The sequence below is a fragment of the Cuculus canorus genome, chromosome 1 (genome assembly GCF_017976375.1).
Source record: "Cuculus canorus isolate bCucCan1 chromosome 1, bCucCan1.pri, whole genome shotgun sequence".
Taxonomy (NCBI): domain Eukaryota; kingdom Metazoa; phylum Chordata; class Aves; order Cuculiformes; family Cuculidae; genus Cuculus; species Cuculus canorus.
Genome location: NC_071401.1, coordinates 78,200,656 through 78,322,551, shown reverse-complemented (window position 1 = coordinate 78,322,551; position 121,896 = coordinate 78,200,656). Strand labels below are relative to the sequence as shown.

At 39.5% G+C, this 121,896-nt stretch overlaps 2 protein-coding genes across 5 annotated transcripts; both read right to left on the bottom strand.

Annotated features, from left to right (window-relative positions):
- Positions 1-1,222: 1,222 nt before the first annotated feature.
- On the bottom strand, positions 1,223-16,721 carry TCEANC (transcription elongation factor A N-terminal and central domain containing). Of its 4 annotated transcripts, XM_054056768.1 has the most exons (3): positions 16,641-16,715; positions 4,128-4,178; positions 1,223-2,473 (listed from the first exon to the last, which is right to left on the bottom strand). In XM_054056768.1, exon 3 carries the CDS (start codon positions 2,352-2,354, stop codon positions 1,383-1,385), a length of 972 nt encoding a protein of 323 aa, XP_053912743.1. In that variant the 5' UTR covers positions 2,355-2,473; positions 4,128-4,178; positions 16,641-16,715; the 3' UTR covers positions 1,223-1,382. The 4 variants fall into 4 exon arrangements, with proteins under 4 accessions (XP_053912743.1, XP_053912742.1, XP_053912744.1 ...); XM_054056767.1 differs by lacking the exon at positions 4,128-4,178 and having other exon boundaries at positions 16,641-16,721; XM_054056769.1 differs by lacking the exons at positions 4,128-4,178; positions 16,641-16,715 and adding an exon at positions 10,643-10,770.
- A 7,228-nt stretch (positions 16,722-23,949) lies between these two features.
- EGFL6 (EGF like domain multiple 6) lies at positions 23,950-64,719 on the bottom strand. Its single transcript, XM_054056978.1, has 12 exons — positions 64,630-64,719; positions 58,059-58,171; positions 55,918-56,010; positions 52,957-53,076; positions 49,002-49,121; positions 45,314-45,448; positions 43,809-43,931; positions 36,421-36,750; positions 28,291-28,371; positions 26,966-27,052; positions 25,432-25,697; positions 23,950-24,551 (listed from the first exon to the last, which is right to left on the bottom strand). The coding sequence occupies exons 1-12, from the start codon at positions 64,695-64,697 to the stop codon at positions 24,456-24,458; spliced, it is 1,632 nt and encodes a 543-aa protein (XP_053912953.1). The 5' UTR covers positions 64,698-64,719; the 3' UTR covers positions 23,950-24,455.
- Between the last annotated feature and the right edge of the window lie 57,177 nt (positions 64,720-121,896).

Below are 121,896 nucleotides of genomic sequence, written 5' to 3'. Positions count from 1 at the left end.
GAAATTCATTGTGAAGGTTATGTTTTCAACCACTACTACTACTTTGGTGCAAGAACCTAACCTCCCACACAAGGCAGACTTACTCTTCACCGTATTTCCTTTGGTCTGTGAGTTGACACATTTAAGTGACCAGAAAATTAGGACTCAATGCAAGACCCATTTCCTCTCATTTAAGCATTTACTCTAAACCAGTGAAGAAGCCAAAATAGGCATGCACAGTATGAACATAAGTCTTTTACAGGCCAACAGACCTGGACTCTATGAAAGATACCTGGACTCAGGTGGTTCTCCTAGTTCAGAAAAGAAACATCTCCCTGACTTTCAATATCTACTCCATTCAAAGTATTCTGATAGCTGAATTTGAAGTAATCTTAAGTTTTCCAGGAAATATAACTGGGGCTATTACTTGAGTGAGAAGAATGCTGTCATATTTTGATAAATAAATGCTTCTGGTAATCCTCTTGACTCTAGAACAAACACATGTATATATAAAAAAAACCTATTAGATTTCCTTCTTTTCTTTTTTTTTTTTTTTTTTTCTGGGTAACATAAATTTCCTCAGTTCAGGACAGATGTCCCAGTTCAACAGAGGATATCTATTCAGAAAGCAATTAACTTCCATTAACTTAATGTCTTCTTTATTTACTAAATAGTTACTAATATATTTGCATAATTTTCTGAAATAAACCCTTGTCTGATCCTGTGTTAATGCCTTTACAGTTGCAAGACACATGATCTTATACTGCCAATCTGAACTGCAAACTGATAGTCACAAATCATATTTTCTTCCCAACAGCTATAAAAAGCTAAAGCAGAATTTCATTTTTGCTTTAGTTTGCTAGCTGCCCTCTCCCCGTTTTACACTACTTTTCATTCCTTTTTTTCCTTTTAGTCATCACCTCTCAAACTAACTTAATAGCCTAACTTGCAAAAAGTGACTTAATTAAGGGGTGAATCCATGCTGAACATTCTGCAATGCACGCAAGTATGTGAACTGTTTTGGAAACGGTTTGTTTACTGTAAATGAAACTTATGTTCTCTGAAAGGACTCCTGCTCAAGATAATGAAAATTCCAGGTACTCGGTACCTTGGGGAAAAAGCTTGCAGCACTTGGAATATATTTAATGGATTTACTAGTGAATATTCCTCTCTCAGATATAGTGTTACCATTCCCCCCCTTTTTCTTTTGTATCTTTATAAATTAACATTGATTAAAGCCACACAGATTTATTCAAGTAATCTTCAAAAACAACTTGGCAATTTTTAAAAACTGATTCTGAACTTTTTATTGGAAGCATCTACATAACATCAATGCAAAATTTCAAATTACAAATTTTCAACAGAGATACTGTTTATAAACCACTTTTTAAAGAGCGATAGTGTTACAAACAAATCCATCTGCTGTGGTACCACTGCTCACCACATTCATTACAAATAACATAAGTCAACATTTGTTCATCTGGATTTGTGCTTCGCACCCAACCTGGAAGAAAGAGAGTTCCTCTAGCAATCATCGTGACAGTACAATCAAATTTTTCACAGCGCCTACACTTTATTTTGTTTGTCTTTGTGCCATTAAAAACTTGTGGAAGCTGATGTTCTTGAACAGATGATTCTGTATACAGAGCCCTGAGCTGTTTCAATTCATCGCTGGCCATTTCCATCACTGTCATCTCAGCAAATGCCTTTGGACTCAAAGTCCCTGAGAAAAGGTTATGTTTTAAGTGGCAACTTTTAGGGTTCTTCAGGTTAGCGATTTTGCTTCTGATGCAATTTTTGTACTTTTTGTCATTTTTAGCATGAAGAGCAAAAATGTGTTCTTCAATTTGTTTGGATAGCTCTAGCCATTTATCAGTTCCTTCTTTGTTTTTGGCAGAACCCATCAAAGCTTTATAAAGAAGATCCGTACATTTATACCTCAGAGCTCTCATCGGATCCCGTTGCAGACTTGCTTCATTAACAAGAGGCTTAAAATCTTCATTGTCAATGTGTAGTTCCCCAGAATAAGAAAGCTGATTCATGCTGCCTTCTGCGTCGTTATGTACCACATTTTTAACAGTTTGTGATGGCACCAAAATTTTAGAACTAGTAGCGTGAATTGCCTCCTGCTGACATGGTCCTTCAGACAGCAACTGCTCTCTAGGAATCACACTGAGATGTTCAGTTTCCTCTTTCACAGACAAAGAAACTGACTTTTGAACTTGAGTTGACTGAACACAGTTATCCTTGTAAAGTGCTTTCCACCTTGATAACAACTGCTTTGCTTTCTTTTTCAACTCTGCAGAAGGGCAGCTCTTGAGTACCCTGTACACAGCCTTGGCAACTTCTGTCCCCTGGAGATAATCTATAGTCATATCAATACCTTCAAGCTCTTTAAGATGATCCTTGACATCTTGGAAATTGTTCTCAGACAGTAGTTTTTCAATACAATGGGCTCTGTGTACAATATTTTTATGGTCAGATATTTTTAAACCTGAAACCGAAAAAAGTGTTTGTCATATTTATTGCAGTTATGATTTTCTGTACATTCTCACAACTTTTTTTTATTTTATGATATTTTACACTATTTTATTTGTATATATCACTGGGTTTGCCAGCTTTTTCTTGAAATGGTGTACAGTAGAGTTAGTGGAGCAAATGCAAAATGCAGGGGAACCTGGATCCTAGAAAAATGCAAGTGGGCTTGCTAGTTTAACTCAGGCAAGGAAAATACTGGTAGAAAGGAGAATCCACAGGGTACTCTGCTGGGATAGAGTTAACAATTTAAAAAGTAAAGTATGACACTAATTTTTAAGGAAAAGTACAGTGTCTTGCCAAAAGTCACACTAACAAAGACACTGCTAGAATAATGAAAATGTTTGTAATACTTCTTTTCTACGCATGCACATCACAACAGAAGTCCTCAGGGAGATTCACGGCTACTACAAGAAGGCAGGCAACTACACAGCCAGTCTGTTGTGTGAGACTACAGGAAGACTTTGCAGTGTTTGCACATTAGTAGACTCTACTACTCCTGGCCTACCAAGAAGAAATGAGTTCTGAAATTCAGCATTTTTCACCAAAAGCACCATATGATCATCCGTTGATGTTTAAAATCTAGACACTGATATCAAATTATCCAAAAAATAAAAAGCAGAATTTATGGGCAACGCATCTCCCCCTCCTCACACATACAGAGAAACAATAAAAATATTAGTAGTGTTCTTACAGTATCGGTGTCACCAAATTCAATTTAGTAAGAATGCTGGTTTGGAAAAATCAGTTTGAAGTCTCTGTATTTGAATAACATAATGATGTCACACAGTTGAATACATTCTGTAATAGCATCCTGATAATCCCCAAAGGCAGATTTGTAAGTAAACGCTGCACTAATTTAATCTGAAAGTTGCAATGACATGGAATTTTGCTGCAAGACTCCAAATCCAGGGAAACCATTGCTGTCATCTTTCCAGAATGCACACAGAAAATAACCCTCCTCAGAAAATCTGACTTACGTCTCAACTTTTGTGTATCTCTATTTAAACCTCTTTTTCTGTTTGTCACAGTTTTCAAGCATCTGACTACAAATGATCTCAGTACAAGCTGCAATAATACAGAATAATAGAAAAATCAAAGTGGGTCCAAAAAACTCTACATTGTAAAGTGATCTCTTGGTTGCTGGTTTTGGGGGGTTGTTTGTTTGACTGTTTTTTTGTTTTTTAAAAAAATCAGCCATTCTTGTAGCCATGCCCTAACTCACCAAGATTTTTTTCACAAATCCTTACAATAAATGCTGAGAGGTTTTGCTGTCTGTAGTTTAATTTTTAATAAAATCTGCCAGCTTCCACTTGGTTTCTCCTAATAAATATTTCAGCTAAAATAAAATACATAGGTTTTGGCATTAGAAGACTAATTTGGAGCAAGGAGCAATGTGTAGCACAGCTATGTTTTTTCACAAATTTGTTTAGTTTTGCCATTGTCATGGATATGTTGTAGCCTGCAAAATGGAGAATCATTGGTACGTGCAGAAATTAGACACATGCACTAAGAATGACACATAAAACATACAAAGTTAGAAAGCTGAAGAAAACTTGGAAACTCCTATTTTTTCAGTTAGCATTAACTTCTACAGCAGACAGATGAGATACCTGTGAATCGTTTTTTTTTCCATTTCAGACTTTTTCATCAAGTCTTTGTTTCTTCAAAAGAATAAAATTAACCAGCTAATGTGGGCACTGTATCTGACCAAAACCCACTACCTAGATGACTTTTTCAAGCACCTGGTGGAGATTTCAGTTTTCAGGCCTTTTGAGGAACTTTTATCTATGTCACATGACTTGATATTGGGGATTTCTCTAATTACTAAACGGTAAGTAGCTGAACACATTTTATTGGGAACTGCAAACCGAGGGTTTGGGGCTACCTTGCAGCAAGTTTAAGTAAGTAAGGCTGACATAGCTCAGTGGATTTTAAACCCAAAACACCATTCTGGTTCCTACATGACCCTCAACCTTTCACTTACTATGCATGAGATCATGTGTTATGTATCTTCCAAAAGTTTCTTTTTATATAAGAACTGCTAACAGAGAAGTAAGTCAGACAAGTCCCCACCACTTCTCTTTCCTCTGCTAGCTCTGGCATCACATTACAGTTTGATTAGCAAGGCAGGGCAGCTCAAAAATAGACACCTGCAAAACAGTTTCAAAATAGTGACATCTACAAACCCCTAATTGCTATTGCTGGCAATTCTTAAAGGTTAATGAGACATTCCTCTACATACTAAAAAGTATCTATTTTCTTACAGCCGTAGCATTATTAAAGCACGCTCCCATTTATTCTGATGCGTTAAATAACGAGAAAAAGGAGATGCTGGAATGCAGTCTCATGCCTTGAATGAGATTTCCTTTTGACTCCTTTCTATCAAACTCTTTGACCAAAAAATGCTCAGAGTTAGTACTACTAACGTTATTCTCCTATTTGCTGAAAAGAATTAAACGTAGAAAGCAGAATCGAAGTGTGGTGTGAGTGTTAAGTGTTCCTCTTTTCTTAGCAGTTAGCCTTCTAAATTTGTGCACAACCCCAGTGTTTTGTCTGAAGTTGCATATTTCCTGTTTCTGCTGTAGAAAAAAGTCATCTGCCTGATAGAGACTGATACAAGGCTTGCTACACATGTCCATGTTTAAACGAACTCATAAGCAGGTTTCTTGCACTATCAGTGTTTCCATGACGAAAGCTCCTGAGAGGAGAGGAGGGACAAGTGATACTGGGTAATTTGCATGCTCTGTTGCTTTCTGTGATCACCACCCCAGATAACTTGTTTTCCGCATGACAGAAATAAGTACAAACTTTAGGTAGGATCTCAGAGCTCCACAAAAGACAAGGACAGAGAAAGAAAACATAAACCTTTACCTGTTTCTATAATCCTGAACCACAGACCAACATGACCTCCACAGTGAACGATCTCTGCATTCACTTCACCTATACTCAAGCAGCTCACTCTTGGCTGACATTATGAAGTCTTGCAAAACCTCAATAAGGGCTATTATAGAGATGAACTTACTGCTCAAGAAGTTTCAGAATCAGAGAAACAGGAGGCATTTTTCAAATACTTAAGTTGAACTCTATGCACAGTCATACTGAATAGCACATACAATTGCACCCTCGCTCATCTGTTCTGCTGCAGGAACACGCAGGGGCTGTGAGAGTGCAAAGAAGCATTTTCTTATGTAGGGCAGCCATCGCTACAGCAGGACACTTCCCTGTCTTCCAGACGCTGAGTAGCTGGCACTAGAAAATGATGATCTGACATTTACTTATTTCATGCAATCTAGGGAAAAGTTTGTGACACAGTTATATACTCAACTAGTATAAAGCCCCGTGCCTTAGAATCGGTTCTGCTCCTTTCAACACATCTATGTCAAGCCTAATCTTCTTCAGTTCTTGTACCTATCTACATATGTATTGTACTATGCTACATATACCATAAAATATACTTATCCAAATACAAGATGATTTTATGAATTCTGATTAATTAGTACATAGGGCTATAGACATGCAAAAAAATTACCACACACAAAGTGCTCTGCAGGTAATTTGTCCACGCATATACTCTTACCCTGGGACAAAGTTATTTTGATCTTTCATTGAGGACTATGCTTCATAGAAAGTTTCCTCTCTAACACTGTCAGGTTAGGATCCATACATAAGAAATAGTGCATAAAGTCCATTTATATAATCTGCTTTGTGGTAGCAATCCTTGCTTATGGTTATCCACCTGGGTGGCAGGGTGAAGACATACTTGTTTCTGTGGCAAATGTCACACAAGAGAATTATATGGCTGAAAAAGACTCCCATGACTTCACAGCTATGAATAGGCATTGGCAGCTGGGGTGACTAATAAAAAGCCTCTGAGGGAAGGAGAAAGAACAGCGATACTCTGTGATACTTGAGACAGCTGCCAGATCTCTGACTGCCCACTGATAAGAGATATTTTGAGTTTTCTGCTGTGTCTGATAAGCAAAATCATTGATTGAAATAAGAGTGACTTCGAAATAATTACATAAAAAAGAGTTCAAAACAACTCCAGGTAGTTTACAAATCTTTAACATCCTCTTTAGTTCTGAGATGAGAAAAGTGAGGCTTACAGGGTGAAATAACCTGCCCAAGCTGGTTCAAGAGGTCAGCTGCAGAACAAAGACACACAGCTCTACTTCTCTGATAAGCCCATAGCCCTATGCAGCTGCTGGAAACGTTCAACATTTCAGGAAAAAAAAAGAAACGAGAAAAAAGACTGAACAAAGAGGAAGTTGGGAGAGGCTTCGAAACTTTCTGAAGGGAAAGCGTTTCTCAGAAAGCAAGTTGCAATTCCAAATGGGAAATAATTTTACCACTTGATGGAGCTGTAGCACAGCAAACCCATGGGGTCTTGCGAAATGTGCATAATGAGAAATTCCAGCCTGTTAAGAAAAAAGATAAAACATTTTCCCTGTGACCTATTTCCCTGTGACCTATTTCCCTATGTGAAGCAGACTTCACATTTTATGGTACCTATTTGCCAAAATTTGGCAAAGAAAACCTTTTAAGTCCAAAGGTGCTGAGATACAGACAGGACGGAAAGGTTCTATCCCTTACCCAGTCATTGTCCTGTACATTCCTCTTTCACCCCACTTTTTCTGAAGTTGGAATTTGACCACTTTTCTACCTGAGCTAATGATACTTGGCAAATGCTGCTGAACAAATATTTGTAAATTAACTGAATCGTACTAAGTCAGCACTGTTCTTCCTACTTCCAAGAGGGAAGAAATCCAAGAAAAAGGATTTTTTTTCCAAGGATATGAAAGGAATAATGCATTTTTTTATATTATAGAGGTGCAAGAACAAAAGTACAAATGACAGTACCACAGTTTTGTGCAGTAGAAAATAAACACCCTCATCCCTCCTACAACTACACAATGCATTTCCATCCCTCTTAACTTTAGCAATGCATGAGAACACCCATTTGAATTCCAGGTGTCTATTGAAGGTTACAAGATAGCAATTGACTTGTATTTACAATGAGACTCTGTAATGCCGTGGTGATAAGGTACTTTCCTGCCAAGTATTAGGAGCTCTCACACTGACTGCATGGTATAATGAGTCACTTGGGTATACAAGAATAACTGATGATGATGAATTAAAGTCTTGCAAGTCAGTTTGTTCCTAAGGCAAAAAAGAGTAGGCTACCTCAGGTTTAAAGTATGGTTATCCTGTAATAATACCAATTCGAATAAGAATTTTTTAAACAGTAAAATGGCTAAGCAGGAGAAAACAAACAAAAAACAGAGCCTGAGATACTTAGTACTAACTGCAAAGCCAGCACCCTGGGAAAAAAATTGCCTCCTCCAAAATCATTTGGGGTAAATGCAGTGTTTCTGCTACACGTCTTATCTGGTTCAAAGCCACAGCCTATTTAGCCTCGGCACAGCTAACTCTCACTGATAAACCAATACAAACTCAGAATGCGTCAATTTAAGTATAGATGAATGTCTTGGAAGGGTAGAGAAGGCTGAACACCAGTCCTCTTCTCTCTCATTCTACCTTAAATGTAGATGATTTTTTTCCTCTAATGAAGAAAATTCAGACCACAGCCAAGATAAAGATCAGAAGAAGCCAAGTACTCCTAACGATGTGATAAATTTTCTGCCAAAAATGTGGTTAATGCTATAGCAGAGATGATGCACAGCACAGTCTTGGAAATACCAGATTTCTTGCTTTGGGCAACCTAAATTCCGTACAAACAACAAGAATTACCAAATGCTATCTAAAACTCAGAGCCTAAGAGCAAATCAGAGAACTCTCACAGCCAGCCTCCAGGTCTAAAAACTTCATCCTATCTAGAGTGGGAGAGCAGTTATCAAAGATGTAACCAAGAAATTATTTTCCAGGGCTCTTAGTTCATCTTGGCAAAATCCAGGGCAATTGCTGCCTCTCAGCATGACTGCCTCCCGCCTCTAAAACTTTATAAACTATACAGAAATTAATCTTCAAAGAACAGCCACATCAATAAATCTAAGCTAATACAATAATAATTGAGACAATATGACAGTACTATTGCTGGATGTCCATGATCACTGGTACCTCAGTGATCAAGAGAGTCACCTCTCAAAGATCCAGAGCCAGTGGAGTATGCAAGCTCAGGATTATTGCAAAACCGTTCCCAATAACCTTTACTTCACTTGCATAATTCTATTATTGTAGAGTCTGAGGCAAAACGCATCTTTTATTCTTCCACACACACAACAGAAAAGAGACACAGTGAGCAAGAAAAGGAAAATTAAGTGAGAATATTATGCAAAATATCGATTCAAGAAATTTTCCAGGACATCATCTGGTAAAAGAGTATGTGCATAACAGAAAGCAGTCCAATTTAGCAATAGCTTTGTTCTGCATCTTTCTCATCAGTGACTGCTCGAACTACAGTGTTCTCTTCAACTCATCTGGAGCTATACCATCTCTACGCTATGTTTCTCCCACTGGAACCATTCTCCCTCATCTTTCTTCCTGAGAGAGAGCTTGCAGGAGAGAGAGGACAGAGTACATCACATTCATGTGAGGATGCACACAGTAGTCACTTTTACAAGGCAAATTTTTCAATTCTCATTTGAAATTGCTTCTCCTAGAATTACCACTGTCAAATTAAAAAAGAATTCTTATGTCCTTTAAAAAAAAATTAAAAAATCAATAGACTGCATAATGAAGTCATCAAGCTTCAGGGATCAACCCTGAAGCAGAGCTCTCAGCACATTTTTCTAATAAGATTTAACAAGATAGGAAAAGCTGTTGCCCTTACCAGACTGCTCAGCCACTGGCTTTCTTTGACCTCAATTTATAAGCTGGAGTACAGCTACAACAGATGAGTAACACCTCTGGCTTGTCTCACAGCAAAAAGTAGATGAGAAAATTCTTTAGGAATTGAACAGCTACAGTTGTTTTGAGTTCTAGGGGCTCCAGTTGATGTGACAGTGTACACAGGCATTCCAGCAGAGATGTTACTTTGCTCATGGTTTCTTTTAATAATTTAGTCTAGAATTAAACTGTTTCTCAGTGGAAGATATTTTAGCTCTTCCTATCTTGTCTGCCTCATCCATGTGAATTTTTTTATTGAACTGACTAGTTATCTGAGTTAGACAAACACCTTGAACCCTGCAAATGTTACAAGTAATGCATTATTTCACTGATTTGAAATCTTTATTTCTATTTATATAGTTGATGTTTTTAATAAAATACTTCTAAGGAGTTAAAAAAATGTTAAAATTTAGTTTTAACAAGTTACAGATTGCAAGCATCAAGTGGAGATATTAGCTCTTCCACAGCAGGATACCTATAGAAGTTCACAATAGAATCTAACACATTACGATTCAATGGGGCAATAATAAAATTAAACAGTTCAGAGAGATGTTTGTCACTAATGTTTTCATTTAAAACGATGTATAAATCACATGTGCTTCTATTTGCTTTAAAATTTGCACCATTTCACATAAAGACACAGTTACATTGTTTGTCTAATCTACAACCAGAAAATTTTTCAGCATTAACTAACTTTATTCAAAACGATGCTTTCAAGTTTGGGCACAAGGTTACATGACTTTCCCATATGGCACACTGTTTTTTCAAATTTTTATGACAAAGCCTTATCAAAGCTGGCAGGGGAAATACCTTTTCTTTCAGCCACTTCCCAGTACTCACCAGCATGAGATACTAGCAGGGCAAAAGGTAGGCTTTTGACATACAGAGTACATTTTCAAATCATGACCTACTCTTTTGGCCACACATGACAAATACAAATAGGAAAGCGGTGTTGAATAAAATTTAAGCAGATGACTCTGACATGAATTAATGCTACGTAGCTATGGTACAGACACAGATAGTGATACATGTATTTGGCACTAATCAAGCTGACTGCTAGAGTGAAGTTTCCCTAGGGGTTCAGGATTTTTGGGGGCTTCACAAGTCATACAATAATTTTTGTGATTCTAAATTAACAGAGTCTCTTGCAAACTAAAGAATACAGCTCATCATTAGCATCAACAAATCAGGCTTGCTAGATGTACATTTGGCATCTTCCCAACATGCTTAAACTGGGACAAGCAGAAAATGCTAATACCATTCCTATAATACCACCTACCTCAGTATCCAATCCAAAAGTCACTCTTTAAAATTATATTACTTGTTACTTTGTGAAAAGATTGCTTCATTTCCTAACATTCATGTTTTTCCAGCAGTAACAGATTTTAAACCAAAGACAATTTATTATTAGTATTCTTGTTAAATCTGAAAGACAATATGCAGAATATTTCACTATTTTCCCACAGCAAGAGCATGCGATAAACATTCTTCCTCACTCAAGAAACATGCTAGGAGATACCAATATGATTTAAGCAGCTTCATGTCATCATTTATTAATTAACTAATTTCGTTCAATACAGTTTAGGACACTTAGGACAGCAAACCAGACTGCAACATCTTCCAAGGGGAAGTTGGTCTCTTTGACATACATTAACTGTACTACCTTATATAGGTAATGCCAACAATAGCCTCAGACACATGGTGCAAGTTTCAGGGTTGTCCTATGCAGAGACAGGAGTTGGACTTGATGATCCTTGTTGGGTCCCTTCCAACTGAGTACATTCTATGATTCTATAATTCTAAGTGCACTCTCTCTCTTGATACCGTAGGGGTTGTAACAGACATTAAGACTGTTCCCCTTTACTCAATGTCTGTGCTCAAGAAGCATTCATAATGGTGTCCTCCAAATACTGGGAAATAATAATTCAAAATCCCCAATACACTGAGATTGGCTTATACACTATAATGCTTTTAGAAGTACAAAACTGGGAGCTGTTCTACATTAAAGGCTGTATTCCTCTCGTGTTCCCATCATTCTATCACAGACAAAATGATCAGGACTTGACTTTGCTGAAAAAGGTTACACCATCAAGTGCAACATGGCTCCAAGGACCAGTCTTTGAAGAAATCAGAGTTTTGAGCATTCCACTGTAACTGTCAAAGACTACCAATACATTCCCTTTTCTCCTATAATGTTAGCACTCATGTTCCTGCTTGGCACTAGAGCTTTCCTCCACTATTTTAGAATCATAGTGTCATAGAATCACGAGGTTGGAAAAGACCTCTGAGATCATGGAGTCCAACCATACCTATCAAACTTCTTTTTTAATTTCTTGTTCATTTACACAGGTAGAATTAATTGGGTGTTTATTTTTCAAACACACTGAAGTGGAGAACTTGGTGTGAATGGCAGGTTTAAAATTGGCTTTTAAGTGACAGATCTCATCTGACATTCTTGTATATCCACTGATTTTTAAGTCTCCATAAATACCATTATTATCCTCTTGCAGATGTACTGATTTGAAATCCAAACAAAGCTTTCGTAAGGTAGAGCTCATATCGTCCTTTCACTAAGTTTCAGCACTGGCACAGAAGTCCAACAAAACAGACTGGCTTGCAGATAGGAGCCTAAATCACCAAATAAAAATGTGCTTAAGATGCATCTATCCAAAGAACATTTGTTCACTTAATACTTTAGAAACAAAATATGAATCATTTTGGAGAGGAACAGGCAATTCTTTCTCTTTAATAGATTTCCTTGACAAATTAGCTTTAATGATCATTCTTATCCATACTAAGCTAGCAAAGACTTCAATTCTAGCACACTACAAGCAAAAGTAAATGTTCAGTCTGCAATATCTTTTTATGACAAATTGTGCTAACCAATTAAAAGAAAAATGGAACTTGCAAGTAATAAAAACGTTTTATGAATGTTTGTGAGTTTTTGATAATTTGTCAGATGAACACAGATGAACAGACTTTTTATTGCTTTAACATCCAGTTTCTAGTTAAGTCTCAGCTCAATACTATTTCCATTTGTCATTCCACTGTCAAGACCATACTTTCATTAGATATAGCTCTATCATTCTTCTACAGATTTTCCACTGAAAAATGATGTAACTTTTTCCCTTTAAAAATAAACCCTTTGCATACAGAAGAGCAAATATGGTCCTGACTTCTCTACAGAGAAAGTGTATGATATAATCAAAGGGTATTTGTAAGACACTATTAATGTCTGCTAAAGTTCCTTCTGCTATGAATACTTAAACATGAAAGTCACTAAACATTTGAGAGTCTTGATCAAGACACCTGAAGTACTGGTTGAAATAAGATAAGAAATACAATACTACGTTGGAAAGTGTGAACTGTCTAATTCCTTTCTATATTTATGCCAGCACTTGACTTATCTCAAGACATCAATGCTGCACGAGGACCAATATAAAAAATACCTAAATTTTTGCCATAATACTACCATGACAGTTTATGGCTTTCCAATATTTAAAGGGGGCCTGCAAGAATGACAGGGACAAACTTTTTAGCAGGTCCTGCTGTGATAGGACAAAGAGCAATGGTCTTAAACTAAAAGAGGGTAGGTTTAGACTAGATATAATGACAACATTTTTTATGGCTAGTGTGGTGAAACAATAGAACAGGTTACCTAGAGAGGTGGTAGAAGCCCCATCCCTGGACACGTCCAAGGTCAGGTTGGATGGGACTCTGAGCAACCTGATCTAGTTGAAGATATCCCTGCTCACTGCAGGAGGTTTGGACCAGATGACCTTAAAGGTCATTTCCAACCCAAACCATTCAATGATTTTATGATATGCATCCTACAATTTTCAAGGTCATCCACTTCTGTGAGAGGGAATTACACCTGCTTAAGATAAAAATCAATAGGGTAATTAAAACAGCTGGGAGAATCTCCCCATATGTATTTGTCTGAAGGCAGCTGATGTTTGTCTGATGTGGAAGGCAGCTGCAGATACAGCTTCTGAGAAAGAGGCTTGGAGTTGGCCTCATAATGCCAGCAGCTGACCAACACCACTGTAACCTGCACTTGGACACTGGCCCAATAAACTAGGTGGAGATGGGCCTGCAATTGCTCCCATAAAATGAGTGGGTCAGTTCACTCAGTAACTGTGCTCCAAAATGCTATTCAGTAATGCCACGGGTATGCTAACTCCGTATTTTTACTTCAAATCCTCCATGCAAATCTCCTCAGGTCTGTTCCTCCTACAAACTCTCAGAATCACCTAGCTTAAGTGTGATCCATCGCTGCACCCCTTCGGGGTGAAATGCCACCTCTTCCCAGGCTCCTGGCATACCCGTGGCAGAAGGAGAAGCAAGCAGGGAACAACCTGTTACCAAAGGGATAAGAAGAATGTTTTTTGCACCTCGTTTATTTACTACAAACATCCTGATCCCAGAGATGCAGATACTTGGCATCTTCAAACACCCCAATATCTCCTATAAACATCCTGGCCTCTGCTCAGAGATGCAGACACTTAGTCTTAAGAAAATTATGAATTCAGTAATTAATTGATTCAAGGCTGAAAACATGTGATGAAACAAGGAAAGGGATATCAGAGAGAATTTGTGGTTGTTTAAGGATTACTTAAAAGACATCCTTATCCTAACTAAGGCTGTTGAAAGGAAATAAGCAATTTTGTGTTAAAGTAGAATTGTGTAACCTAATGAATATATGTATTAGATAGGTGTAACAACTGTATTAGCTAGGTGGGATTTTGAGCATCAGTTTTGTATAAATAGGCCTTTGGGGGTCTTCAGCAGGTGTGCTAGTTTTGTGGAAGACCTTCCACCTAGTGCCCTGTGCAGAATAAATGCAATGTCTTCACTCTAAACAAATTACTTTGTTTGGGGAGTTTTTTTTTCCCCAGGCTTGGGCAACAGGAGGGAGTGATCTCCCATCAATCATGTGCAATGAGACAAGAGCTGGAGACAGAATGTATTTCCCATTTACATGCATGTGTAAAAATTTTCTCAGAAATCTTATGCATATTCTATTACTTTCCAAGGATTAATTTTAATGTTATTATCAACTTCACAACAGCCAAAACTCTTGCAAATTTGGAGCTTTGGAGCCAACTCTCTGTCTAACCTTGCATTTGAGATAGGGAAAGTCTGCAAACAGAGGTGATTACAGAAGTAGATACATCTGCTCAGCACAGGTCAGAGGGACATACTGTCTAACTTTCAGAAAATACCATTACTTAGATGAAACTTAACTCTACTTTGGCTTAAATCAAAAATAGTCCACTTTTTCTAACAGCAACTACTTCTTGTATCATGGGGAGCTGCATTCCTCCCTCCTGCTGATGAAACACACAGCACTGCTGCTGTACACCCAAGCAAACCAATACAAGCTGCTATGTAGGATGCAGTGTCTGTACCAACATGTAATCTAATCAGGGGAGTTAATGAGCAGTAAAGCCCTCTTTTGTGATATTCAAAGAATAAGAACAATGGGAAAGCATGAAGACTGCAGAAGACCAGCATATGGCCAGTATTTCAGGGGCCAAAAAAAGATGAGAGGTCAAGATAACCCTTATTTTGAACCTTATATGAAGACTTCAAAAGAGGACAGATGCCAACAAAATAAGTCCCGGGGCTGCCTTGCAGACCTCAGACTCAATAAAGGACTGTGGGAAGCATGCATGAGGGGGAGGACACCCATTATAATTAGTATTGGGAAAAGCAATTAATAGGGATAACTTTTACAAGAAATATAGTATTTATGTACAAATCCGGTGTCTAAAAACCCTGCTACTCATAATAGTATATATGGCAGGAGGATCAATCCCCCTGAATAACCAGTACTGAATTAAAAGAATGCTTGCTCCTTAAAACCCCCAATTAGAATCACATAATCATAGAACGTTTTGGGTTGGAACTGTCTGGTTGGTCCAGCTCTGCTCTGCACTGGTGCAGCCCCACCTCGAGTCCAGTGTGCAGTTTTGGGCGCCACAGTATAAAAATGATATAACGTTACTAGAGAGTGTCCAGAAAAGGTCATAAGGTTGGTGAGGTGTTTAGAGACGAAGCTGTATGAGGAGCGGCTGAAGTCACTTGGTGTGTTCAGCCTGGAGGAGACTGAAACCCCATTGCAGTCTGCAGCTTCCTCCCAAGGGAAGGAGGAGGAGCAGGTGCTGGTCTCTTCTCTCTGGTGACCAAGGACACGACCCCAGCGAATGGCAGGAAGATGAGCCAGGAAAGGTTTACATTGGGTATTAGGAAAAGGTTCACCCAGAGGGAGATGGAGTACTGTAACAGCTCCTCAGGGAAGCAGTCACGGTGCCAAGTCTGACAATCATAGAATCATTGTGATACTGAAAATATCAGCAAATAAAACTGGCTCTTTTTGGAGTTCTAGAAAAGTGAGCATCCTTTATCAGGCCTGGGCAACATGAGGGAGTGATCTCCATCAATCATGTGCAACGAGACAAAGGCTGTTACAGAATATATTTCTCACGTACATGCATATGTATAATTTTTTCCCAGAACTCTTACACATATTCTATTACTTTCCAAGGTCTAATTTTAACATAATGAAACTCTGCAACAGTCAAAAGTTTCTAATTTGGAGCTGGCTCCAGCTCTCTGCTTGACCTTGCCTTTCAGATTAGTTAGGATTCCAAACAGAGGTGATTACAGAAGAAGAGACATCTGTTTAGCACAAAGAGTTCAATACGTTATCATTTTCAAAGAAAGGGCAGAGCCTGAAAAAAACCATGGTTTTAAGGAAAACATGCTATCAGAGAAAGAAAACATGCTGTCAGAGGGACATTCTGCCCAACTTTCAAAAACCACAACTGCCCAGACAAAATTCAACTGTACTTCAGCATAAATCTAAATCCACTTTGAAATATTCCACATATCGTACCAATAGAATCATACGGTCATCAAACGGTTTGGGTCGGAAGGTACCTTAAAGATCACCCAGTTCCACCCCCCCTGCCACGGGCAGGAACACCTTCCACCAGACCAGGCTGCTCAAGGCCCCATCCGACCTGGCCTTGAACACCTCCACCAGGGATGGGGCAACCACAGCTTCCCTGGGCAACCTGTGCCAGTGCCTCACCGCTCCCATGGTGAAAAACGTCTTCCTAACGTCTGATCAAAATCTCGCCCCTGCCAATTTAAAGCCACGCCCCCTCGTCCTATCGCTAACGTGCCCTTGCCAAAAGCCCCTCCCCAGCCTTCTCAGCGTTCAGAAGTGTCTTTTCCCGATGCGGGTGACGTTGTTCCCTCTCCGGTACCTGCGCCGCGGGTCCCAGCGCGGCATGTCCCCCCCACCTCCGGCTCCGGCACTGCCGCCATGGCTGCGGGCGGGGCGGGGGCTGCGCTGGGACCGCCCCGAGGGGAGCGGCCGAAGGCAGCTTCTGACAGAGGCTTACCGCTCTCGGCGTGGTGGAATTCCTTTTCGTGTCTGCCCCTCTGCCCCCCTTTCGTGTAAGTCTGCCCCTCTCCAGTTCATAACCGTTCCCCCTCGTCCTATCACTACAAGCCTTTGTAAACAGTCCCTCTCCAGCTTTCCTGTGGCTCCTTTACGTACTGGAAGGTCACTATAAGATCTCCTCCGAGCCTTCTCCAGGCTGAACAGGCCCAACTCTCTCAGCCTGTCCTCGTAGGGAAGGTGCTCCAGCCGTCTGATCATTGTGGCCCTCTGGGCCTGTTCCAACAGCTCCCTGTCCTTCTCATCTTGAGGATTCCAGAACTGGACACAGTATTCCAGATGAGGTCTCACAAGAGAGGAATAGAGGGGCAGAATCCCCTCTGCCGCCCTGCTTACCATGCTTCTCTTGGTGCCGCCCAGGACACGGTTGGCCTTCTGGGCTGTGAGCGCACATTGCGGGCTCATGTCGTGTTTCTGATCCACCAGCACCCCCAAGTCTTCTGCAGGGCAGCTCTCAATCACAGCATCCCCCATCCTGCATTGAAACCCCAGATTGCCCTGACCCAGGTGTAGGACCTCGCACTTGGCCTCATTGAACCTCATGAGGTTATCACAGGCTTGCTGCTCCAGCCTGTCCAGTTCCCTCTGGATGACATCCTGTCCTTCTGGTGTGAGTCCATCTTCTGTTCCTTCACAGGACAGCCCAGAGTCACTGCACCGTGGGGAAAGCAGCTTGCTTTGCCAAGCAGCCTGAGGTGTGAAGGCATGGTAAGGCTGCCACCATGTTTTGGGCACGGCTCCATTCTGGCATCTCTCAGCATCATGGAATCATAGAATGTCCTGTGTTGGAAGGGACTCGCATGAATCATTAAGTCCAGCTGCTGTCTCTGCATAGGACAGCTTGGGGTCACTGCAGGGTTGAAAGCACCCTAGGGAAAGCAGCTTGTTTTCCCAAGCAGTCTCAGGTGTGAAGGCACAGCTTCCAGTGAGGCTGCTGCCATGTTTTGGGCATGGCTCCATTCTGGCATCTCATAGAATCACAAAATCATAGGATGTTCTGTGTTGGAAAGGACCTACAAGGATCATGGAGTCCGACCCGTGTGGGCAACCCCAACGTTGACACCGTATGCCTGAAGGCATTGTCCAAATGCTTCTTGAACATTGTCAGGCTTGGCACTGTGACTGCTTCCCTGGGGAGCCTGTTCCAATGCTCCACCACCCTCTGGGTGAAGAACCTTTTCCTAATATCCAACCCAACCCTCCCCTGGCTCATCTTCCTGCCATTCCCGTGGGTCCTATCATTGGTGACCAGAGAGAAGAGATCAGTGTTTGCTCTTACTCTTCCCCTTGTAAGGAAGCAGTAAACTGCTATGAGATGTACGCCCCAGTGCTGGGCACAGCCTTCGGCAGTGTCTGGCAGCATGGAGGCAGGAGTCCCACTGTGCTGATGGAGCGGAGGCTGGACACAGGCTCCGCAAGTGGGGCTTTGGGGATGCTCTGCTTGGGAATGCTGGAAAAGCTCTTCACATCCCCTTAACCCTGAGATAAGTGAAAAAGTAGATGATATTAATGTGTGTTTAAAATTTCTCAGCAGTCATGACGCGGTCCTTGTGGAGCGAATACAGTTAGGAGAAGGCAGTAAATGAGTATCATAACTAAGGCTAACAGAGGACAGCAAAAATGTTGTAAAACTTCTCCTTTTCAACATTGTACTGCATTACTTTTTGTATCATCAACTAGTTTTTTTGATGACAAATGGAGCTATTGGTATACACAGGGGTAAAGAAAATAAATATTATCACAGAAGCATAGAATCATTAAGACTGGAAAAGATCTCTAAGATCATCTAGTCCAACCATTGGCCCACCACCATCGTGCCTAGTAAACCATGTTCCGAAGTGCTACATCTACACACTTCTTGAACGTGCTGAGGGATGGAGACTCCACCACTTCCCTGGGCAAGCTGTTCCAATGCTTTGCCACTCTATTGGTAAAGAAATCTTTCCTAATATCCAGTCTAAAACCCATATAGTGCAGCTTGAAGACATTTCCTCTCATGCTTCACATACTTCATGGAGTAACATCTTTTTATATATTGAAGTGCGCTGTACATATCAGATTATGCTGTAAACACCTAAAAATTGATGTATTTCAGTCAAAGCAAAGGTATTTATAATTGCCTTTATTGCTGTGTTTTCCTCTTTCATGTATGTTTTACGTAGGGCATTCAAAATTATTTTGTAAAAGATTAATACTTCTAGACTTTCCACTCTACAGCAAATGATCAGGTGTAAGCTGGGGTTTATTTTCAAGTACAGTAAAGTCAATGTGATTTTTTTAATATATCTTTTTATTCAGTGATGAGGCCTATGTTGCCCTCTGCTGACACTAAACTGAACCGACCTACCTGAACTAGCCAAATAAGTCTCAGTATGAATATCATGTACAGGAGACACACCTCGCCTATTTTCACATAATAAACATCACCAGTACTAGTAACAAATTTTTAAACAAGCTTTCATTGTTGTATAGGATGTAAAAAAAAATCACATATGCAAGTTATTAAATTATTGTTATGATCCAGTGATCACTGTTCTTTGTTAAGTGGTATCAAACCTTTCCTTTGTAGTGCTTCAGTGGCTGCATGATGCAGTGATAACTGAAGAACCCTAAATGACTGCTAATTCTGTTTAATACACATGATGTATTTTTACTAAACTCATGAATTCATCAGTGACCAAACGTGGAGTGCAATATTTAGCCCTGGCTGCCTGGAGACCACAGTTTAGATCAGACTTACTTTTTGTCTTGTCTTTATGGCTCACACAGCAACAACTTGTGGGATGAAAGCTATCCCAAAGAGTCTGTAGTTTTATGAAACAAGAGTCAAGGAATTTGAAGCAGATGATGTGACTGTCCAGAATGGGCATAATAGCAGAGCAGGAACACAGTCCAAGGCTTTCAGGTCCAGATGTGGCGTGACATCCAATGGCCTATCTTACATATCTTGAAGTATTTTTGCAGAATATGTGCCATGAGCTCAGCAGCAGCTATCATTGCAACTATAACAAGAAAACTATAGTACTGCAGTGAGTCAAAACACAGAGATTTAATGTTAAACTGCTATTGACCTGAAATTAAGGGGCAAATTCTGATTGCCTCCTGTACCCAGCTAAGTTAGATTTACTGGCTGCACCCCAGAGGTGTTCAGTTCAGCAAACAGATTTTGGTCATCAAAGTTAAGCACTGATATTTTCTGTACAGCCAGCAGAAAGCAATGGAGTAGGCCAGTCAGCTCTGGAAGAAAATGTAAAGTGCCTTAATGAGCTGCCAGCTTTGCTATTGTATGCATATAGAACAAAAGGCAGCAAATTGAGCGTGCCACCTCTTCCTCTATGCCACAAAAAATGGGGTTACTGGATGCAAACTGCCTCCTGGGAGGGGTTCCTCGAGCCTTTTGATTCCCAAGCTCTTGGGAATGGTTTGGGGGGGTACTTGGATGTGGGCCCTGACAAAGCATGTCTGTAAAGCTATTCCATGCTCTTGCACATCATCCAGCTTGTTGGAGAAGCACCATTTTTGCGTGGAGGTAGAAAGAGTATATGAAGAAGAAAGAATGAAATGCTGTTACTAGGGAAATGCTATTGCCTTTAACTCAGACCCTATTTCTATGGCATCAGATACACTAATTGTTTATCATAAATTGTATTATTCTAGATTATATTTAGCTTTGAAATGTTTTTCTTTCACTTTAAAGTGAATTAATGAAATACTTTAAAATACTTTAAATGTAGGATTAAAGTTACTTTTAATCAGAGGACCTAAAAGGATCACTATTAAAATGATTTACCAAGTCTGTCTAAGGTGAAGGTTCTTCTTAAGGCTGTATTTGACGTAGAAAGTGCTAAAGGAAAGGAAAGAACCTTCTGAAACTTTCAGTCATTCTTTACTGAATCACTGAAGAGCAAATATTCCCTGAACAAAAAATTAACAATCAGTGTTCTCTCAACAGTTCTATTATATGCACTTCCTGAAAAGCTGGGATTTGGAAGGTGGAAGTGGGTCAGAGAGATTGAATGTCTAGCTTTGTTGAAATCAAACTTTAAGTCATGTATTTGAGAGGTTAATAACTATGAAATTAGAAAATCTTTTCCATAAAAAAACTCTTGCTGTGATGAGCTTTTATGTAACAGTACACAGAAGACAAAATAAATTATTATCTACTTTCTTGTTATTTACCTTTTCATTAATATATTGTCATGAATTTCAGTACCTTCAGTACATGCAGGTGTATGACTCTGTCCTAAAAAACACAGCAGTTGTGAAGTAAATATGACTGTCAATCAGTCATTGAAAGCACCCCTCCATTATCTTTCTCTTTATGATCCTTCAAAATTGCAGTGGGGAATCCATATTTAATGCATAAAAATAACATCTAATAGCGGGAAAGTGTTTTAAGTTCCTTTCAATTGCAGGTTACATGATAATCATCTTGTGGCAACATGCCTCAGCATTTCCATGTATTCAGGGCTGACAAAATGAAATGCCTCCTTTAATTCTTTTGGCAGTTGAAGAAAAGTGATGGAAACCTTTTGTTATACAACCTTCAAGATTAAGTGATCACATCTGCTGAGTAGTTTTTGAAGGATGTAGTATAGATTTTGGTAATTAGCTAGAAGCTTTTTTCCCCCATTAACTTGCAGGCAGAGTACTGTCTCCAAAGTTTATTATCAGACTTAAGAGTTGCAAGTGCCGTTATCAAAGTTCAAGCCACATATAGCATACTTTCAACATTTTTAAATACTCTCGGTGCAGTTTCCTTGCTGTCTAAAATAATCAAGCAGATAATGGATTTCACATGTCGTAGTAATGGAAAACTGTCAGCAACATTTTGAGACATTAATGACTGTAGGCATAATATGCCTTTTAACTGTTTTCATCTGAAGGAGAAAGGTGTAGATTTTGCCCTGAGCGGCTGCATCTTTTGGATAAATTTTGCAAATGATATCAGTTAATTTGCTGATGCACTGATGTGATTTATATGAATGTCTATACAAAATGGATTTATTTTGTTGTTTATGGAGAAGCCATATTTGAATGTATTCACAACAAAAAAAAGTTTCGGTTTCACTCTTCAGATCTTGTTATGCTAGAATTCTTTTTATGATCTGCTGCAATGCAAGCTATCTTGTATCTGGCAATCTATTGCAAACAAATGGCAAACAACTTCTACCTCTACTATAGCAAGCCTTATGGCAGCTATTGCAGTCTATAATGATTTGTGCAAATAATTTTGTTACTGACTCCATGGTATGCAAAATCTTTCTATCTTGCCTTTTGGGTGAAATGCTACTACTAAAGTAATTGTCACAGTCATAATTCATAATTGTCACAGTCATAATTCATGGCAGGCTACAATTCAACAAATAACAAATAAATATCTGCATATGTGGCCCCATATCAGACTATGTTCATTGTGTTTACTCTCGATTGTTTGTGTATTGAGCAAATTGTCTTTAAATATTAGGCCTTCCACAGTATTTATATTTCCATGCCAAAAAAACTGCATATGCAAGAAATGCCTAGCTGCACTTTTTTAGGTAGACTCAGTTTGCTCCTCTTACATATTACAAATACATAATTTGCACTGTAATGCTTAAGAATGTAACAATTCTTAGGTACCTTAGGCTTCAGGAGCACTGTATATGTGTAAATTATTGCTGTCTTAAGCTAGACACATAATCCAATTTCAATTAAATTGATTTTTCCTATTCTTGTTCTTCAGTAAGGGTATTTCAGTGTCAGAGTCAGATGAGGAGGAGTGAGTCCAGAAAAATACTCATTTCACTTTTCTGCCTCATTCTGTTCATGTTTTTCTGACATCCTGAGAACACAGCCAAAATCTAATCTACTACTTAGCAATCTTCCCCTGCACTTTGAAACTCCCAGAGTCTTTGCCCTGAGAATAAAGAGAGTTTGGTTTTCTCAAGTCCTTATTCTGTAATTTCCTCAGCACCTCCAAAGACACCGGGAAAGAAATTTGTCAAAGCTGAAGTCTATGTCCAATTCTCAGAGCACATGTTTTGTAACACAAACCAATTTTAACAAAGAGCAAGCGTTTCCTGATTGTATAGCTATAGTAAACTTTCCAGATGTGTCCAGTCTTGCTTATCCTTTCCTCAATTATGTGCAATGTGCAAAAATATTGTGTTTCAAAAGAAATGTTGCAAGCATCCCTGACTTGCTTTATATGTGAAATTGAAGGTGTTTGGACTTCTGTAGTTGATTTTTGTTAGAAACCTGAGGTTTGTATAAGCTGAATTCTTCAAGGTTCTTCAATATTGCTCTATAAAATTCTATTCAATTGGTTTTAATGTCCCCTTTGTACAAGAAATAAAAGTGTCACTAATAAGCAGTAGGCATTCAACCTCAAAGGGGATATGCAGAGCTAACTAAGAAGAAAATATATGTATGCACATTTAACTGTGCATTGCCTGAACCTGGGTTTCTCCTTGGGCATCTCTGTCCTCTTGGAATTCAGACCTCTAGATGCTTTCAGAAGAGAAGATGAAAGAAGATGGTCTTATCCTCCACAGCATTGTCATTCAACTTCTTTTCAGAAAAGGTGGAACCTTGATTCTAGACCCTCCACAATGTGCACATATTTACATATGTGGATGTCCGTACATGCTACCTGTGTGTGTGCCTGGGTGAGTGTGGCAAGGGATGGCAGCACAACAGCTCCTAATTTGTGAGAGAAGGTTCTGGTCACCTCTCTGCTCCTGGGGATGGCAGATAGTCCCCATTCCTTTTGCTGAGGTTTGAAGGGTCATTAAGGGACTTGCAATGATTTTTTCTCTTCCAGTTGTGTAAGAAGGAGCCTTATTGCGTGACCACTGTGTACTGGAAATTGAAAACCACTCTTTCACACCTCCGAGGGTTAAAGAAGGTTTGCAATCCAGCAGGTACCAGTTTGTTCCTGAAAGTCAGTACGTAATGATAAGTTTCTTAAGTGTTAATAATGGCATTTTTTTCAGTATCGGTTAATGATGAACAATAAGTGTTTATAAAACTATATAGGGATAATTTCTAAACAGTGATTTTTGTGACTCAGACACTGATGACAAACAATATATTTTACATACTTTATTGGTAATGAAAATATTCCTAAAGGACATGACTCCACTTACAACTTGCTTAGCTCCATCAAGAAGGAAATAAAGCTCATCTCTTTCCTTTTACTTGTTGCATACACTGAGTATCTACACACTAAGTTGAAAGTTAAAGTTATGTCATCAGAAGTAGTAACATCATGTTAAATACTGCCTTATGTTCTTGTGGAGTAGAAGAAATTAAATGGAGGACTTAAGAATAGCCTTGAAAAGGACTTTAAGGAATAAAAACATGTGAAATTTGTAAAAAAAGCTTAACAAATAACGCTTTAGAAACCCTGACCTTGAATTATAAAATATAGTAGTGTACTCAAAGCATGTATTAGAGTAACTCATAAAAAAGTGTACTCTGCGTCTTACACGTATCAGTTTTTCTGTTTGCATTGCTGCATTAAGTTCAAGGCAGTTTTTATTTTATTTTTTTAAAGACAATGAGACAAAAATACAGTACTTGGAAGGCAAATATTACAAATAGAGTTAAATCCAGTATACTTAAATATTGATTATCAAGTATCTTCTGGGCATACGCCAGAAATTAGTATAACATTGTCCACTCCAATTTCTCCAGTTTTGCCCTTCCCACGTTCTGATTCAAAAATGACCTGCCATAAGAAAAGAGATTTATTAACAGGGAAAATGTAGTTTATCTAACCATTTAGCAACACTTTTGAATGTTTTATCACAAAACAAGACTTAATGACTTTAATCCTTGCAGCTTTTAGAGTTTCCATGTATTATTTGAACTAGACTGATAATCCTCTGCAGATTTGCTATACCAAATGGATTCCTTTAATAAGATTACTTTTTTCATTATACAAAGAAAATGCAAATTGAGTGAAATCCTATGATAATAATGTATTTTTATCACAGTATGTGATATGCTAATGCACTCCTCTTCGTGAAGGCATTACAACTGCCCATTTTTGATCTATTAGATCCTTAGTTTTTGGGTGTATATACTAGATATATGCATATATTTATTCTCTCTCCAAATACAGTATGTATATATATGCTATAGTATGAATTTTATATAGATATTGCAGGTTCATTTTTATGAATAGAACACCTGGGTTTTTATTTTATAGTGTGATTCTCATTTGTGTGAGGGTTTTTCTACATCATTCCAGCAGTGCAAAGAACCTTGAAACGGGCTTGCATTTCACTGATACTCATAGTATTCAGTTACACAGGAGAACCCTTAAACAACACTGAAAACATCAGTCACATAAATGAAAAACAGGCCCTAGAATTTCAAAGGGATAATTGAAAATTTAACCAACTGGGTTAAATCAGTTCTGAACTTAGAATCAGATGGTAATTTTTCTGCCTCCTAAAATGTGTGCTTCTGTTTCCCATTTCAGATAAGCCTTTTAAATGCCAGTATGTGATGCCTATAAAACAGCTGGTGGAACACTTGAGTATTAGGAAATTAAGCGGTTGTGTGGATTATGGCAGTTTGCTTATAAATTGTGTTATACTTACACTGTTGTTTGTTTCAGCCCCCTGAAATAGCTCTATTTTTCCAGTTCTCCACCTTTCATCTTTTCCTTTGTTCTCCTCCCAGACAGAAGCAGTTTTTTTGTTTGCCAGGAACACTCGAAGTTTCCCCACTCTTTCGCCAGCAAGCCGATAATTGAAAATCAAGCAATAGGTGCTTTTTGGTTTGAGATCAGTGAGGAGAAGTTCTAGACGTCCCATATCGTTCTTGTGCCCCACAAAAGCTGGAACTGCCATGTAGTACCCACCACCTTGTAACAAAAAATAAAAAGAAAACTGAATAGATATTTTCTAAGAAAATATATGGAAGCTGTGTTACTTTAATAATTTAAAATCAGACTGGAGAAAAGCAGCAGGAAGCATACTTTGCAAGGAATAAGCTTGCACTGTTGGAGGTCAGATCAGTTTAAAGGGGGCATAAGTTCATATTTCACTGGCAATTACATTAATTCTTCCTTGTGCAGGAAGGCAAAATGATCTCGGGTTTTCAAACTCAACAGCTTGAAACATGCTGCTGTGCCTCTGTGGTCTGCCCTCTGCAGTGTTGACAAACTCATAAAAGAACTGATAGCTTATTCCGCATGTCCTGGAGGACCAAAGAAATGACAGAAACACAAAAAGTGATAAAAGGATAAAACATCTGGGCCCATAAATAAAGTCATAAACATCAGATGTAAATTTGGGGAGATGGGGTATGGTCAGGGTAAGGTCTTCCAGGAAGTGACAGGACAAAGAACAGACTTGGAGAAGAGGAAGTATATGAAGCAGAAGAGGATAGATTAGTGAAGAATGGGATGGAAAGACTATGGGGGAAGAGAGAGAATGTGTGTGTAGGAACTGGAGCCAGTGGCCTGCAGGATCTGCAGGATCCAATGGTCCCTACTGAAGCAGCTTCTGCAACATTTCCTCTGTCACAGGGAAAGAGCCATCCTTCTAAATGGGTTTCTTCAGCTACACCTTTTTAAATACACCTGCACAGCAGTCACACATTGCACTCATGAAGCAATTTCTCAGGTTTTATGAGGCCTGTAGTTGGTACCAAGACAAGCTGTTTAACAGCCCTCTGCCCTTGGCTTATTGTAGGAATGTCATCACTAGTTTGTCTAGCAGAGTTTGACATTTCTGAGCAGTTATTACAGTGCTGTCTAAGTCATACGAATGACTACATTGCCACATCCATGTAAATGGCAGATGTGTGGTTACATGCCCTATCAGTCTTGGAGAGACACAGCACATAACTAATAAAGTTTCCATTGTCTTGAACCTTGCAATCCTGAACAGGCATATTCTAAACCTTTTTCTTATCTTTTGATTAATTTGTGTTGAAATATATTGCTGATTACCAATTACCATTGGATATTTCAAAGAAACAATCTCCTCCTCCAGAATTCTGTCTCCCTTTTTTGTTTGCAAAGATAACCCACTGATTCTTGATTCTGTTTTCCCCTCTGTCACCCTTTTTTTTGGAGAGGTTGAGCCATCAAATCAAAGTATAGCTAGAGGATTTGTATTTGAATACCTCTATCTCGATCAGCAGGATTCCAGTCAAAGTCATCATCAGTATCTTGTTTCCAGTCACAGACCCCTCGACTGAAGCTGCAATCAACTGAAAAAAAATTGGCAATGGACACTCAGAGATCAGAGGAGCACTATACCATTAGTACTGATAAAAATAATGTGCTCTTTATTCACTCAGTTATGAATGTATAGCAATTCGAAAATTATCTACAGTCTGCGTTCCGATAGTGTTGACCTAGACTGAACAGCAAAAAAGCAAAACCTTGTTTTGTTTTCCTTTTTCAAGATATGGAAGCATTTGTGGTTTGGTTTTGGGTGGAACCCACCTCACCCACCTCAATAATCTCAGGTACAGCCAATCACAACATTTCAGCCCCTGCCAGTGGGCTGGTGACTCCTCAGGAGGATGCTGCTACCTGTCACTGCATCAGCTCAATACAATCTCTTGGTTCTTCCTTTTGGATTCTGCTTTTTTTTTAATGTGGTTCTCATAAGCAGGTCCTTACAGTCAGCTTCATGATTCGGTCCATCACAGAGGAACTGCTTCTCACAGGGAGAGAGGTGGAGAGTGCCCTTTGATCTGCCTTTATGCTCTGCTTTGATCAGAGCTGTGCTGCAATCTGTTGCAGTTCCAGAAGGCAGTGAAGTTTTCTGTTTGAAAATGCATGAATTATTTTCCTAAAGCATGGCAGCAACTTGTCTGCCAATAAATTGGCAGGTCTTGGGTCTTTTATGCTACCCTGACTGACTTTTACAGTGTTTTTTTTATCTGAGAAAGAAAAGCTAGCGTCGTCTTACTCTGATATCCACATGACTTCCCGGTGAATTGGGAATGATAAAAAATCATAGGCAAGCTATTTAAGATTTAACGTAACTATCCAGTCTTGTTCAGGGGAAACTCCGGTTGACTTCTGACAGAGGAGCGGGAAAAAAAAGCAAGAGAATATGGCTGGAGGATTTTGGGATATGGTTGTGTGCTTTGCAACACTCTAACATGGTTTCATTTTATAGACAACCAAAATGACTTATTTTTTCCATGACTCTGAAATGAATAAAGTGAAATTCAATTCCAAGTAAAGTTTCACTCTGAAGGGACATTTTATACTTGGCTTAAAAGTAGTTAAAGTATGTCTTGTAAAGGACACAAAACTAGATTCTCTCATTGGAACTGGCAGAATGGTTTGGCCAGATACTGTCTCTAAAGTGCTCACCAAACCTTTGTTTTACGTTGAAGGCTTTTAAACTGGTTTTGGTTTAATTAATAAGGGCTGTACTGAAAACACCCAATACACAGGAAAATAAACACTGTAGATAAAAATAATATACCTTCTTTCTCTGGTCTTGACACTGGAATTTTCCTCTGTGACAGGAGAGGGCCGAAAGCAGCTGCTTCTTTCACACTGGGAACTAAGGAAAACAACTTGTGAAGTGACAAATCATCACAGGAACAGAAAATGGAATTTTATTCCTTTATACCAGTTGCCATCTTTTATTTAAATAAAGTTCTATTTTAAGTGATGGATAGAGAATGCACTCACTTAAAAAAAATGGTAGTCTCAACTTCTTTGTGCAGAGGCGGTGAAATGACTAATCACACATGAGGTAAGAGGAAGAAATGCTTGCACTGGGAGAGGATTCTATCCTTTGCAAACATATATGCAGATGATACCTATGATACATACACACCTACAATACATGGGTAGCAGGGCCAAGAAATGCTTAGACTTTCTCAACAGTACCAGATGATAGGAGCTATGGAAACAGAAATTACTTGTCCTTATAGAAATAGAAATTACAGCCTTATATCATACATTCTATTAGAAAGTCACAAATGCCAAATATTTTAAAATACTTTCACACGCATGCACATTTGTTCAGAGGGGATTTTGTTCCCATGAGTTCCACTGAGCTAGGGCTTTCTGTTAAAATACTCTAACATATTCATAGTCGTAAGCACATACTCAAGTTTAAGAATATACTTACAACCCACTGCAATCCAGAGCCTCCTAGCACTGTAAAGACTATGCCATCTACTTAACCTGTCGTCTTCTTCAAAACTGTCAAAAATTGCTTTGTGTGTACACCAGAGAAAATACACACTAATGAAGATGCCCTGGAGGCACTTCCAGAGGCGCTGAATTGAGCCAAGAAAGGAGACTCATGCACTCTTACGAGCTTTCTGATGCATTGCCAGGAGCGTGTCCTCTCTTGTTGCCCTTGAAGCCTTCCCGTCTCCCAGACCATTGCTTCAATCATCTGGATAATAGTCTTTCTTAAGGCAAAGATTAATATATCTTTCTCCAAATTAATATATGTCTACGTATACACATTTAGGAACAGGCATATAGGTATTAGGTGTTAAGTTTACTGTCATGCAATAAACTTGGCCCGTACTTAGTGAAAGAGGCTTAGGCTGTGAAAACCTTGCCAAAATGAAGACAGCTATTAAAATATGATCAGTTCTGTAGAGTGATTTAACAGAAGACAACGGCTGCCAGAATGATGTATTAAGTTATTGAATTACACTTGAATTCACTTGAGGGATATACATGCAGGTGTAGCTGCGTGTTCCAGATGCTTCAAGTGAAGAGCTGTCATACACATAAAAAGAGTCTAATTTTGTATCGAAATCTATTTTTGTTTTCACTGTCAGGCATTACACTCATGTTCTCCAATTACTGAAAGCTATCACCTGCATATTATGTGAAACGGTAAGCTTCAAGAGAGCTTTCCAAGAAACCTTACTTCTTGGAATGTGCCTACATTTTATATCAGAATGTCATTGAACGTAGCCAGGATCCAAAGGTCACCCCCTCCTAAGTACTACGCAGGAGTCAAGATAGCTCTTTTCAGCTCTTCTTCGGTCAAGTGGTGCTTGCAGAAAGGCAGGCCTTGTCTTGTGTTCCCTAGGAACATACTCTTCCCAACAAAAGGTAACATACGTCCCACTTTAGGCACAGCACAGTCTATCCTTTCTGTACTGGCAATGCCTATCCATCTACTTATCTGCAGCATTAGCTACTATATAATTGCTACATATAAAACACTTTATGTCATGGTGCCACACATTTTTAACCATTGATATCATTATGATACTCTTATGAACTAAGATGGATTGACCTTATGAGCAAGAATTAGTGGCAGACAAAACTAATGCCCCGTCTTCAGAGTAACTAACTACCACCAATTTCCATAGGAGTGGGATCTATGAATGTCTGCGATGAGCCCAGCTTATGTAAATTGGTGATATTCTGGTCCTGAGAATAGACACCTTGTTGCTGACACACATTCTTGCATCTGCAAGAAATTAAGTGTTGCTATCTGCAACATATATCTGAGTATTGCCCCTATTCTGAGGAGTGGAAATCTCTCTGAGCCACATTAGATGCAGTTTATCAATTATATTATATATCAGGAACTGCAGCCAAGAAAGTCTTTCTGCAAAATAGAACACCCCTAGCCAGCTCCTACTATCTGAATGTGCTTCCTTAAAAATAATAGGACTCACATAAAACACCTCGGAAACTACTGAGGATGCCTGCAATCACGTAAATGCTTCTTAGCAATAACATCAGAAAATGAAAAAGCAGTGTTGACAAGAGGCATTGAGACGTTGTTCTAGTATAAATGTGCCTAAAATAGTGCCACGAAGGGGATTTAGATACAAATTTATACATGAAACTATAATTCCACTTTAAAAACACCAGGCTTACAGGGAGTGCTGCGCATAATGAAAAAGATGAGGTTTGAGAGCCACCTCCTAGCCATCCTCCTGTCTGGGGAGGGGACCTTTAGATAGCTAAATAAAGACAGATAACAGACTGTCACAAAAAGATATAACAAAAGAGCTGGTTAGGTTCAACTGTATACTTTCATAGAGTGCACAGCAGTGTCCTCATAGAAGTCCAGGCAGATACCAGTTCCCTTGGTCTGTCAAATAGGTTTGTTAGCACTGCTTTGTCAGTTGCACCCATTTTGACTATATGACTTCATTTTTGGAGCTGGCTTGCAGCCACCTTGCTTGGAGCACAACTGGAGTGAGCTCAGGTCTGCCTGGAAAGTACCATATCAACAGACCCTCAAGTCACTCTATAAATCAAACAAGGGCCAATTAGATCATGAAAGCAATAAGAAGCTTGAGGAGCACATCTGGAAAAGCACTGCTTGGACTAAACTGCAGCATTAAAAAGTTGAAAAAAAAAAACCTGAAAAAAACCCCAAAACAGAAAGAAGCCAAAACCCCAAAGCCATCAAGCAGAAGCTCAGTAGAACAGGTCTGTGGGGCACTGTTTTATGGGTACTATTCAGAAACAGTACAAAAGCACTGCTAAGTGACTGTTGACTCTGCAGCATCCCCTCCTTGGAAGTGTTCATGGCCAGGTTGGATGGAGCCTCGAGCAGCTTCATCTAGTGGGATGTGTCCCTGCTCTTTGCCTGGAGGTTGGAACTGGGTGACCTTTAAGGTCCCTTCATACCCAAACCATTCTATGATTCTATCACAGAGGAGCTTAGTGAAAACACTGATATATTTTTCTTTATGTGCACTTGGTTTCATCTCTCTGCATTGCCAATTGCAGTATATAAAATTACTTATAATGCATTTGGAAATGACATTTTTGTTGGACAAACTATGGCTTGGCTTATAGTTTCGAAGTAATTTTCTGTTTGTCTGCAGTACTGCATGTGCTATCCTCAAAGTTTTAATATTGGGGTTTTTTTTCCCTGTTAGTGGGACTATATTTTTTATAAACTATCTGTGACATCACATTGAGCTCTTGCTGAGACAGAGATACTGGAAGAACAGATCTACAGCAGAATATAAGCACTGATGTATGTGTAGGGAAGTGTGCTAGTTGTGGGCAATGTGATATATTTTTATTTCTTGTTGTGGCTGTTTGATTTTTCTGTCGCCTGGAAAATGCCTATGCCTGGTTTTGCCTACGTGGTCTAGTTGGTCTAAACATAAAAAGAACACACAAAATTTTGGAAAAGCAACTCACTCTTGGTAATTCTAACATGTAGAGTACTAAAGTGCCTGAAACTGCAACATGGGGGAACTCTCACAAAAATGGGACCCGCTGTCTTTCTAACACAGCGCTCTGATGTTCAAATCTCATAAGAAGAAACAGAAAACAAGAGTGAGCGATGTAAAATAATCAAGGAGAATATGAGACAGTAAAATGAAGACTTGCTTCCTACATATACAGTATATTACTATGTCAGATAGAAAGGAATACGCCACATGTCTGCTACCCATCCTGCTCTGAAAGAATTATATTTGCCAGATGTGTGACATCTTTTTAGCTTCTTATCTATAGCTGTGGTCTGAGCAGTATTTGCTCACACAGTAGTCTAATTATCAGGAAAGAATAAGATTAAGAACAAACCTTATCCTGATTAACTGTGAGAGCGCTCCTGTTCAGTATTAAGAGCCTAGAACCCATAAGGGAAACAATTCCGTTTTATTGTTGCCAAATAGAAAATCAAAAGCTCTTCATAATTCTTGGTGCTGTCAAAGGAAGGGGCTCTGTAATTAACATGGCTGGCTACATTATACCATGGGAGTTTTTTATGCACAATATGAGTTGCATAAACTGATAAACAATAGAACATAGAATTTAGTTGTAGTTGGCAACATCCTTCTGGATTATATATGAAAAGCCTATGTTAGATCAACTTTGATGACACCAAGCATGAAAATGTTAGAAAATGACAGAAATAAGGTTGTGTATGATCAATTCACCTCTAGCTTGAGTGTAACATTGGTACAGCCCTTGCTTCTATAAAGAAGCACTTTGGCCAATCTCTCCATGTCTTATGTATGCAGAAAAGACAATTCTCACACAGTAAGGAGCTTTCTAATGCTTTGTTTTAATCGTATTATTTTGTATATAGATGCTATTGTCCTTTACTGTGCACAACTAAAAACCTGCACCAAGGGCAAACATTTGCACAGTTCTCTTCAATCTATACAACCTGAATGTTTGTGTTGTACAGATATTAACATATTAATTCTCAGATCCCTCTTATGAGATCCAGGCAGTTATTTTGTTCACTAGTTGTGAACCAGAGTACAATATCTAGGATTGGACATTTCAATGTCTGTTGTATTTTATATCACTTTGTGTTTAAAGTACATTTCCTATTGAGTTAAGAGCAGTAGTCATTGGTGTTTATCAGTTCTGGAAATCAAACTTTAGGATCTCAAGTCACAAAGGAAATGAGGAACACACGGAACGGAAAACACTAAAAGACAGCATTTTTTCCTCCTCCGTGCAGCTCATGCCTTATTTTCAAATTTATTAAGCTGCCCCTTTCACAGCAAGACATGTCCTTCCTCTGCACTGAACAAAGTAAGGGAAATAACTATTTAGAAATTAAAGATTATATCTTAGGGTTTAAAAATATAAGAAGAAAAATTTAATTTTTCACAGATTTTGACATTTCTTAAATGTTGGAAGCATTAATTTGCTATCTTTAACTACTGCATTTTTTAAAAAATGTGATTACTAGTCTTCGTGAAGGTCCTGTATTTTGACAGCTGGTCTATTTTAATAATTTCAGTTTCCATATATCAGTTCCTTTTCTCCCTAAAGTATTTTCTTCTGTGGCTCCCTATATAATTATGATGTAGTAAAACTACTACGATAAAATAATACATAAATTTAATGATAATAATTATGATGTCTGAAAAGTGTGACCTATCCATTTTTCCTACTTAAATTCCATTCCTGGAAGACAAACAATACCAATATTAATAATACAAAAAGGCAAATGTAATGTGAACACTTTTGGGGATTATATGGAGGAACTTAATGTGGTAGTAAAGGAATCACTGCTGCACAGACAACAGCAGAGAAGGAAAAAAACTGATTTATAAATTTACCAGCTGTAAATTTGAGCTAATCCTGTACTCCAAAGAAGAGTTTGCTATCATTAAAAACGCAAATGTTTTTAAAGACAAAAGCTTAAGCAATTAAGTGTCTGAATAATGACTGAAGTTTTATAACAAGGATCGAATATAGCTTATAGAAATTTAAAAGGAAAGGGAACACAGTTAATATACGTAACCTATCCTGAAAGAAAAATGCAAATGGCACAGTGTCTTAAGTCCTGTTTGATAGTTGGCATCAAACAAGAAAGCCATAAGTAATACAAGTTCACATACTTAATGAAACTATATCTTGGGCGTACTAGTATCCCTGTATAATGAAGCGCACCAATACTCTGCCAGTATCCCCCAGCAAAATAAAATCTCCCTTGCATGTTCAGCCAAATGTGACTAGAACAAAGACAGTATAGGCAAAAATACAAATAAACCACAGTGCTTTAATATTTTTCAAGCAATATTAGTCACAGTCATTGCTGTCAGTTGTAGCAGCAATTTTGTAGAGACAAGCACTCTGCCCAGCCCAGGCATACGGTATTCAAATGTCCTGGTTTGGTTGAGAAAGTCCTTGAACAAGAACCTCACTAAACATGATCAGGAGGTTACTCAAGGCCCAGGTCAGGCATATCATTAATATCTCCAAGGACAGATATTTTCCAACTTCTCTACACACCTGCACTGACTTTTCTCCACCTTCATGCTAAAATATTATTTTCCTTATATTTAATCAGAATTTCTTCTGTTTAAACTCGTAATCACTGCCCCATGCCCTACTGCTGTTTATTTCCCAGCTGAGACTGGCTGTGCCTTCCCTAAAACGTTTCATTAGCTAGTCGAAGACAGCTATAAGATCTTCCCTTAGCCTTCTTCTCTTAAGACTGAAAAAGAGTTATTCTCAGTCTCTCCTCATATACCATGTTCTCCCGGCCACTGACCTTGGTGCAGCACTGCTAGACTCATGTCAATATGTTCATTGTCTCTCTTGTGATGGGAAGCACAAAACTGGACACGGCATCTCAGATGCGGTCTCACAAATGGCAACTAGACGGGAAGGAACACTTCCTTTTTTTTGTAAAGCTTCTTTCTAAGCAGTTGTTCCATGTCTGTAATGTTGTATGACACTTCTCTCTTGAATTTGCTTTTGTTGAATCTCATAATGTTCCTGTCAACTCATTTCCACATCCTTGCCAGGTCTCTCTTAATAGCAGCACTTTCATTTAGTTTATGGGTCACTGTCCCCAGACTGGTATTGCCAGTAAACCTGAAATATGCCATAAGCACTCTTAATATTTGCAGGAAGGGAGGACCGTGGTGATCATAGACCTGGCTTCACTCTGTTTAGCAGCTCACTGGTATAATTTGAGGAAGCAGTATTAGTTTCTATCCTTAGCCTGAAACAGGCCAATGACCAGTGAAAATGCATAAAAATCAGTTTTAGGAGAAGTGTGCCTTTGGCGAAGAAGCTTGTATTTTCTAATGTATTTAGGTGAATAATCACATATTTTCTATCTCTACTATACAGTAGAGATATTACAGACCATTTTTTTCTAGAGGACTTTAAAATTATATTTCTTTTAAAAAAGTTATACTTCCGTGTCTTTTCAAATCAAATAGCAATAATTTGAATGATAACTTAATTTCTGTCCATTTTTATCATTATGAAATATGATGCATAATTTTAATTATTGTGGGATAGTATTTTTTTTTTTTTCTACACTTTGGAAAAGAGAAAGTATAATGAATAAACTATTAGCAGGGTTTATTTTTCAAATTACATGTTTTTGTCACTCCCTTGGAGAATGTTTGACTAAGCCAGATATACTAAAAAACAATTAAAATACGTTTGGAAACTTTAAAGAACACAAGAAATTGCATAGCTTATAAGATAACAGCTGGAAGGAAGCACCTGAAAGCAGACTGAGGAAACCTATGTCAATGTTCCTAATAAATGACTAATGTCAGAAGTTAGGCAAGACTTCTGCTTAGATACCATCAAATGCTTTAAATTTGAGTGTGTCCATTCAGATAAACTCTCGCATTTAAACAGAAGGATACCTCCCTCCCGCCCTGTGATTTACGTCATTATTTTTCTGTTGTGAATGACATGGACAACAGTGGTGCCTGTTATGTGGTCTATATTATTTGAAACCCAAGGACGCCAAAGTCTATGTTTTTCCTCTGAACTACTTAGGATGATGAGTATGCCTATCACAAATCAAAACTAGTATTGTCTTACTCATAATGAAGCAGCACACTACCTTGCTTTGCTGGGACTTCCCTGAAGAAAATGGGGAGAAGCTATGTGCTATGTCTAAGCTGCTCTGAAAGTACAGTCTGCAGAGAGGCTGTCAGGATGATGCACTCCCTCTCTGCTCCCACTGACTGCAGATTCCCCTAAAAGGGAGGTTTGGTTACCTTTAGTTTCACCAGTAGGTGTGGTAGGTTGCTCTTCATTCTCTACGCTAAATTCTGTAAGGTAACGGTTGTAATGCTTCGTCATGATTCTGTTAGTGTTTATATATATTATTACATTGAAACCAGATTTTTTAAAAAATGAAGAAACTTACAAAAGACATCTCCTCTAAGGCTTTGCTCATAGTCAATTTGATTCTCAAAATCTTCTGTCCCCTCTTTGTCTGACTCTTCTGGCTCCTCTTCTGCAGTAGCTTCATTTTCTTTCTCTTCCTCAGCGTAGCTCCCACCGAGATCAATACCGTCTTCATAGTCCAATAACTGCAAGTGGGTCTTTGAAGCTGGTGTCATGCGTGCTTCTGGGATCATATTCTTGATTGCTTCATGCTTTTTCACACTGTTTTTATGTGCAACAAGTTGCTTAATTGTGTCCTTAGCTGTTCCAGGGATTCTTGCAATTTCCTTCACTGACTTTTCAGGGATAACTAGAAAGAAGAGGAAAACATTAAATATTCATCTAAGGAATCATTCATTCAGCAATGACATTTATAAATGGCACCATGGTGTCCTTTACGATGTCCAGAGACCCATGCAGCCAATTCTCTACAATGAGATTTAAGTTCAGCTCTGCACAGAACTGAATACGCATGCATGTGTTTAGCTCTGTTGTACAGACAATCATCTGTGGAAAGACCGAAGAGACCTGTCATAGCATCATTTGGACTCCTGAATATATTTTGAGAGGAGATACATCAAGCTGATCCATCACATTTCATTGTGAGGAAAGGGATTTTTAGTTCTAAGGAGTAAAGGCCGAAACTTCAGAGAGGCATCCAAGAATGCCAAATTATTGTGTTCTTGCAATTCCAAGGTGGACTTGAACATTAGTTCTAAATTTCCTGAGATTTTTACTATTTTATGATTCCTCTTGACTACAAAATACTAAGAGGACAACCAGATTTGTATCATCTTGCAACTTTGGATTCTGCTCAGAAATTCAAAGGCTGCCAGAAGTGAAATACTTAGGAGTGGGATAAAAGTCAATTGATTTTATTCAAATCTGTAAAAGAAAAGGAAAAAAAAGCCTGAATTACGGAGTTTCCCTATTATGGAGTATAATGAAGTCAAATATCCTTTATATCCAGGCAAAAACTTCAAAACATTCATTGAGAAGAAGACATTTTTTATATTTATATGGCAGCCCTGATTTTCAAATCATTCTTTCCTTGTAAGTGTATTCAGTTTCAAGACACAAGCCTCTTTTTTCTTTTAAAATTAAAATTTTCTCTTTCTACAATCACCAAACTGTGTTTGGATGCTTGAATAAGGGACATTTTTCACAGGAACCATTCAAAGATACCTTTCTAGGGATGTGGGGAAGCAGGATTGATTTTCCATCAGTGATGGGACCCAGCAGCAGCACAAAGGCTGGGGGGACAGGACAAGAGGGAATGGCCTCAAGCTCCACCAGGGGAGGTTCAGGCTGGACATCAGGAAAAAAATTTTCACAGAAGAGGTCATCAGGCACTGGCAGAGGCTGCCCAGGGAGATGGTTGAGTCACCTTCCCTGGAGGGATTTAAAGGATGGGTAGATGAGGTGCTGAGGGGCATGGTTTAGGGAGTGTTAGGAATGGTTGGACTCGATGACCCAGTGGGTCCTTTCCAACCCAGTGATTCTATGATTCTATGAAAGGGTTCCTTTGAGACAGTAAGTGGGCCAGCTGTTCTCTGTGTTCTCCTAATATAGGAAAATTACCAGTTTACATGAAATGAGGAGAGATTTTAGTTACGTACTACGAAAAAATTGCTTACTATCCATGCTATAGGATAGTAAAACACAGGAGCAAGCCACTTAAATGACTTGAACTTTATCACTAGCAGTTTTAAAAAATTGTTAGGCTACAATCTGTCTTTAATATGTTGGACATGATCTGCCACAGAGCAAAAGAACAGACTAACTGATCTTGTTTAGTCCTTTCCAGATGTATTCCTCTGTCACCTGACAAAGAGTGATGGCTCTTCGTGCTGATGGCCACATCGTAACTGAGGCTTAAAGCCAGGACTGCTTCGGATCAATTTATTCAAGGGCAGTGTACAGTACAAAGCAAATTCAAGGGAGAAACTATGGCAGTAGTGCAGTTGTTGCTTTTTATCAGCAACATCAGTTGCTGCTCAGCATTAGTCAAGGAACACCACTGTGCCGAAACTAGGTCTGGAAGGATCTGTGTGACAAATATGCAACTTTTAGAGGAGACATAACTCTGAGGAGTTCTAGTTTATGAGGTGATCTCATGCCACCACGAGGATTTCACTAGAGTTAACCAAGTCCCTCCCTGTCATAGTACCAGAGCTACTGAGGAAGAGTATCCTTGGGGTTTAAAGTCCATGGAAAAGGACTTTGAGCATGAGATAATGAGGCTTTTGAATCAGCTCAGGATTTCAGGACTGCTACGATGTGATCAGTTGGCATGTGATTAAATACTCAGCCCTTTAGTGTTGGTCACATCCTGAATCAGTGCAGGTTAGGAAGGACTGGTAAGTAGGATAGCACAACCATGTTACAAGCTACTGACAGCCTTCTGCAGTTTTGAGTCCTTCAGATGAAGTAACAAGGAAATAGTGAAAGCTGAGCAGTTCCAGTGTGGTGTACAAAGGCTCTTGCATAGATGGAGACCATTTCCACCAATGAGTCAGAATAGCCTTACGAACTGCTTCCTTTCTTTTGTTCTCCATCAGTCTTGATGCTCTAGTGCCTACAGCCTTTTGGGACTGCAGACGGTGGGAGAAGTCAGCTAATTTTATTTCCCTCTGCTTTTGCTGCCTAGTGATTGCATCATAGGGGCAAAAATATGTTTCTATTTTGCTCTTCACTTTGTAACAATAAAAACTTTATAGTAGCATTTTGGGACAGATGGACTAGACTTGTAACCTTGGATAGTACTTTTTTCCCTTTGCTTCTTTTCATAGAAACATAGCAGAAGGAAAAATACCAGTTAATAAAACAGAACTGTAGTAGGAGAAGGAGAAATGTCTCTGAATTTATATTGACTTCTGGAAAATACGATTCTATCACTGTGGATACATTACATTTTATTTACAGCAAATGCAACTGCAACATGCTATTTAGTATCCCAGGAAAAAAAGATCAGACTCTTTTGATGTGTTCACTGAAGTATTCAGATTATTTGACACTGCAGTTGGAGGTATAAAGTAAATGGATGCCAACAAAAAAATGAAAACTGAGGATTTTTTTTTCTTGTCCTTTGGATAAAACTTGTAGTCTTGCTTGTCAATTAGTTGCAAGTAAACTCTCTACTAATACTCCACCGAGTGAGTCTTTCCTTTGGAGGATGATGTCATGAAGGATGTAAGATTCTGTGGGTCTAAACTCAGAATGCAGCTATAAAAATTAACAGGAAAGCTTCGATCCAAACAAATTTCCTTTTGACAATCAGTAAGAAGAAACTTCAGGCTGTTAATAAAGAGGCTATGGAGATTTTCAAGCCATGACTGACTGCTCCGCAAACCTGAACATCTGCTTTTAGTTTCTGCTTTTAAGTCTTCCCAGTGAAATGAAAATTTCTTACAGCTCAACATAATAACATTTGTGGTGTCAGAAAATCAATCTCCTTGTATGTGCAAAACTAAGCAGTGCAGAAAATCAACTGACAAAAATAGGAAGATGAAAGATGATAAATCCCCATGTGCTTGCAGACTCCATTTTGCTGCTGCAGTATGAAAATATATCAGTAATATCCTGCTAATCCACATTCAGCTTTAGAGCAGCCTGAGGTGTGGATTTAGGACTTTCTATGGCTACCTATAAGTTGCAGGAGGAATAATCCTGTGTAAAGATAGACTCAGTCTGTTCTGTTGAATCCACTGCCTGTTGACTTGCTTAAATAAACAGCTCTCCTTCTGTGACAGTCTGAGGTGCTTCTGCTGAGGCAGCGATTTTTCAGGACCCTTCGCTCCAAGACATTTACATAAATGCACAGGTACTTCTCACAAACATTTATGTATTTATCCATCCATGTGACTGAAAGAGAATTTTAGAAAGTGAAAAGAAATGCACTGCATTTCATGCCAGCTTTTCTTTGTGTACCATCCATTGGGAAGCATGTAGATTAACGCCTCCTGCTCTTACAGTTTTGAGTTAGTGCCCTAGTAGGAAAACATCTCAGCTCTCAAAGGTATTTTGTTTCTTTGAATTAGAGAGAGGTGGAAAAATAAAGGCAAGTGGTGGTTAAGGGCTAAAAGCAAGGGCTAAAAGCAAATCTTTTCATCAGTTGATGTACAAGATTATAAGACCACAGAAATGGTTTAGTGTACAATGTCTAATGATCCAGCTGTGAGAGTTGAGTTGGAAAAAATACAGAGAGAATATGCCAGCGCCTGTCTCTGTGCTGAATTGCGTAGAGGGAAGTGCTCTGGGTATGATATAGGAGAAGCACAGAGAGTGATCCATTTTCCTCCCAGATGCCGTGTGACTGCAGCTCATATGCTGGCTGAAGCACTGAACATAAGGGGGCTGCAATAGGAGACAGCTTGCTCTACGCTCTAGCACAGCATCATGCTGCTTCCACCTTCACACCTAGCAAGATGTTTTAAAATCCGGTAAGAGGCTAGCCTTGGGGACTGGCTTACAAGTCCTTTGTAGCTTATGTACATAAAACTTAGAAAGGGGATAAGTGATATAGACAACCACTTACCATGTTTAGGGAGAGTCTGTAGATGTGGGTAAAGATTAGATCAGTGGGATGCAGTTTCAGAAATCTTCTAAAACATTTTCAACCTCATAATGAAGGATGCCTCTTTTATAAAACCATAAGAGAGTCTGGAAGCTTTCATAGTTAGGGTAAAACACAGATTCTAGACAATTAATCTCTTCTATGCATGATGGAATATCATGTAGTAATATATATTTCTAGCCTGTTTCATTACTTAAATTCTTAACATCCTGTTTGGGAAAGGATGCTTCAAGAAATCAGGACAATTTCATTATGCTGGACTGTTCTCAATACATGACTAAAGCAGCCAGCAATGCTTCCAGTAGGGAATGCGGAATGACATAAGCTTAAGTGTTATTTATTAAAGGATGACCGCAGTATTTAGCTCCATACTGAATTGAATGGTAAGCATCTCACCAGTGATATAACCAGAATAACCTTTTAAGCTTGAAATTTTATGATTTCAAACTCAACTCTTCTCAAGACTGGCAAATTAATAAGAAAGCAAAACCATATATGGGTTTTAGGGGTTAACCCATGAGAAAAAAAGGAACCCGAGTAATACGAGAGGGACAAATGGAGTTGCCATGATTGTGTATTGCCATTTAGATATGCAGCAAAATACAATGAAGAATAGTATCCTCTGTCTTCAGCCAGGCAATAATGACAGTGCTATTCTTGAGCTCCTTAGAGTGATGCCTGAAGGTTGTAGGCCCCAAGTTAGTACTGCTTTTTCCTGTTATTTTGTAGTTTACTACCAAAGAAGTGAGTAAAAAAATAGGTTCATTTCCACCCCAGGAACTCTAATTGCTTATGGAACCTTCTGAGACCCTATTCTTAAATAAAAGCTGGAATAGACATAGAAGCATGGGGTGAGAGAAATGTGGGTTTTCAATGCACAATAGGAAATCAGGAAACAGATGAAGCTGAGAACAGCAACAGATTGCAGCAAGATAGAGGCCAGATGTGGAAATGGCTAGGACCCATTTAGGGTGCATTTGAAAGGTTATGACTCTATGGATTCTCAAATGAAATGTGTGTTAGACAGCCTCCAATGTTTCATGTGTACAGAAGCATTAAATGGCAAAAGGATGCCTGAACAATCACAGGCTCTATCCATACAAGCAGCACTGTTTGCAGCCTGATGTTTCAGCAAGTTTCTCCTAAGTTAGTAAATTGACATAAAAATTAAATGAATTTCTCCCACGTTCTGTGCAAGAGTTTTATATTACCTTACTTACTAGGTTATTTGATAGCATGAGGAACTGTAGCCTTATAAGATTCATTATAAACAATGTGCTTAGTTACTCATTCCATACTCTGAAAATTAATCCATATATTAAAATATTTTTCATATTTTATGAAAAGTTAATACTGCCGCCACAGTAGTCACTTTTAGAGATAATTGCTATAAGGAATTAATGGTTCCCGGTGGAAATGAGATTTTCATGCTGTGGGAATAATTATGTGGAGTACTGACAGCATGTTTAAGAAGCCTTTCTTTTAGCTGCAGCTCAACCCCAGGCCCATCTGTTGGGATCTGGAGTGGGCTGCAGGAGCTGCAGTCGCTGCCACCAAAAGAAACATGTTAGACCTTGTACATAAATATATATGTATACATACAGTTTTAACATAGCACGGTCAAATACTTAACCTACAAAAACAATCTGATTGAAATCAGATGTTTTGAGTTGACCCTGGCAAAGATCTTCATGATTTTTAGATAATAAATAAATTATTCTAGTATAAAAATGTAAAACATTGTAAAATATCTCATGCCTGACATCCAAAGGGTACAAATGGCTTTGGAGTTGAAACTATTGATTTCAAACCAGTACCCATACTGACTGAATATATTAAATATTAAATGCAGAGATGATAATGGTTGATAAACTGTCATACAGATAAAGCACTATTCCAAATGCAGTGTGTCAAAATCAATGTGATATTGGAGGTTTCCATTGCTATTATAATGGGAGTAGGCACATGAATAATAGAGAGACTCAGAGAACATCTGTGAACATGAAATATAATCATAATATACACCCGATCAAGGGTTACTTGAGAAAGATCCAGTAAAAAGGTTTTCTATATTTTGTAGACTTCGTTTGCTATAGACAAGAGCTTTTAAAATGTTTTCATAACATCTTTTGTTCAAAATATTTGAGCAGGACTTATATGTCCTCCAAAGGAGAGACTATATATCCTCCTACTGAAATCCTGGGAGAAATCTCTGCCAGGTTCATTACAGGAATTAAATAAAAAGGTTCATTTTAAATATAGAGAAAAGATCTTTTTCGTTCTTTCTTCTTTGAGGGTCACATTCAGTCAGAACCAGGCAATGACATCTTAATATGAAGTCTTTAATATTGAGTAGATAAACATAGGCAAAATTATAATAAAAATAGTCTAGCACAGAAGTTGTGACATTTGTCCCTTCTCTCACTTTCTGCTAAGTTCTCTTGAAACCTCTAGAAGGAACTGCACAGCCGTCTAGGAGGCTAGCCATGAGAGTTTGAGGAAAATGCACAGTAGACTTTTTAAAGTAATGTTCTTTGTTTCTTCAGGCCAAATTCTAGTGATTACTAGTGATGCTATGAGACTTGGGAACTCAGGCAAAATGAATTTGAGCTAAGAATACTTGTATCAACTGTGCCGTGACTCACACAATAAGTATATTATTTCACGGGGAGGTTTGCCTTTGTTGGTATTGCAGCACAGTTCAGCATAATCATTCCTAGAAAATGCCCTACAGCCATCAATTATTGGAAAATAACAGTACAGTAATATTCCTGACATCCAGTGGTACTCACCAGCGCAATTGAATCCACTGCCTCGGTAGCCCTGTTTACATTTGCATTTGAAGGATCCTTCAATGTTGAGGCACTCTGCGTGGAGGTTACACCTGTGTGTATTTGTCACACATTCATTTACGTCTAGGGAAAGATATAAATGCTTTAGTGAAAGCTGCACAAAACCCCAAGCTTCATGATAGCTTGCTTGTGCTGGCTGTCTGCTTCCATGTATTGTAATCACTACTGTTAGACCAAGACAGTCCAGAGGCCATCGCAGGCAGAAGATTTCACACTAGGAGAGAATGCTCAATGTCAACTCCAACTGCACAACTAATGCCATATGCATCCATGGGAAATGTAGAGCATCCCAGTAAAGACAAGGTGAATATAGTGATTCTCTGACTCAGAATAGGATTCTAACTGTGGATTGTATACACTCTTCCATCAACAGAAAGCAAATGGCACCAAGAGAACGTATGACACCAGTTAAAAAAAAATCCCCAAATCTTGCCCACTTTTTCACTCAGTCTAGACAAAATGTAATTGAAAGTAACACTGAGCATGCCAAGATGCTGAGATCTTCAATCTACCTCTAGCATTCCAGCATACACATGATGCTGTATAAAAACAGTATCATCAGGAACACTACAGTAGAAAACACTATGTTCAATATACAGCAAAATGTAAAAGCATTGATGCTCTCCACTTCCATTATTTTGCTACATCACAAATATGCTTCTGATTTCTCCCACATGAGGGAGCCAACTTGTTGCACAAAGTTTTGCATGCCTTGCGTTTCACCCAGACTGTTTCGTCGTTAGCTGCTGGCAGGTCCACTCAGAAAGTGGGTCAGCTAGGAAGCAAGTAGCAGGAAGACTGACTCAAAAATATACAGTGTCTGAAAGTGAGATTCAGGTTTGCAGATAAAATCCTGACTACAGAGACCTCTCCAGTTTCCCCCCTGTGAACATATATTGTATGAAAAATTAAGTATTTTTCCACTTTAAGACCCTCAGGGTTTGCATCCAACAGGAAACGCAGACTTGAGTCTCCAAAACGTGCCTTATGGTCTCCCTCCCACCCCTAACTCCCAAGCTCAAGCAAATATAAACAAACCCCAAGAATCCTCTTTTGTATGCACTTCTTTTAGTATTTCCAACTCTTCCAGACCCACGTGTCATTCAACTGCTTGAACAATACTGCTGCAGTGCCTGCTGCAGTAACTTATACTTTGCTGTTCTTAAGCCATTCAACTAATGGATTGAAACAGCAGTAAAGTTGTTTTTACATTTGTTTTAACACCTGGACACATCAAGATAACTTTTTGCCTGTATTTATTTTTGCTTGGGAGATACTTAGGCATGCAAGAGAGACCTGAAAAGTAATTGAAATCTGCTATTTGCATTCTTTTTTTTCTCTGTCCATCCAAACAACTGTTTTGACAGTAATGAGGCCATTTGATTCACATCACTCATTAACTATGCAAATAAAAAAATGAGTCAAATCCATGGGCTAAATCTTACCTACACAGTCATAACGGCCACTGACATATTTCAGTTCATAACCAATCTGGCACTTGCAGTAGTAGCTTCCAAATGTGTTGATACATCTGCGGTTGTAAGAGCAGACAGCTTTGCCAGTGGAGCATTCATCGATGTCTAGAGCAGCAGAAGGAAGGCTGGTCAGATCCATGAGAACAAACAACGGGAAAGCAAGAACTAATTGGGGTTTGCATAGGAATGGTTTAGTCTAGGCTATCATAAGTTGCTTAATAAATAAGTCCTATCATTTCACATTTGGTGGTGGCTTTTGCATGTGGTCATATGAATGAAGCAGCAAAATGTTAACTAACTTTATGGAAAATTTTGAGATCTGGCACAGTAAAAGGGAAAGTGACAGGCTGTGGGATTCTCCGCACTGGGGACAATGATTTCCCCTGGGGTCATGAAGCCCAGTCAGGAAGAACTCCACAAATTCCATTATTTCCCTGAGAAAGGAAATGTCAGAGGATAGTTTAAGAATAAGCCCCAGAAACAGGAAACTTAGAGCAGCAGTAGCGCTTCCTACCGAATCCCCTGGCTGGGCTAAGTTAAGATGCAGCAGAGTCTCCAGACTATAAGTGGCCTGCCCAGCAAGACAGGTGAGAGGGATATATGGTATGGAAGGAACCTAAGAATATTATTCAACAACCATTGTAGTTAAATGTTACTAATTCAAGTTGTTTTGTTGTAACATCAAATTTAAAATAGTGTCAATCATGATATTTTGTATTTGTCCTTCCTAGCCACACTTTAGTACACAGCAGTAACTTTGCACGCTGCTGCCCTTTACAGCTTAGAACTGCTGTAAAGTGCAGATAGACACCATGGGGGTATTTTTATCATTTCAAACGTTGTTTTGTAGTGCTTAGGTGATCAGAGGGAAGCAGACAACCACAGAAAAATATTTAAACAAACCTGCAGTCCAAATTCCTACACATTTCTAAGAATGTCTGTTCTCTGGCCCTCGAGGCATTTCCAGACCTCTCCAGGTTCTCATTTCCCCATGCCTCTGCCAGGACCATGGTCTGTCACAAGCCAAAGGACAACCCTGCTGCACTCGATCCTAGCGAGAAGCTAATGTCTGCAGTGAATGCTAAAGACTCACTGTCCGCTTAGAAACAACAAGGTTAGGTGTAATTAAAAATTTTCATCTATAATTGCTATTTTTTCCTTTGCCTATGCACAGTAATAGCTCTCTAAAACTATCTGACACGGGTGCTGGTCTCTTCTCCTACGTAACAACTGACAGTATGAGAGGAAATGGCCTCAAGCTGCAACAGGGGAGGTTTAGATGGGATATTAGACAAAATATCTCTACTGAAAGAGTGGTCAAACATTGGAACAGGCTGCCCAGGGAAGTGCTTGACACACCATCCACGGAGGTGTTAAAAAATGTGTAGACGTCGCACTTCAGGACATGGTTTAGTAGGAGCATTGATGTTGTGCTGATGATCGGACAGGATGATCTTAGAGGTCTTTTCCAACCTTGATGACTCTACGATTTATCTGTTTATAGTGTTTCTCTGACTAATACCAGAGTACAAGAGCACCCTATAAGCTATTAAGCATCTATTATGTTATACAGCAGGAAGATGCTATCTCTCTCATTTTAGAGATGGAAAACTGATACTATACCACATGTCATGCAGAAAGAAGAGGTCTGGTGTTTCCAACCAAGAGACATACCTTTTTGTCTATTTTACCTTCTATCATATGTGCCAGCATTCTTCAAAATCCATTTGAGCAGGTAAGGTAAATACAAACAAACTCAATACAAAAGAATAAAAATAGTTGCCTCAATAATTCAATAAGAGATTTAAGATTTGTCTTTGTTTGTCTATTGTATTTAAATACATACGTCTGCAATGTTCACCTTCAAATAGCTCTTAAGTAATTCAAACGTTAACTGTGACTGGTGGTAGTCTGAGAGCCTTGCTGATTACTCAAAGCAGGACATTTCCAATTTTCAACTCATTTCATTTGAAAGAAAGAAATACTATTCTCATGTTGGAGTTTTTATAGTTTGGAATTCGAGCCAAGTATCCATATTTATTTGATAGCTCCTGAAAACAGTAAAGTAGTCCCAGGCCATATGACCTTCATATGTGATGATACTACAGCTGTGTGTTAAGGAGAACAATCCAAATAGTAACTGTCCTTCTACACAGCAGTGTCTCTTGAAGTGTTGAGTATAATATTGTTTTGGCCATTGGAACTAAATTTTTCTTTTTATGTTTGAGTGTTAAACCTCTCAACACCTAAAACATTCCTTAAGCTGTAGAAATCATTCAACCAGTATATATTGGTAAGCTGAATCTGAAATGGATTAGCTACTGTTATTCTTTGCCTATAGGTATCATGTCCAAGTTGCCCTTTATGATCTGGAGTTGTACCACTGTGACAGAAATAATGTAAAATATCTGAAATCATCAATATCATTAGGTATGTCACTAAAGACATTTTAGTAAGAAGCACCTGTAATTCTGGTTCAACTCCTGTGCTAGTAAGGTAAGACCAGGTAAGACAAGCTAGATTGGAAAAGAGGGAAAGTAGGAAAGAAGGAAACAAAACTCATTTTCTGGCTTTGTTGTTTTAATCAAAATTGTTCAAATCTACAAGTTTGCATTTTGCAGGAAAATGTAGTTACTGATTCAAAGGGACAAACTGCATTTCAAGAATTAGCTAAAGCTATCCTAAAAAATCAACCTGAAACTGAAAATCCTTTTGTTTTTTTCACATACGAAGCTCTGCTGATGGTCCTATTTTAAAATGAAATGGCATAAAGCACACACAAAGCAGTATTTCCCTTAAATTTAATATAAAGAACATCTGGTGTGAAAAATAAACACTTTCAGAGCCTTTCAGGTTTGTCTGTGAAGAACAGCAACAAGAATATTCCAGCTCTTGGAAAGATGCCTGGACAGACCCTGGATCTAATTTATAAGGGCACAGGTCTGCTGATGTTGGGGTTGTTCATGGCTCCTGGATCATCCCTTCCTTGAGGAGCCAGCAACTCCTCCCTGACATGCTCTTCAGTGCCCCTTCTTCTCTAGTTGTTGGAGTGGTCCCTGCTTTGGTGGGTTTGTTTCACATCTGTTGGGTTTTGAAATGAGTTAATTTAGCTCCAGTATTAATATGGATACAATTTCAGCGTTTGATTCAACGCTGCAGCACCGCTTTTTCAAATGAAAAGAATGGTATCACAGACACTACCAAGTGTTGTAACAATGTTTTCAGGAAAACATCAGGTTAAGACGCCTGGAGAAAAATCTAAAAGTTTGGATTGTGGGTTATCACAATAAAAGAAAAGCCCATCCAAACATAATCCCAAATCCTCCAATTCATATGTCAATAAGACAGCTTTGTGCAGGCAAAACATTGTAGATCTCAGAGCAGGGAGAAACTGAATCTGTTAATGACTCCAAATTATATAAAAACATGTAATTATTTATTGGGGATGGGACTCACCCAAAGAGTGAGACACTTACAGGGCCAATACTATAGGAACTGTTCTATAAAAAAGGATGCAAGCTTTATATCACACTGTGAGTAACAAAAAGCATTATTTAAGCAAGTGAGGAGAGCTAGCTACTTATTAATCTTTCCCCAGACCCTTAAGTTTTTTGACATCGTATAGAAAAGAAGTTGAGAGTGAGCTCTTTAACCATACCAATGCATGTTCTTCCATTTGGTCCTAGCTGAAGGCCACCTGATGGACAAAGACATTGTACCTCCCCTTTGACTTCTTCACATCCATATTGGCAATTCACCATGGCACATGTCCTAGAACCTGAAAACAGTATTTAAAAGAACAAAAAGAGCAAAAATACACGGCTGGGATCACACTTTAGATCTGGATGAACCCAGAAAATTAATCAGAGCAACAAAATTCCATTCATCATTAATCAGCTGTTCATAAATTAACACATTAATAATTCAGCAGTCTGTGAGACAGATCTTAAATTCTCCCTCTGTTTCACTTTTATCCACCCTTATTACTTCATTTTTCTCCTCTATTCCCATTTCTGTGACTTCTTACCTACTGGCTTACTTCAAAGACAGAGCTGCTCGAAGAAGAAAAAGGTGGGGGTTTAAAAAATATTTTCCATTGTGACAGCTTTACCATACTGCTGTTTGGCAGTGAAATGCTTTTGTTGCTTACCGTTAAACAATGCTTCTAGTATAGAATTTGATTTTTAAAACAATTTAGCTTGATAGACTTATAAATTGCCCTTTATTTTGATCCTTTATGGAACAGATATTTGAATCTAGAGAGACACTACGCAGAATAGAAGTCTTGGGTGCACAGGCTGGTTAGGAGTGTGAATTATTACAGATGACTTTGATTAGCCTCTCAAGAGAACTGTAAGGTCTGGAAGATCTGTGAGAGGTTAGAAAAGCGAGAGTATTAACTACATAGGAAGATGTTTCTAAAACCCTGGAGCTATCCAGAATGCATCAGTGTTATGATGCCACGGAGAGAAGTAGTATTTGAAAGTGTCTAGTGGAACAGATGGAGGTGTGTGCAAAGAAAGTATTTCCAGCTACTTCACTCTGGTAGTGTTTAGGGAAACAGAAATGTGTACAAGTTCCTTGTAAATGAAAAGCCTGGAACAGCTGTCAGTTTATTAGAGACAGAAACCAAGAACTTTAGTACTGGTTACTGCTTAGCTAGAAAAATATAAGAAATTTATTCCAAAACCTGACATATATTAACATATTAGAGGTACGGGCACTTTTAGGATATGTAATAATGGAGTGTATAGAAAAGAAAATGATGCGTGCAGGTGCATATATAGCTACAGCCACAATATTTGTGATTCAAATATAATGCATATTAGTTCTGTGTGCTATAAAAATTAATCTGATTGATGCTAAAATTATTTTTCTTAGGATGGTTTGTTTAGATTCTGTGGCTACGTGATAAATATTCAAGGCCTAGAATTCACGGCAAAATTATTTCATAGGATGGGTTTCAGTTGGAAGAGACCTTAAAGATCATCTAGTTTCATCTCCCCTACCACAAACAGGGACATCTTCTACTAGATCAAGTTTCTCAAAGCCTCACCCAACCTGGTCTTGAAAACCTCTAGGGATGGGGCATTCACAGCTTCTCTGGGCAACCTGTTCCAGTGCCTCACCAGCCCCACACTAAAAAATTTCTTCTTGATATCAAATCTAAATCTACTCTCTTTCAACTCACAACCTTACCCCTCATCCTATCACTCCACTTCCTGATAAAGAGCCCCTCTCCATTTTTCCTGTAGGCATAAAATGCAAAAGCATTTTACTTTTGTATGAATGAGAACATGTGCAGTAACAGGAGGTAAGAGTTAGAATAAGACATACTGTAAACCATACTACTTTGCCACAATATCTACTTCGTAAGAGGCAATAAAGAAAGTTAACAAATATGCTCTGTTTTCTCTTATGTTTGAAGGTCCTATTCCTGGCTTTGGTTAGACATAATATTGACTTAGTTGCACTGCTAATCAGATCTACTGCAGGAACTCCTGCAGAACTTGATAGATTTTGTGTTAGGTACTAGCCTACTAACTATTTTAAGCAATGGTTCTCTGTGGCCTAAAGCCACATTCTTCTGATACGCCACTTCCAGCTCCACGGTCTCCTGGCATCCTTGCAGATGAGCCTGACTGCTCAGACTAGGTGGACTTCTTTTTGTGAAGTAGTCCTACATCATGGAGAATCTGATTCAAAAAGAGCAATGATGCACTCAAAATGTTTGCCAGAATAAAAGAAGGAGATTCTATAGTTGGTTAAATAATTTAATCTGAGCAGAAGCTTATGTTAACATCAGGTGAAATGGGAGGCTAGCAGACTTAACCAAGAATTATTTCTACTTGACTAAATAATCTACTACTTCATTTTATAATCATAGTTTCCAGTTAAGAAAATAAAGACTCTTTGGAACCGGAAGGTGGCAGATAGGTTTGGAAATGAAGCACAAGGTGGATGAACATAAAGGGATTTGCCTCCTTAACTAGGGCTGTGAAGACTTCCCTTCTGTGGGAATCCTTCTTTTCTCCCCCGAAATTTGGTTTCATTCTACATCAGCATTTATTGGTGTTCTACTGAAAAATAATATTTTCATGTGCCAAACTGAAACACAAGCTTCAGGGCTCACAGCTCTTTTGCCATACATATATGCTCAACACTGGCCACCACTGCCTCTGAGAAATTCAGTGTTTTGTGCTGGCTTAACTGAGGGATGATGCAATGGTGCATTTGGTACAAATGCAGGGTTCCTTAAATCAGGAAACCAGTTCTGAGCTAAGACTGGCTTAAAAATAATCCAGCAGAAATGGTTAGTAACAGCCTAGAGCTAGTCTTCTCACTTGGTTCAGAAGTGTGGCTGCAGCAAGTGTTTGTACTCAGAGGAGGGGCGAGTGAGAAAAGAACAGAATAAAGCTGCTGCTATGCTCAAAGGAAAGCAAGACAGGATAGTTTCTTGTGACTGTAGGTCTGGCTTCTGCTAACTTTAGTTGTCCATAAGACAGTGGTCCTACTGAAAACTGCTTGTTGTATGATGGCAGCAGACATACAAATTATCTTTGACAGCAATTTCAGTTTCCCTGCCACCAGCAAGAGAGTAGGAGGTCTGGCTTTTGTGTCTGTTCCAGAACTGCAGACCCTTCACTCTTGTGAGTGTTGGCAAGGCAGGGTATTTTTACCAATTATCTCAAATCTGACACCTTGCGTGGTGTGTGATTGTCTCTAAGGTTTGGAGATCAAAGCCTTTCAGAGTTTATGGTTCTCTGTCATAACCGAGGGAAAGACTGTGCTACAACCTGCGCAGCTCGGTCTACTGCTTCAGGTCAGACCTCTCAAGCAGATTGTTCTGCTGGTGGGACCAGCTAGCTTCCTTGTCCAATTGATGCATCTGCTCCAGTCCAGGAGACTGCAAGAAAATGCTATGACCATGTTACCTAAAGTTCTGTGAAATTCAAAGCCAAAATGCTCATATGGAACAACCCAGGTGAAGAAAAAAAAAAGTATTTTCTACAGAGAAAATAGTGTAATTGAAAAATATGAATCTTCTTCAGGTCTGAAAAATCAGGTTGACAAAGAGAGCAGAATATTTTCCATTTAATGATCGTTTAAAGAAAAAGAAAATAGGTAGAAAATACAGTTCAGGTAAGCCTTAGCTCAGTGAACAAATGTTTGCAAGAAGCTGGCAGCAAGTGTGGGATGCGTATCAGCGCTCATATAAAATAAATGAATCAAGAAGCACAGAAAGGTAAAGCAACAGCATGAAATTCAGCACACTAAAAAGTAGTCTTTATTAGTGCTTTGCTTCATAAATGAAATGGTATAATTATACACCAAGGTTATATTATACTTCACCTGAAGTAACGCTACCAAATATTTTTACTTCTTGCCGGACAAAAAATCCTCCGAACACCAAAATACAAATACAATTCAGTTTACTTTATCCATATACTGCCAAACAGAAAGCCTCTTTCAGCTGATGACAGCGCCAGAGAGCTGAGGTGAAGAGACTATCCTGAATATGCTAAATCCATTCATCACAAGAAGAAAACCTGCTGGGATCAAACGCAATTGGGTGAATTTGGTGTGCCTGTCCTATTAGTTTTATTACTTACTTGCACATGTGCCATCTGGCATAAGCATGTACCTGTTGAGACAATAGCACTTGTAGCTGCCATGTGTATTCATACATCTGTGTTCACAGGGACGTGGTTTCAATCCACACTCGTTCAGATCTGCAGAGATCATTGGAATGAAGTGAGTGCTGGGTTTAATATACATATATTCATACATATAGGTGGATAGCATTGCCTTGAATTCCCCACAGCGGAATTGCCTGAATTGAAAATGAGCCAGCCCCTATCAAGACAAGAGTTTAGCAGACCATCTGGCTGAAAGACTGCTAGCAAAACTAACACAGACAGACTTCCACACCTGAAAACCTAATGCAAACTCTGGCCACATCTGGCAGCTTATTAGAAAGAACTGAAGGGGTGGGGGGAGAATTGCGGTTACTCTGTTTTCTGGGAGTTATTCTTCTGGATTTCTCTAATTTTAGCTGGAGATTTCAGTCCTCCAGCTGATCTCTGTACTAGAAAGGCAAAAAACATAAACCTAAGAACAGAAAATCAGCTTGAGATAAAATGAAACAAAGATCTATTTTTTTTTTTCAGAGCTACATGTTGGTACCAAGGTTACCAGGGCTGAGGTCTCTAGCAAAGATGAAATACAGCATATAAAAATCACTTTAAGAATAAAATGTCAGATCTCAAAAAATCTTGAAATCCTGAGAATAAAAGCATCCTAAATCTTTCTGAAAATCCAGCATTTAAAAGACTTTGTGGAAGCTAAATTAATTTCAAATTCCCAATAGATATCTTTCATGGGGAGAAAAGCAGACTCCTAAAGAGTTCGACTTGTGTGGTTAAGGCAGAGCCGTGCTGACAATGGTATTGGTCCTAGGACAATGGGACAGCATCTGTGCTTGTGGCTTCTGTGAAGTGACACCTCTACCTCTTGTATTTTTAAAACTTTATTAGCAGACAGACAGAACTCATTAACAAAATGCACCAGCATGTGCAGGCCTTTCTACATGTGTTCAACAGCAGCGCACATGACCAATAATATAATTTCAACAAAGATGCAACTCTCCAAACACTGAGCTCCATTCCTAATGGGAGAAGCATCTGTTCTCATGCTTATGAGCCCTGCAGAGCACAGAAAAAACTCCAGACCATTCAAAGCAGACCATAAACTTTGTTGTGGCTATCCATGTGCAGATGTGGTTTTTTACAGCTCAGTCCCGGAAAGAAAAAAAGGGTTGCACACTATTATTTAAACATAGGGTCTGTTTGAAAAGGACAACCTATCAGACTGCAAATCACATTGAATTTTTATGCTACTGTCACTCCACTAAGTAACCAAGACTCTCTTAACAAGGAAACTAGAGGGCAACAAAAGTTATTCCACTTAAACCGTACATTTTCAAAAGTGCTTAGCTGTACCCATCTTGCACAGTGCACAATGCTGCACAGACAGCATACACAGCTGTAAAAGAGAACCTATGGAGATAAGGCTAATTTAGATCAGACTCAGTGGCAGACTAATATAGTCGCCTTATCGCGGTTATTTTAGTTAGCTCATGCTGAGCTTGCTCAGCAGGGCATCCTGCTGTAAGGACAGACCAAGGCTACGCGTGCCAGTAAATTAAAAGTGGCTCTGAGCATCCCTGGCTGCTGGAACACGACCACCTATATGGCTATACTATCAAAATAGCTCTGGGACATTTCTGGCCTGTGCCAGCCACGACTTTACTAAAAAATTCCTAGCCATGCTTCAGAAGGTAGAAAAGCCCAGGGAGGTAACAGGTAATTTGCACATGTAGGTCTGCATAGTCCTTCTACCGAGCCTGAGACTCTGAATCTACTACAAACGTGTAGAACTGATCTCCTTGCAGGGGAGGGCATATCAAATCCAGCTGGTGTTACTGCAAAGAAAACACCTACTCTGTTGCCTTTTGATAACATTTAAGATGTCAAATAATTTTTAAGATTATGCTTCTGGGTTTAAAGGATGAAGTTGTGATACCAATATATCTATTTCACACAACCCAGCAGCTGTTTCACTTTCATCTCTAGTGATACTGAGGAATTAACTTGTTTGCCTGTAAGCAACATCAAAAGTGCAAAAGATGGAATTTTCTAAAATAATGTACATTATAGCTTTATAACATAGTTTGTAAGATATTGTGTAATCGATGGTTTGTTTAAAGACTGCAAAATGCGGTTTTAGCATGCAACATTTTCAAGCAAAGACTGCAGGGGCTTAGGAAGGTAGCATGGACAGACCCATCCATTCCTGTGGCCTTTGTTCTTCCCTCACAAGATCTGCAGTTCGTTCACCCGCAGTGCAGTAGGATGGCTTCTCTCCATGCAACCTGCTCTTTTCATAGAGGTCTTACATATTGGAGCAGGGAAAAAAAGCTGAGTTTTCACCAATATGTTAGCTGAAATATTTCCATGTCTAATTGCAAGTTTGTGGAGAGAAAATGGGGTATTCAAAGTTTCTGAATATGCAATTCTACGGACTCCCAATTCTGTGTTTCCAGAACTACCAATCAGTGTATGCAAACAGACAGCATTGGCCCAGGCAGCTTGTGAAATTACATTTCTAACATATAGTTGCACGACTTTCTGATGAGAAGGGTGGTTAAGAGTCACATGGGTTGCTGGTTAAGAAAATAACATGGGTTCTGGATTTTAATTCCAGCTGTTCTAATAATTTCCTATGTAATCCCTCCATGCTTTAATCCTGTAGGTATATATATATATGACAGTTTCCCCTTTTCATCAGCTTCTAGGAGACACATGATATAGACTCAAATTTCTGAGTGCAGAAGGAGGCTTAGAGCTTTCCTGGGATGTTGGAGATGCAAGAGCCTTAAACTCTAAGCTCTTTTTTGTAAACAAAACCATCTTGTTTTACTAGTTTGGAAGATGACCCAATCCATAGTACAAGATAAGGAGGCAGAACATCAACAGTATGCTTTCTGGAGTAATAGCCCCATCTGCACAAACCTTGGTTACAGGTTTTTCCTGTAAATCCAGGGAAACATTTGCATTTGTTTGGTCCTGTGCACTCGCCATACTTGCAGCCATGCCCACAGATAGCTGGAGGAGTCAGGCAGGGAAAGGAGAGAGAAAAAGAGAAAGTTAGATATACTCTGTTTGAGAGCACTGCCCCTGCTTAGTTGCCTAAAAACTTACTGTACAAGGCCAACATCCTCCATACCTTCCCCTCTAATAATGTGGAAATGGTAGCTACTGATCAACGCTTTATTTTTGCTGGAGAAAAGCAACACTAACATGGCTTACACAAGTGTGTGCTATTCCAGGTTAGTAAAGATCTGGAAAAGAAGGGACTCCTTTTAGCTCTCTCCTTCCTGCTTTGTCTGTCATGCTTACAATTCACATTTGGTTTTGTGCTCTTGCCTTTTTCCTATTTTTAAGAAGCCTTCGTGAGAAGCAGCTAGCCAACAGCTTGCCTTCCTACACTTGGCATGTGGAGTAGGAGAGAGGCAACAGCACTCACCTGCAGCTAAAGGAGACGCATTACCCTAAAGCAGTTTTCCACTCTTGGATCTTCTCACTTAGATCCAAGGAATATGTCTATCTGATGGTGGAACACCCAGAGTACATCTGCAAAATGGTCAGGTGTCTATCCTTATCACACATCCCAATATGTATAATTGCATCAGGTTTACAGTCACTTGAGAGAGCTGTGCTTAGCCTGGATGCATTAGAAAGTAAACATTTTCTAACTCTCAGTCCTCCAGATCATTAATTAAAAATTAAATGCTGACTTCACGAGGCTTAATGCTCCTAAAGTCAATGTGATTGTCTACATGAGGGTTAATTAGGAAAAGCAAAACCAAACATGCATTTAAATCAAGACTAACTCTGGAAAACCAGGAAAAGAGTAGGCACCAAGATGCACATCTCTCTACTTTGTGTAATTAGCCTGCTAAGCAAACTGTAAGAAAGTCACAGTGTTAGTTACTCTATAGTAAAATTCTTAACTGCTGAAGAATACTGCTGAATTCAAATATTTTCCCTACAGTTAGAAATTCAGTGAGGTGTACTAGCTCTGTGCATTAAGGCATATCTCAACACTACCTATACTCCTCAATGCAACATGGCATAGTGCAAGATCAGCTGAGTATTAACACTGAAGAAGAGAACACCACTGCATCAGGATTTACAATGCAGTATTACATTATAGTTTGCTTACAGAAATCTGCCAAAGAAGAACCTAAAAAGTTTGTGAAATCTGAATTTCACCAAGAAACCACACTTTTGCTTTACAACAGGACAACTTATTCAAGGGGCAATTGAAGTTACATTTGCCAGTTGTTCCTCAAAGTATTCATTTTCATGAGAACTAAAGTGCTACTAAGCAATGCATAAATAGAGTTTTTTGGCATCCTTCCCCTTTAGACATCAGCCCCTATTCAAATTCACCAGATACGCTATGCCAAACTCTCTGGGACAACAGGTGCAACATCTGAGGAAGATTCCTAAAATACATATTTTACAACTTTTTTTTGTGTTTTGCCCAAGTGCAGCCAGAGAGAGATTCCACATCACCTTCTCCTTAGGATCTACGGACCTTTAACAAATTGGTAAGGTCTTAAAAGTCACTGACTCTTCATCGAGCCAACAATCCAGAACGCTGGCTGGCTACCCAAGCTCAAAAGAGGTGTATTTATTGCTTGAGTTTTATTTATATTTTTAGAAAGTTAAAACCTCCTTGTTCTCATAGGCTGTGTACTTCTGAAGATAAAGGATACTAACTGATAAAAAGTAGCCCACTCTAGTGGTCCATGTGTAGCATTAGAAGATACTGCATTTTTGGCACTTACTAGACAGCTGTATCATTTATAAGCACCGAGCAGGGCTGTGCAGGAGAGAATAACAGATGGTCCCTTCTGGACCTAAGAATTTTTGAATATGTATTTTATTGTTCAGTGTTATTTACCCAAAGCTCTGCTTTTTGAGGATATGATCTCAAACATGTTTGATTCATTCTTTCAGAGTTAAAAGATTTCACTCCTCAGAAACTTTCTTTATGTAACTTCTGGCAGACATACATAGAATCCCTTTATAAGTACCAAATACATGCACTCGGAGAGAAAACAAGCATGAAGTGTTAATGTTACCTTCACAGTGGCCCTTGTTGTTCTTTTTCCAGCCATAACAGCAATCCAACCTAGAACCATAGCGACATACCCCAGGCTGGCTCACAGTCACCAGCTGCCCACGAGCTCTTGAGCTGTGTAAGGAAGGATAAACACTAGCTCCAGCAGACACACACATTTTAATCCATTGCTCCATATACTGCTTCGTATGTTTCCCTCAAGTATTATCTACTGTCAGGCATTTTCATTTCATGAAACAGGAATGCAAAGTTGCATTTGGTTGGAAAAATGGGAGATGGGAATGTTTCGCATAACATAAATCCTTTCTAATGTGAAACATAGCAAAGGCAAAAAATACAGCCAGGTCTCCTGCTAGAATGAGTCATTTTTAATATGAGTGAAGTCAATAGAGATACTCCAGCTTGTTTCACATTAATCTGGATCCGGATCTTGGATGTATAATACTTTATCTGACAGTGCTATTGCTTTGAATGAGGAAATAACGACCCCACAGCAAAACAGCTTTCTGAGCATCAGTCAGTCCCAAAAAAGCTAGTGACTTGCAGGTTCATAACCAGTGCGTATGTGCAGATTGATTGCATAAGCACCGACAGTCCCGTGAATTCTGGTTGCACGGGACGCCCTGACTATACAAATTAATGTTAATTTAATCTGCCAACAAATCCAGCAGGTTCAAAGTCGCTGTGCAGATCAACAGCTGCCAGAGTTGGAAACCCTTCAATGTTAGTTGCCAAAATTGTAAGTCTGATGGAAATCTACGATTTTCTAAGTCATCTAGACCTAGTCTATGCTGCAATGGCTCCCGTGATTCTGGTTCTGCTCTCCTTCTGCCTGCTGTTGTTTAAGTTCTCCATGGTAACCTGCATGTCTCCTTTATGAAATTCTATTCTTTATCCAAAGTCCTCTATCCCCACCGCTTTTTTTGCCAGGCCATAATTTAAAATGCACTTTCTGCAAAGAGCCCAAAGTGTTGTTTCTGGCACAGAAAATACCTTACCTGCAAGAGCTTCATAGCAAGTGGTTTAGGGCATTGAGAGGGGCAATATATAGCAACAAACATCGCCATGGTGGGAAAAAATATGAAAAAAAATCAACAGGCCAGGAACTTCCACATTTTTTAGTCTAATGCGCAGCAATGGCCTCCTTGCTTTACTATATATCCTTGATTTGTACATATCCTCCTGTGCTTATCTGTGATGGCTGCACTCTTATTAGAACAGTTACTGCAAACATCACTAAGATAAACTAATGAAATAAATACATGCGTACACTTTAAAGATATAAGAAGTTACTTTGGAATTTTCTTTAGTAGTAGGACCACTGGAAAGAGAAAGGAGTTCAGAGGGAATTCATAAGTTGATGTATCTGAGACGAATCTGAATAAAGAGAAGGTTCTCATATCACCTGACAGGTAAAAAGCCTTTGGTGTTGGAACAGATTGTTCAGAAGTCACCCAAACTTTGGCATCAACCCAGTGGTACATTTCACAGGAGTACATACTCAGAGAGGAGAAAGAAGTGCATGGAACAGCTATGACACCTGTAGGTGTGTCTAATAGAAATCAGCACCCTGCCTCTGGATTTATAGACGACAAAACAACTTTTTTCCATTTTGTTCATCCAAATGCTGCTGGCTTGTATCACTTACAAGTATACAGGGTAAAGAACATGTGATCTTCCTACATGCTAGAAAATACTTTTGAATTCACCTGGATAGTAAATATATATTCTGCTTACACCCCAGGAAATCCCCTTGAATGCAGCTGGATAGTGCCGTGACTTTCCTGGAAGGTTAAAATGCATAATATATGGAGGAAGCAGGATCTTGTTACTTTCCAAGGGGTTCTTATTTCCACAGGAAGACAAACTAATTCAGTAACATTTTATTCAATAAGTCACTTAAAAATCAAATAACGAAAGTATCTTTGCAATGTATACAATATCTCATAGGATTTCAGTACAAACTTCTCTTAAAACTGGGAAGAGTTCCACAAAATTACAAATAAAATGAACATAGCTGAACTTTATAGATACTGCCCTGGACAAGGGCTTTCAGTTGTTCTGACTTCCACAACAAGCACAAACTTAAAGCCTAACTTTGGCAGTGGGAAAGGTCAAAGAGTTCAATGAGAGCCCACCCAGATCCCAAAATCTGGGAGGAAAACCAGTTTTGCCAAGTTAGTTGCCCAGAGTCATAAAGAACCACCAGTCATCAGCTCAGCTGTTGCTGTCAGGAGTTGAGCATTTTATACGGAAGAAATAATATTTAGAAAAGGGACATCCTATCAGACCAGCAGATCCTTTTCAGGAGAATATGGCATGGACCCTCCTGGAAAAGTAATGCAGACTGGAAACATCAGATGTTTCTGATCCCTCCTTATACGATATTCTTATAAGATTCCATAGGGAGTACGTAGAAGCCTCAGTGAGATTGCTGTGCTTGTCACTGTCTGCTCAGCACGCGAAAAATGTGTAACCTTGAAGAACCTGCAGGCTAAATACTTGATTGAAGAAGAAAGGCAAGAGAGAGTGGGCTGTGCAGGTCGGATTGCTGTGCAAGTCAGTGGCAAGAGCAGTTTCTGCACTTCTGGTGAAGAACTCTCTCCTCTGAGAGTTGGCAGGTTATAGCACTGGTGCTAAAGCTAGCAGATGGCAGACTGAGCCGTTCAGGGTGTCCAAGCAGCAGAGACATAACCAATTTTATGTGACTGTGACACTGCTGACACTAGTAGGATGGCATTTAGCAAAGAACGTTGCAGATGAATAATAACAGCTTCTACAATAATCCAGGGTATCCTTAGCAGAGGTGACAGAAAGAAAGAGCTGGCTCTTTTAGCCATCATGCTGGGAGCCACTAGCAGCATTGTGCTGCATTGTGTACAGTTATTAACATGCATGGTGAAGAAATATGAATTATATATGGTATATATGATGATAAAAGCTATGAAGAATGACCTGTTTTACAGAGGATGAGAAGAACTTGGCTTCAGTTGAGCAAACCAAAAACTGAGAGGGGATCTGATCACTTCCTACTACATGTCAGGTAGCTCCCAAAGAGAAAGAGAAGAGCTTTTGTTAAGAGGACAGTTTATATGCATTTGCTCTTATGCTACTGTCCATTAATATTCTGAGTGGTACACAAGAGTACAAACACAGGTGAGGACTGAGAATCTGGAAGAGCACTGAAGCACCAGAATAATTCCTACCTACTTTTAAAATACATAGTCTCACAGTGTTGCCTGTAATGATACAAACATACACTGAATAAAGTTACATCCCATTTACTTAGTTGTTGCTGAAAGTGTTCCTCACTGAAGTAATGTGAAGATTATGAACTCTGTCTCCAAAGGAGTTGTATCGATTCAGAGAAAGGCATTTAGATGCTGGCCATGACCAGGTAAGCATAAAAATATACACATACATTGGTGTGAGTAGCATACAAAATACATTCTGTTATGTAATGTGAAGACAAACCTTAAACTACTACACAGTACCTTTGACTTCTTGAAGTGATTCACTTAACTTGATATTTAAAAAAGAACATGTATGTATGTATTTACAATAAAATGTGTTCAGAAAGTTCACCTGCTCCACTCATCAAGTGGCTAGGTAGACCTTCCAGTGGAGCGAGGTTGGAAGATAGGCTAGGACTGATATCCCCAATAGCTTAAAAACACAAACAAATGCAAAGGAAAATATTACAAATACAATAACAGGTGAAAGAGGAGGAATAGAGCACACCTGAGTGTTCATCCTGCTTGTCCAACTGACTTCCCCTGCCACTTCCTAGCCCCCCTTTTTGTTGTTTCAGTCTATAAAATAAGAAAACAGTTTTACATTGCATCAGTTTCTGAAAATTAGTTTATGACCTAGGGAAATCCAACCTACTAAAAATGTCTGTATACCAATGGACAGACAAAAATTTCAACTAAAATAACTAGACTGTAATCCTCGTAAGTAGCTGTTTTACCAGTAACAGCTAAAATAAAAAGGTAAAAATTCCAACAGCAAAATACGTTGTCATGTTCTCCTGACCAGTGATCATCAGTGGTGTAAGTCCTGTCTGAACTGAATTATGTGACAGTAACAGATGCAGAGGATGAGCAAGCAAGTCTTCAAAAGCCTGATGCTACCAGGTTAGTAGATAACAAAGACAGGTATGGTTCCATTTAATACAGTTGTTTGTTTTCAGGTCCTACTAATACTATTTTACTAACATTTTCTCTGGAAAGCAACATTTATAAGCCTTTTACCTACTTTTTTTTCTTTTTTTTTTTTCCTCTTCAAGACACAGCTGCTGAATAGATTTAGGACATTGTTTCCAGGAGACCTCTACAGGACACTTTTGCTCAGCTCTTGTGCACACAATAGCTGACTGCTGCTGTGGGTGGGTTGTGTGTGGGGAGGTCTCAATTATATTATTAGCAGCTTCCAGTTAAATTGAAAGGCAGGATATTATCCCTTTATCTAATTTTCCTTTTTTAAAAAAAAATCTGGATATTATTGCTAGCAACTATCACCAAACCTAAAATTATGATCAACTAGTATATTCAAGAAGAACAAAAAAGAGAACATCTCACAATTTAACAACTTGAAAGACATTCCTAAAAAAAAACCTGTTGTGAGTGCATGCCACACAGAGATACTTTGGAATACTTTGCCAAATGAAGTCACGAGGAGGGGGTTGTTGTGTTGGTTGGTTGACTTTTTTGATTTTGTTTCTTTTTCACACAAGTTTATTTATCTTGACTTCCTTCAAGAAAGAAAGTTTACCTATAGTCATATTAAACAAAATGAGAAAAGTGTCATCTATTATCTTTTAATTATTGTGTCTTGGATATCCCTTCAGCCAGTTTCAGCTTCACTACGAGCCCCTCCCAAAATGTCAAATGAAGTTTAGTCTGGGCTTGCAGAAGTTCCTTTAAGTCTTCTTGTGCCCATCAAACTCCTTAAAAGAAGTGCTCAGAACAGAAAAGTGCAGACATGAAAAAACACACTTCTAAGAGACAAAAATCATCATAATTAATACAGTTTTTTTCCAAATTTATTCTAATTTTTACTGTTTCTGGTTCCTTCTTCCTAGCTATTCAGAGCAAGTAAGATTTGTTTCTCCTTTTAGATGAGAAAAGTTTCTCATCTGAGACTCCCATCAAGATGCTTGAAAATCTCTTCTTTCCCCTTTCTCCCAATGGAAAAGGCAAAGGGACAAGCCTGGTAGAAAAGACAAATACCACCACTATCATGCAACATCAGCTTGGACAAGAGAGGCTGTAGAGCAATTTTAGTTCCAAAGGTTGTAGATTTCCCAACCTACTGGGAAATAACATCATTTTTACTGGATGTATCACATTTGGCTTCAGATAACCCCAGGCCATGCTTTCTTCTGGAAGAAGATAACACTCTTATTTTGTTTTTGAAATACACACATGAAGAAATAACTAACATAAGCATTAAAGTGGAGACCTGCTTTAAGAGAAAGTGTGTTTTCTATAAGACTAGGCGAGAAGTTTTATGAACTTCCCGTTCCTGAAGAGCTGACCACTGACAGCCCCATTGCGTGTTGGAACAGCACGCTGCCACTTGTTGACCATAAACATTCCTGCTCACAAATCTGATCCTAAACAAACAAACTGCACAACATCTTTAAGGCTTCATCTCCAATTGCCGTGGATTCTCCTGTCACTAGCTGCTACCTTGCTGCAGCACTTGTGCATTTTGTTTGCTTCTGGAGAACTGGGAGAAGGAAAAAAAGTTTGAACTGGAAATAATGGCTTTATTTATCCTCTCTCAAAATCTCATTCTGTTTCTGGGGCATACCCTTCTCTGCAGAACATAATCATAGAATCATCAGGTTGGAAAAGACCTCTTGGATTATCGAGTCCAACCATTCCTATCTGTCACGAAACCATGTCCCTGAGCACCTCATCTACCCGCCTTTTAAATCCCTCCAGGGATGGGGACTCAACCACCTCCCTGGGCAGCCTCTGCCAACGCCCAATGACCCTTTCTGTGAAACATTTTTTCTTGATGTCCAGCCTGAACCTCCCCTGGTGGAGCTTGAGGCCATTCCCCCTTGTCCTGTCCCCTGTCACCTAGGAGAAGAGGCCAGCTCCCCCCTCTCCACAACCTCCTTTCAGGTAGTGGTAGAGAGCAATAACGTCTTCCCTCAGCCTTCTCCAGGCTAAACAACCCCAGCTCTCTCAGCCGCTCCTCATAAGACTTGTTCTCCAGCCCCCTCACCAGCTTCGTTGCTCTTCTCTGGACACACTCCAGAGCCTCAACATCCTTCTTGTGGTGAGGGGCCCAGAACTGAACACAGTACTCGAGGTGCGGTCTCACCAGTGCCGAGTACAGGGGCAGAAGGATTGTCACGGGAGGCTTATTTTAAAGCAGACCAAAGCCTTTCTCCATGCGGTCACAGATGTTCTCACCATCCGGATCTTCGCTAGAGTACTGCAGTTATCATTTTCCCTAAGAGCAAAAGACCCCCCCGTGGGTGCGACTCCCGCACGGGAGCCCAGGAGAGCCCGCGGAGCCTCGGGCTCACCCCGCACCCGCCCCGCCCCGCTCACCTGCCCGCGGCTGCCACACCGGCGGCGAGGAGGGCGGCGAGCAGCGCGCTGCGGGGCGCCGGCACCATGGCAGCCCTCGGCGGCGGAACGGGAGAGAGGGCGGGCGGCGGGACCGGGCTCTATAGCCGGGCGGGGCGGGGCGGGGCGGCACCGCCTGCGGCAGCCATCGCGGAGCGGCCCGAGCGGAGCGGGGGGGGGGGGTGGGGGGGGGGGGGGGGGGAGAGCTGGGAGGGGAGAGAGTGGGGGGAGAGTAGGAGTAAATGGGAATAAAGAGAATGGGAAGAAAGGGGAAAAGGGAAAAGAGGGCTGGAAGGGGAAAGTGGGAGAGGAAAGGGAAAGGGAAAGGGAAGGGGAAGGGGAAAAGGAAAGGGAATTGGAAAATGGAAGGGGAAAGGGAAAGGGAAAGGGAAAGGGAAAGGGAAAGGGAAAGAAAATTGGGAAAGGGAAAAGGAAAGAGAAAGGGAAAAGGAAACAGAAAAAGGGAAAGAAGGGTAAAGGGAAAGGGAAAGGGAAAGGGAAAGGGAAAGAAAATTGGGAAAGGGAAAAGGAAAGAGAAAGGGAAAAGGAAACAGAAAAAGGGAAAGAAGGGTAAAGAGAAAAGCAAAGGAAAATAAGTGAAAGAGAGAGAAGGGAAAAGGAACTAGAGAAAGAAAAAGGCAAAGGAAAATGAGGGAGAGATGGGGAAAGGAATGAGAAAAAGAAAGGGAAAGGAAAGGGAAGGGGAAAAGGAAAAGGAAAGAGAAAGGAAAAGGGAAAGAAGGGAAAAGGGAAAGGCAAAGGAAAATAAGTGGAAGGGAAAGAAGCGAAAAGGAACTAGAGAAAGAGAAAGGCAAAGGAAAATAAGTAAGGGACAGAAAGGAAAAGGAACGAGAAAAAGAGGGAAAGGGAAAGGGAAAGGGAAAGGGAAAGGGAAAGGGAAAGGGAAAGGGAAAGGGAAAGGGAAAGGGAAGAGGGCGCACTGCCAGGTCTCCCCAGGCGGAGTGAGGGCAGACTGGAAGACTCTTCCCCGCGGCTGTGGGCATGGATCCACGATGTGTTCCCCCAGCGAAAGACATGTCAGCCCAGTGGGCGATATGGCCCTGCATCCTCCGTCCCATAGCTGCCCATGGGGTCAGGACTCACAGGCCCCCACGACTTGTGGTGGCACCTCCACCACGGTCTTCCAACACAGGGAGGTGACATCAGCACTGAAAGATTTTCAGGTTTTGCCTTGCAGTTGCAAGCCAAACTAAGCTGCTGGGGTAGCACCTGCCCCTGGGCTGAGTTTTTATTTAAGCTGCTAATGCTAACTGGTTATGTTATTCTTAGAATCATAGAATCATTGAGGTTGTTAAGGACGTGTAAGGTGATCCAGTTCAACTGTCAGCCCACCACCACCATGCCTACTAAACCATGTCTCAAAGTGCCATGTCTACATGTCTTTTGAACACCTCCAGGAACAGAGACTCCACCACTTCTCTGGGCAGCCTGTTCCAATGCTTGACCACTCTTTGGGTGATGATTTTTTTTCTGATATCCAATCTTTTTGGCAAAAAAAAAGGATATTGTGTCAAAAAACATTGACTCTATTCCAAATTTCCAGATTCTACAATTAACAATTTTCCTATTTCCAAGCTCTGGAGAGCTGTTGAAAGCAGCTCTACTACATTGAGCATATGGAGAGGGCAGCCAGAATCAGCAGAGATAGCACAGAACCCATACAAAGCAGGAGTCACCTAGTCATGTTTAGTGTTGTTATCAAAAGTATCTGCATGATGGCTTCTGAGTCCATTTGTAGTTGGACACATACAGAATTACACCGAGGAAGGTAAAGAGTAGCTGCTACAAAGCCTTTGACACAGTTTCTGTACTTGAGAAACTGGCTGCCTCTGGCCTGGACAGGCGTACCCTCTGCTGGGCTAAAAACTCTAACCTTCAAGAACCTAAAAATTTCATAGGATCCAAATTTCAACTATCCTGTTTGAAAATGCCCATGAAGTGATTTTTAAAGGCACAAGTGAAACATGCTTTTCTCTTATTTAAAACTATCGGGAAGTTAGTATCTGTTTCCTACTTATAGGGGCTTTGGCAGAGGTTTACAAAGACCTTTACTGACTGCTCTTGCTAGCAACTGGTCAGGTTCCTGGTGGAGAAACAACATCTTTTGCATATGTTGCCCTCTTGGCTTTCATGCTAAGTGCATTTTGTGACTCAAGGTGAATGGGGTGAATGGTAGTATCAGCAAACAGAAAGAAAATTAAAAAATAAAAAAAAGAAAACAAAATGAAAACTGAAGCTGACAATTTTTTAAAAGCAAAATTATTTTTCAGGGCCTTTTATGACTGTCAACATTCCTGCTATCTTAAAAGTTAGCTACACTATAAGGTAGTTATGGTAATTATGAGAATGTTTGTGTCTCTCACATGACTGTTTCCTTCTTTATAATCTCTGAATCCAGATTCTGGGTGGAAAAGTTATTTCTTCAGATGAATACATCCAGGTGATTAAGACTTTGAGACTCCTTATGCACTTCAGTATCCTTATGGTGTATTTTGCAAAGCGCTGGGAAATGCACCAAATTTGCCTTTGGTTAGGTTTTGGATCCTTAATGCTTCTAGAGTGAAGTCTTCTCTTCACGTAAGAGGTATGGAAAATTCTTTTGAAAATTAGAACTGCATCTTTTCATAAGCACCTGACATTTTAGGGAAACTTTCAGTGGTCATGAGGCACCATGATGACTGCATTGAGAAGGGAGCAGCTGGGCTTTGCATTACAGGAGGAAGCCAATGGTTTAAAGACTCTTCTCTGTCTGTATTTTTCTAAGTGACCATATGTAGCTTGAGAGCAATCATATTTTTGAGAGGCAGGATGCAGAGCTGCTTCGAATTCATTAAACCTCCTCTGCATGTTAAAGTACTCAGTTTCTAGAGCAGGTATTTTATCATCTTGCAGTTGAAGTTATTTGCAAACTGAGTGAAGGTTTATATCTGTGAAAACAGTGAAATCCCTTTAGTCCACAGAGATGATTAAGTTATGTGAAGACCATCTGTTATGTGTATGGCCATCTAAATAGCTTTGGACAGAAAGCTCTCTCTATAGCAGCGTAAGTCCAGTTTGAAAATGGCCAGCGACTAATTTTCCCATGCAAATGTGTACTGTTTTCTTTGAAGATCTTCATGGTTTCATGTTGCAAAAACATTTGGTCCTGTATTCTCAGCTGACCGACTGTTGTAGCTACAATGCTAGCTGTCAAGATTATGCTTCTCTTGTTATATGAGTTACAGGTCCTCTCTGTGTTTTATTAACTGGAGTAGGTGTTGGTTTAAGACTAATTTTTCTTCTGCTGGAAATATCAATTATCTAATTTCTAAGTAGGAGTCATAAAATACAAATGAATTTGAAATATAAATACTTTGGCAAAGAAATCTACATTAAACTTTGTATAGAGTGAAAAATAGCTCAGGGCATTGAGGATTGAAATATTGCTATAATAGCAATCCTGACCATGTCCCTTTTACTGAAATTTCCATGGGTATTGCCAGTAATTTCAGATCAAACAATTTTCTAGTTTTCATGCAGTATAATAAACAGAGGAATAGGAGCAAACTATTCATTTCTTGTTCCCATGAATCATTCTATCAGCCTTAACAGACCATTTTGAAACACTAAAAAGTCATGAATGGAACTGCTGAATTGGGTTAGAATCATGATTATGAAATGAATTACGTGGTTTTTTTTTTTTTGTTTTGGCTCATTGAGTCTCAGAAATCATTCATTTAGTACTGCTTTAGGCCATCTGGAGAAACAAAACTAAGTTGAAAGTTTAAATTCTTGCAGCCATTTAGCTAGGATTTGAGGCTCTTGGAAAACTATCAAATAACCAGAGATTTTTGAAGCTTGGTAACATAGCTTCACTGAGACTATGCACATGAGGAAAAGTTGGTAGACTAATTGTTAAAAGTAGAGCACCAGTATTAGCAAATCTCTGCCTCCGGGAAAGTTGCATTAGAAACTCAACTTTCTTTTCTATCCGACGTTATAAAATATGCCCCCAAATGGGCTGTTTGCATTCCTTTGATATTTGATGGCATTTTTTAGATTGGTACCATGTCTAAACTCAACCCTGTAGTTTATGGGGCAACGCTTGCTGAATTCTGTGCAGCAGAGGGTATGGATCCATTGACATGATCACCATGGATCCCAGATACCGCTAAGAGATCAATACCTCTAATCAAATTCTAGTTTGCATGAAGGAATCCTTGTTTCTGGCCATAATAATGGCAAGCATAAAAATATAGTGTTTAGGAAATACTTTGTACTTTGTTATATTAAATAATTAAAAATCATGCACTCAAGATGGTGGATGGCCTAACACAACATTAAAAAGAGCCTGTTAAAATTATACTGTCATGTAGTAGTTCACTTTTCAAAACATAAGAGGTTTCATATGCTAGGTTTATGTTCCACAGTCTGGATTTCCAAGTGAGCTTTATCAAGTTATTTGGCAGTAGGGATTGAATTGCAGGGTATGGAGGCATAATTGATCACTTGTTCAGGAAAACACAAAGAAGAACTCTGACAGAGTTTATTTATTCATATAAGGCTAAGGTCAGTAAACAAAAGGAAGACAATATGGAAATAATGAAATATCTGCAGGGATAATGGATAAAAATGTGTTGGAATGTGCAATCAAGGCTTTCTTTGCTGTGATCTCATTCTCTGATATGGACTTTCATTACTTGTTCAATTGCATCAGGTGTGCTTTTGGAGCACATCTTAAAGTCTCAGGTAAAATCCATGACGTCTGTTTCATTAGGTCAGTGTGAACGTAAGCATGCTGAAGAGATTCAGTCACAAAATTTACTTAAAAATTGCAATTCTGATTTGAACTAAAATGCAGGCATAGACACACCATCTGTATCTGCATTATGGTCAGTACTGGTATAATAATAAATAAATATTTGCTATTTGGAAACATTCTTTCCACTCTTTCACATCCTCAGTTTTTTAATCTGGGCGTCAACCACTTTTTTAAATGTAACTCCTTACATAAACTATTTCCTCTTCCCTAGACCTTCAATTTCAATGCTTAAAACTATGACTAAATAATTTTTCTAAAAATAATGCCCTGTTCCTAAAATAACTGTCTTGTTACATATACATGTAAAAAGTGTTTTTCACTTCTAGAAATCCTCGAGGTGAACATTTTGGTCTGTTTTCACTCTGTCACAAAACAGAGAGTACACAGCGCCTTCCTCTAGATGGCAAATGACTTCTTGCTTTGTTTGCTCCTCTTAGCCTAAATAATCTCGATATGACTTTCATTGTTAGTGATCAATCTGCTTTTAAATGGAAACTGGCACTTCCTGTAGTGTATCCTACTTGGAATGAGATTGAGTGTACCTCATGTTTCTGATCATTTTATATGTCTATAACCTCCTCTTGAGTGGGATTTTTCATTTTTGCTTTTTTGTTTTCTTCTCAGATATCTAGTTTCTATCCCTTTCATTTGAAGTTACCCACTAATATACCTCTAGAAGCTACCCTTGTGGTATTAGTCTTCCACTTCTGCAGATTCTCGTAATTTGTTCCTGGTTCTTTGCTGATATTACTGGGGTCACCCCAAACATCTAGCCAGAATAAGAAGTGTCAGTGCCTGTGAGATGATTTTGGTGCATTGCTCTGATGGGTGCTCAGTTCTTTATTCATATTTATCGTGGGCAGAACAGAAACCGTCAATTAATACTTTGCATGCATTCTCCTTCTAATTAGTCTCAAAAAATGATCAAAAAAAGAAAGAAGAGGGGAAAGCAAGGCAAAAGAAATGATATCTCCAAAGTTTCTGGGCTCCCAGGAACTCCTGCAAAAATATCTCTCAGCCCTTGAGTATGCAAGAACTTTCAAGTACGACATACTTTGTAATCCTTCTTGTGACATCTTCTGATGCTTATAAAGCTGGCTATAGAGTAACCAAACATTCCTGCAGCATCTATAAATTATGAGACAGATAAAAAGCATGAAACATTTTCTGATTGAATTTGTACTAGGAAAGGAAGAGACTCACAAAGATTTCATTGCTTTAATGCTTTAGCGCTTTAGCTACTGCCTAGCAGCCATGCAGGAATTATTCAGATGTCTAGAGTCACATTGAGTAAGGTACTGATACGTCAAATGAGAGTTTTGGAGTTTGGAGTTTGGTCTTATTCTTCAGCTGAACTTTATGAAATTCCTTAACATTTGATCAGTGTCCTTCACTACCTGTTCTCTTAAATGTTATGACTTCTCCTGCCTTTGCATAAATCATAATGGAATCCACTGAAGACTCAACAAAAATAGAACCAATGCAGAATTAAGTAAAATGAAAAAAAAAATCTAAATATGCAATATCTTATAAAACTTAGTTTGTTTTTCAGTAATGACTATTCACATAAACATTCAGTTGATGCAGTTTCATATATACAAGTGCACACATTTCATTCTTTCTTGTGCCAATGCTTTTGAAACTGTTTATCATTGGCTCTGGTCACAGTCTGAGATCTAGGTAAAAGACTTGTGTTTCGTGCAGAATCAAGACTGTTCTCTTAAAGCTGATCTGCTGTTTTGCTCCCAGGGCTGGAAATCTTCGCACGCTTTTGGAGTTCAAATTTATTTGTTTCCTCTGGTAATCTTTCATCACTCAGCATTTTTGTTACGTGTCAATCTGTCTTCCGGAGCAGCGCTTAATCTTATTGCTCTATTTGCTGAGTAGACACCTGTCTCTTTGGTCTTAACCACTCTGTCTTGGAATTTTTGCTTTGACATGTATTCCTCTCCTTCAAATATTGCATGTGAGCCAGTTATTTCTTAAGCCTATATACAGAGATGTATTATTATGGGTATTTTTATAACAAACATCTGTTTAACATCTATATGTTACTAATATGCACAATGTAAAGCTAAGCGTATGCCTTAAGTCCCTCCAGGAAAATATGTTTTTGGTTTCTTAGCTGTGTACATACTGTAAATAAATTTGTATTCTGAAGGCATAGTGTTTGTGTCCAACTGTCTTTCTCCCTCATCCAACCCTGCTCTCCTTTCCTTAGAGGTGGTTATTCGGAAACATCTGCCTTCTATTACTTTCTGTGTCAAACAGAAAATAACCACAGTGCTCATTAAGAAGCTTCCATGTTTACCCTTTGCATGACAGCTTTCAGAGAAAGCCTCCTAGCTTTTTCCTGAAGAGCTTTGTTAATTTTCTCAATGTAAACCCTCAAGAAGGCTTTCTGTCGCTCTTCCATGATGTTTGGTTGCTTGTCTGGAAGCCCGATGTCTTGAAATATCCCATTTTTATACTCTTCAGTCTTGAAGTAACATTGGGTGGTGCATTTACCACAGTAACTGGAAAATTACTGTTGTTAAAATATTAGCTGTTGTCTTAAAACTTATGCAACATTTCAGAACCTCCTTGGCTGCACCACTAACAAGCAGCTTGTACCCATGAATGCATGGCATGGTTCTAAATTAGCTCACCCAGCTGATGAATGTTTGAAACCAATGCAGGTTTCTGCCTGCTAGGTAGGTGCTCTTTCGTTTGATCTACAGTTACTTGTGGTCTGGGTTAAGGGAGATAGAACAGCTCTGCTCTTTCTCATTGTCCAAGAAATGTTGAGGAATGTATGTTATAGGAAAAAGTCCGTAATGGAAAAGGAAGCTGATAACATTGTCTTGATGAATATTAATATCTACAAGACTTTATTATCTGATATAAAGGCTTTTGAACTCTTTTAAATCCTTATAGGACAAGTCACCCTTGCGGGCCTGGGTGGACAGTGTTAGTATAAATGCTTATACAGAGAAACTCTGAGTGGTCTGACACTGTGTATGATACAAAGGACCAGGGACATTGGCTACTGAGTCCTGGTCACAGCTCTGGAGTTCTTCATGATGGGTACTGATAAACTAGTATTTGGACAAATATTTCATGTCCCTTTAGGAACACTGTTTTGCTATTATCCTCCTTTTGTGGTAATAAGAAGGAATGGTGAATATGATGTCATGTAGCCTTGTTGCCATCCATTCTCCTGTTCTGAGAGTATCTTCCCTTAATGAGTCATTTCTGCTGTAGTTTTATCACACGGCACATTTTCTGGGTTTGACACATTCCTCAGTGTGGTTGACTGGAAACTTCCTTCTTCATTAAGTTATCTTTTTTAGCCCTTGTTCTGCTGTTTCTCCTGGTGCTCTTTCTCTCCCCCACCCCCATTCCCCCCTTCCATTTGTATTTAATTCTTACTATACTCAATACTTCTGTTACGCGTCTCTATGTGCTGGCTACTGTTCTGGGTAAAACTTTGAATTAAGGACTTAGGCATTGTGAATAAGTGATGCTCTCCCTATACCACGAAAAGACAAGAGTTGTATGTGTTTCATTAAAAGAAAATATTATGGCAAACAACACAACTCAGAAAGCCGCATAACTCTAAAGCTTAAAAAAAAAAAGCAGAATACAACCAAAACCCACACCTGCTCTTAGGTAGAGTCACATACAAAAAAAAAGTACCAGTATGAATGCAATATCTAACAAGGAGAGACCATCTCTCTCTCCCATTCCGATACTACCAGCTGATAATGCTAAGACTGAGAAAGCTTTTATGTTTCAGCTTGAGGATTATCTTTCTTTGAGGAGGAAAACAATGATATCGTTGTCCCTTGAGTATACTGAAATGTTTGTTTTGACATTAATTTCAATCAGCTATTGAAGAAATTGAGTTTCTTCTTGGTTGAAGCAGCAGCAACTGATATGCCATGGTTGGGAACTGCACTAGCAGCTAGTAAATGCTTTTGTGTCCATATGTTTCTGAGGACAATAGGAAGCTGTCTATCATTTTGCAGCAGTCTTCCATTTCCAATACTGTTATCAGTAAAATAGACATGTTTATTAAACTTAAGTATAAATCATATGATATGCAGTTTGTTAAAAAGTAGAGTCTGGCCTATGGGAGGTATCCAGTGCTATAGTCAGTGGTAGAGAGCTCTGGCGATACAGGAAGCTGTGCAGACCCTGTGGTTATATAAGCAGCAGGTTGCATGGAGAAGGGGGGGTAAAGGGAAGAAGATGGGTTGTGATCCATAACTTCTTACTGCCCAGGGAAGACTTGGTGTTTTGCTCAGCAGAGGGAAGGTAAAAGTAAGAGCTTTAGAATGTTAGAAATGTTTTGGTTCAGTGTTTGAAGTGGGCTGTCTTTGTCATTGACCTGTATGTGGGAGATGGGCTTTTTGTTCTTGAAATTAATGCTATTTACAGTACAAGTCTGTGCAGTTAATGTACAGAGAGGAAACATCGTGTTTGCATCTCTTGGAATCAGAAACCAATATACAGTGTCCTGCTTCTCCTCAGCAGCCTGTTGAAAAGAGTTAAGTTACGTCTCCTGGCTTGAACAAGTGTGGTCTCTGGAGGAAATCTCTTCTCTAGAAACAGAGCTGTATGGCTTTGTATTACAGAGTGTTCACTGGTTTCTGGAGGAGGATTATAAGACTGAATAAATGCTAATGTCTCTCTGTGTTTTAATATACGTGTTCATTCTGGTTCTTTTCATTTAACTGAACATTTATTTTGCAGGTGTGCTGCTGATTGATTCAACAGCCCCATGTGAAAAAGAACAACACGAAATACAAAGGGGAGAAATCCCAGCCATAGCAGTGCAGAAAACTGTGGTCTGTTGTGCTGTTGCAATGTGTACATTGTTTTTTTTATTTCATAACCGTGTGTGTTTTATTTGCCTACACTGCAGCTCTTAATTTAGAAGTGAGTAGATTGGTTCCTGTGCTTTGGGGACATTCCTGAGAAACTTCGGCCTTTGAACCTTGGTCTATGAAAGGAAATAAATGACTGAGCACGGATTTTGTGACTCAGGTCTGTGTAGGAATGTTATTCTAGATTTCTTGAACAACTAATTTACAGAAGAGGTCACTCATCAGAAATTTTCATTTTTCCTAGGTTCTCTCAGATTTTTCTTTTTGTTCCTTTCTACTTGAGGATGAGATTGATTTGTACTTCTGGCTGAGGAGGATTTCTGCAGGGAATGAGAAAGCTAAAAACCTCCTTGTGTCTTCTAACAAGTCTCATGTTCAACAAAACACAAAAATAAATGACTGATGAATTCATGTGGTAGACACTCGCTTTGGAAGTTTGATATTTAGGGAATGTGTTCTGCCAGCCTATCAACTATTCTGAGTGTAAACGTGACGCAGGGAATCAAGGTGGGAGCAAGTTGGCAGAGAGGTGCGTTTACACCCTTAAGGTATCATTTTCAGATACCTTAAGCATCTGAAGGTTTCTTCAGGCTGGCCAGCAGCAGAAGTCCCGCATGACCATTACTCTGCCGTAACAGTTTGTGCCAGTCTGGAATTCGACATGTGAAAATGTAGCAGCACAGTCAGGCCAAGATGAATCTACTGACAGCAAAAAAATATACAGCCACAAATTTGGAAACATACAGTTGTGTTATTTTTACAATCATATGTAGTTTACGCATCGGCTGGATTCCTCTCTTGGGGTGGTACTGCCTGATAATAGTATTTGGATTCTCAGGGTCAGGATGGCAGCATAAACCTACAGATATAGTCTGAACTAGCTTCTAATTCGTGTCTGAGAAGAGGCTTTGATTTTGATTTGCAGGTTGTGCTCACAAACACATCAACGATAATTGGGAAGAGGTACCTTGCCTTTAGTAGGCAACTTAACCCAAAGATTATGGTTCTGACGACATCGAGCTTTCTGTCTTTCTGTATCACGCTGATTAATGACATTCCTTACTTAAATATGAAGAGATAGAGTTGATTGTTATCTTTAATTTGGTGCCTTAATGCTACTGTTTCTTTTCTGCACCTTTTTCTAATATTACATAACTTGGTGATTTTTTTGTTTTGAATTACTCAAAGTAGTTCATGTGCATTTTTCTGTCAGCAGTTTTGGTTTCAACATTTTCCATCTCCATCTGCTCATTCTTGTTCTGAGAGCCACCCTCTTGTGCTGTTATAGTTGTTTTGCAAATATCTGGTTTTTCCCTATAAGATATTGATGAGGAGCGAAACAGGGTTAGGTCTCAGTTACAGAGAGATTAATGAGTTGTCTGCTCAAACGTATCTATGTGTAAGGTTTGCTTTGCTTATTTTGAATTGGGACTCCCTCTACTTTATTACTAAATAATGCAAGGAAAACTGCCAGAATTGTAAGGAAAACTGCCAGAAGTGTAAGGAAAACTGTACTTTTACACTTGCATTGTTTCCGTAGTGTTAACATGGGAGAAAAGAAAGTCTCGCAGTATAGAAAAATAGAAAGCCTTAATTAACTATCACTCCAGCTGCACCTTTTCTTCCTGCGGCCTGCTTAGTGAGCAAATGGCAGATGATCTATACCTATTTTTGTAAATACACTCGCTTCACTTCAGTGGCTTTTATAGACTTTAAATAGATAAATGTTTCTCATTAACTTCACTTTGGAGAGGTACTGGGAGTAGCTAAGATGTAAGATGTAGCAGACTGAGAAGAGGTGGAAAACTGTTTTCTCATAGTTGCTGAAGAGAGAATTATTGTTATCTAATTTCTTCCACATCACTCTCAAAAGTGCATTTTTAGGGATTTCTTAAACATGGCAGCTGTAATAAAATACACTTGAAATCTGAAAGATACTAAGATAAACACATAGCTTTTTTCTTTTTTAATCCCTGTTCAAATTAATGGTAAAAGAAATAAACAACGTTGTTTCCTGAGCTTTGAAAATTATCATTAAATCTGTCAAGAGGATTATTACAACTACAAAGCAATCACTTGCAAAATGAGTTTGTATAGCAAATTTTGCCTTTGTAGAATTTGAGGTATTTCATAACACCGAAGTTATAACATTAAAATTGTCAAATTGAGATAATCTTTCCATTAAATCAGGACTTTACATATTGAATATAAGCACCACATTTTGACAGTATGTATGTGAACCAGCTCCCACATTATTGCTTTTCTCTGTGTGGATTATTTCTAGAAAGAGCTATAGGACTGGAAGAAGGAAACAAAGAGTGGAGACAAATTTTATAGCTAGCTGACTATCTCCCAGGTTTGTGGTGAGACCTTAAAAATAGCCTTTTCTTCATATTAGAATTGCCTACCACAGAAGTGCTAAGCATATGCTATCATGTTATGAACAGAAATAAAAATCCCAAATTCTGACTAGGCAACATGTAAAAATGGACAATTAATCTGGTCTGAATTCAGAGTGAAGGGAGAGATGTTCAGGCCTATGTCTAGTTTAGTAATAGAAGGCAGAGCATTTTGCTGAAGCTCTTGGACTGAAATCTGGAAATACAGTGGTTTTAGAACCTGGTCCTACCGTTTCTTTTTTCTGGTATGATGCTGGGTAATCTGCATGCGAAAATTATGTGGTCAGAAAAGTTCATTCTCTGGCTGTTAAAGGCATAGTTACATCAATGCTGTTTCGTTATTTCTAAACTCTGCACAGACTGACTTTGCCATGTTTTATTCTTTTAACAGTGCTAAAATAGTGTTATCTCTGCCTTTCTTGAGTTGAAACCAACTTGTCTTTTCTAGGATGTGGTCTTATACCATCTCCAGAAAAGCCTTCAGACAACAGCTTCTAACAAAAAACAAGCTTGGGGACTCCAGTTAAAATAAAATAAAAAACCACAAAACCCAGAAACATAAGAATGTCATAACCAGAAACATTGTCATTCTTAGTATCAAAGTACTTTGTAGTAGGAATACACTGAAGTTACTAAATGGTGAATCATGCCTGAAAATTTCAAAACCTGGGTTTATAACAATGCTTTAGATTAATTTTCCTGTCTGAACACGCTAAGCAAATCTAGATTTAAAAAAAAAATTGTCAAGAAAATGATATATTTGACTATGGTTGTTCTGAAGTGTACAGTGCTGTTAGTCTGCTTGATCCTCAGGCAAAACCAAGCAGATACCTTTACTAGCTTTCCTTCAAGATACACGATGGCAGTGTGTCTGCAGCACAGTACTGCGGATAAGGAGCTAAATGAGGTCTTGTTCTCTGCTTGGCTGGACGATGGACATTTGGCCACAGTGCTTGTGTGTTATCAGTTAAGTGACATGCTTCAGGCTGAATTTGAACTGAGTCCTGACATTTGTTAGCTGTTAGACAGATCTGCTTTACACACACCAAGCTTTCTGAGGAGAATGCTATTGTGAAACTATGTGCAGTGGTATACATAAAATTGTATCTATGTCTGAGTTAATTCCTGCTTTTCCCTGTTCTGTTGGACCACACCAAGTCTGGCACAGTCAGGGTTTGCCAGAGCTCTTAATGATTCTCATGAACACAGTCTTTAGAGGGGAATGCTGCTTTCCTCAGCTACAAGAACACCGTGTTTCGTGGTAATTGTAAACACATGAGCATATGTTTAATATCTCAAATATCTGTGCTTCTGTGTCTCTGTAGTAAAATTCAGGTCTCAAGGTACCATTTACCCTCTCTTAAGCACCAGAACAGGGAGTTGTGTGTTCATAGTATTAATGAGTTGGGAATATATAATAGAAACTAAAGAAGACTACTTGAAACACATTCCTGCTTTTTTTGCCAGTTTCCTGTGATACTATGTTATTATGCTTGTTAAAGGTTTCTGTCCGTTTGTATTTTTGTGCATTTGCTTCACCAAATTAGTGGTCACTTGTAGCAAACTTTTAAAGTGCGAGAAGTTAAACTTTATCATTGAAATGTATGAATTCCACACAAGTCTGGCTTGTAAATAGGAAACTTTGACAGCTAGTAAAGAGTTCCAGTTCCAGTCCATCCATTAATAGCTACCAAGAGACTGGAGAACAGAAAAGCATCAGATCCTAGTCTGCAATGGATAGTGGTTTTTCTTCTCAATGTGAACTAAGTATGTGCAAAGCAGGAACTTGGCCTTGCAGCCAGGTTTTTCAGACTTGGATGTATGACCAGCCTCCTGAGATGAAAACATAAACCATATTGTGCATGTTGTGGGACTACACTTCTTGGGAAAAATAAAACAAATAAAAACATGTTTCTTAGCTCTATTGTCTCTGCAATCATCTGTTCTCCAACTAAGTAGTAAGGGCTTTGAGACACTTCTTTCTGAGACTGTCTCCCCACAGAATGACAGAGTTCCAGGCGTCAAACACTTCCACCTAGTTTCTGATAAATTTCTTCAGGATTTTCACTGGCTCAAAATGAAGCTTGAATTCTTCCTTTTCTTAAAACAAGATGTAAATGAGGTTGAATACTAAAATACATGAAATGGCCCTTGCGAATGATGTCAGCAGTAGTATTTTCTTACTTCTGTGAAAGAAGCGTCTTTACTGATTGCACTGTTTTCACTTATATATAAATGGCTGTAGGTGTACTCTGTGTTTTGATTTGATTGTAGTAAAAGAATCACAAAATGTAGTAAATTTGTCACACATCCAGCATTTTGTTTTGCCTTCATGTCACCCACGTAAACTGCTGTGGATGCCTTTTTTTGGTTCACTATAGTGAACCTGTAAGTGATACTTTAGGAAAGGTGGTCTTGGGATGCACATGGGATAAATCTGATTGAACTTTGATTAGGGAACCACTAAATAGTTGCAACGTCTGCAGTGGAAAGAAATGGTGAAAAGCTGAGAGGGAATTTCTGGATTTAAACTGAGCTGTGGAAGAGTGAAACCAGCTCTTTGAACTGTAGTGTCATATGGTCTGGTAACTAGAGAAATGAAAGTCTTGTCAATGCAGTTTGGTGGCTGCAAGAGCAGCTCTTAGTTGTAACATTTCCTCACTTCTCACTAATTAGCTAAGGAATGTTATTATTTCTATCAACCCTTTCACATGTAATTCATATGCTGCTGAAAAGTACTTTGACACCATAACTTCATGAAAAAATAGATTAAAAAGAAGATTCCAGACCATTTTGCAACATGATATCTGAGGATATTTGTGAAGTGTTCTCTGGAAAAAAAACTCTCCTACCTGTACAGAGACAATTATTCTTTGCCGCTGGCTGCTAAGCATGCCAAGTGTCATGTAATTGTGACAACAAATATATTTTTTAGGAACCAAGAAGTACCAAGAACCCCAGAATGACCTGCACTTCTATGCCATCCACTTATTACTTCTGCAGGAATAATATTTTGTTAAAGATATATGACCATAGCCTTTCCTTTAACATAACTGCAGGAAAATTTAAACTCATTTATAAGATACCTGAAATAATGTAATTCTCAAGATCTGACTCAGACATGAATGTATAGCATGCTAAGGGGCAGTGAGCAAATCCAGGTTAGTTTGCAAGCAAAAGCTTCTGAAAGAGAAGAAGAAAAATCAAAGTATAAAAAGGAGTAAAAAACCAAAAAGCCTAACACAGTATGTAAAAGCGTTTTGTTTAGGACCATGACAAAAACCGGAAAGAACATTTGAGCTAAGTTCTGACAGGGAAATGTGCTTGGAACCTTCGGTAAAGCTTGTTTTTTTTCTAAGTTTGGGAAACTAGAATTTTTGGAATTATTTGCAAATACTTTTACAGGATTGCATGGGAGGAACATCTGCCTTTTGGTAGTCTCAGTTTCTACCTACAAGACCTTGAATATTTATTTTTATTTGACTAGCTGTTCTTGCCTAAAAGAGCCTTGGACTTGGGGAAATTTTCAGCTGAATTTACCAGTGACAAATAATTCCAACTAGAACATTTAGAAGACAGATTTTTACTAAGTGTGCAAAATTATATCCAAAAACATATTATCATGTTTCAAATAAAATTCTTTACGATGATGTCAGTAGTGCTGAAGAAAAAAATGTGATGTTTCACATTGTAGAAAAAATAAAGTCTGTCTGTCGTCATAAAAAGTACCCATAAAGTACAAAGAATCTCTTTGCAGTGCTCTAAGTGCCAATATGCTTCAGCAGTCAACCATATTAGCATCAAATCTGTGAAATGCATCTGTGACCCAGCTTAGCATTTTTAGCAAAGAAAACTTTGATAAAATATTTTTGCCCAGTTTATAAAACAGCTGGTAGTATTTATGAATAACCGTGCTGAAGAATAAGTCTTAACTTTAAGGGTGTGAAATATTTGTGTACGTCTCTTCTGAAATGAAATGCTTTCATCCTTCCCTTTCTTATTTGCCTTTCCCACTACCTTGCTGAACTAGTGCCTGCATTAGTATTTTCAAGAATTATGCATTGTGGGGCCTGTTTCCAGTCTAAGTGCAGCAGTCTGATTTTGGATAGGACACTCAAGTGAGATGATAAGACTGAGTAATTTTTCTAATTTACAGCTATAGGTACCTGACCTACTGTTAGTAGGAACTGCACTTTACAACATGCATCCTGTTACTCTAAAACTAAAATTATTGTTTTAAAAATAGGGATGATGGAGATTTTATTATTAATCTTTCTTATTATGGTAGTACCTACTCAGTTCTGTGCAAACAAAACTGAATATTTTGCATATCTTGTACCCTGGACCAGCAGATTGTCATCAGCCTCTGGGAACTGAATTTCATACTTTTAAATTCCTAATCCAAACCCAATTAAAGTCATTAGTATGATTCCTATGTGAATTTAGTTGATTTTGACTTAAGTTTAGGATGAAAATATAGCTTTATTGTTCATGCTCTAAGTTGAGAGCTGTATACATCTTCATTGCAGGGAATATCTTCTCCCAGGCTCCTTCATGCTGTTATTCCTTGTCTTTTGGCACTATGGAACTTGGCTCACAGGTCACAGGACTTGCAGACGCAGAGGTGGTTATTTTGGAACCACAAAATACTGACCTTTGTGACACACAGACCACTTGCTGCTTAGTTATTTTTCTAAGCTACCTTGGTGGTCTGTCTGTTTAGAGTCATGCTCAGAGGTACGGATATCGATGACCCTGTGAGATGCTAATAACACTGTCCTGAGCAGTCAGAGAAGAATTGCTGGCATAAAGTGGAGAAGTCAAATCTAGAAATAGACCTGGCAATTTTTCATGTAAGTAGGAAGATCGTTGCTAGTTTAACTGGAAAAATATCATATAATTTAATTGTCCCACAGCAGGCTGTGTATGTCCCTTTCTTTCCTTTACACTATTTCCTAACCATAGCTGGAATCTTGAGAGGGACTAGAATGAACTGCTAAATACTTTGCATGTGGGAATATATGGCGTATTTTCAACTCTGTATCTGTATATGTATGTACATCCTTTGCAGACATAAGGTTAATAGTCAGTTACTCAGAAATACATATTCATATATTTTATCACTATTCACATCATCTTAAAACTTAAACCCTGGAAAGAATGTATTCTGTAACAGCAAACATCCTTCCAGCTCCAGGTGCAGAGGAGTGTGTCCAGGAATGCTCAGGACTAAATGTTTTTGAAACTGCAGTTCTGTTGCCTTGGAAAAAAAAAAAAAAGACTGACCATTGTTTTAGGGAGTTAGCTAGAAGTTGTCTTTGGTTCTTACTCTACCAAAAGACATAATGTAACTCTGAGCAAGACAGTGGGGATCTGTGTTCTGTGTAGAGTATGAGAAAGGGGCTGGGGGGGGAGGAAGTCATACAGTGGTTCGTATGACTTCACTCAACACTAGACCTGGGTGATATTTGAACTGTTCACAATTTAAAAATGTTATGATCCAAACTTCTCAAGGCTGTTTCCTCAGCTGGTATGTAGTTCCAGAGTTAGCCAGAAGTGCTGTAGGTGTGTAGAACAAACAGCCTGGGAGAAATTACACATGCACAACACAGAGATGACGTCAGAGCGTCTTAACTGATTTACGTTTGCTGAATAGCCAGACATTTTCTCTGCACATTGTCTTATTCCAAAAGTAGTGCTGTGGAACGAGTGAAGTAGGAGTCAGTTGAGTTTTCCTCCTTTTCACTCCTATCTTTTAAAGAGGCCAGTAGTGGTACTTATTTTTATCATCTACCTTGTTTTCCATGAAATAGAAACTAAATTCATAGCAATTTTATCTGAAAGTTTTTCTTTTTCTATTCTTCTTGTCTGAAAGTCATTGCATTGCCAGACAGAGAAAGCAATTTTCTGAAATGTTCTCTAATTTACAATGGCAATTCACATTAAGTTCTGTCCCTGACCGTGATTCTGAGTTTTGGTTTGTAGTCATTGTGACTTTGTAGGTCTTAAGGGATCTTCTTTTACATAATTTCTATAGCTTGTTGCTCTAAGAGCTAAACATTTTCCACAGCATAAGGATTTAATCACCAGTAGAAAGAGAGAGAGCTGGAATACTAACAGCTTTGGTGGAAATTACGGGACTATTTAGAAATTATATGTTAAAACTGGAGGTCTATCTGTTAAAACCAGAAATATTTGCTACTTCTACTAAGTATTGCTCATCATTTATGTGGGGAGGGAAGATATCTGTTCAGAATCTTGGGTAAGATAATCACTATTGTACTCCTGCCAGAGGTTTTTACCACCTGAGTTACAGTATGGTTATAGAAACAGCAGCATCGGGATTTGGCACTGGGATTTGGAGGATGTTGAGACATCTGCATAGGAAAGAGAAAAAGCAGGAGAGAGTCAAGAAAGCAGGCAACTACCTGAAGTGGATCATAGACTAATAGATGAAATCTGAATTATTTCAGAAAATTATTTGCTGTTGGAGTTTTCTGTTTCTGCAGTTGTCTTATGTCTAACCCAGTGTGTGCTACAAGGAAGCAGAAACATCCAGGAAAGGGGAAACAGGTAATATGGGAGTGGCTGAAAATGATCGTCTAAAGGCAAACTTGTGACTATTCATGAAAATTACAATTAGAACAGTTTCTTGCTTACAGCTGTAGTTGAAATTATGTTCTATAACAGAAATAATAGTTTCCATGCTTCTTTGTAGAGTATTGTTGAAACCCACGGTATCTCTATCATAGCTCTGAAATATCTTGGGTTTGGAATTTCTTTTTTCTTAGAGACTTTAGATGATTACAGTTACATTATAAACATATTTGGAAAAGGGCTGTACTCGATCAAATCTAAAAAGTATAGTAGATTGTATTTATAAGTATCATTCCTTTAGAAAGCTTATTGACTCAGAAGAAATGCATATAGTACCATTAACAACCTTCTCTCTTTCTGATTTTTTTTAGAAAAAAATATGGTAGCAGTTTAAGTATTCTAGCTTACCTATAAATGATTTCTTAAGATGATGGGCTTGTAGGAAGTAGCACTGACAACGCTGCTTATAACAAGTAGAATTTCATAGTATCACTGACCGACCTAAATTTAACTTTGAAGAGAACTTCAGTCAGTAAGCAATGCTGGACAAATGACGGCTTGTCTGTGGCCTGTTCTGTCAGTTGTAACATTATCTGGAATATTGCATCCTTATCAGAACTTCTTTCATGACCTTGGCGAAAAAAGTAATAAATGGAAATCGGGAGGTAGCACGCCTATATGCCGGTAATGATTTTTCATGTCCTTACATGCAGTGCTGATAGGCTGACTATATGAAACCTATAGCAGATACAACAGGTCAGGGTAAACCCTGTAACCCATTTTCTGAGCTTTATTGCTCATCAGACTGGTAGGAGCTCTTACTGCATGGAAAGGAAATTGCTCTTTTGCTGATAATCTATTTTTGGTACAATTGTCTTCAGTACTTACTTCAGATTCTCTTTTGCAGTCCATTGTTTATCTGCTCTCAGTATGTCTTCAGGAATTCTTAAATTAAGGAGCTCGAAGTTTATATAAGCCTGTTTGCTTCATCGTCAGCTGTAAACCTTTCCCCCATTAATGTCTTGATTTGCAGTCAAATATCTGACAGTAAAATTGGTCTAATGCTTCTATTCCATTTCTTGAACTCAGTTAATTAGACTCCCTTAGGGGCATGAGGAAAATCCTCTTATCTTTTGTCAGTTTGTTTTCTGCTATATACATTTGTGTTAGTGTTTTGAGAAAGAAATCGCCCATTCTATTGCTTGTTTACTTTACTTTTTTCTTAATTTTTGGTGTCTCTTTAGAGTCTTCAGAATTTATCTTAAGAATTCACCTCTGACCAGTAGTCTGAGAGGAATTAGAAAATGAGATTTAAAAATTTTATTTTTCTTCATATTTCCCTATTTCTCAAATTCATGATGCTTGCTATGTAGGGGCATATTTAGGACCCTATGAGCTATTATAGTATTAATTATGTGAAACTGAAATTAAAATGAAGCGGGGCACATAAAGCCTCCTCCCACCTGCTCTTTTGACTTTTTTTGTATCTGTTTTAACAGGAAAACATAGGGAAAACTAAAGTAGGTGCATAGGATAGAAAATAGCTTGTTTACAAATACCTCTTTTATGCACGCATGCTGTTATTGTTATCTCTAAGGAATGAAATGCTAAAATGATGAAAAATTTCAGTATGTTCAAAATTGTACATGGAAGTTTAATTTTGAATTCCATTATTCAAGTGTGAATTGTAGGCCTGCTCCCATTGATATCAGTGATGGTTTTATTTATTAATTAATTGAAAGTGGTTGGCGATGCCAGTTAGGCAGTCTGACAGAGTAAAACATAAGATTCTCTGGGCTCTAGTTGCTCATAACCTTCTTGGATATTCTTGTAATTAATATGAACGTCTAACATTCTTGAGCATATAATGACTAAGAAGGAGTGTTATGGAACTGGTGAGAAGAAAAAGAAGGATTAAGATTGACATGGAGAGCTTGTATCTTCTTTGTCACTGTTCACACAGTGAGGTGCTGCCATTCTATATTTCAGTACCGCATATTGTCAAAGGATAAAGCAAAGCAACAGTTACACTCAGTTAAGCTTATTTCAGAGCTAATTCTGAGAGGAAAATTGTGCAAGAATCAAAAAGAATAGGAAGCAGTAGAGAAGAAAGCTCATGGGTGTTAGCACATGCTGTCATTGATAAGAACATGCAATTCAGCTTTCAGAAAGGTCATTTTTCTTTCTTGTATTTATACAGCTGCTTCTGGATTAAATGAAGTGGTCATTTGCTGTAAAATGATACTGATAAATTGAGTATCATAATGGTTTGAAAATTTATGGAAGGTAAGTTAATGAAGTTGAGCTGTTTAGACTCTTCATTCTTGGTTGTTCTATGCTTTAAACAAAAATGCTTATCTTTAAGCTCTACCTGACTGAGAAATACACACATCATTGCATTGAAAGATATGGTGATTTTACAAACATAAACACCATGATATTTGCAGTTATTTATTGAATATAATATGATTATGAATAAAAGAATATATAACTATCACAAATGAGTGATATAGATCTCTCAAAGGACCACTGTTGACTGTCTTTGACTATGCCAGTTTGTTGTGAATCCTGATTTAGGATCCTGCTGACTATGCCAATTTGTTGTGAGTAGATTTTACGCAGCTTTGATTTAACAGCAATTTAAGATTTATTAATAGTTTTGAATTAAATCACAAGATTAGGTTGTGTAATTCTTAGCAGCACTGAATCATTAGCTAATATGATGAAGTGATTCAACAGAATTTGTTACAGTCAAAACAGTGACTTAGTTAGAGATTCAAGAATGGTGAGGTTCACATGAGACTTGCTGCAAGGTTTCCTAAAACAATACACATACACAGAGGCACACACAAACACGAAGATATACAAATACAGAGACACACAGAGGTTAAACTCTGGCCAAAATTTCTCTCCTCTTGAGTTTAATGAATTACTCACTAAATGCATTGGCATTCACCCGTGGGCGATTGTTGAATCTCAAGAAGTCTGAGATCACCCTTATCCCTCGTTGGCTTTTGTTAGTGTGTGATCTTTGAATCCTCATGAAATCCATCTCGGGAGGCATCGCAACTCACGGGGAAGATGCTGGTCACAGCCCATGGTGATCCAGGAGAGCTCAAAGGGTCTCACTTAGGATTGCTGTTTATAGGATAGCAAGATTATTGTCTTTGCTCAGTATTTTTCCATTCTGGCCACAGTTTTTCTTAGGTAATTCTGGCATTTTCTACCAACTACACAATTCCAGTACTTTCCGGATTGTACATTTCTGATCCGGCTCGGGCTATGATCCAGCCGGTAGGTGTTACAGGGGCTGTCAGGGAGTGACTTGCCAGGCACAGGACTTCTAAGTTTGATCAGTGAGTGTCTCATCACTCCAACTTACTGCGCTTGTTCAAAGACAAGGACACAATAGGAATTTTCTGCTAAACTGTGCATTATCTTGAGATCACGGAGTGTCCTGGGAGGGCTGTACCACAACAATAGCTTAAATCCAGTATTACCAGTTACTCCAGTAACTTCCATTTTTAAGAAAAAAAAAAGCTATAACACACAGATATACAAAATGTACTCTTTTGGTATGGTAGCAGATGCATTTCCGTTGTCAGAAGTTGCAACAGGACACTGATACGTATGAAAGTGAAAGAAATAGCACAAGTGAAAACACGTTTAGAGGATTCATCCTAGTGGTAGTGGTTTGTCGGTCTTTAAATGGGTTCATACAGAGCAATGCAAAGTTCAGGAGTCCTCAAAAATGGTTTTGAAAAATACCATGTGTCCAAATATCATAGGAAGGACAAGACTTAAAAAAAATTTAGCCAAGAAGGGAACAAACTAATGGACCTGGAAGGACCTGAGAATGTCTTGACTGAAGAAGATAACAGAGTAAGCACTTCTCCATTTCACTTTCTGAAATACCCAGCTCCACAGCACAGAATGAACTTGCTATGATACTATGTCACTGTAAAATAATTACAGTCCTCACACTGCAGAGGCCTGAAGCAATTCCCACCTTTAATTCTGCTTCACTATTAAAAGGGATTCTATATATCTGAACTCTCTGTGGCCCCATTATATACGATGGAAGAAAGCAATTAACCCCTTCATACCTCTGTCAAAGTGTGATTTTAGTTCAATGAAGAGCTCTCTATGTGGCTTTAGGAAAGTGAGAGCTCTAAGGAGCTCTCAAGGAGTTCTCAAGGTTCATTCAACTCAAGTCCTTATCAAGTTCTGAATATTCCCGAAATACATGGCTAACAGCTGCATTGCTGTATAAATACAGCAGAGCTGCGTTCTGTTGTCCAACACATTTGTGTTTGTAAATACTGCAAAATAACAGTGTGAGGGTACAGTAGGAATGGGATATGGAGTGCTAATATAATCCACCTCTTTTAAAGCAGACTTATGGATTTTATACAAATCGCAACTGATTCCTGGAATACTACTATACATTGTGTCTTCTATTCTGCTTTTCATGGCATCTCCTACGGCCATCTGATAAAGTTTTTAAACATGTTAAATGTTCTAGTATTCATATGAATTTCCATGGATTCTTAAACAGTTTTTGAGCCTCAGGGATGAGATTTTTTGGGTCGGAGAAGATCTTTTAATATAAGGATTAAGCTTTCAGGACTGTAAAACATGGCAACTCTAAAAGAGCAATTCATGTTTAGAGTGATTATAAAGTTTCTTCTAGTCTCCAGAGGCAATGTGATTTAAGTATATTAAAGCAGCTTTTAATAATTATAATCACCAGATTAAAGCAGAGTTTGTTGGGTTTTTTTTAGTAAGCAAAATCATTCATCATAGATTAATGGAATTTGGAGTCAGTTTTCTAATATAATGACTGGAAATTGCACTTTTCACTTTCTTACACTGCAGCTTTTTTCCTATGGTATGTACATGACATCAGCTTTGCTGAAATGTATCTTCACTGCGTGGGTCGAACTCATGGAAAAAAATACTTGTTATATTTGTACTTGCTTTTGTTATCCTGTGATCAAATATACAGAACTTTTCCTTATATACGCAATGTGAGCTCTCTTCATATACCATATCACTGTTTCTGAAGAGAATATTTATATTTTTCATGACTTTTTAGGATTCTCTTTCAGGAACTTTACAGAAGTCAAAGATATGATCTCTGCACTGAAGAGTATAAGGGAATGTGAGGGTTTGTGTTAACAGATAAGCTGCACAACTTTAATTTAAATCATCCTTGACAACATCAAACATCCAGGTGCAACATAATCTGATATGGCAAAATGAAATTGATGTTTTCCTAGTTTGCTTTTTTTCCCCTTACCTAGTAATCTTTTTGAAGCTGTATTTTAGATCTGCATATGTTCCATGAGTGCTTTTATCCATTAACTCAGAACAGCCGCTCAGAGGGGTCTTGCAAACTGTAAAATTGTATCCTTTTTATTGTAATGGTATAACTATATAGGGAGCAGGGGTAAGCACAAAGCAAGTTAGGATATGAATGGATAAGACATGAATTCTGTATAAAACCAGGCTTCTATCCATGTTCTTGCAAATACAGAATTGCTTGTCTTTGTAAGGATTACCACATATACGATCTACTTTAATAGTGTACAATACCCTGATTTAGATTTCTGCCACCTAAAGTCAAGGAATTTTTTCATTAGTATCAGCAGTAAATCGATCCTTTGTTATCAGACACAGGAAATGTTATGTTCTGCCTTTTTTGCAGTCACAAAACGTTGTCCCGTGTGCTTTTTTCACCAGCTCTCATCTGTTTAGATTGCAGTAAATCAGTGAAATGTCTTTTCCTCCAACAAAATCCCTATTGAAGAATTCGTGATATATTTGTAACATATATTACAGTATACTTTCATGAAAATAGGCTGTTATGGCATACATTCAGAATAATATCACTCCAGTTATTAAAACAGCCTTATTCAGAAAAATCTGCCTTTCACAACAAAACCTGGGGAAAATAAAGAAGCGCTGCTAATTGGAGGATCATGAGAAATAACATAGAGAAGTGGTATAGTGATGAGGGCTGGGCTATACTGGATCTGTATCATTGCATTCTTTAATTTGCTTACTAATACTCCTTCTACAAACACTGTAAACACACAGAAAATCTTAAATGTTGAGGCCCATAATGGCTATTCACAAATATGAGCTTTGGTTCAGGGAGGATATTCTCTTTGGGTTCTGTCTACAGTCAAGAGTGACATTCGGGTTAATCTTAAGCAGTTATTTAACTCTAAGTGTCCAGGTGCCCTGTAAAGAGCCTCTCCCCAATAGTGGACCACTGTTTTGTAGTCTTTCACTGGCTTGAAAAGCCTGTTCACTTGCCCAGTGGAAGTTTGGATTTGAATATAAGCTGCAGCTTCCTAGCATTAGGTTCACTCTTCTCGGATATATTTGCAAACCCATTTGAAGCATTTTACAGACCATTTATGTCCCGCAGAGCACGTATTGAAAAACCTCTGCCATAACGGGAAATAAGGGAGATCAACCTGCCTAAGTTGCACTGAGTCTTTCAAGACTATTTCCAGAGATATTCCCTCTTTGCCGTGCACACAAGAGTTGTCATGGAACACAACAGTGTGTGTATTTCTGTGTTTCATGACAATGCTGCTAATTGCTGAACATCAGGACATTTTCCTCTGTCCCACATTAGCTGTCAATTTCTTTTTTTACCTGTTCCTTTCTTTCCCAGTTCCTTAATAAGAAAGGAGCCTTTGATTTGCTTCTCAGTAATCATTTGTATTTTAGACAGCTTCAAGGAATAACATCAAGGAACCTTCTTGCATTTATTTATGACATCGGACTCTGAAAGCCTAGGCAGCAGCCAGCCAGCTGTCACATGAAAAAGAAACTTTCTTAAGGCAATAACATGCATTCTATTCCCTTCCAGCTGGGGAAAAGCTATGGGACAGAGTGGTGTTTAGCAGTTGTGTGGACCACTGCTATAGTAGCAGACTGTGATGCCAGTTTTTGTTTCTGTATTAGACAGTATTGCCAAGATTGACCTACTCAGCTCATATAAGCCTGAATTACTTAACAATTTTGTAACTATTTGCTTAACAATTGCTTAACAATGATTTCTGTAGCTGTTTGACTACATCATTGACACTAATAATCGACAAATGGGATGCTATTCTCTGGAGAAAACTGGACTGCAGGAAGTTCCACCTCAACATGTGGAAAAATTTCTTTACTATGAGGGTGACAGAGCATTGGAACAGGCTGCCTAGAGAGGATGTGGAATCCCTTTCTCTGGAGGTATTCAAAACCCACACAGACATGTTCCTGTGTAACCTGCTCTAGGTGAACCTGCTTTAGCGGGGAGGATGGGGCTAAATGATTTCCAGTGGTCCCTTCCAATCCTGACCATTCTGTGATTCTGTGATTCTGTGAAATGCCAAATGAAGTATGCTGTAGTGGTATTTTACTGTAGTGTTCTGAGGAAATGTGCAGGATAAAATTTGTAGGTAGAGGTAATATCTTTTGTTAGACTACTTGCTATAATTGAAAAAGGTAAAGGAGCTTTTGGGCACAAGACTCCATGTAAAGATCTCAGTGTAATAGATAACTCTTGTTCAGAGAGTAGGCTCTTTGCACCTATTCATCTTCATTTGGTTTTTGTATTTTATGACCCATCAGGTGAAATAACATAGCTTCTAATTTGGACTGTGAGTTTGCTTTGAGGCAGGCAGGTATTTTGGGTGCAATTACTTTATAGAAAGTCTTACCTGCCTTGGGATATTGACTTCTCTGTTTAAAAGCAATGAGACCAGACCTTTAATAACATACGTTTGTAAATATGGCATGTCTATAGTAATAAGGTTCATGCAGTACGTGACAAGCAAGCCACACATCTCTCATCGATGGAGCCACGTATCTACATAGCACATTTAAACACTCCTACGGTATTTGTGACAGGATCAACACCTGTTTGTTAGCAGGAGTGGACAACTCTCCACAGAGGCAACTCTCTATAGGGAATACTGTCTGCAGGAAGCCATTCCAGTTATGGTTAGGCTTAGGCTTATGCTTAGGCTTACCGCTAGTGTTAGAGTTAGATTTGTCCTTGCAGAGAGTTGTGGCCAAGAGAGTTGTAGTATTTATTAGTATAACTCCCAGCATAGCCAAAGCCTTAGTACAGATAAGGTCCAGATCCAGAAGTCTATGACACCACTGCCAAATATGCTTATGGGTTCATTCATTGTAAAAACCAAGCCATTTGAGTGGGTTTTCCCATAAGGGCTCTGCCACCTACCCTTTTCTGCTGCCATTTAAAAAAGGAATATATTTTGTCTACTAGCTTCTGGTTCCTGGTATAAAATCTTCAGAGAAAAGCTCACTCATCAATTGGGTATGCTCTTCTCTTGATCTTGCTGAAGCTATAGGGCTTGTTAACATAGAGAAGTTGATGCACAGTAAGTTAAACTTTGAACTTAATAACTGTCCAGAGATTTTACTTTGTTTCTCTGCTCAAACACCTGAAGAGACATATGTCAGGCAACTTATCTTAGAAAATACAAAGAGCTACTCGCAGCATACAGCAGATAACAGTCTGTAAATCCACACACTTCTTTACCTTTATTTTAACTTTCCTGTGTGGATAAGACAAAAAAAAATTTGCTTATTAGAGAATTTGAGAACTTAACAAAAGTTAAACACCCGGGATATGACTGGGAAATTCATGCTTTCTGCTGTTTTCAACATAAGCTTTAACTGCAAGATGTTACAAGTAAAACCAGTTCACTGATAGGATTAGCCGCATCCACACCGTGGGAACATTTGTCAGTAATGCAGATCTTCTGAAAATCTGAATGCAGCATCAGCAGCCTGCAGCCTCCCACAGCTCTTAGAGAAACACCTTTGGCTATTCTCTGGGCTATTATGCTTAAGCTATCAGCTGGAAGTCCCCTTTGACTAAATTTAGAGGTTGGATAGAGTCTCAGAATTTAATAAAAGTGTTTGTTTTAACCTGCTTTAATCTTCACAGAATGCTGAGGGAAATTCCAAGTCACTGAAAAGACTTTAGGCTTTAAATCTGTTAGATCCTTAGCTAATTCTCTGTGCCTCAATGTGCACACATTCATATCCCTTAGCAGACAGGGACTGGTGAGCAATCAAGCAAGTCTGAAATATGTTCCTGGAAGTCAATGAGTTTGAAGCATCTCATGAAGTGTTTTTCACCTTTTGTATAATCTAGTGCAGCACTATACATTAATGAGTGATGGCCTGTTCCCCACATATTTATAGGCTGTAATTTCTTGTTCTGATGTGTGTTGTTGTTTCACAAAGTGAATTTTAATTAAGTAGGTCTAAAGATGGAAAGTACTTGGGAAACTTGGTATGGTTTCAGAATGTAGAACTGAAACATGGAATGTTTTTAAGTGCTTTGTTATTTTTGTGGTTTTGCTGAAGTGATTCACATGTGCCTGACCTCCTGTTTTTGCATAGAGTCTTCAAGTTGTCTGTAGTGCACCTGAAGACAAATTAGCTCCTGTTTTGTTAAAGTCACTAGTACTGGATTTGTGAACGGAAGTACAAGGCTATCACCATGGTTAAGTGATAAGATTTTGAATAAGAACAAAAAATTATCTCCCTTTATTCTACTGCTCTCTCTAATATTACGGCTCAATTTCTTTACCTGATAATATTCTTATGATTGTACCTGTTCTACAGTAGTTACTTTGACGTTCAAACTGATGCCTGAGAAAAAAACCTTAATATAGGTTTTTTTATAGAAATAGAAAATAATCTACAAATAAGAATTTAAAGAGTACAGAGAACCTGAACATAAAATTGATGACTTTTTAAAATTTACCATTACTGTTTATGCTACAGGATACACCTTAAACCATTTCAGTTTATTAAATTGTCTTTGAACACTTGTGTCTTTAGCATGCATTTGAAATCTTTAATAAGATTTTCTTAAAAAGGCCTCCCTATTTCATGCTGGATAAACATTAAACTTCTCAGCTGGCAGATCTTGGTAGCATTACTAACACTGAGCCTAACTGAAAGAAAATTAATTGATTAGCTTGCTACAGATTTGGATGAAGACCAGCTGACTGGATGTACTTATTTTGTGGCTATTATTTTCCACAATATGGTGTTTAATCTGTGCTTACGTGAATCAAGACTGCCATCCCATGGCTGCTCACAAATTAGAATTCATGGTGATTCCAGCAAGCAATGGCTGTCCCCTCACATCTCTTTTTGCAGGGTGGTTGTACTCAAACAAAATATCACACGTTGTCCTCACCATATTTTAAACACTGTGTTTTGCCATGTCATGAATTGTATTAAACTTCTTCCCAGCTGCCAAGTATCTGCAACTTTATTTGCCTGAGGCAGAACTTTCATAGTTCTGAAAAGTTACTGAAGGGGAGAAGGGCATAGTGAACAGATTAAAACAGAAGTGTGGCATTATCAAATGGAAAAGAACCTGTCATGCAGTTGCCCAGGCTAAAAAAGGTACATATTTATTTTGGCATCACAAAAGAAGTGCTTCGAATGTTGCTGCATCTTTGCTTGCCAAGACCTTGCAGAGCTATAGCCAGGTTTATTCTTGAACCTTAACTTTACTTGGTAAAGAGACAAACTGTGAGCACTTTGGTACACTGTTGCTTCTCACAGGAGATGGTCTAATAGCTAATATTGTTTAGGGACTCATAATAGCTTATACTTCATAGGCATTTTTACAGTTGCTTTCTAAAGTAAGCTAACATGGACTATTTATGCCCCACGCAGTCTGTAGAATGGCTTCAGAGTTCTCTTTACCACAAACTACAATTTCTGTGTTCAATAGAAATCCTCAAAGTAAATCCCAACAATTGGAGGAAAGGACTAAGCAGTTTTCTGTTTATGAAAGTTAAGTAGCTCTTTGTTTGAGACGGCTTTCTGGTATGTGTCTGACTCGAAATCTTGACTGCTGCTGCCAATTTTTAAAAGGATTTATGTAACTATCTAATATGGCTTTCTGCTAAATGCATAATTTTCCTTGACCTCATTGTGCTTGACACTAATGAAATCTGAAGATGATATCATATGTGAAACTTAAGAGAGCTGGTCCGCACAGGATCAGTTTATAAATGTAAGGAAATCAGCTGAACATATAAAGTCAATACACCTAAATTACTGTATCTTAAACTCATCTGTGGATGATTTCATTTTCAATTAGAGTAATTTCAGTGTACTGCAGACTAAGCCAAATAGTAAAATTACTTCACAACTGATTAAAAACATCCACACTATATAATAGGCTCTAATTTAGGATATGTGAAAACATCCTCTTGTGAGTCTGGTTAGACTGAACTAAGAAGGTGCTTTCTCCAACAGCTCATCACTATTCAGCAGTCAAAGGTCACCCCCTTTATTCATACAGTTGATGCAAGTTGGATAAGCATTCTCTGACCTGTTTCAGTACAAATTCAGGTAAACAAAATTTATTCTTTCTTTTTTTTTAAAAAAAAGATCACGCAATTTGGGTTGCAGCAGCCTTTCTCTCTCATTTTCTAAAATTCCTTGAAATACATCTTGATCTACTTGCTTTGGATTATTTCAGTAAAATATTGCAGATATGATTGACTGTGCTCCTGTCATGGATTTTCTTCTTCATAACCTGATGCCAGTCTTCTTTGATGCTGTGTAGATGTAGGAGAATAGAAGTGCTTTGATTACAGTTAATTTTTTGATTGCTAAGAGCAGAGCTGATGTAATATATTTATTGATGCATGCTCATTCTTCAGGTAGACCATGACCACTGCCTTGCTTTAATATGGTGTTATTTCTAGCACCCAGAACCAGGCGACGACTGATATCTATCTTGCTTTAAACCAAAAAGGACAAAAATAGTCCTTCTATTTCAGTCATTTTGTGCACATAAGAAAAGAGGTGAGTACAGTCAGACCAGGACACTAACTACAGTTACAAACAGCCATATTGTACCCTCTAATACAGACAAACATGGCCAAATGATGGAACCTCTATATGTACACAAATGCTTTACTGGTGTATCTTGCAAAAAGAGAAAACACTCTTAAGTATCATTTCTTCACTGAAAATGATAGAAGATACTAATTATTCTGCTACTAGTGTACATAATTTTCATATGGAGAAAACACAGATGGTTGATTTTGTACACCTGAAATCACCAATTTGTTATATTGCCATAGAGCCAGTAGGTGGCAATAGCTATTTAACTGAGTAAACTAAGCCAGCCATCCAGCTCATGTCCTGGTGGTTTGGGCCTTACAAAGTAACTCAGTCCCCAAGAGTCATATTCAGTAATTTGTAAGCTTTATACCTTAAGAATCTGCTGTGCAAGCAGACAGTCATTTGCAGAGGGGTGCCAGACCTGGGGCTAAATTTAAGTTCTAGTCTCCTACTCTTCTATGTATTCTGTAATTTATTTCATTAGGAATTTCTGAACATTTTTTTCCTTATGCTACATACAAATTCATGATGTCTTCAAAAGCAGCTATGAACAAATACTTTCTCAAGGCCTCTCTTTCTATACCACTTATGTACACCTTTGTACTTGTATTGAGACAGACACCAGAAAGCTGTAGGTATGCATACGTATGCACACTGGGAACAGACGTACAATATCATATAAGAGATAAAATTATCTTTATTTCCTGTGGGTGATGCATAGTGTTATTACTTATAGGATATGAAGAAAGAAGGGTTTGTATACAGTCCGTAAAACTGATTAAAGTGTAATAGTTGTAATGCTCAAGAGCTTGCTTGGGAGAAAGTAATGATGTGTTTTCTCAGGTTAGTGAGAAATTACTCTCATAAAGTACTACATTCAGAGTTTTTGGCAACACTGCTGTCAATAACTGCTCAGAAGTGCATGTGAAAAACAAAAGGCCTGGTCTTTGACTTGTCAATAGAGAGGTCTTGCTTTCTGCAAACAGACATCAGGTGGCTCTGGTTTGGACCAACTGTTCAGCCAATTTTCAGCCAAGAATTTAATATGGGGTGAGAATGAAAGAGAATGCCCTTAAAAAAGAGAATAAACAAGAGGCAGATGGTCTGTGTGTGAAACCTGCAATGCCAAACAGTGGATTAAGACTCTTTTAAAATGCTACTTCACAACCTTAAAGCAATCAAGAAAAGTTACATTTACACTAGCTAGGGCATAAGAAAATTTATTCTGGTCTTCATCAGAATGTTGTCCATTTGCTGAGCTATTGTAGGATCTACTTATCTAAACAGTGACCTATCTAACAGCAGTTATCCCTGCTCTGTAAGGAGAGAGAAGCATGAAAGTGCCATCTCTCCATGGTTTTATCCAACCAGTTACCAAACTGATCTGAATCAGAGCTACGAGCCAGGAGAGAGCCGTATGAAAACCATTAGGACTTCCAGACTGCAACAATGCATCAAAACTTCTTCTTCAATCAGTGCTTCTGTCATGATGTTGTAGGACAACCCCCAGCACTCAAGTGCTGTGATGGGTTGTGCACTACACAAAGAAGCAGCTCAGATGCATAGAGCCTTGGCATGGAAAGGATAATAAATCTGTCAGCAGTTTATGGGATCAGAAAGGAAGTTACAAATGGTGACAGAGTGGTAGCAGTCTGCTATGGACTGCCTGGTCAAGAAGAGAGGGTGAAGAATGCCTTCCTTAAAAAAAAACCCAAAAGAAGCATCCTGATCACTGGTCCCATTTCTCTGGAGGTCTGGACCCACTCTGACATCTGCTGGGTGGAAACTCTAGCTGGGTGCAAGCAAGTAATGAGATTCCTGGAGTACAAGTGGACAAATTTTTTATTCAGGTGCTGAATAGACCAACTGGATGAGGTTCTCTGCTGACGTCTTCTAGATATGTGAGAACTGGTAAAGAATGGGAAGGCAGTCTTAGCTGCGGTGACCATAAAATGATCCTGATGGACTTAAAGAAGGGGAATAGTCTAAAGAACCTGTACTTCATGAGCTCATTCAGGGAACTAGTAGGAGGAATCTCATGGGAGATAGGGAGGAATTTTTCACCATGAGAAGGGTTAAGCACACGAAAAGGTGCCCCAAGACACTTATAAAATTCCATGCTTGGAGATTTTTGAAACTTGATTTATGTAATCTGAAGTTGGCCCTGCACTGAACAGATTGCACTAGGTGACCTCTAAAGGTCCCTTTCAATATATTTTTTTTGTGAGTGTATGGTTATCTTAATAGAAGTCTTTAATGTGATTCCTGGCAAGCTGGGTATGTTTTATGACTAAAATTGTAAGAAAACAATTCCGCATGAAAGTTTCCAGGTAATGAAAGCAATGAGAAGGGTACATTCATTAATCCTTCTTGCTTATGTCCAAAATGGAAAAGAGCATTTCAAATATATATCAGTGCCCTGAGAACACTAATGGCCATGACTGTCAATGCCCAGTGACCTGGGGATGCCCTACTCTGGCCAGGGTCTAGGACCCCATGTCAGCCCTCTAGGGCTGTCAACTCCTGTTCCAGTAATGCCGCAACAGGGCTGGTCCCCAGCTCCCCACAGCCCTGCCCTGCCTGGCCATGGGGTCTAGGACAACTCTCCACGGTCGGCTCATTGAAAGACAACTCTACACAACCAGCTCTCTGCAGGACAACTCTCTGTGGGACCACTCTGCAAGGAAAACCCCAAACCCTAATGTTCCCCATGTAAAGCTATCCCTGCAGACAGCTGTGTAATTGAGAGTTGTCTGCTACAGAGAGTTGACTGTGGAGAGCTGTCCCTTCTCAAGGCCATGGACATCTCTGAGCCAGGACCACCACGGGCTTATATCCTGCCCTCAGCGTGTGCCCACCCCTGTTCCCCAGGAAGGTGCCTGATGCCTGAGGCTGTCCTATTGCCCCTGGAAGCCCTGAAGCTGGCTTGGGGTGGGATGGTGCCTGACTGCCATGCCATGCCTTGACCCACCACAGGAAGCCCCTAACATTCTGGTCTCTGCAGGGGCCTGACAAATTTCTGCAGAATTCTGCTCATGGCATGGAGAGCTTTACTTAACAACAAAACTATTTGTATTGAACTGTTATGTAGGACTCCATAGACAATCTGCTGTGAATTTCAAACAAGTTCAGTCTATCATGTTCTGGGGAGTCCAAAACTTCATCTTCCAAAACAGAGGATGGCGTTTAGCTCTTGCAGTTGTACCGACGACTGCATTGTGGCTGCTGCTGTACACCTGCAGGGACAGGACTGAAAAGCTGGAAGGTTTTAGTGTCCCAGAAGCTAAGTTTTTCCATAGATGGTGGGAGAACGGAGAAGTCAGTCCTGTCTGGGATAAGGGCAAAATCAATGTGGGAACAAAAACATTAGACACCAACAGAATTCTTGAAAAATCTAGTTTGCCTTTAGCTGTGCTGTGTGTAACAGCAAATGTGCAAAGAGGTGGTGGTAGAGTTGATCCAGGGCTTCTCTTACGAAAACTGAAAATGACTTATACCTCAAAAGAAATATTTCATGGGAGCAGAACATATTTTTTTGCCAGTTTAATCAGGAATGTTTTCTTCACTTCATGTTGGAATATCCAGGTAAGAGGAGGTGTTGCACAGCCACATTTCAGAAAAGTCATTAATATGGTCAATAGGATTTTTGCTTGGTCTAAGTCCCCCATTCAAGACTTGCTCTGATACAGTTTGCAAGTGGTAGTGTAAGTTACTTTGACTGCAAAGACTACAACTTTCTTGTGTCAGATTTCTTTTTCTGCTCCTGTTGGAGCTCCTTTAGTTTAAAAAAGTTAAATACACATTGGAACAAAGAGCTGAGCATGAGTCTCCTGTAACTTGTGCAAAGGATCTAAACACGGGGCTTTTAAAGACATTTGGAGGGGAGGAGGAAAGACCGTATCCAAGTCTCTTTCTCAGGACTAAACACTGAACCTTTATACCCCATTTTATATCATAAAAACAAAGCTTACATATATTGCAGGACTGTACAAAAAAATCTATCATTGATTGTCCTATTTTTTTTCACTGAAAGCTTTGAGTATTTATTGAGAGGAAAAAAAAGATCAAATATATTCACAAAACAGGAATTTTCCTCTCTAGGCAATTTGTCTCGTAGAAAAGATGATCTCCCTTCCCAAACCACACTGTCAGAAATATTCCTTTTCATTAAAGGAAATTACAGTTACTGTGAAAGTGCCACAAATGAAATGGATGGTTAGCCACGCATAATCATTATTGATTGTTAAGTAAACATGTTCAAGCAGAGAATAAATAAATCCTTATCATTAATGATGATTTACAGAGGGGTAATAAAGAACCATCTTAGGGTATTGTTATCATGCTAAATGCATCTGTTACCAAGCTACAGCAACATTAAGTAGCACAACTACTTTTCTCCACACAAAGGTTGGGTAAGAGCAGTCAGAAGTGGGATGTCCATATTTAGGGATGGGGAAAATGGGGTTATATGTCAGGAAGGTGCAGGACATAAGGACTTCTCTTCTGCTTTCTTGTTACATACTTCATCATGAGGTCTTGACCTCAGCACAAATTCAGCTGGTGAAGAAAAGACCCCCAGATATCTTATTTCCAAAAGTTTTTATAGTGTTTCAGTACTTGATGGTACTGGAATATATGTAAATATTGTGAGAGTCAACACGGTATACCCTGTCACTGAAATGAGTTTTCTTTTATTTTGCACCTGAATGAACATATTATTTGGGAGTTCGTTGAAAGCTGGTATCTCTGACAGTACAACAGTGAACTCTAGCCTGACCTTAAAACAGCAGTCAGGTTGTGTTGGTACAAGTTTCTGCCGTACAGTTAGGAGTTTGCATGCTTGAATTAATACTTCATAAAGCTTTAGAGAAGTGACAGTTTACAGAAGATTGCAGGGGATGAAAGATGACATTTTAAAAACTGCATAATATACTATCTAACTGAGATGAATGTCATATAGGCTGATGACCAAGAGGTGACAGCCCAGACAGTGTCTTGGGCACCCAACAGCAGAATGCCCTCAATGCATGATAATTTTATTTGGTAATTCCTTTTTTTAAGGGTCCTCAGGAATGCAAAATCCCTCACTTCAAGGAATGACTGAGACTGCAATTGCTCATTCAGGCTCTTGCCTCTGAAAGTGCAAGGTGTTTGCTTTTTAGATGACCTCTTCGTAGGTTTTCAGCAGTTGACCGATGGTACATTTTTGCTCCCTTGTCACACTAATGATGAGAGACATTCATTCTGAGCTACTTTATGTTACCAGGAAAAAAGAGGCTACTCAAGGTTGCATCTATTTTGATAAATAAAACAGGACCCACCTTCTTTCTGGATCTTAGCTCTGTTACCAAGGATACGGACAGGCAGAGGTCCAAACTGCTTGTGGCCAGGCCTCTCTAGAGCGTGTCTTTGAGTCATATAGTTGGGGTGGTTCAAACCAGAGCAGAGGAGAAGGCTGCCAATTAGGTAGTATGAAGTCTGAATAAAGCCTGCTCAGCCTGTTTTTTATTTTATTTAGAAATGTTAACACACATTAAGAGATCAGACAATATCTTGTGCAGAAAAAATGCCACTTCTGAATGGATTTACTTTTCTTTCAGGGAAGTGTACATAGAAATACATAGAAAGTAGGTGGTCAATACAAGCTCAGTCAAACTGTCCCTAACCACTGACTGTTGGATGACTGGAGCATCTTATGCTCAAAGACCATGGTGATGACCGCATTTATCTTTTTGATACAAGGAAACCTTCTGTATTAAATCAGATAGTTAATTCACTGGGGTGCTTAATGTGGTGGAATTTGCACCCAGTTGCAACATCTGGAAGTTAACATTACAATATGTATAAGTCGTTTGATTAGCTGAGACCTGCAAAGACATGCGGGTGCCTGAATGCTTCCCCTTCAAGTGAGTGAACTGCTGTTGATTTGACTGGTGGTGGCTGGTCTCAGAGCAAGAAGATAAGAAATAACTATCCAGGAGTCCATTGATATGCTTGCCAGTAAACAATGTGTTCTATTTGCTCCTCTAGCGATGAATGACTTCTTTACCATTCTTTTAGAATAGGGCATTTATTGAGCAACCTGACCTAGTTGAAGATGTCCCCAAGCATTGCAGCTGAGGTTGGACTAGATGACCTTTAGCAGGCCTTTCAGCTCAAACTATTTTATGATTCTGTGATTCTAGGACTTAGCTTCCTGCACTGCTTCCACATTTGAAGGCTTTGTAAAAGTCTGTTTTATAACTGCTTGCAATTTGCAATACATCGGTACTGTGCAACTCAATTTCCTCTGTTGCTGATGGAGAGTGGACTGAAAGTCAAGTGGATAGTAAAAGTATATTTCAATGCAAAGAAATCCATATATCTAAGTCAAGCCAATTAAAGCTAGGGCATAATCAATCCAATTTGATCGGAGAATAAAGTCACAAAGCAGCTAAGAGTGAAGAATATGGAGTTCCTCCATGCATGCAAGAGGATATCTATCGCATAGAGATTATGGAGTTTTTATCTCTGCAGGTTTGTAAGGCTTTAAAAGATCAACATTTTGTATTTCCTTTACACAGTCATTTTTTCTCTTATAAGAGGCTGTAACCTTAGGAAAATAACCCAAGTCATAGATCTAGGCAGAGAAACTCAGTTTTCTTCCACAGGTATTCTAGTGATTACTGGTTTGCTGATGCAGGAGTTGAGCCAGAAAAGCAGCTCTGAGCATACGTACGACATGATAGCCACCATTTGCCCTTGCTTGGCTAGCCCGCTCTTACGGCTTTATTTTAATAACTAGGTTCCTAGTGGGGCAGGAGTCTTGCCAAGCCTTATTGAAAGTACCCTTATAGAAATACTTTTGTTTTCCACATAGATTTTTTTTCCCCTCAGGTGTTTGCTTTTAACACTGCTTCAGATTTCCATCACTAAAATATTTGAGTGTCTCAGTCTTTGACAATTTTTTTTTTCTTTTGGCTTCCATATGAAATGTGGAAGGCTTTGTGTTGGTTTTGTTTTCAAAACACGGGGAAATAATAGAAGCACAGAAATTTTACAGCTCAGATTCTCAAGCCCAGTGAAGTGCCTAACTCCTACACGGCAGAAATTCCTTAATGTGTTGGAGGGTCTGAGCATGACTTGGTTAGAATCACACAGAAAGCATGTGGCTGACCAGGGAATGTGGACAGTCAGTTGGCCTCCTGTATCTCAAGTGAAAACAGGCATGGTGGGCATGCCCCAAACACCTGTTTGGCAGCAAGAAGTGATGAAAGGGAGCAAGAGGGTTAGGATCTTAACCTAGGATCTTTACTAGGTTGAACCTGATCCTCTTTTTCAGCACGGCAATTCCTTAGAACATGAATTGTTATACTGCACTCAGAGGAGGAAGGTCATAGGAAGATACTCAAATTCAAAATGGAGTTGCATGTTCAGGAACAAGAGCAAGGAAAGAATGTTTGTACCAAACATTTTTAAGACTTATGTATCGGTGTCATTACTCCCAGTTTCTGACTTTGCAACAGCAACATATGTGTATGAAGTGGTGGATTTTCCTCAAGTTTAGTGCTCTGACTGCACTTGCTGAATGAATTTTGTTAATCTTTACCTTAAGCATAAAAGCACATCTGCTACAGTCTTCATGCATCTTGCTTTTCCTTTTGACCCACAGAACATTCCCTTCAATTATACCCCACTTAGTCAGGCTGTTTTAATTCTGAAGACTACCACTAAAAATGTATTGTGAAAAGCAAAACCAACATAGATTCCAAATATCTCTGTTGTAATTTCTCGCTTTTATTTAAGTTTAAACCAAACTTTTGGAAACAAGATTCACCTTCAGAACAGTAGTTCAGAGTATCTAATCTTCACATATTATAGACTAACAGTATTAGATAGACTCTATGCCACTTAACAGAATTTTCACTGAGCAACAGTGCCTGACATCATATATTTTAGTTGCTTCTACCTCTCAGCCATAAAACATGAATGTGTATCTGGTGAAAATGTGTTTGATGCTCAGTGACCTTCTTAGTTCAAGAAGATCCATATGCCTTTACTTTTCTTTTGTGCATCTTCACCATGGAAAGGGAGTTCAAGGAAGATGAAACTTTCAAAGTTTTCAGAAAACTGATGTCTACGATGATTATGTGGCTTGTGTTGCAAAAAAGGGGAAAAAAAAGTAGTTGAATATTTTGTGACTTAATTTCAAGATTCCCATCTGTGTTATGAAGAACACAGTTGGGTTTTCATTACTGCCTTAGTACTACTAAGATGATCTAATAAAGCTGATTACTTTGGTAATTTGTATTACTTGCTTCTTTAAAATAAAAACAAAACTATCTTCCAAAATTATATTAATATAGTATTTTAATTACAAACTATTTCAAGTAAGTGTTTTATAAGTTCTACTATAACTAGTTCAAATTATTTCCTAATTACTGCCCATAACATCTGATACTGCAGTAATGTACATGTTCTATAAAAACATACATTTGGATCAATAATATCCTGAAGATTCACATGGATGAAACCAATATTCCACAAAAAAAAGATAAGAAAATAGATGTCTGTGCTGATTCCCTCCTAGCTGAAATGTGTACTAGGTGTGATATTAGATACTGAACAAAAGAGAAAAAGGAACATTGCCACTCTGAGAATCCTGCCCGCAGCTTTGACTCTTGAAATGTATGCTTAAAAAATGTAATACACAGTAAAAGTTGAATAGCAATATTGTTCTGCAGATGGGGAAAACTGAAACACAGAGACTAAAATGTCAGATTAATACAGTGGCAGAACCAGTAGTGAAACACAAATATCTTGCTTTGACGCTTTACTATAGAATTTATTCCATTGGTTTTGGGCAAGCTCTTCTGCAGTGTTTCAGGCTGATGAAGTTTATGTCAACATTAAATCCACACTTGCACCCTTGTGCAAATCGCAAAGGCCCATGCCACACCTTTACTTGCTTTTGGAGCCCTCCCAGAGCCCTTGGAACTCAGAGGGGAGCTAGCTACCTGCCTGTGAGTCAAATGGCAAGTCTGAGCTGAGAAGAGATTTAAGAAACAGTTTCTAGCTACCTCTTGGCTGTATGCTTCCTGGCTTCCACCTGTGCAAGTGTCCTCCTTCAATTCTGTCCTGGCATCAGGCAGTGGTCTCTGTTTAGGAGTAATGCTGCTAGCTGTGCCTTCCAGGAACACAGGAGGATGGATGCAATGTCACCTTACAGGTGTGCGAGTCACCCTGTGGACCTTAGCTGCGGAGACACAAAAAGGATAGTGCTGAAATGGAGTATCCACAGTGAATTCCTGGTTTAATAGCCATGAAGTGTTCATATTTCAAATATTGGTACCTGCATTCATAATGTGAAGGGTGTTTTCCCTTTAACATCCTTCTTTTCAAAGATGTTACTTTTAAGACTTCACCCTCTTGCATTAAAAACATAGAGTTGGCTTAAAATAAGCATGGATTATTCTGCTCTTTTCTGTCAGGCTGAGAAGCTGGTGATTTGAACTCCTGTCTGACAGGCTCCTCATATGACCTTTCCAACACGGCTCGCCGCAACGTAGTAGTGGAAATTTTATGAGGAAGCCCATAAGCTTTTTGAATTTGGTCAAGCTTGTCAGTCACTATGTGTATTTTACTCACACTAAACTTCTTCCCACCCATCTTGGCTTCTCATCCACCCCACAAATCAACCCTTGCTTGAAAATGTCGCCCTTGGAGAACAGACTGTTACTAAACGAGAATTGTTTCTCTTCATTTTCTCATTAGATCTTATCTGACATTCACTTCTTCAAGGGTAACAGGTAACAAAAATCACGCCTCTCTCCAAGAACATGTGAGTAAATAGCTCTAGGGTGTTGCTGTTCTTTACGCAAGTGGGAGTCAGGCTAGGTAAAAACAGAGGAGGAGGATGCTTTTACAGAAGACTGTTAGATTGTTTTGGCAAACCCATGGCACTGCATTGTTTGTGCAATTTAAGGGATGGTTTCACTTGTGTCCTTGTCATACTTGGCTGCACAGAAAATTGTTTCCCTGCTCCTTTTCACAGCTTCATGTACGTGTGCAACCTGTCTTCATTGCAGGCTAAGCATATAGCGATGGAGCGGTGTGGGAAAGGCTGTCGTTCCAATTTTCCCATGGCAAGAGGAGGTTCCTGTGTTTGCTTGGCTGTGGAGAGATGCCCCAAGTCTTCCTAGGTCTCCTTCTGAAGTGGCACCAGGATTTAGTCATCAATCAGAGGGCTCTTCCCAGTAGGAAGGTGATGGGAGCTCCTGCTTTCTGAAAGTGAGATGTTTTGCAGCTCAAATAGCAAAGCAAGAGGTGGATATTTGGAGCAGAGATTCTGAGCTGAAGCTCAAACTCTTTTTGGGATGTTTTTATTTGGAAAGCACAGGGCTGTTCCATAGCATCTTGCTGCTCTTTGTTCAGAGTTTCTCAGTGACTCCGGAGGAAATATCCGGAAAGGGAAACTAGCTTTTGCTGACAGCCTGGGATGTGAAGCTCAGACTGGATTCCCTGTCATTTCAACATCCTCCTGGAAGGGGCAGCTTGTCTTTGTTTAAAGCTAAGCAAATCTTCTGGATAAAAATCGGGGTAGCTGAATCCAGTGAGCGTGTATTGGTGATGAAGGCAGCCCATGCCCTTCTTCTCCAATGGGATGCACAGCTGATGGATTACACACGCACCCCCACCCCCTCCCCAAAAAAAAGAAAGACAGTGGCAAATTGGCTTCCTTTTTTTAGAAAAATAAAAAAAAAATAGGGGAGGTAGACTCCTCTGCTCCAGCAGCTTGCGGCACAGACACTCGGGATCCCTGGCACTTGTAAAGGGAGGCAGGCGCGTCTCCGCGCCTTGCACTGCCCTCCTGACACAACTCTGCGGAAGGAAAAAAAACCAAACTGGAGTTCGGAAATGCCTTGGGAAGCGGCTTCTTTTCGAGAGAGAAGGGCTTTTCCCCTCCCTCCATCCTCCATCCTCCATCCTCCACCTCCCATCCTCCATCCTCCATCCTCCATCCTCCATCCATCCTCCATCTCCACCCCTCTCCGCCCCCGCTCGGACCAGGGCGGGCAGCAGGGGGCGCCCGCGGTCTCGGTTCCCGCAGCGGGGCTGGCGCGGATACCAAACGCCCGGCATGGGTTTCCCTCCCCCCGAGCCGGGCACGGAGGCGAGTCAGGGAAGGGTGGGCAGGGCTCCCCCTCCTCCCCTCGGGAGCCTTTGGCAAAAAGTACCCGCCCAGAGAAGGAGGTGAAAGCCCCGAGGAGGGCGGAGCGTCTCACGCGGGAGGGATGCTCCGTGGCTCTTGTCGTTCCGGGCTTCAGGGATTTGGAAGGAGAGAAGGGAAACGCTGCCTGCTGGGTGTTGGGGAAGGGAAATCCGTCGTCTCCTCCCCCAGCAGCAGCTGTACCGCGTCCTGGGACGGTTTGGGAGGAGTCGTGCCCAGATAAACCAGCACGCAATAAACACTGCAGAGAAACGCATCCATGGCTCTGTGTGCGCCTACGCCTACGCGTCCGTGCGGGGTGGGAAGCCGGGCTCGCCATGAAGAAAAATCACGTCAATGCAATAAAAAGAACATTCAGCCCTTCCTCTGCAGGGAATGTCCTCCGTTTTATCCATCACGTGCAGCAGGCATCCCTCCGAGGTCCAGCTGTTGCCACCAACGCTCGGGATAAACCCCAAAGGATGCTCTTCGCTCCAGCGAGTGACAGCGTCCGGGAGTGCATTTTGTCCTGGAAGCGGCACCTCGGCAGCTGCCACGGCGAGGAGTGTTCGACAGCCTTCGCCACCTGCCATCCTGTGCCCTCTCAGCATGGTTATTGTCAGCCAGCCAAAAAACAGAAAGCCACAAGCTCTGCGAGACACCTTCTTCCCCCGAGTGAGGGAATTGCAGCGTGTGTCAGTAATAAGCATGCCAAGAAAAGACACACTTTTTAATGCGAATTCTTCCAGGCTTTTGTTTACATCTTTGGCCAAAGCCCCTGAAAGCAAATAGATCACGTTTTGTGAGGTGGCAGATTTATTTTTTTTAACTGCTGACTCTTTTATCAATATATTTACACTCTGCCCTTGAATAGCATTGTTAAGATTAGCACACACTGTAATATTTTTCCCACTACCTAAACTCGACATCCTCTTTAATAGCTGGGTTAATCCTGCAAACCTCTACATATCAGGAGTTTTAGACCTAGAACAAAACTGTGTAAGTTAGTTCCATTTCTTTTTCCTTTGCCTAATGAGGCAGAGAAAATCAGAGACCTTGCAGTGTTTGGGTGCAACTAAAGAATGCATTGCCTTCCTTTACTAAGACTGGCTTGCAATGCAGCTTTTTGATCTGTTATAATACAGATGAAAAAGATGCTCAGCTACTGCAGAGGTCTACAATTATTACTTAGGCCATGAGGTATAACCCAAGAATAAGGAGAAAATTTCTAAGAACTTTTTCAGTAATTCCGTGTATATACAATGCATAAGCTACACTCTGATCCACATTTCTTGTGATCGTGGCACAATGGTACTTGGTGAAAGATATAAATTGATTACAATAGGCCTGCAAACGTTTTTTTTTCTCTAGTCTGCTGAAGGAACCTTGTGTGCTTTGTCTTTCTTTGTCTCCTTTTTCTTGGTGTTTAGCATACTCCCTCTTCAATGACATCTCACTAAGTGTCTAATGATAATTATCCTATTATTTGCCTTTAAGGTGTAGCACCTTAAAGAACTAAGGACTCAGATCCACTACCAGGCTGCAGAATTGTGATCCTCTTGGGCCCTTGGTTTTGAGCCTGGATTTTATCAATATGAATTAGGCACGTAAATTGCATGTTCAGGTAACAGGAGAGTCACTTGGAAATGGCAGTCAGAACTGTGCGTTGAATGGGAAGGTAACTGAAAGTTAACTGATAGACACTATGAAGTATAGGCACTTATCGCCAGTTCACATACCCTGCAGGATGCTCATTACTGAAACAGGACTCAGCAGGGGCTTAAAGTCATCCCACAGGATGCAGGTGGTAAAAATCATGCATTTATTTTCAAAGAAACCAGAGGTAGTGGTGTTTTTTTGTTTTTGTTTTGTTGTTTTGTTTGGTTTTTTTTTCATACAACATCTCCCTACTTGCGTGGGAGAACTTGTCTGGAAAATGGGAGAGTTGGGGCCAGAGAGGGGATGCCCAGCCACAGTGCTGGGAGGCTGAGGACACAGCTGAGGCTGTCCCACTGTGGAAGAAACAGTTGAAGGTTCAGAGGAGGAATGCGTGGGAACTGTTTTGTCTTTCAGGCTCTGCAATCCAACGGTGAAAACACTTAGTAAGGGATAGGAATGGGATTTCAGTCCCAAGTGTCTATGTGTGCCTGACATTTGATGCTTTACTCAATGTGCAGTGATTACTAAATCTGGGACCACAATTAAGATCTTCTGCTCCAGCTTGCCCTTAATTTTCCCAGTCTTCTTTTTGTCTTTTGAATGAAACAGAATTGTGTTTATGGTGATTTCCGCTTAAAGAAATGCACTCAGTGTGTCTGTTGTTCACTGAGCATGCCTGTCAGCTTGGATCCCCCAGGGAACGTAAGCAGCAGGAGCCTTGTTTGTAAATCTCTAAGGGGTGGTAGGCGCTGAGAAGCACAGCTTAGCCAAGACGCTTTCTTATCTGGGCATGCACAGTGCTGAATATTAGGCTGGCAAGTATAAAAATAAAATGGCTTCTACAGTGGTTGTGATTTTTTTGGTGTTGGTATATAAATTCCATCTAAATTTTATAGTAGTCTGTTCAGTTCTCTATCTTTTATAGTCCTTGCACTTACATTTTCTTACCAGCGTTTGTATTTCTTTTTCTTTGTTCCCCTACACAGTTTCTCATGTAGGTGTGAGAACTATGTGGTATGTTCCACCTGCCATATGGAGCAAAAGTCTTCAATTTATCTGTCTTCTGCATTAAATCTCAGCTAAAAAAAACCCATTTGCTGCCTTGTCTGACTTCTTCAGAGATGGTGCTGCTTCTCTCATCAGTTTTCTAACATCGCTTTTGCAGTGGGAGGGGAGGGAGACAATCTGCCTCAGAGATAACAGGCGAAAAAAGTCTGTTGAATCTCACTCATGTGACTGTTTGCTCTAATTGCACCTGTATGCGATGAGAACTGCGCTCAGTGATGCTGGTATGGGAGCTGCTCCCTATCCCTCACGCAGCCCTGAGTGGAGCTATGCTCCAAGAAAAGCAGCAGAACACTCTGCTTTGACACCAAGTGAGTGTTGAGTTCAGGGCAGACAATGATGTGAAGAAGCGGTGACCTTGTAACTGTCTCATTCAGGGTCCGGTTCCAAGACATCTGTTAATTTAACATTGGCTGTGAGAACTGTCGGAGCAAATGGCTTGGAAATGAAATGCTGTAATGGGAAAAACCTGATGCTATATAGCACTGCTGGTTCAAAAAAATCTTCTTAACGCTGCTCCCCCCTCCCCACTTTTGGCAGCTGCAACATGCCCTGTCATTGTCAGTGTTTCCCATGCACAGGGTGATGAATCGCCATTTTAGGCAGGCGGTTTATGGCTCATAAATATTTGGGTGTGTCAGACTGTAATGGATCCCTTAGGAATGACAGTGCTGTTTGGACAGTGGCTGAACACATCCCTCTGAATTCCCATCCCTTCAGCATAGAAAATGGATTTTAGTGGTCACAAACAGATGGTGTTCATAAAAGAGAGAAAAAAAAATCAGATTATAGCTCATGTCAGACAGGGTGGAGAAAATAATCTGCTATATTTAAAGCTTTATTTTATTAGAAACAGGAATATAGCTTTGTACAGTTCTGGTGCAATAAAAAAAATCTAACTATTATTACAAGCAATAAGTGGGTCTCAAAAGACAAAGCAGCTCAGGTCAAACTAGGTAAGAAGGCTCTAATCTGCAAGAGTGAGATTATATTTTAGCTTAGTTTTTTTTGTTTGTTTTGTTCAAATCAACAGGGTTTGATTGTCCCAATTCAGCTGTTGGGCATCAGAAGGAGTTAAACCAAAGTGGCCTGCATGCCAAAAGAATGTCATTAAAAGTACCTCAACTTTCTGAGCATTATCTAAGTCCCTTAGAAATCTAGATCTTTGCATTTATTAGAAAGACAAGGAAAAAAAATCAGTCTTGTATCACCCTGAAATAATTATTTTAAACAGCATACTGCAGAGAAAAATCACTGATCCTTGAAACTTTGGCCCAGATGCTTGTTCAAGCCTCTAGAGAGCACATAATCACCCATTAATGCATACTTCATAGAATCATAGAATAGCTAGGGTTGGAAGGGACCTTAAAGATGATCCAGTTCCACCCCCCCTGCCATGGGCAGGGACATCCCACTAAATCAGGTTGCCCACAGCCCCATCCAACCTGGCCTTGAACACCTCCAGGGATGGGGCAGCCACAACTTCCCTGGGCAACCTGTGCAGTGCCTCACCACTTTCATAGTGAAGAAGTTCTTCCTAATGTCCAGTCTAAATCTGCCCCTCTCCAATTTGTACCCATTTCTCCTGGTCCTATCACCACAAGCCCTTAAGAATAGTCCCTCTCCAGCTTTCTTGTAGCCCCCTTCAGGTACTGGAAGGTTGCTATAAGATCTCCTCGGAGCCTTCTCTTCTCCAGGTTGAACAAGCCCAACTCTCTCAGCCTGTCCTTGTCGGGAAGGTGCTCCAGCTCTCCGACCACCTTTGTAGCCCTCCTCTGGACCTGTTCCAACAGTTCCATATCCCTCTTATGCTGAGGATTCCAGAACTGGACACAGTATTCCAGATGAGGTCTCACAAGAGAGGAATAGAGGGGCAGAATCACTTCCCTGCTGGCCACGCATCTTTTGATGCAGCCCAGGACACAGTTGGCCTTCTGGGCTGAGAGCGCACATTGCCGGCTCATGTTGAGCTTCTCATCGACCAGCACCCGCAAGTCCTTCTCTGCAGGACTGCTCTCAAGCACGTCATCCCCCATTGTGTACTGAAAACAGGGATTGCCCCGACCCAGGTGCAGGACCTTACACTTGGTGTTGTTGAACCTCATGAAGTGGTCACAGGCCCACTTCTCCAGTCTGTCCAGGTCCCTCTGGATGACATCCCGTCCTTCTGGTGTGACCGCTCAGCTTGATGTCATCTGCAAACTTGCTGAGGGTGCACTCAATCTCGCTGTCAGTATCATTGATAGAGATATTGAACAGCATCAGTCCCAGTATGGACCCCTGAGGGGCACCACTTGCCATGGGTCTCCATCTGGACTTTGAGCCATTGACCACTACTGTTTGAACATGGCCATCCAACCAGTTTCTTATTCACCTTACCGTCCACCCATCAAATCTGTCTCTCTCGAATTTAGAGAGAAAGATATTGAGGGGGAACATGTCAAAGGCTTTACAGAAATCTAGATAGATCACATCTGTCGGTTTACCTGTGTCCACTGCTGCGGTTACCCCATCATAGAAAGCCACTAAGTTGGTCCTACAGGACTTGCCCCTGGTGAAGTCATGCTGGCTGCCATTAATCACCTCCCTGCCCTCCATGTGCTTTAGCATAGCTTCTAGGAGGATCTGTTCCATGATCTTCCCAGGCACAGAGGTGAGGCTGACAGGTTGGTTGTCTTTTCTACCCTTTTTAAAAATGGGCACAATGTTACCCTTCTTCCAGTCACCAGGGACTTCTCCTGAGTGCCATGACTTTTCAGATATCGTGGAGAGTGCCTTGGCAACCACATCTGCCAATTCCCTCAGGACTCTGGGATGCATCTTATCAGGTCCTGTGAACTTATATCTGCTCAGGTTCCTCAGGTATTCATGAACCTGATCCTCCTCTACTGTGAGGGGGGGGGGTTACCTCCCTGGTCACCATCTTGCTGTCCCATGACCCAGGAGAGCAGTTGTCAGTGAAGACTGAGGCAAAAAAGTTGTTGAGTGCCTCAGCCTTCTCCTCATCTGTTGATACAAGATCCTCATTTCCAACCATCAGCAGGGGTACGTTCTCTTTGATCTTCCTCTTTTAATTGTTTTACCTGTAAAGACTCTTCACCTGTCCCATATGCCTCTGGACCTTGAACTCCACCAGGGCATGATCACTGCAGCCCAGGCTGCCACCAATCCTAACGTCACTGATGAGTTCATTTGTATTGGTGACCATAAGGTCTAGTATTGCTTCTTCTTGGGTGGAGGTCTCTATCAGCTGGACTAAGAAATTATCCTCAATGCACGCTAGGAGTCTCCTGGATTGCCTACAGCTTGCCGTACTACTTCTCCAGCATATTTCTGGATGGTTGAAGTCCCCGAGTAGGATGAGAGCTTGCAAATGCAAAGCCTCCTTTAGCTGGAGGAAGAAGGCTTCATCAGTTGTAGCTCCTTGATCGGGTGGCCTGTAGTATGCATGAACCACAAGGTTCCTGTTGATTTTTCCATCTTTAATTTTTACCCACAAGCTTTCAACCTGTTCGTGGCTACTCTTAAGTGACAGCTCTTCACATTCTATCCCTTTCCTGAGATACAGGGCAACACCTCCACCCCTCCTTCCCGGTCTCTCTCTCCTGAACAGCCTGTAGCCATCGATAGCCACATTCCAGTCATGGGACTTTTCCCACCACGTTTCTGTGATGGGAACCAGATCATAGCTTTCAAGTAGCACAGTAGCTTCCAGCTCCTCCTGCTTGTTACCCAAGCTTTGTGCGTTAATGTAAAGGCACTTCAGCTGGGCTGCCGGTTGTATCACCTTCCCAGTGGACCTTCTTTTATGTATAAGGTGTTTTGGAGAAGTATCCTCCCTAACATCTGACCCCTGACACCCGTCCTTCCACCTCTTGTTAAGGGCTAGCTCGGTGTTATCCCCCTCCCACTTCGTATGTAGTTTAAAGCCCTATCTACAAGCCATGCAAGCTCCCAGACAAAGATCCTCCTCCCTCTCTGAGAAAGGTGGCTCCCATCTGAAGCCTGTAGCCCCAGTGCCATGTAGGCCATCCCGTTATCAAAAAACCCAAAGTTATTGTTGTGACATCAGCCATGGAGCCATGTATTAATAGACTGGAGCCGTCTGAGCTGTTCTATGTCACCACCACGTGTAATACAGTGATAAATACTAGACTACTGTTGACTGTGCGTCAGGCACTTGAGACTTAAATTTCAATGTATATACTTAACATTTTGAATGTAATCTATTAAAAAGTACCTATAACGCCTTAGATGTTTGTTTCCGGTTACTATCAGCAAATGCACCCAGAGTCCTGGGAGACGGGGCTGGAGCCCAGTACACTCAGTTCTTTGTGGGGTTTGGTTGCAGATTTGCTGATGATACATTCTCTTTCTGAGGTTTTGAATTGTACATTCCTACCTTCATGTGTACAGTCCTTTGAATCATACATTCTCAGTTTCAAAAGGATTAAATACTGTCCTTGTTCTTCCACTTTACCCAGCAGAGTGCTTAAAGTGGTGGCTAAATTATGTCTTCTGAAGTACCAGGGGTTCTTCTGAGTGCCATTTTCCTCAATGGCACATAGGGAGACTAAAAGTGAATGGCAGCAGCTCTTCTTTGAACTGTCTTTTAAAAAATAAAGATGAGCATATATAAAGCAATAACAGCTATCTAAGCATATTTGTAGACTTCATGTGAGAAATCCTTCTTCTGCACTGGCATCTTTCTCAAGGTGGCAGAAAAAATGGAATCCTTCTTTCCACTCTTTGCTTTTCACTGTTGAGTGCTGCATATTATGAAATTGAATTTCTAACTACTTAACACCATGTAGGGATTATACACCATGACAGCCATTCCTAGACTCCAGGGCCTAAAACTTGTTACAGTTCTAGCCTGGTTGTGTGTCTCTGGAATCAGAAAAGAGTAAAAATATTTTTACCTACTCTGACATCAGACAAAGCTTCCAGTGAACAGCTTGCAGGGCTTGAAGCCAGAGGAAAACTGAGACGGGACCTTGGATTAGCAGATTAGCAGGAGTGGGTTTGCTGCCCTGGCATATAGCTGCAGTGCTCTGTGGAGCCTGACCGGGATGTGGAAAAATCCAGCACCGTCCTGTGACAGCTTAACTGGACAGGGATTCGATTTTAGTTCCTGAGTGTGCCGTCTATGAGAGTTGCAGGCTATTTCCTTGACATAAGGGAGGAAAGCAAAGGAAGAGTGTGATTAAACTGCTGAAGTGATTGATTTAGCCAGTTGCCGTGGTTCTGCCTGGTGGCTGGCAACACTGGGAAGCTGCAGTGGGCATTCTGGAAGTGCTGGAAGCACAAGGATGTGCAGGAAGCAGATAGTGGGCAATTAAATCAAATGGCATCTGTGAAAATGCAAGAAAATGTCCTGAAGACTCGGTGTTCTTTGCCATAATCTTTTACGTGAATCCTGTTGCGGGTTAGGTAATGGCATGAAGGGGAAAATTAATCTTCAGAGTCGAAACAAAAGTGCAAAATATATTTTTCTGAAATGATCAACGAATCTTCATGCTCTTAGAGATAACACAAAGATTTAGCCTCCAACTGCCTCTGCAGGGAGGGGTAAGAAGCAACTGGGACTGCAGCTCTGTCGAGTTTGTACCAGAGAATCTTAATTTTTCACAGGACTGTCTCTGAGACTTGCATTAGAGAAAGACCCAATATTCGTCTCTCTGGCTCTGAACCAAGCACGTTATAGTTGATTCTCCACCAAACTAACCTGCTCTGAGCTCCACTGGGAGCCCATTACTGACATTTGCTCTGTGCATGGAATGTGAGTGTCAGCGTGTTAAATCAGCCCTAACATACAGTGTTGCCAGGTCCTATTTTTTATGAAGAAATAATCAAAAATATCCCTTAAAGGCTGTGCTTCTGGATACATGTGAGTGTGAGTATCTTAAAATTCCTTAAAGGAAAAAAAAACAGAAAGCCAAAGATATTGAAAATACAAGCCAAATGCAAAACCGAAGATAACTAAGAATATATTATGGAATCTGCTTTTTAATGCTCATGATTTTTGTGGCATGGCCAATTGCTTTTCAGTGCTTGAGACTTGCAAAAGTACAAAAATTACAAAAACGTGTGGACAACATTTCTTACAGATATTTCTAAGGGAAGAAAGAACTGAGAAACGAAGGGGGTATGAGAGGTTCTTTGTCTCTTTCTCGGTGGGTGAACATGCCTGTCATTGTGTGAAACAGAAGACAGTAGTGTATGCCTGGTGGCCCTCAGAGCTTCAGGCCATTTGGATGATTATTGAATGGCCATGGCTGAGCCTGTGAGAATAGTTAAGTCTTGGGTAATAACTGGGGGGAGGCTGGTCTGTGTGATCTGGGCAGCTGTCCCTTCCAGGCTGCCCAGAGACAACCAACTCATTTCACTGAACATCTCTTGGATGGTAATAACTTCTAGTCCCAGCTAGCTGAAAATGGATGAAAATCAGTGACCTGGGGGTGAAAGGTGCCATATCCCATTCCAGTGCCCTGAGTCACTCGCACTTCTGTCACAACGAGCTTTCTGTGTCACTCCGAGGGGCTTCTGATTTGCTACTTTCCAGAACTGTTTGTGAGCTGTGTTTAAAACAAATGAACTGCTTTCCCAAGCTCTTCATCTATGGCCTTTGTTTATTTTAAAGGGCATAGTAGCACATAGTGTGTAGCCTAGGACTGTATTTCTGATTACAAATCTTGCTTTGGCTTCTCTCACTTTGAAAATTAGGATCTTTGCTAAATCTTGGAGAATGTACAACCGATACCAGACCATGCATGGTGGGCTACCAGATGTGAGTGAACATAGGCTGCAAGTTCAATGCAGGTTATTCCCATTTCACATTTTGTCCCGTCTTTTAAGCAACGCGTGTCTGTAATTCCTGGAAGCTGATTGCATTTCAGCCAAAGAATTTACCTGTATACATGTAAAAGGTCTACTGTTTGTACCACGTTTGTCTATTCTGTAAGGTTTTGGGTGTCTCTAATGTCTCAGAGACTATGCAGTTTAATCCTGCCTGCTTATAAAAAGGAGTAGGAGAAGCTTGTCTAATTAACTGACATTGGTCTAGTTGAAGTCAATCGCAATAGTGTACTGATGACTGAGCTGTTTACATGCATATGGAAATGTAGCTCATTATTTCTGCAAGTACCATTCATCTCTACTACTGTGCAGCTCTTCACCTTATCTGGGGTACTAATGTTGGGCAGACACTGTGTGCCATGTCAAGGTAGGATAGACTTATTGTGAAAAATCTGCAGCACACGTCATGCACTAAGAAAGTGGTATTAACTGAAATGCTTTCCGACACCACTCCAAAACCATGGAAAACCTGCTAATTAAAGTGAGGAGAGTAAGGAAAGACTGAATGAATCTTCCCCGTACTATCTCCTCTCCAACATGCTTTCCTTTTTTCTGTTCTGAAGCACTGCTGCTGTGTTTGCTTGAAGTATGACACTAAAGCACTAGTCCTTGTGTGTGTGTATGCTCTTACGTGTTAAAACAATGACTTGATACTATTTATTTTTGTGAAATGAATGTAGACCTCTTTAGGGTCCTTGTACCTCAGTGTTTTGCAGCAAAGGTCAGGAGTCTATTCATAAGACTTCCAAAGTGTTATTGTTAAAAATGTCTTTGCTGTGTCACTGTTTTCCCTTTCCTTTCCTCATTCAAAATAATATATTGTCATTAGTGACTTATAATGCTCTACCTCTAAGCGCAGCATATCCAGCTTTCCTTGATTTTTTTTCTAAGCTTCCTTCCTATTTAAACAAAGAATTATTTTAGTCAGTTGGGACCCAACTATTCCTAGATTTGCTATCATGAAGAAAAGTATATCACTTTGTTTTATGCACTGATTTATAAACACCGCATTTTTATTGCTGTTGTGAGTTGCAGCATCATGGTTTGTTACAACACAAATGTTATATTCTAATATTATGGGCACTCTTGCAATGTTTACTCTGACCTTTGTGAGAGTCTTTCAATGATTAATGTGGCCAAAACTTTAGGCTTTTAATACATTAGTTGGTTTATGAATCCTTGTAAATAACATTTCAGCAAAAAGGGAGGAAGATGAGCTATTATAATTCAATAATGGTGTGTACTAGTAGCCCTTGTACTCATAACTGAAGGTTGTCACTTACATCATATATATCTTGATTTCAGAGATCTTTAACTTGGCATTCATTTTTTTACTCAATGACTTTTAAAGTCCAAAAGATCCATAAGATCATCCAAAATCACACTGTCAGTGATTTGTTCTCTCAGTTATTATTTAGCCAGTCTTTACACTGAGCCCAGTATGTTGTCTCAGAGCAAATTGTGTCCTATGATAAAATGCCTGGTCCTCTATCTGAGCACACTGAGGGATGCTGAACCCCAGATTTGGCCACTGCATGCTAGAAATCAATCATCGTAATTGTTAATATACTTATTTCTTCAGATTCTTCTGGCTTTACAGCTTGAAATGGTTGGCTCTTCTTACGCTTTATTCTATATTGCAGAAAAATCTTTATTTTCCTTCTGTGAGAGCATTTATTCACTGTAGCCATGCTACCTCTCAGTATACATTTTGATGAATTGAGTAGAAAGAGCTCTTGGTGTCATGATAACAAATGCTTCAGTCAAAGAATGTTTTTGTGCCTGTTTTGCACTTTCATGTGATGACTAGCATGGTTTCTGAAGAAAATGTCACTTATGTGATCGTCCTGTTTGTCTGTCTGACTTCTTCCCATTCTTTTCCCCATATCTTACTAAATCTTTGTCCACTTTAAGTCCAAACTGTCAGGTGGGTAACGGTCTCAAAGACATTAGAGTCTGCATATTTCAAGTTTTAAGTAAACTGTTGCACTGGGAGGAGATGAGACACCTCTGTGCTACTGCAAAAGGAAAGGCAGGTAGAGCTCAGCCAACTGCCCAGCCTGCGGCCCTGGGCTGCCCAGACAGCACCGTCTAAGCTCTTCCCTTAGAGTGATAGGGAGGAGACAGCAACAAGCACATTAGGGGCAGAACTGGGATATTGCATAACTGGCAGAGAGATAAAGGAACAAAGGATGGAATTCCATAGGAAAGCAACTTTCCTAAGTTTCTTCATGAGCTGCAGAACTAATTCAGAACTTTGGGCATCACTACTGGATGGAGGGCTCCTTACTGAAAAGACACATTCCTGAAAGTCAGGTGTAGATGTTACAGAATTAAGGATGTCAGCTACATCAATTATTATTTGCATGCTAAGAAGATATTTGCTATTTTCTGATTTTTATATTACTTCGCCTGTGAGTTCAAGCTTTGTTGATACCAGTGAACATCTGATGATTATTTGGCCGGAAATGTGGCCTGCATTATATGACACTATGGTGCTATAGAAGTTGTGCAGGCTGAGGCATGCAAGACATTTCTCTATCACGACATAAATCTGCCATAACACAAATGGAATAAAATCATAGAATCATAGCATTGCTTGGTTGGAAAAGACCGTTGAGATCACTGATTCCAACCGTATGTGTCTACTACGAAACCATATCCCTGAGCATTTAAACTACCCATCTTTTAAACACCTCCAGGGATGCTGACTCAACCACCTCTTTGGGCAGCCTGTTCCTGTGCCTTTTTTCCTCCAGGCTAAACACCCCCAGTTCCCTCAGCCACCTCTCATAAGGCTTGTTCTCCAGCCCCTTCACCAGTTCTGCTAGCCAGCCAGCCAGCCAGCTCTGACAGTCAGACACCTCTGGCAATTATTATATTTTGTGATGACTTTTACTATCCTTATCGTGTTATGAATAATTATCCTGTCTGTTGCCTTAAACAATTAGTAACACAAATTCCAGTATCCTGATCCATCATACTGACAACCCACCAATTATATATCTAAATGTATAGACTCACTAGATAGGCTATCATCTCTTGGAGGAAGCGATTATAGGACAATGCGTGTCAGCCAGAAGATTAAGGGTCCCATGCTAGTTCAAAGAGTTGAGTTTCAATTCTCACAATCTATCATGTCAGTGGCCTTGGGATTAATGGCCGCCTGAGATCAAGATGATTTGTGTAGAAACATTAATGATGGTACCGTACAGTGCATAGGGGTCAGGCGTGTGTGACTGGTGATTGGTATTCATGGAGCTCATGGGAGGACCATCAGGCATCCAGGAAGGGGCTAAAAAGAAAGCATGTAAAAATTGTTTCCTTGTAATTTGGATGATTTACAGGCCTCTAAATATCCTTCCTTTATACTTGCATTTTTCTTTTAAGAAGCCTTGCATTGATATGAAATTACACTTTTACTTGCAGAGGCTTTGACTGATTCAAAGATCATTAATAACCTTTTAGTCATCAAAGGAAATGCATACTTGATACCATATAAAACCAGGATGAGCCATGTTTCCTGCCACAGAGAAAGGGTTCTTCTCAGGTTTTATCCTACACATTATATTACACGTGTCTGTATACATATACTATATCATATAAATACAAATACAAATATAAACGTACTAGACACAAAATATAGCATATATTATACTATGATAATATGTATTATTATACATTACATATCATGAGTCAATATCTTTTATGGCATCACATTCCTTGCTGCAGAGATATTTCTATTTAGCATTTGAAATCGACCGGAATTTGTCGTGTTTGAATGGTTAACAATAATTGCAAGAAGGTAGCCGGAGTTGGCATATTATGTACAGAGAGCTAAAACTGTGAAAGGTGCAGGAGTATAAAATGTTGGCAAAGAGTTACTATGAGCGTAGGTAAGGTAAACTATGCTGAAATTGATGGATTTATTTGTTCTACGTAATAGTTTCTTAGCTGAGGTAAATTTGCATCATGTCATCACTGTTAGAGAAACTGTACCAATTTCCCTACTGAGGCTATTGCAGAAGGCAGGAGTGTTGTCTGTGTAGCTGCAAACTGGCCACAATGAGTTTGTACTGTTTCAAGGAGAGCTACTTGGAGTGGTCCTGTGCAGAGCCAGGGAGCATGCTAAGTGTTTAGTGGTATGGACAAACAGAAGCGCATTTCTGGGCTTATTCTCTTTTATTTCGGCAATGCCATGCTCCCTAGGTGGCTAAGCCAGGAAAAATGGTTCTTATATTCACTTTTCTACTCAAAACTTTAAGTGATGGAAAATCTGTTCTGCATCTACGAAACCAGTGGTTTGTTACCTTCACTAAACCTTATAGTTCAAGACTGAATTTGTTGGCTTTTATCTTTCAATTACTGTCTCGTTAGACATTGTATTTGTTAAATCTCTGCTTTGCTGTAAATGTATGCAGGCTGTAATCAAGTAGTTTCCTAACCTCTTGAATGAATTTAAAAAGATTAAGATTTTTCAGTCTCCACTAAACAGCTGTATATTCCTGCTTTAAGCATTCTCCCCTAGGTCCTTTGCAGGTTTTCGATCTCCATTTTGAAGTGTTCATTCCCCCAAAGGACACGGTATTGTAGCAATGAGCTCACTGATGACAAATGCAGAGAAAGTGCCATCTCTCTGCCACTCAATATTATTTCCCTGTTTCTTCATCCAAAAATCTTTTATGCTTTTCACTATGAGCTGTTCTGCTCAATTAGCTGTCTTGTAGAGCCCTGAGGCAGTTCCTCATTGCAGAGGGCTGATCTCCATTCTTTCTTCCCAGCTGTCCGAGCTTTTGTTTTGAAAACATGCTTTGCTTGACTGGGCATGGTGTACAGGGCAGACAAATTGGTCTGACTGCTCTTCTAACCTTTGTGATACCCGCATATTTTATGAGCAATTTCGAGTTTATTTTCAGGTGATTACTGAAAATTATGATCCTGCACTTGTAGCTTGCCCATTACTTCTAAAAAGGTGTAAATCAACCAGTCCTTGAATGAACTTAGCATGTTACCCAGTGATAGCTTATAGGATTGCAGTTTTCCTATAGTTAGTACAGAATGGCACAAGCGTAATACAAAATCATATACTGGGCAGTTATTTAGGAGTATGAAATCTTCCTACTTGATTTTTGAGTTAAACTTGCAGTCTCAAAGAACAAAAATGGATTTGTTTGACATGGCGAGTTTCTTTTCAATCACGGTAGCTGCTCTTGGTATGTAACCATTGCACAGCACAGCTAGGCTTTCCATTGGCTACAAGACAGTTTAGTTTAACCCATCTTTTCCTGTGGCTCATGAATTTACTCTGAGAGTGCACAAAAAAATGATCTATAATGAGTAGATCTTGCAGTTTACACAAATCACAAAGCCATGGACCATGAAAATAACACAAATTCTACAACAGTTCTTTTTTTTTTTCTTTCACCTAGTAGTAAAATGCCTACAATTAATTATGCAGTTATGCAGTTTAAAAGCTTACTCACCCACAGGTTATTGTTTTCGTAAGAAATACAAAGGCCGTTGGAAGTAGTTCATGAGTGTTATTCTCAAGACTGTTTCTTCTTTGGATCAGCAGAATTGCTGCTGTTCATGTTGACCCAACGGCTCCCAATGAGAATCTTAACTGGGAAGTGCATAATATACCATGGTAGTGAATCCCAATCATTTTTCTAATTAGGGATCTACCAAGGCTTTTATAAGCATAATACCTTTCTGCTCACTGCCGTGGCTTTCCCTTCTGTCTCCAAGAGGGAACAAGACAGATAAGGCAAGCATATTTTTTCCCTATTTTTTATTCAACTTAATATATCTTCTATTACAGCAGCAAAGCAGGAGGACAGCATACTATACACAAGTAACCTG

What these genes read in the sequence shown, in the direction of transcription:
- TCEANC (XM_054056767.1), bottom strand. Translation starts at nt 16,701, where the DNA reads ATGGCGGCAGTGCCGGAGCCGGAGGTGGGGGGGACATGCCGCGCTGGG. An exon ending in CGCTGGGACCCGCGGCGCAG is followed by an intron (nt 2,474 to 16,640) that starts GTACCGGAGAGG and finishes TTTCGGTTTCAG; the next exon opens with GTTTAAAAATATCTGACCAT.
- EGFL6 (XM_054056978.1), bottom strand. Translation starts at nt 64,697, where the DNA reads ATGGTGCCGGCGCCCCGCAGCGCGCTGCTCGCCGCCCTCCTCGCCGCC. An exon ending in AGGAAAAACCTGTAACCAAG is followed by an intron (nt 53,077 to 55,917) that starts GTTTGTGCAGAT and finishes TGATCTCTGCAG; the next exon opens with ATCTGAACGAGTGTGGATTG. An exon ending in TGGCCGTTATGACTGTGTAG is followed by an intron (nt 43,932 to 45,313) that starts GTAAGATTTAGC and finishes ATCTTTCCCTAG; the next exon opens with ACGTAAATGAATGTGTGACA.